At 43.4% G+C, this 123053-nt stretch overlaps 1 protein-coding gene across 2 annotated transcripts; it reads right to left on the bottom strand.

Annotated features, from left to right (window-relative positions):
- Positions 1-12853: 12853 nt before the first annotated feature.
- On the bottom strand, positions 12854-83996 carry TET2 (tet methylcytosine dioxygenase 2). 2 transcript variants are annotated; one of them, XM_054293606.1, is made up of 10 exons: positions 83906-83996; positions 33527-36899; positions 31238-31328; positions 27682-27775; positions 26364-26572; positions 25405-25555; positions 23158-23247; positions 20527-20664; positions 18848-19208; positions 12854-17602 (listed from the first exon to the last, which is right to left on the bottom strand). In XM_054293606.1, exons 1-10 carry the CDS (start codon positions 83933-83935, stop codon positions 16185-16187), a joined length of 5955 nt encoding a protein of 1984 aa, XP_054149581.1. In that variant the 5' UTR covers positions 83936-83996; the 3' UTR covers positions 12854-16184. The 2 variants fall into 2 exon arrangements, with proteins under 2 accessions (XP_054149581.1, XP_054149589.1); XM_054293614.1 differs by having other exon boundaries at positions 12854-17584.
- Positions 83997-123053: the final 39057 nt, after the last annotated feature.

Genomic DNA, 123053 nt, shown 5'->3' with positions numbered 1-123053 from the left:
ATTGGTAACACTGTTTTGTTAGTGTAATAGCATGTTTTGGAAGTAAATATGTGATTCAGCTCAAGAGCTTGTGTGTTTAAGTTATGTTAGTGTCTTGGGGCCCAAGAAAACAGGTAAAACCTCCTGTCAAGGGGAACGATGTCATTGAAACCTGGGTTACCAAAGAGAAATCTGAGATGCTGCCTGCATGTGGAAACATTTCAGGTTTCAGCTAGATCTTTACTAACTTTGGGACTGAGTTCCAGTTAAGAAGCATGAATTAGTTGATTAACTGACTGTTTCTGACCTTTCTCTCTGTTTACTCACACTGTTAATGCTTTTTGTGCCTTACAGAAGGAACCACAGCTTAGGCTCTCTTTCTGTGGACCTTGCAAGCATTTACTTTGCAGGCTGAAACCTCTCCCTTCAGCTGATAAGGAGCACCCTGTGTTAGAAGTGTAACTATTGGAGCTGAGACAGCTCCCAGTTGGGCAGGGTGGAGGCTTGGAGAGCTCAGTAGCAGTGGAATGTCCCCGTTCCAATGGGGACAAGCCCAGTGTGAGCAAGGCTGGCACGGAGCAGGTGAAGGAACCTGGTGATCTTACACTGTTTACACAACCTACTGCCAGTTGACCAAATAAATAAACTTGCCTGCTGACTGTATCCAGAGTGAGTCAGGCCGTTTTACAAGAGGTCTGTTGTGGCTACAGAAGTGTAGGTGTTTTCTTCCTGTGAAAGACATTGAAAAAGACTGGGGCTGACTTGCTTCTAATGCGAGAGGAAGTTCTGGCATTTGCTCTTTGGATTTCCTTACCTCCTGTTTGCTAGTTACAATAGAGTGTATCACTTGTTTCCTAGACTTTCTGAATATAATTTATTTTTATTAGCAATCCAGTCTTCATGCCATCTTCCAGCCCAAGGGAATTAGTCACCCCCAGGTCCATTTTAAATTTCTCATTTTCAAGATGTCTTAAAATCAAAAATTTTAATTTTGGGTGTGGCTCCCATGTGAGAGTCCTTGAAGAGTGTGTTGTGCACTGACTTTTCCTTCCAAAGTATCTGAAGTGAGGGGCTTTATTGCTCATATTTTTTGTTTCTCTTACAGGGGAAGATGTGAAAGGGTCACAATGCATGTCAATTAATTTTGAGATTTAGATCTTGGTTTAGATCCCATTCCTTGCCACTTTGCAAGATAAGCTTTTTTATTAATTTTCTTGTAGGTCACAAGTATTCTTTTTATGATGCTGTTTTCTGTAGGCATGGTAAACAGGTTATTGAGTTGCTGTGAAGGGGGGTAGAGTGGATTAAACAAAAAGAGAGGAGGGGAATGAAGAGAGCTCATAGGTATGATTCTTTTGGAAACTGACTGACAAGCATTTTGGTGGCTGCAAAAGCTGGTATGATGTTCACTTGTAGAATCCTGTGTGAGTGCCTCTTGATGGTTGAAGGCTTTTGTTAATTTCCTGGGATTAGTATCGATGGCCACAGCATTAAAGATCCACAGCAGGAAAATGTCATGAAGGCATAAGCAGATTTGGGCTTCTTTTTTGACTGATGGAAGGTAGTGCACAAGAACACAATTTATTAAAATATTCCACTGTGAACAGAAATAGCACAATGGCAAGTAGAATTCACCTAATAGTTCTCAGAATAGCTTTTTATTTTTGCTTTTAAAATTTCTTTGCCAGCTGACGCTGCTGAGTCAGAGTGGTGATCCTGGTAGAAGAGGGGAGAGCTCCAAAAGGCTCCTGCAAAGCTGCAGTCACAATGCAGTGAGGTTTAAAGGTCTGAGACTATTGAGGGATGAGGAAAGCAGGATTTCTTAGAGGATACGAGAGGTCTTGTAACTGATGCATAAAAGTCTGGGTGTCCCAAGCAGAAGTAACAGCCTGGAGAATGGTGTTTACTAAAGACCCTCCTTCTCTGTTTGGAGAAATCTGTTTCCAACCTGTTGCGTGAATAGATCTCTTCAGCACCTGAAAGTGGATGCAAAGAAGGAAATCTTCAAAATTCCTGAAGGAATTTGCAAGCTGTAGAAACTCCCAGAGCCCTGCATAGAATTGAGAGGTTTTTGTGGTTTTTATTGACGTCCTGGTAGTCCCCTGCTGCAGCTCTGAAAACAGTTCCGGCTGCCAGGATTGGTTTTCTCTGCCATTCCCATGGATGCACCAAGCTCGGTTCCCAGGGGCTGCTCTGTAGGTAGTGCTGTCTGGTCATGGTTTGTGTTCAGGTCCCAGCTTATGAGGCCCATGGAGAAACTGGACACTCAGGAGGTTGTCTTTGCAGTGTGAGCGATCCTCTTTGTCTCAACCCGACTCCTGCAGCTTGTAACAGGCAATGGTGCAATCACATCCACAGCAAAAAACAGTCACAGTTTCTCTTCTTGGACTGTCCTCCCTCTCCTTCCTCTTTCTGTGTTGTGCCGGAATTGTGCTGGTTTTCACTACTTCTGTTAATTTTTTTTTTTCCTTTTCCATAAGGAGAATATGGAATGAGATGAAGCATTTTCCTTTTTCTTTCTTTCAGTCCAGCCTTTCCTCTGTCACATATGATTCACTCAGAAATCCCCAGTCCACGTGTTACTGTGATCGGTAGCAGTTACCAGATGGTGCTTCTGGTTCTGGGTATCTTGTGTGCATCTTGGAGTAAAAGCTGTGGTGAGCCTGACTGGAGCTGTGCAAACTCTTCCCAGTTGTTGTACTGCTGACTGATGGGTAAGGGTGAGTGCTGCTCACTTGCTTCTCTGTCAGTTCTTACACCTTTGTGGTTATTCTGTAGCGCTCTGCAGAATGGCTGCATTGTCATGCCTTGAGCTTTCCCACAAGTCCCATATCCACTGTCATCTTAGTGCTTTCAGACTTTATGAATTGCCTTTTGGGAAGGACCTTTGGAGAACTAGGCTGTTGTGAGAGTTTCTTGATCTTAAAAAGGCAAGAGGTTCAGAGCAGCACTGTCTGAAACAGCTCTCGGAACTCAGTCTTGTAAAGCAAGGCTCTGAGAAAGCTTTGCATTTCATAACCAATTCCCAGAATCTCTACTACTTATATTCCAAAATTTAGGTTTTGCGGTGTATCTGGACTGTTTTGTGAGCAATCAAAAATTGTTTGTAAATTTACAAAGTAAAGCTATTTTACATTACAGATTTCTTCCCCCATTTGTAACTGGGGGAAGAAAAAAAAAAAAGCTGTTTCAATAAGTATGGAAATGGATGTTACTGCAGTCTGATCCACAGTTAGTCTGCACTCAAATACTTCTTAAAGTGGCCAGCTGAGTGTTGACTAGTTAATGTGAGATGTTAAAAAGAAGTTGAAGTACCTGTTTATATTCCAATAATCAGGTGGCTTTCCAAGATTTTTAGCATGCACAGCTTGAAACCTTTTAAGGTTCCAAGAGTTTGTAGTATATTTGGCCACGTATTTTCTATAGACTTCAAGATTTGTTTCATTCTTTTACAGAATGTTCTGAGTTGGAAGGGACCCGCTGTGATCATCAGGTCCAGCTCTCAAGTTAATGGCCCTTCAGCCACAGTGGTGGGAGATTTGCTTTCTGCAGGCATGGATTTACATTCAAGGAAGAGAATTTCAGTGTCTTCACCTCTAATTATCTTACCCCAATGGGCCAAAGAGTGCATTTGAAAAGACACTTTTTGCCCCAGGGCTATTCGCAGTCCCCATCAGCTCTTCAAGGTCACTGCTGATGAGTTGGGATAGGGCCTTTCTGCCTGTAGAGCTGTCAGCCAGTGGCAAGCTGCACTTTTCAGCTTGCCATTTGGGGCAGTTTGCTACAATCTGGTAAATTTTGCATGGAGGGCTGCTTTGTTTAGTGTTTCATGCTGTTATTTCCAGACAAGGGAATACAGTGTGCCTGTAGTGCTGAGAGCCGGTCCTGTTACACTGCTCTGGCTGTTGAGGCAAATACAAGCATGGTTGTTGAATTGTGTGGCACTTCTCCAGCTGAAAGTTGATTCTGGCCAATGGGGTTTGATTTTTTCACCTCACTAGTGATGTGATTAGAATTGGAAAGGAAACCATCTTATATGGGCTTTTACTGGAGAAAAAGTAGTAAGTAGATCTGCACCTCTGTTTCTGGTTTGTTTTTTTTTTTAGTATTTTGTGTTGGTTTTTTTTTCTGTTCAGCATCTTTCTCATCTTCTGATGATGCACATAGGATTTTATGGGTCATAGTGAAATATTTCATTGATCATATTATAAAACATCAATGGAAAAACTGACAGTTTTGTGCTGCCTACTATGTATGCAGTGATGGGTTTGACTGCTCAGCATTGTGAACAAGAAGAAAATACCTTGGGGTGCCCAATTATAGCAGCAGTGAGAGGAAATTCGGAAGAGTAATTTTGGCTTCCTTCATTGCCTTTATGTTGGCCTCTGAGCGAGTGGCCGTTCCACTCCTTTCATATTTCACAGCAGTGAGAGCACTAATGGCAGCTCTGTGCAATCCTGACTTCTCGTGTCTGGGAGACTGAATCAATGCTTTGCCTTCCACATTTAGTAAAACAATTTTACACGCACACTGAGCAGCTATTCTTGTCTGTACCTGCTTTGAGATGGACTAGATGAGCTGGAAGATTTTACAGAAAGCTGTCTCATTCATTCTCCCTCACCCTCTCGTTTTCTTTTTTTTTTTAAATAAACTGCTTGACAATAAAACAGTTCTCTAAAGGAGGTACTTTTAAAGCAAAGATGAGGAAAAGCCAAGTGTTTTAATAGGGCTTACCTCATAAGAGTGGAAGTTTAAAGCAGGAAAAAAGAAAGTTAACATTAACAGAAAAAAAGCAGTTGAGCTCGCCCACTTCAAGCATACAAAAATCAGGTGCTGTTACCACAGTATCTGAACACTTAAATTGGTAATATGTTTATTACTGTAACATTCCCATGTGGTATGGAGCAGAACCTTTTGGAAGTCAGCTGTGACCTAGAAACTGAGTTTAGGGGCTTGGGTATCTAAAGTGGGTTCTACGCTGAGTTTAGATGCTGAAATCCAGACTGCTGTCTGTCTATTCCCTCTGCAGTCCCTACTTACCCTTGGACGTGAGGAACCTCCCTGACATCTATGATCAGCTGGATTCTCCATTCTTACCCACCCAAGACTGCTTAGAATGGGAGCCCCACAGCACAGCTCACAGGGAAATGTGACCTGACCCCAACATGAAGAGTTTCTTTGCCTAAGTTGTGATCAAAGTAGACTCAGTGCTCGGGGGAACCAAGCTCCTGACAAGCATCGCACCTCTGTTTTGGCTGCTTTTAAATTGTAGCTGGGAAAGGAGAGAGCCTACAGGGGAAGGTGCTTGCCTGTGAAGAGGAAGGCAGGGGTCAAGTGCTATTTCTGAGCACTGTCTTTTAATGTGCTGTTTAACATTAACATCACATCCATAAGCAGAAATGAGAGCAGGCAGCAAAGCTCTTCATTCCCATACTACAGAGTCATGCTTCCCCTTAGGCATAATTCCCTCCCTCTGGCCCAGCACATGCATTATTATAATTTGGGTTGAGTGGCAGGAGGAGTCCCCTTCCTCGAGGAGGTGCATGTCTTGGACTAATGCTCTTTCACCTGCACTGAGGGCTCGAATCTCTTCTGGCAGTCATTTAAAAACAGTAACCATGCCTCCTAACAGGAACTCAGCTGCATTTTGGGAGATGTTTGTGTGTGTGGTAGGCAAGGGTTGTATAATGTATAATCTCTCTTCTTAACTGTAGTTGATTGATTGGTGTTAACTGAGCAGGCAAGCACTTTGTTTGCTCTTTTGCAGGAGTTGTTTGGGAATACTTGCTAGCAGCAGGACCTTCCACAGATCAAACAGTGTCTGCTCCCTGCTTGTTCTGTGCTTTAGAGGCAAGCAGGCAGGCCCCACAAATGCAGCAAACCTTTAGTTTGTTTATCAGCACAAGTATAACACTCCTAAAAGAGGGCACTGGCTTTCCTAGAGTGACAATCCATGGCTTTCTGTGTAGAAAGATCTTCACAGTGTAACTTAACAGCCACATGTAACTTGTGACTATCAACTGTCAGCAAGCTGCTTTCTTAGAAGAGGAAGAAAGTGACTTCTTATATTCCCATCTATGTCAGCTGGAAATGACCATATGCATAGGGAAGAATAACCCCAGGCACCAGCACAGGCTGGGGGCTGACCTGCTGGAGCAGCTCTGTGGAGAAGGACCTGAGTGTCCTGGTGGACCACAAGCCTTCCATGAGCCTGGTGGTGTCCTTGTGGCCAAGAAGGCCAATGGCATCCTGGGGTGCATTGGGAAGAGCATTGCCAGCTGGTTGAGGGATGTGATCCTGCCCCTCTGCCCAGCCCTGGTGAGGCACATCTGGAGTCCTGTGTCCAGTTCTGGCTCCTCAGCACAAGAGGGACATGGAGCTCCTGGAGTGGGTCCAGCAGAGGCCATAAGGGCGATGAGGGGGCTGGAGCATCTCCCAGAAGGAAAGGCTGAGGGAGCTGGGTCTGTTCAGCCTCGAGAAGAGACAGAGAAGGAAACCCATCAATGTGTGTGAGTATCTGAAGGGAGGGTGTGAAGGGGATGGAGGCAGGCTCTGCTCAGTGATGTCCAGCAATAGGACAAGAGACACCAGGCAGAAACTGATGTACAGGAAGTTCCACCTGAGCATGAGGAAGAATTTTTTTACTGTGCAGGTGACTGAGCACTGGAACAGATTGCCCAGAGAGTTTGTGGAGTCCCCTTCACTGGAGATACTCAAGAACCATCTGGATGCAATCCTGTGACATGTGCTCTAGGCTGACCCTGCTTGAGCAGGGAGGTTGGACCAGATGAGTCACTGTGGTCCCTCCCAGCCTGACCCATCCTCTGTGACTTTGTGGCATGTATACTTAGCTGTGTATCTGGGTAGTTCCTTAGTGCCTAACTGCAAATGCATGAAGAGAGCACTTGCTGGATTCACAGGAACTTGTTCTCTTCAGACTTTGTGACGTTTTCTTATTTTTCCTGGCACTTAAAATGTGTTTTTCTGGGGTGAGTCTGAGAATGTGTAACTAAGCTGTTTGCCTGCTTTTCCCAAGGAAGCAGCTGCTGCTGTGCAGCAGCAGAGACTGTGGTGGAGGAGGAGACAGCACTGCTTTCTTTGTGTAACAGGCACAGCTGCAGGAGATCTGACACCTCACGGCTACACACTTGACCTGGTTTCCTTGTCAAAAGCACATCTGGTTTTCAATTTGATTTAACTTGGAATCTATGTTCTGTCTGTGCTGGGGGTAGGAGTCCTAAGATGCAAATCCTTCTGTAAAATGCCAGTGTGTTACTGCTGGGAAAATTACCAAGAGAACAGATCTAAATGTTGTCTTGGTAGTCCTGTGAGAGAGGTTCACCTTTGTCTTGTCTGATGTGGCTGGGATTTCTGCCTGGCAATTTGAGTGCTTCAGGAACTGTCAGACTCCTCCCCCCTTCTCCCTGTACTGCTTTGGTTTGGCTGGTATCACCTGGCATCCCCTCACAGCAGCCTTGTCTTAGTACAGGTGACTTTCCTCTGTGCTAGAGTTTCTTGCCTGGCACTGTGGACAAAAGGAGCCCAGAGTGTCCTCTGTGACACACGTGCACTGTGCCATGGACTTGCTCCCTGTGTTCCCTGGAGCAGCTCAGCTGAGGAGTTTCTGCAGCTTGCCCAAGGCTCCTGCAGGAGCTAGGTCAAGGTGGAAACAGGCTGCTCTTGGTTACATCCTGCACCAGAGGTACTGGAATTCTTTTGTGCAAATGAGCAATCATTTTCATCTTAAGAGCTGAGAGAATAAATGCCTGCAAACTGCAGCCTTCTGACAAAACGCCTTTGCTTGCTTTGGGTATGGAGAGTGTTCACAGAAGAGACAAAGAGACGGGAGATTTGCAAGGGTTACTGATTATAAGACTGGATAAATTCCTGAAGAGCAGGCAAGCCTGAAGTTTTAAAATTCTGCCTTATACAGTCCCTTCCAGTGTCCTGGCTTAGGAGGGCTGTGTAAATACTGCAAATGTTCAAATACAGACCCAATATTTGGAGTCTGGATGTTTTAAACCAGGGCCTGAACTGAAGGGCTGTCATGCAAAACAAATGCACTGGGGTGGCAGTGAAGGATGGAACAGCTAATAGATGTTTTCCCTTTGCTTGACATCTGTCACCTTCCCCCATGCCAACCCTTCCTCTGTTTATAGCAAACCATTTACTCCCATTAATTATAACTGGATTGCTGCCATCTGACCAGCTTTGTGCCTGTACAAATGTCAACAGAGCCAGGACTACACAGGTGGGGAGAAGGGCCAGTCAGAGGAGATCTGGTACATCTGTCTGGGGAGGGATAGATGGAGGGGAAAGGGGGAAATGGCACCCCCCCTTTCCAAATCAGGCTCATTGGCCTACAACAATAATTGAAATGCAGACTGGGAGCCCCAGGATGCCACTTTACCCGGCCCTTTTCAGAGCAGACTGCACTTTAGGCCATTCCCTCCAGTTAAATCTCTTTACCAAAGTGGTCTGTATGAAGCCTTACATACAAGAAGATAATGGTGCTGTCATTTTTACAAATAATCACAATGGGAGCAGAAAAATAAGAGGAAGATGATTAGGCCTGAAAATGCAATGAGGCTCCAATTGCTAATGCAGTGGAAACTAAAAGGAAGCTGAACCACAATCGCAAGCTGTTCCTGCCAGGCTGGCTTTTCTGCTGTGATTTAGGAGTGTACAGCTGTGTTGCCATGACGTTATGAGGAAATGTCCCTACCCAAATTCAGACCCTGGCATGGCTTTCCTTGTGTGAAATACTATGAAGACAAAGTATTTAGTGTGGCAGTTGAAGCAAATCTTGAGTGGGTTAACATAGATTGGCTTGGCTGGGTTGTAAAAGAAAAAATCCCTTCAAACCTTCCTGTAGCTGCCTCCAGCAGTGATGTTCTGCTTCTGCTGGGAACATGGAACAAGAGGATGGCACTGGTTTTAACACTGAGGATTAAACCCCATTTTAAAATGGAGTAGGACAGCAGGCTTCCCTCAGTCCTTCATAGAACAGTGGGAAGTATTTCTTTGTGATGTGGGATGGGCTTGTGTGTACCCCAGAGTACTTCAAGCCTTTTAGAATGATGATAATCTGAATCTGTCCAGACATGGAGGACCTGAGTGCCAAGACTGTGAGTATTCCAAGCACCTGAACTAATGGCAAAATGGTTTGGGGGGAGGAAGAATGGTGGTTCTTCTCACAAACTTGCAAGGAAGGAGACCTTTTGAAGTCAACAGTAAAGAGATTTCTAACCAGAAAAGCCTTGGAGATGTTTTTACAGCATTTTGTGGGATGTATGTAATTCCCTTCTCCATGGCCTAGCATCTGGGGCTCCCTCCTTCAGGGGTCCCTGGCCCCCACTCTCCTGCAGTGGCGTTTGTCTGGGGTTTAAGTGCCCCCATGTTGCAACATCCAAGTCAAGTAAGCAGCTTCAGTGTTCTCCCATCAGAAAGGACAGCAGTAGATCTTCAACACATCTCTTCCTTCTTTCTCATGTTCCTGCCCCCAGTGTAAGATTTTTCTTCCCTCTGAAAATGAGCATTTTTTGTTTCTTTAAATCAGCAGCACTTTCTGTGCTAATGACTGATATTCTCTTTGCTGGTTAGAGGTGAGGCAAATAAAACATAGAGCTGACTTATCTCCCCAATTCTGCAAGAATCTCTCCTAGCACAATATTTTCCCTAATTAAACTAACTAGGGAATAATTTACAGGTCAAAGTAAATAGACTTGCTTAATGTATAAACATAGTTGGAAAGCAGAGTGTCTCACACAGTGATGCGTGGAGAGCAGTCATTGTGGCTCATGGGTTGGTGGGGGTGGAAATGTCAGTCCTCTGAGACAAAATGTGCCTCAAAACAATTAGTTTTGTCTGCATTAGGTAAACAGAGTCAACTGTAACAGGAACTTGACAGATGCATCTTTTTCAGGACGAAGTAATTTTACTGTGTCAAATAGCAGAGTATTAATTTGCTGCTGAGATATGTGCCAGTTTTAGTATCGGTGCTGCTGGATTACCAACAAACCTTTGCAGGTTTGGGGTGGCATTTGTCACACAAACGTAGAAGTAACAGAGAGCTCTGCTGACAGGGCTTTGCTCTTGGGAACAGCCTAAAGGCAAGAGAATGTGCATTTTTATAGGCTCTGTTTTGCAGACAGTGTAAACCACAGGGTTCATGTTTAAATCCAAGGTCTTGTTCCTCTGCTTGGAGCTTTACTTGAGTGAAAAGATTTGAGCTTTTCTAAAACATTTCCTATTTGAAAGTGTGTTGAAAATGTGCATATAGTAAAACTACCATTGCCCACAACTTAATCCCTGTCTTATTTAAGTTATTTTGCTTCTCCAAGAGAAATCTGTTGTACTTTTCCTCACATCCTTTTTTTGTTGGATACTTCTCCGTATATTTTGGATGCTCTTTTCCATAAGAGCATCATTACCTGCTGCTCTTAGTTTTTGCTTGGGGTTTGTTCACCCTGGTTTGGCTTCTCACCACAGGCTTTCCTGTCATTCCCATAAAAAAGCTGTATTGTCCTCTCTGTGAGCGTCAAAAGGTGAGAAATGACAGAACAGATAGGGAAGTGAAGAGAAAAGGTGAGGCAGAAGTTATTTGGATGCTCAGTTGGGCCTTCCCAGTTGTAACCACTGTATGGTGGCTCCAGCCAGTGGTTTGGGTGGTGACAGTGAGTGGTTATGGCCCCCTGAGGCACAGCAGCAAACTGCCCAAGTCTCAGGAAGAGCCTGTGTTCCTGGCAGAAGTGTCCTGGGAAGGTCTGGTTTGACTTCTCTGGGTCTTGGCTATGAGCACGTTGTGCGATGTTAGCACCTCTGGAATGAGATCTCTAAAAGTGCACTGAAGAAATTATGCTGAAAGACACAAGTGGGGATGTTCATTAATGGCAGGATTCTTTGCCAAGGAAGGCTAAAGGGCTGAGAGAGCTCTGTTAAAGCCAGTGCATCCGTCTGTTCAGCTGGCTGATGCAGGAACATGCACCTGTGCACAGGAAAGGGCAGCACTTGGCTGCTGCAGGGTGCTAGCCTGCCTCAAGACATTCCCATCTGGGAATACTCTGAGAGCTGGGGGGAACATTGCAGACTGTGGAGTGTTAAATCACTGTTCCCAAGACACTGACTGATCTGAATGTGCATAGCAGGGGGGCTTTCCAGTGTCTGTAGAGTTGATGGATGGGTGTTGGGACCCAGGACATTCCTCTGGCTCCTCTGGGTGATTTGAGACCCTGGCAAGGGGCTCAGGGACCTTGGCATGGAATCAAAAACACCTGTGCCTTCGATTTTAGTCCATGGAAACAATTACCAACTTTATATGAAGATTTACAAACCACAAGAGTTTGAGTAACTCTTATTACTAATTAACTATCATTTAATAATGATAGTTAATTTGTCACAGGGTGAAAAAGTAGACTTTGGGGGTTTTAGAATGAGGGTTCTAGAAGAAAGATGGAGGAATCCTGGTGTGTCCTGTCCTTCTCCTTCTTCTTGTCCTCCATCTTCTGCTGGGATGGTGACACTTTTTGATTGGTTTAACGTAGAGACAGACTGTCTAACATAAGTGATAGGTATTGGAAAATTATTGTAAATAAAGTACACATATTTTGTAGTATAAAAAGTTAACACCACCACAAAGGCAGTCACTGTGCCACAATCCGACCCACTGGACAGGTCTCAGCAGGTCAGAGAATGTAACAGATAAGAAAAAAATAACCATCCTTGAAAAGCAGAACTGACAAATCTCAACTCCTTCAGTTGTGAGGCTGGGAAAAAAAGACTTTGTAATACCTCGAGGGTCGTCTCAACCACAAAAACCCAACAGATGGGGGGACCAGTGCTGATAACAAACTCAGGCTCTCAAAAAAGGAAGCTTGAGAATTCTTGTTATTGTCACAGAAACATTTTGCAACTGTGGTGAGAGCAATTTCTGTCTTCTCCCACAGAATAGGCTGTTTCAGAATTCAGTCTTGATATCCCCTGAAGTTAAAGGGTGCAGGAGAACAAGGTTTTGTCTGATGCCTCCAAGAATGTATGTCCTGGTATTGATTCAGACATTTTCTTACTGCTTCTTCTTTTCTCTAGATTGTGATTGATTTAGATTATACCCGAGGGGTTTGGCTTTAATGATTTTGAGGTTTTCTTGGTCACAGAATAATTTAGGTTGGAAAAGTTGCTTAAGGTCTTTAAGTCCAACTGTAAACCTATGCTGCCAAGTCCACCACTAAACCCTGTCACCAGGTGCCACATGCGCAGTCTTTTGAGTAGCTCCAGGGATGGTGACTCAACCACTCCCCTGGACAGCCTTTTCCAATCTTACAACTCTCTGGGTGACAAAATTTTTCCTAACATCCAATCTAGTCCTCCCCTGGCACAATACTATTTGTTGGAGCCTCCCACCATTTGTGAGTGATTTGAAATAAAGTAGAAAAATGCTTAACCAGGTACAGCTGAATACCCCAAACAAACGAATGCTTGGAGTCTCCCCCTTGTCCTGCCTCTGCTAGGCGTGCATTTGTGGCTGTTACTTGAGCAGTGAAGGCACTGGCACAGTGAATATGCCATATTCATTTGTGAACACAAACACCAATGGAAAAACTGCAGTGAAGCTCTACTGTCTCTTCCTGCCCATAAAAATGCCTCCCTCCTTCCCTGTAAACACAGATTTTATGGAGCAGTAGCCTGGCCTCAGCAGCCTGTGTCCCAACCTATTGGAAGTAAGAGTCAAAGCAGAACTAGGAATAAATGTGATGTCTAGGTTTCCTGTTTTGAAGTCCCTAGTGATACACTTTGTTTGAGCGTTATGCCTGCTTTGTTGTTAGCTGGCAAAAATAACAAGGAAAGACAAGTTTCTGCAAGACAGACTTAGAGTGCATTAAATAAATATAAATTTTATTAAAAACACCCACATCTCAGCGTTATCAGGAATGATATAATAATAAACAGCTTTCAAATAACCTGCATTACATTACAATACTTACAGTATTTATAACCATCCTTGGATTCTTTTTATAGACATACCAAACATCTCATGAAAATGAATGAAACTAAAGTAAAAAAAAAAAGTAGAACATAAGCATAGAAAATGCACACAGAAGTTCATTACCTTAGTGTCAAACTGCTAAAGTTTCCTACACAAGTTAACCACTAGCTTTAGAAGTGAACTTCATACTGCTGTGCGTCAATCAAGATGAAAAATTCATTCAAGTAAAGTTGACAACTCTCAGAAGCATCTTCAAGTATGGCTATAATCGACCTGATAATCCTATACAAGCAACTCTGTCTGCTTTGTCATTCATTCCAACTGAGGCAGGGTCCTGTACACCAAAAATTACAGCTCAGGTATTTACAATACAAAACTGATTCTCCAGCTAAGCTTCCTGCTCCTGCTGCCAGCAGTTTGGCAAATGACGGTGCACGGCATATTAACCAAACATCTGCTATGGATTACATGAATTAGATAGGATATAAAAAAAAATCACCAAAAGATGAAAATATATAATGATTTACTTAATCTGACATAGAACCATCATTTTTTTTTCCCAAAAAGGCAAAACTTTTGTTTCAATGAGTGGATAAAGTCACAGACTGAGAAAACCCAAAATTGCTGTAATAAATATTTGACCGTTAAACCCAAAGGCCTCCTTTGATTTACTTGAGTTAGGTTGTGATTCTGTTGTATAGAATTTTTTTTGACCAAACATAATCTTACAGTATATTGCACAAGATATAGCTGGGACATGGAGGTTTGCATGTTTAGGGAAGCCCTTGTACTGACTGTACCTTTTTATATTTTATTTTATTAATTACAGTATCCAAGAAGCCTTGTTTAGAGAGTGACTTGAACAACTCTAGCAAACAGTCACTTGCCAAACCCCTGCCTTACATTTTTCCCTTTAATCAGCTCAGTGCATTCTACTTTCTTTTTGTTTAATAATTTGAAACAGTCAAAACATTCTAAATCTCTTAAACACTTCTGTTACAATAAAAAGAGCTAACGAATTTACAAAATTAGTTTTAGTTACACAATACATATACAAGAAAAATAAGAAAAGGGATTCAAAAGAAAAACATCAAATCCCTGAAAAAAGAAACAAAACAAAAACAAAAAACCCAAGAATAATATATTTAACCTACAACAGCTTTACATACACACAGGTGACACGTTGGCATAGGAGAACATGAGCTGAAATATCCCTGAATTTTTAGAACCAAAAAAAAAAAAAAAAAAGTTGAAGTTCAAGTTATACTTGCTAAAATGTCAAGTATTGAGAGTTTTTTGTTTAGTTTTTTTTTTTGTTTGTTTTTTTCAAAGGCTGTTGGGGGAAAAAGATGGTATACAATATATAAACTTTCACACTCAGTTCAATATCCTATTGCCAAACTAGTGTTGAGGTATATGACAAGTAGGAACATCACTCAAACCTTTTAATGTATTTTTAGCTCACATTATGATATATTTGTAGCAGGCTGAGTAGCACCATGATGTGAATTCAGCTCAAAACCCAAATATATATAGATTTAATATTTTTACAGTACTAAAATACTAAAGCATTGCGTTAAAAAAAGTTTTGTTTACAATTTAATTTATTATACAACTCTCCTGCTTTTTAAATTTTTTTAATAGAAATTAATGATTTAAAACCACCACAGCAAGCCAGCTGCCTATTTTTTTTTCTATGAATCAACGGAATCGCACAGAACTAACCCTGTTTCATTCATCTTGTGTAGGCATCGGTCTGCTCAGTCTTTCTGCAAAAGAGGCCACTTGCACTGAGAAATGACTTGCACCACAATGTACATAATTATCAACACAAAAGCAGTTCTGCCATTCCATAGTGGGAGCACACAGATCTCTAGAAACAGCAGAAGCCCAAGCTAACTAGGTGTAGTCTGTTGCATGCTGCTAATTATTACCTGTGGTTAATATAAAATTCTTTCCTTAAAACTGTATATATTTGAGCAATGAACTTGTCATAATAATTGTAGAAAACAGTTTACAGTATAGCTGTGTGAGATGAGCACCAGAAAAAAATGTGTTTTGTGTACTAAAGTATTCCCTTATATCCAGTAAGCCCCATTTTTACCGTAACTGACTGTATTAAAAATGGATATGTAGCCCACTAGCTGATGCATGGCTAAACCAAAAGTATTTAAAAGCTTTTTTAGTTTAAAAAAATTATCTTTGCATTTTTAAAATCAAAGTAAACTCTTCTTTTTTTTTTTTTTAATGTCTTAGTACCTTAGCATTGTTCAAGTTGCCAAGCTTAGGTAGACAAAGTGCTTTTGAAACACTATTTAAAAAAAAATATCTCTCTATTTTATTGTCCTTTTCTAGGACTTGACTGGATGAGCAAAATCCAGAGGTCTTTGTAATTCCCATATGTTAAAAAGTAAGCTTATTTTAACACCAGGTAAGTTCAATACATACATGAATGAAAAGGTCCTCCCTGTTGCTGAAGAACATTTGACTACATCATTGACATTTTGTTATAAAGGCATTAACTGTTTCACTGATAAAATAAAGACACCATTCTCTTGGATAGCACCATGGTTTTAGAATATTCAAACAAATTCAGTGTTTTGCTTTGTCTTATCTACTTTGTTAAATAAAATCAAAATACTATTAAGATTACAGTAAAAACTGCATGTTAAAAAGCCATAATTCCAGTATTTCAGTACATCATAGATTCAGCACCAGATGTTATTTTAAGATTCCTGCAGTTGTAATACTACAGTATTATTTTTTTAGGGTTGTTTTTGCTCCTGTTCCATGACTATGCAAACTTGATGACATTAAATGTGGCCACAGATGTGAAAAACTGTAAGAAAAAAAAAATCCATTTGCAGATTATCTCTTTCAGTAATAGAGCCAGTGTTTTCCACTGTAAATTGTGAAACACTTTTTTGTTGTGTTCTCTCTGGTTTTTTCCTTTTATTTTCTTCTTCTGTTTGTAATTTTTTTTTTTTTTTTGCATAGGATGCTTTGGTCTGTTTCCTACGTGCCATCTGTGACCACTTAAAAATCAGTGGAAAACAAGTGCTCTAGTGAGATTTACCTCTTTTTGCTGGTGTGCCGCGGCTTTTTCCACCGATGAGCTCTGTAAAAACACTGTTTCCTTCTCCACCCTTGCCTTCCATGAAACCTAAAGCACCACTACCCTAGACACAAGGTGTTTTTTCAAATGAGGTAACCAGCCAAGGTGTCAGATGTATCGGTTGTAAGGCCCTGTAACCCGTGTAAAGGCATATGGAGATGTGGTGACGGTGGAGTCCGTGGTGACCGACAGTGTCCTTTGTGCCAGGGACTTGATGAAGCGCAGGTACGTTGGCTCAGAGGGCTCGTGGGGCTCCACGGGCTCCCGCTTGGCTTTTTTGCCGTAGGATTTCTGAGGCACGTAGTCTGGGCCGTACTTCTCGCATTCCTCTTCTTTCTCTCTTGCTTTCTCAGCCATCTTCGCCTCCCACAGAGCCAGACCATGTTTTGGCTCATTCATGCTCTTGTGCTGGTAAAATACAAGGGATATTCTGGTGGGATGGTTCCTGTTGGGATTTTTTAAGGGAGTCGTTGCGTGGAGCTCGCGTTTTGCACACTCTATGAGAATTGACCCATGAGATGGAGCAACTGCCACTCCTCCAATTTCTGGATCCAGAAAGTTCTGCTCACTATCTGACCAGACTTCATCGGGATCCTCTGCTTTTTCTGGATTCAGCACGTCAGTTTTATCTAAACCACCCTGGGGAGTAGTCCTGTCATGGTTTTGACCTGGAAGCATGTTAGACAAACCATTAACTGCGTGTGAAATAATTTCATTATCCTTATTTTGGAGATGCAGTGAATTAGGGGGACCACTAAACATAGTTGGAGCAGAATGGTAGTCATGTGATAAATGTGGAGGGGGTTGCATGTGATGATGTTCACCTGTTTTACTCATGGAGGCATAATCCATGCTTGGATTACTCAGATTAGATTTTAACCTTGAGGCAACCTCCATAAAATGGCCATTGGCCTCATGAGTTGAGTAAGGGGAAAATGACCCTACGTGGTGTAAATTTGGTCTTATGGTGCAATTACTGAAGGAGTCTATCTGCATATTTTGGTTTCCATAATTCAAGTACTTGGGACCAAAACTCTGGTTATTCCCAAACCTATGCTGGTATAATGTTTGAATGGGTGGTAGACTTAGTTTAGACATATGGTCTTGGCTCTGGCAACTATACAAGTCCATGTGCTGATGCTGGGAGGAGTAGGAGCCCAAGTAAGAGGGGCAGTTGTCCATAGCTATGTTTCCATTGCATTGGTAGGGGGGATATTGGTTATTTTGACTTAAAGATCCTGAATAAGGGTTCATGGGACTGGAAGAATTCAAATAAGACCCCGCAGACTGTGATGAGGTTGGATAGAGGTTCACGGGATTGGACCCTCCATATGGATCTGAAGTGTACGAAGAGTTTGGATAAGCATTGGCTGGATTAGGCAACCTTCCATAGAGATTTGCAGAACCTGAACCCGAGTAAGAGTTAATGGGATTTGATTGAGGGTTGTTAGGGAGAGAGCGCTGTGGATGTTGCTGCTGCTGCTGCTGCTGTTGTTGTGTGGCTGGTCCTGAAAGACGTAAAAGATCTGTAGATGTAAAAAGGAAAAAACAAACAACCACACAACAAACAGGCTTTTTAAAAAAAGGCCCCAAACCAACCAACCACCCAACAAATTACATACTTCATATGAAATTTCTAAGAAAAGTAGATTCATTAACAGACGCTCCCTGTCTCATATCTCAAACACCATCCTTTAAGAAGCTGAATAAATACTAAGGCTACTCTTCCTTTTTGGCATGTGTCCAACAAGACCAGATGCTAGTGGCAGTGGGGAAAAGAGGACAGTGCAGTCTGTTCAGAGTCACATGCACAAAATCCAAAGAGTTGAATCGTCTTTTAAGTAGCCCATGAAATGGAGCATCAAAGTGCTCCCAAACAGCCATGCACAAAGTGACTTTCTTTTCCCCAAGAATAAATAATTCTTCTCATCTACATGAATAGAACTGACTCCAGGAAATGTCCCTAGCAGTATGTTAAAACCAACATTCACCGGTAGACAGAGCAGCGCAGTAATAAGTGAGATTAACTGAAGACACGAGTGCAAAAATAACATTCATTAAAGTGCAATGGCATCATTTAATGGTCACAACCCTTGCCTGGGTCATGGGACAGCTGACTTCTATTCATAGGTATTTCAGTGACCTTCTGGGTGGCCCTAGATGTATCACTTTTTTCCTCTCTACGAGAACTGCTGCAACAATAAAATAGGTTGATAACTCCTTTGCTCAGGACTCTCAAATCTGCTGCTGAGAACTGCCATAAACTCTTACTCCACTGTGGAAAGCCTGCTTTGCTTTTGGACTTGAGGCAGAGAGTATAAATAGTGGTAAAGAGGTTATGCTTCTGTCTCCTGAAATCAGGAGGTGCTCTGTAACAGTGGCAGACATTGAGTGATGTGTAAGTCATTCTTTGGCAGCAACACCACAACTTCTCTTCATGGCTTCTAGCTCTACTAGTCCTTTAAACATAACTTTTCAATATGCTGGATGGCAAGCAGAGTTTGTTTCTAGATTTCTACAAGTGTTAATTATCCAACAGTAAAGGATTTCTCATTGCAACTTTTTTTTTTATTTTTTCTTCTCTGGAGTTGTACCACATTTGGCACTCTAGTATTTATATAATGTTGATATTCGCTTTCAATAAATCTCTTGCCTTTTTACTTCATTACATTCTTGGGCTGAAAATAATGGTTTTCTTGAGGCTGATTATAACTGGCCCTGATTTGTAGGATGCTTACCACTGCTGACCCCACTCAGATTCCTGTGTTTACCTGCCAGCTGCTTTGCATGACCCGCTGCTTCAGAGGTGCCTTGCTTGTTGCGTGCTGCAGCAGACTTCTCTCTCTCAGCTTTGCTAGACCCATTCTCCAAGGAGGCAAGCTTTTCTGCAGCTGCTTTCTTTGCTTCCAGCTTCCTTTGCCGACAGGTCTTCACGGGCTCTGCTAACATCCGTACTTTTCGTCGAAAGGACGTAAGGACCTGGATGCTGCCATTCCTCTTCTTCTCCTCCTGGCCCTCAGTGCTTCCAAACTCATCCACATCAGAGACTTTGTATAACGGGAGCACGTGGAGCTGCTCATCTTCTGGTGTTTGGCCAATTTCACGATTGTCTTCTCTAGTCAGTGTGCAAACCTGTTAGGAAAGTGTATTAGAGATCTGAAACTCCACCTCTGCGTTGTGCCCTGATACTGTCAGCGCTGGCATCTGGCAATCTCTTTGTAAACTGTAAGTTTCTGTGCAATTTTTGCATATCACAACAAGCCTGCAAATTTAATTTCTTCCATTACTTTGTTGGACAGTGTTAAAAGAAACAGAAGGTGTATAGATATCTATTTTTTTTACTTGTGCTCAAATTAACAGTAGAGTTAGGGAGAAACCTCATGTGAAATAAACTCTGTGATCCATTGTACCATGGCTAGAGAGCTAAAGCAGTGGAATCTGGGACTTGGTACTCACCTGAAGATTCTTTCACTACAATACACAAGGTAGCTACCTGTTAGAGAGAATGTGCAATATAGCACACTGGTGTTGTACTTCACACCCCCTTCACAGTGCAACTGTAATGTTAATAACAAGATTTAGGGGAGTTACTGCAGCGAGCCTGTTGTATTAGTTCTAGCTAGAACAGATATTGAGAGGATCTTTGTGGAAAAAGGTGCTGATAGGGATGTATTCTGCAGCAAAATAATTGTCCCAGCTTTGCAGAGAAAGCTCAGCTGGAAATGTACATTAGGGGTGATTAACTTGTGAGTTAAGTCAGACCCTGGAAACAGGAAAAATTCAGTTTGAGTTAAAAAGGCAGATACTCTCATTGGTCATAATAAGAGCTGCACTGTGAATCTAGGGAGCTGCTTCTAATTACAGCCTTAAGAGTATTCTTTCCTATGTTTGGCCCCACTGTTTTATTACAGAAATAATCCAATGCACATTCAAAACCAGCTTGCTTTTCTAGTATCTTCTACAGAACTTCTGCTGTACCTACCAGAAATCAGAACTGAGGAGAGTCAAGGGTACATGGACTAGCAGACTTTCTGCTCATCCAAAGCAGGAATAAAATCCAAATTTTCCAAAACTCTCTCTCAGAGAGAAGTTATTTGTTTCTACTTTTATTTTATTAGAAGATATAATCCAAAGTTGTTAGAAAAAGAAGGATTTCAGGAGGATAAATAGGAACTGTCCCAGCATTTCAGTGCTGCTGGGACCTTCTTTCCATTGTCTCCACAGTTTCTCTTCTACCAGGGCCGTGTTAAACCTTTCTTTAATACACTGTAAGTCTCATTCATGTGAAAGAAAAATGTATAGGGGGTAGTAACTTAGCTCAGTTACTGCCTAATGTTTTTTTTTTACTGATCTGCATTATGCAGTATAAATTTAAACAGAGAGAAGATAATGAATGGAAGCCAGGAGCTGAATGCTCGAGTGAGGAGGCTGCTACACATCCCAGACTTACCAGAGTACTCCCGTTTTGCATGTTGTGCAAGTCTCTGTGAGCATGAGCACAGAAGTCGAGGCAGGCAGTGACCCCAGAGAATGGGCGACCTTCCTTCAGCCCCAGGCGGCACTCGGGGGCTCTGTGTTCGTACTCAATCTGCAGAGACAGGACAGGGTTCGCTGCGTGCTCCATGAGGGCACAAGGAATGCTCTGCTGTGACAAAGGGCAAGTCTCCCTCATGCCTTGGAGGTGACAACAAACACATCTTGAAAGCAAATAAACTACAGCAATTAGATGGCTGGTTTGTATCCATGATTCATTCCTTGCTGCTTTGTTCCCTAGTACCTTCAGTCTCTGGCATGATGGTGAAATTAGTCACTAATACTTTTCTTTGTGTATTACTCTGCCAGGGGTTGGTGTTTTTACATGACAAATGCAGTGCATGGTTTCCGTGACTGGCACTCTGAGAGTGATATGTTTGTGTAGACTGGAAGCATACCAAGCTATTAAGGGAAAATGGCTTTACAAAACTGACTCCAGAATGATTTAATGAAAAATAATGATTTGCTTTTTGATTTGTAATATTTTGGCATGCTAAACATGTATTTCATTAGCTTAAGTACAAATCTAAACCACCCTGACTAAAAAGAGAGAGAATTCAGTCAAGACACTTCTTTGTACCCATGCAGTCATTATTAAGGAGCTTTACAAAGAACTCAAAAATGCATTAACACACCTTACACAAAAAGAAAGGATTTTGTAATGGAAGATAAAGCCTTAGAAAAATGATGGTTTCATATTTTATTTCAGAAATTAAAAATGAAACCACATTTATAAAATGCTTTTCTGAAATTCCTGAGCCTTTCAAGTGAATGCATGGAACATCTACACTTAATGGAACTTAATGGATCCCTTTTTAAGTTAAGGTCAAATTAGATGCTTTGCCAAGTCTTCATTCAAAATCACTAAAAATATGTCTAGTTTGCTCACAGACATTTATTTTTCGAATCTGGATTATTTACTTCCCTGGAATCTGAAAACAAGACCAGAAAAAAAACCTTGAAAACTGTGTAAACTTCTTTGGAATTAAATGTGAGCAGTCTGAAATGTTAGCCAGACTATAATCGTCTGATCAAACTATATGGGTTTAGCTGCTCTCCGAAATGTTCTGTTTGGTCCAGTTGGGAAACAATCCTTTTCCAGTTCTTGGTTGTAATCCAGAAGTGGTCCAGATTTGGATTAGAATAAATCTAGGCATTTGAAATGTGATTTTAGTGCTTTTTTTGGTTTTAGAACCTTTTACAATATCATACAAATTAGAACTCAATCATCTCCCTTTAAAGCCGCTGGCAGTAGCTCAAGTACAGTTTCCCCACAAATACAAGGTCTATATGAAACTCCTGAAATAAGCCAAGCTATATACATGCCTTATTACATAAGGTAAAAATTGAAACTTGTAAAAGCATGTATTTTCAACAAACGTTGGGCAGCACCACAGCTTACTTGAAGAAAAGTTCTTAAGTGAATTTTTGTGGGAAAAGAAAAGCAGCCCAAGCAAAGAAACAATTTATTGTTCACCACCTCATTTTTCTTTTCTTTCTCTTCTTATTTTCTCTTGCAGAATGTCTCCCAGATATTTGGACAGATAACCACAGCTAGTGGGCACATAGCCACAGTTTTCTCCATAATGAGTCTCCAAACATTATCAGATCAGGTAAGTGAAACTGGGTAAGTCTGCACTGAGTCTGCTTACCCTGTCTAGCTGCTACTAAGTACACAGTAAAGGAGTGAATTTTACAGCAGATAATAATGGACAGTTTTTTGTTAATTGACTGTTTCTGTTAAAGCTGAGAATCTGTCTTGTGCTGGTTGTACCGTGCTGTCAATCGGAAAGCAGGATGATGTCACAGTTTGCGGTAGATGCTGAAAGTTTGGGGACTCAAGTTCTGTGAATGTTCCTAACAGTGGTAAACCTGAGCAACGAAAATAAGGTCAACAGTTACATGTTTGCAAGTGGTGTGCTGTCAAATTTTGGTGTAACTATCTGAAAGATATTTTGTAATGAAATGTAGATGAGACACAGCCACAGTGGGAAACTCTTCAGAGCTCTGAACGTGTCTGAGAACAGATCCCTTCGTGCAAGAAGGCTGGTGCAGGCACTTGAGTCCATACACAGGACTGAGTGTATTAAAATATAGAACTTCACTTTAAAAGCATGTTTACAAAGGGTGTTTTGGTGAAAACTAAATTCATCTACTGCTTGAGAGAGCAGAGCTGAAACTGTGGCTTCAGGACTTGAGTACAAACTGTTGCCAATTTCATGCCATATACACAGCAGCTTTATTGGTTTGGATGGTAATTCATGCTAAATCAAGAAATTTGTATTTTGGAGCTGAAGAGTGAAATAATTTTATCGCGTTGATGTAGCTGAAAAGGTTAATTCTATTTAGTGGACCAAATCCTGCTAGTTTTACTTGTGAGAGCATTTTAAGTGACGTTGTTCATTTCTATTTGTCTTCATGCTGATATCAAAGAAATGTTAGCACAAAATGTATGTGATGGTTTGGTGCAAGGCTGAAGCATTGGGAAGTATGTTAAAAACCAGGTTATTTCCATGACTGCTCATATTCCTTTTTTCCCCCATCATACCTGGTTGTTATATGCATCGGGTGCAAGCTTCTTGTAGGTAGGTGCCATCAGGGTTGACAGATTCTGCAAATGGGATTCTAGTTTTTCTTCCTGTTAGAGATGAAACAGGGTTCAATGACACTTCCATACTGTACATCTGGGATCCAACAAGTTGGGGTCTTTACACAATTGTGTGTAAGGACTGTTGTGTAAAGGCATGAACCAGTATCACTGGTGTTTAGACAGTGACTGTTGTGAATCTCCTTTTAATTTCTTTGTTCTAAGGCCTTTAAAGGAATAGAGCAGTTATAGCAGTGTAGTGGAAAACCTGCAGTATAACACCATATACTATACTCCTAATTTGTTTTATATTAAGAAAAATCACATTCTTCAACATGGATATGTTTTAGATCTAAGTGTGATAATCCTCATTATTTTCCTTTTTGGAGTTGTGGAAAAAATAATACTCTTCAGAAAGCTTGAGAGAAATAACATCAGAATGATCCGAGTAAATATGGCTAATTTAAGGGGTTTGCACATTGCGACGACAACACTTTGACATACTGAAATATTTTTATATGCAGAAATTTCAAAGTATTTAAATATTGCAGCCTTCAAAAACCTTCCAATCCTTAAGCAATGAATGGATGTGTCTAGTAATTGGTGATATGGAGGTGGGAATGACCACACTTCCTTTTTTCTCTAAATTGCACACTGTCAAAATAAAGCAATAAAAAAAAAAATCTAAAACATATTCCAGAGTTGTTTACCATCATATAAGGATGAGAATCCCAAATTCAAAACCTCACTTGTATGAGGTTTATCATATCTTTAATTTTAAATGCATACAGAATGGTGGCATACTGGAATGGCATATTTGTTTTTAGGAGTTTTTGTGTTGAAGGAAGATGTGAAGAGCTGGGAAAAAACAGGTTTCAGAGAGGAATGCATTTGGTGTGTTGAAAGTTTGCATTCCCTACTATGGGACAATATCCTAGTTTGGTTTGACATGAAATTGTCAAAAAATATCTTGCTGTGACCTCATGCCTGCTGCCACAATGTGGAACTTTTGTATGGCCTGTAGGTTAGCATTTGTTAGTGTATTTTCTAGTTTTTATTGGTGAGGATTCTGTTTGTGCTGCCTGTAAACTGTGTCTGTGCTATGGAACCCAATCCCTGGTCTGGATGCATGCTTTGGCTGCCCCTAACGTTGGGACCAGGACTGGAGGGTAAAGCCCTCTTTCCTGCATAAATCTGGCTTTCCTAGGAAGTAAATCTAAGAATGCAAGTTGGAAGAGTGCCCTGGTGTGCTCTGGCCAGGTATCATCTTAGAAATGTAGGTAGTTTAGGATTGCAGACTGATAAAGAAGGCTTTGTGCCACAGCATGTATGGAGGAGAGCTGTTCTGTAGTTCTTGGTGCTGTAGAAGAGCAGTGGGCAGGAAAACCTGTATGTTAGTTATGATGGTATTCTGAACAGTGCACTCTTTTCAGCACAGGCTGTAGGATGTGGAATTATCTGTCTCTCTGATTATGAGAGAGTAATGCTTGGGTTTGTGTAAGACATCAGAATACAGTGAAACTAGCATGCCAGTGCACAAGCAAGGGACTAAATTGGCACATCCTTGCCAGAAAGCAGACTGGGCCACTGGAGCTTCACATGACTTGCTGGAGGTGTCCAGGAGTCACTGCAGTCATAGCTTCAGGGTATCTTGTGTCCAGGCTAAGGTCAATGTTTATTACTCTGGCTCGTTTTAAACATTCACCAGTTTGTTGTAACACAGAGCCCAGTCTGGAAACATTCAGTGGGGCAGGACTGTATGTAGAATGAGTCTTCCTATCCTCTTCTTCCTATTGTCATCTCAGAGTTTCATCATGTTTGTCTCCATTGAACCAGTCTGCTCTGGTTCCCAGTTGCAGTGTTATGTGCCATTAGCTGGTAACCCTTCCATTGTCCCACTGGGGAATGCTCAGTTGCAGGCCTAACACAGTCAGAATTATTCAGGCCATGCCTTCTCCTCTAATTGTGAAAGCCTGCAAACATGGTTTCAAGTCTCAGGGCTTTTACCAGCTGTCAGAATTTGGACAGTCAATTCAGCTGGCTCAGTGACTGGAATCAATTGGTTTTGACTGGCAGTTATTTAATTACCCTACATGTACAGCACTCAGGGAGGCCTCGGGCCCTGCTCTCTTGTACTGTATCTCTATTTACAGAGCAACAGAAAACATTTCTTTGCAAATGAAGCTAATGTCGGAAATGGATACCAACCTCTTTTGGGTCATCCCCCATCAGCTTAAACTTTCTTGGAATCTTGCTTCTGGCAAACTTACAACCATTGTAGTACATGCTCCAGGAGCAACCAAAGGAAAATGAAGCACCACAAGTTTCAGGGTCCAGCCCTTGGCATGCACAAGTCCGTCTAAAAGATAAGAGAACACAGCTGTTAGCAGCAGGCAGGTCTCCCTGTGGTGCTCTGGCAGTGGCCATCAGCGTTCTGACAGCGCTCCAGGGAACCAGCAGTGTGGATAATCTTCCACCAGTAAATAATGTAGAATTGCAAGAGGGAGACATACACATCATAACAGAAGAATTTATCAGAGTGAATAATTCCCTGGCTACAAAGCAGGGTCTTCGGGGGTTCTACACTTGTGTGAGAAACATGGCTTTGCTTGGGTGAGGGTAAGTTTGTGTGGTGCCTTGTTAGGTACCGATATTCATAGTGCCTCATGGCCTTGTGCTGACAGCCCTGCAGGAATGTGGGAGCCCTCTGTCAGGGGCTAAGCAATAATGCCTGAAATATGACTCTACCCATGAAGCCAAAGTAACATACAGTGATAGCTGTGGTAATTTTGGTCTAAATGTTCTTGTCTCTCAGAAAGGCATGGGAAAGACATACAGTGCAATATCTTTAAATTCAGGCTGGTCTGTGTCAGCTTACACAAGTATGCTTTAGTGCACCCAGCTTTTATTTCAATGTTGAGGTATCAGCTATCCTGGCTCCTGCTGAGATATCTTCTTTTAAATATATTGAGATGGTTCACAACTCTGAGAAAATGTTTTTCCCTATTTATAAGAATGTTTACTTTGGGTTTCCCACAAAGTTTGTGGGTTTCCAAACCGCATGAAACAGCTGGGAAGGTAGATGTTTCAGGGTAACAGCATGAGTGGAGGAGCTGGGTCTGAAGATGGAGCTGCAGGTTTGGTGAGCACAGCCCTGCTGCACTTACTCCTCGTTGAGGGCGCAGCGCCGGTTGGTGAGCGTGCCGTACTTGCGCAGGGTGTCGGTGAGCTCCGAGTAGAGCCTGTCGGCCAGGCTGGTCGGGATCCCCTCCCAGACCAGGATGAGAATGACGATGACGGCCGTCTCACACGTGTGTCCCGCTCGCTCGCGCACCAGGCACAGCAGCTTCTCCTCCTGACTGCTTCTGCGGACTACCTGCATGTACAGCAACACACACCCCAGAGCCCCAACACAAACGATGCCATTCTTAATGTGAAGAGCAAGAGAGAGGGAAACCTCAGCATTACTGTGCGTCTGGGGAGCTTACTTCTGCTTGTATCCTCCTCTTTGCTTCTGGCAGTTCAGTCTGTTTTTCTCACTGTGATATGGCAGGGCTACTCTTTGTTAAACACTCTTTGAGTTTAATGAAGCTGACTCTTTAGGGTGACCGATGACATGGAAAGCTGTGGTGGTGGAAACCAGCTTTGTAAAAGCAGGATTCCTCTCCTGAATCTGTGTTAGGAGTGTGGCCCAGATTAATTGGTGAGCACGAGGAAGTGAGCAGTGAGGTGTCTCCCTGCACAGAGCTGGGTAGTGGACACCTGTCTTAGGGCACGAAGCACGCAGGCAAAGGCAGGCAGTAAGGAAGGGACTAAATAACTGGACAAGGGAGCTCTCTCCCCTTCCCTTCCAAACTTAACCAGCTATACTCATAACCAGCCTCACAGTTTTGTGACCTCCTCTTATTACATACAAATATTACAGTGTTAAGAGGAAAGCAGTAGATGTTTTTCAAATAAAAGTGTCCTTCCAGTAGCATAAACACTGAGAAGCTTTTCCTAAAAAGGGTGCAGTCTGGCATGCATAAAAACTATAATGCATTCGTTTTTCCTCATGCTATCCTTCCCCAGCAATCCCAACCACTCAGTAATTTGTTCCAAAGTATGACAGTGTTTGCTGAGAGGATGTCCTAACACCTCTCTCAAGCTGGGAGGTGGTTTTAAAGACATAACAGTGGTGCACTTACTGGACTTATTTGTAGGCTAAAATTAAACAGCAGTGAAAATGTCAGGTGGTGCAAAACTTTAAGCAAACATGCTCTTTTTCTTAGGTTTTCATACCTTTGAATTAAATGTTATTCTTGCTATTCTCCATGCAACAAGTCAGTGGAGTGAGAGAAGGGTGGCAGCAGGCTACAGGCACCCCATATTACTGCTGCTGCTGAGCTATTTGAAGTTTCCTAGTGTCAGTTAACAGGACATGTCACTGCTGTCAGCCACATGAACCATCATACCGAACTACATTAATTTGTTTACATCACTTACCCATTTAGCAATTGGACATCCTTGAGAACTTTTGCCTTCTTTCCCAGTGTAGACAACCCTTTCAATCCTTATAGCTTTACCCTTCTGTCCAAATCTTAAACAAAACAAAAACATGTACAGTAAGCAGATTCATGTGGTTCTGTGTGAACACTGAAAACATGGAGCACATTTGCCGGTCTTATCTTAGAAAAATAAGCACTATGAATTACAGGGAAAGATGTGCAATGGGTTTGTCTTAATGATTTTATTACAGTGGTGGAATGATACATTAAGAAAGGCAAATGTCTTTAATACATCCCAGATGGGTAAAAATTATCAGTATCACATTATTATTACCAAATATTTTAGACATTTCTTTAGAGCATTTGTTATAGATGACATTTTAAAAAGTGAATTTTTTTAAAAAAAGAAGTCTCCTTATTTTGGTGAAGAATTTTATATTTTTATTTTAATTTCTGGGTTGAAGTTATTTCTGTGAAATGTGCATAATTAAACTGTCAGGGAACAGCTGGCATGTAACAGTCACTTTATTAATTTTCTGTGCTGGTTTCTGGCTTAGTGTGAATCAGTTAAGTCAGGATTAATTTGCTCCATATCTATTTTTTAAACTTTATAATCCTCTCATAAATTGTTACTTTTTTACTTCTACTCGACTTCTGTACTCCAGACAGGATCACAAGGTGCCTCAAATAACACTATATGTGTGCCTATTTGCAGCCAAGGTGGGCAAGCTCAGCTCTTGCTGAAGTGTTCAAACAAGGGGATTACACTCTCAAGGCAGGATCTAGCTCCATATTCAAGCAGCGCTGTTGCCAGAGCAAAGAGGATCCACTTTCCAGGTGGAGATATGTGGCAAATGCCACGTGAAGGATATTTTGACTCAATAAAAAAAGTGCTGGATGTGTTGAGCCAGTTCCAGGCATTTCTCTGGGATTGCCTACCTGCTGAGCCCAGGAGCACACAGTGGCCTCAGTGTTACAGACTGAGCCACCCTGGCCACTTGGCTGCTCCTTGGGCACTGGGCAAACTGCACTTCCATCACCATCTGGAATTCTGCCACTCACTGCTGTTAACATTTAATAGCCAAGCGTGGGGACTGTCTAAATCAGTCTCCTTATTCCTTGCCTTTACCAGCAGAGTAATCAAGGTATATTCCTGTTATGCAGCCATTTAGTGATTCCTTAAGGACTTTTGACCCTTTTTCCTCTTATTTTGGCACTAAAATCTTGGTGATATATTTAAGGGCCAGTATCTGTACTTAAACTTTTGTCCTGTAAAGGAAATGAAAATGCTTATTTTTAGATGTGATCTCATAGTGAAGTTTCAATGGCACAGGAAATTATACAAACAAAATGAAGTTGTACTACACATGTTCTGCAGGCATCTGTTAGGTCACTTTTTCCTGCTTAGGCTTGGATAATAGTATTTATTTTTTTCTTTAATTAACAACATTCAAAAAAACATTTTTAAATCTTAATATTTTCTATCAGTTTTCTAATCTGGTTGCAGGACAATTGTGTGGATACCTCTGTAGAAATATGTTGGCCATTACATACTGGAAATTAAATGGACTTCCTCCCAGGTTTTTTCAACTGTCAGAAAGGAATTAGTACCTGATGTTTGTCATGCTTGCTTTCAGGCCAAAGCTGATTGGCTTTAAAACTAGAGCAAATCTCACTGAGCAAAAGTAGGAATTGGAAGAAGGAAGAGGTAAAATGTCTGTATCTGCTATGGATTCTGCAAGAAATTAGTTTTGGCATAGCTAAAATATTAATTGTAAGTCTAAATCCAAATCCTGGCTTCTTCAGCAGTGCTGATACCTTACCAGTCAATCCACATGCATGGGAAGCCAGGTTAAAAGTGCTTGAGTTGTGATTAATGTCACCAACTGAACGTATATGCTTGAGAGTATCTTTATAGTGAAGGGTTTGGGGTTTTTTTACTTAGGGATACAAAATTAACTAATGAGTTCTGGAGTTCTTCAGTCAGAGAATTTCGTAGTTCATACCGTACAGTTGAACACTAGCCATTGCTCAATTGGCTGCTGCTATACTCTGCTGAACCTGGCTGATTAGTTGCACTTTGGCTATGGTATCTCCTAATTTCCTTCTACCAACATGAAATTAAATTAAATTAAAAAAGAAAAAAAGTAAGGTCAATATTAAGAGTGAAAAATTACTTTCCAATTTAAAAAACCAGAAAAAATGTCATCTCTCTAATTGACATTACAACATGAATGACTTTCCTCTTTTATTTATTATTTGTAAATATTAAAGAACCAGTTGTGAGAGCTCTGGAGATAACATATGGTAAAGAATTTCTTCAGAGAATCAGTGTTCACTTCCTTCCCAGAAGGAAGCTGATTTATGTAGTTTACATACACTCAAGCTGCTCCCAAGCTGAAAATTACTGGGGCAAACCAGTAGCCATAAGAGTCACAGGGAAAGAGGTGCTAAGAAAGAGAAAACACTTTAGGTTTTAATCTGAAGGATTTAATAGGCTACAAGTGCCCCATGGTTGTGCAGCAATGAACACAAGCTAACAGACCTTGCTAAGAAATGGTGCTCCTTAGCTCAGACCCAGCACTGCAATAATGCCCACTTGCTGTTTTGAAGCTCCAGCTGAAACTAGCTGGAGCTTCACTGCTATTGTGGAGTCCAGATTTCTAAGGTACCAACAAATCAAATTCCCATCTGTCTCTGACTTAACTGAATAGTTTTTCTTTTGCCTCTTTGTTCAGGGGGGAACTGAATTCCCAGATACCTCTAAAAATCTGGTCATTATTGGCTACAAGTAATGCAGAATTCACAGTGCAGAAGTCACTTTTGTGACAGCTTTTAATTTGTGTATCTTAGGTAGGCTGGTGGGGTTTGTGCTTACTCATCTTTTTAAACAGCACATATCATATATCTTTTCTGTGCCTTTAAAAATTCCTGGTTTGGTTAGCATTGATGTAATAAATACACCACATGATGCAACATGATGAGAGGGGATTGTCCATAATCAAGATAAGACTGGGTTTGTGCAATACTCCAAGGCAGGGGAATGTTTTCTCAGAACACTACTTATCGATTCTTGGGCTGAAATTCCATCCAGCAATTTGGTGGCACTCCTCTGGACATGAATGAATGAATGAGATTTAAACATTTAGTAATTTTGTGAGGGGAAACATGCTGAAATTTGGTATTCTGCTCTTCATCCTCCTTCTCTGCTGGCATTCTCCTAGCCGGAGGGAGCACCAGCTCCATGCCTGCCTTTGCAGCCCCTGCCAGCTGCCTTGCTTGGCAGGCTGGGGAGAACTTGTTCCGGCTTGGGTTTGCTGGCATGTGTGTGCCAGGGCCCAGCCCGTGCCAGCCAGCAGGCTGTTAGCCCTGTCAAATATTGTGACTCTCTGCTGAATAGCAGGGTGCGTAATGTTGGCAACGCTGGAGTAGCTGAACCTACAAGTAATTACTTGATTTGCAGTTGTTTGTTTCTTTATGTGCAAAAGCTGGAAAAATTCTGACATCCACAAAAGGATAAAAGTTAATCTGCTCCGTGCCTTTGCACTAATTACCTTTCTTCCATGATTTCTCTAATAGCTGCCACATTAGGACCGGCTCCTAGATGGGTATAGAAGGGACCTTCATCTTTTTCAATAATTTGCTCTGTTTAAAACAAAATAAAGATTATTACTTTGAAGCTTAGTTCTTTCATGTACAATGTCACAAAGCTTACCTCTAGCTTGTTAGAAGACTGCTGCATGGGCTGGGGTCAGTTTTCAAACACTTATGTCTCCGGTTTTTGCCCACACAGTTTGGACTAAACATGCAAAGCAATGGCCAATCCTGCAAACAGCTGTGAATGGGACTATGTGCTTTTCCCTAGCACAAACACTTATTCCACACCTCAGGCTCTACACTGACGTTCAAATCGGCATTTTCCTGTTATCAGCAAACAATTGTTTTCTCCTTCTCCCACTTCCTCCTCTCGCAGTATATAGAAAGGAGGATAAATGGAATAACAGTGGTAAATATTGATGTTAGGGAGCTGTATTGTATTTGTTTTTTACAGTGCAGGAACTTAGAGCTTGAAAAACTGGCCACTAAGGTTACACAGAGAATTCCTGCCACCCATGAAAAGACTGCAAAATGACCCATCCGCTCCCCGAGTTTGCTGAAAAAAATCATGCCCAAGGCCTGGTAAAAACCCTTGTATGCCATGAATGTGGCCTCAGTTTTCTGTGTGTAGGTAGGACCATATCAGCAGTCACAACACATGCTGTATGTTTGGTTTGATACCCGGAAGCAGGCTCCAGCTGTGTGAAAGAAATGGGCAGGCCCTGCTTGGGGTTAGGAGATGGTGGAGCTGTGCTGGCTGATGTCTGAATGCTGACTTGATGCTTTCTGCCATGCTAACTCCACAGGCTGGATGGGTGGTGCTGCTCTTGACAGCCAGCCTCTGGAAGCACGATGAAGGCATGGTATAAATATGAATGTGTCAGTGGGGAATGGCTTAATTTAATCTTCTTAAGGACAATATTGATTAGACAGAGCAATAAACCTATAGATTATGCTGTGCCACTGGGTTCTTCAAAGAGAGTTCCATACTCTTATATTTCCTACTGTCTGCTAGGGCTGAAGAATTAAAATGGCAATGAAGGATAAGTTCTTAAGTTTGCTTAGTGGTTTCAGTAGGAAAAAAAAAAAGTGAGGATAAGGAAATAAATGCCAGAAAAACTTGTGGTAACTATATGGAAGAAACAATATTTTAAAACCCCAAAAAATGACAACTGTGTTTTCAAAAAAACCCTATCTTTTGAAGGTTGTTTCTTATCAAACAAGGAAGAGCAAGGAACTGGCTTCCAGAGTTCTTCCTGGGAGCTCTAGATATACACTACTTCCTAGTTTTGTTCCCACATATCATCTCTGAGACACAGCCCCAACATTCAAAAAAGCAAAAAGGTCCATTTTGCATTTTGGAGAATTGATTCAACTTTCCTCTTTTATAGTCAATACAAAATCCTAGTAACTGAAACAGTAACAAGGATTTTTATTTTCTTCTTCTCATTTTTGGTGCAGAAGCTTTTGTCTCAGCCTGAATAGTTTATGCAGTAGAGCCTGAAAGTGCCTGTTACACTTGGCTATGTGCAGTGTCAGTACTGTATGAAAGCTTGGGCTAGGGACCATGCCTGTCACTCTGCTTCCCTCTGCTATATTTTTCCAGCTCTTAGAGACAGGATTTGCCATCAAGCAACAACAAGGGTCTCCCCACTGCTTTTTTTGGTGCTGCTTGTGTAGCTTCTCTATGAAACTGTGGATTTCTTTAGCCTTACAGGAGACAAATGCCTGAAAAGGAGGATAAACTCTTGCAACAAGTGAGGAATAGTCTGACATCTGTTTTTTCTTATGCTTTACTAAGAGAAACTTCAACAATTTCACTGTTAGAGCAAAAAATGCCCACAAGGCTCAAGAAGTTTTGGACCCGGGTAGTTTTTTTAAAAGCTGTATCTAACCTTGACAAATAAATTAGGTCATAAAGTTATGACCTATTTTTTATCAGTATGTTGTTGTTACATGTCTGCTGCTCAAGGAGAATGGATCTGAAGCCACAAGCATTCTGACTGAAAAATCAAATAGGTAATTGCTTTATGAAATAATGAGAAAGGGGCCTTGTGTAGGGTTGGTAAGTGGAGTAGGCATAAGTGTGTAAAATCCCAGTTTTATAAGTCTTCACTAATTCCTGTTCTTTAAAAACCCCCAAAAAAATCTTCCAACAAAAACATCCAGCTAACTCTGTGATCCCAGCTTGAAGGCTCATTTCCTTCCTGTGAACTATTACGGTTTTAGTACATCTCAGCACTTACCAACACAGCTGCAAGATGGGAAATCATACTGGGTTTTGGCAGGTGTGTCCAATAAATTTTTTACAGGCGTATCCAGTAACTTGGAAGGTGAATCTAAAAAATTATTGAGAACAGTTCCAGCTGTTCTTTTGGTCGGGGTTTTCTCAGCAGACAAGTTTGCTTGCTGATCTAAGATTGGGGTTTGAGTGTCAAAATCTGCAGCACTGGTATTTCGTGAGAGGATGGTAATAGGGCCTGCTGTTTCAACCTTCACATGTTTGGGTGATTTGAGAGTAAAAGTCTGATGATCAAACAGTGATTTGACCTGTATCTGTTTTAACTGCTGCTCCATTGTCTCAATTATGCTCTTTTGTTGCGTGTTCTCGCAGCCAAAGTGCTGATTCTCTTGTTTAATTGTTTTTTTCCACGTTTTGTTTTCCAGCTGCCCAGCTGATGGGCGCATGCAGACATTAGACTTTGTGCCAGCCTCAATTTTTATAGGCTTGCGTGCTGCACTGGGACCAATCTCAGTTTTGGGTTGCTGGTATGCTTGTTGCTCCTGTTTTTGCAAAAGATGCCACCGCAGAGCAGCATGCTTTTGAAAATCCTTAGGGGTCTGGGACTGCAAATGACAGCCTCTCTGCTCTTGGGCATGGGGGGCAGTTTGGCCGTGTGGTAAGTACTGCTGAGGGATCTGTGGAGCTTGTTTGCTCGGGAGGTCTTGGTTCAGACTAGCACCATAGCCCTGTGAGGGCTGGAGGGGTGGCAGCTGCAGAACTGAGGCTTGTTGTGTCTGTTGTTCTTGTTCTTGAAAACAGTGATTCACATCTTGCTTTGCGGTCAAGTTATTTGAAAAATACTGCACATGCTGCAAGTCCTGCATTTTATTGGCTCCAAAGTGTTCCATATTTGCGGCGTTCCCTTTCTTCTCGGAAATCAGGTGTCTGTTGTTTGGGCAAGGGTGCTGGGGACTGGCATTTGCCTTCTGAGTGTAAAGGGGAGCTTTGTTGTTCATGGTCTGTACCTGCTCCAGACCTAGCTGAGGGTTAGGCAGTGGGAATGCAGCTGATTTAGCATACTTACTCCCAGTTTGGAAACATTCATCTGCTTTAAGTTGATTGAAGGACATCCTGTCTAAAGGCTGCTCAGCATTGCTTTGGAGGTGGGGTACAGCTTGGGGCAGGTCTTTAGTTTTCATTTGTGGAGCCTGCTGCTGGTTTGGGGTTAGCTGTGGACTGCATGGCAGTTGCCCTGGATGTGCCTGTTTTTGCAGCATCTGTTGCAAGATGTGTGAATGCAAGAATTGCCCGTTTTCCCCTGGCTGGGGATTCAAGTGCTGCTGTTTCAAGGGGGCCCCTAAAGGCTGTTCAGGTTGTTCTGATCTTGGCTGGAAATGGAGCTGCTGTGGAGGGTGTTGCTGCACTTGGGACTTGAGAAGGGAATCCACCTTTGTGAGCTGTGGCTGCGGTGAGTGTTTCTGGAACGGCAGCTGCTGGTCAGCTGGGGGATGCGGCTGCAGCTGAGAGCTCTCGCTTTTGTACAGTGGAGGAAATTGTTCCTGTTGCATTATCTTCTGACTCTGGGCCTGTCCCGAAGGCCCCTTTAATGAATCAGGACTTCCAGCATACTGTTTTGTATAAACTGTTTGGGCTGTGCTTGCCTGGTACTGAAGAATTGACCGCAATAATGCTTCGCTGGGCTTCTGGGGAGGCTCTCCCTGGCGGAACTGGGTGGAAACCAGTTCTATCCAGGCTGGTTTTGAATAATGTTGAGCCTGTTGTACAGGCTCTTTCACTTGGTCCTTTTCTTTGTCAGGAGGAGTCTCAGGTTCTCTCTGTCCTGGGAAATGCTGATAGTGTTGTTGCAACTCACCCTCACTTCTGTGTGCGTGCAGGTTTTGGAGGGGAGATTCTGACGCCAGCGTCTCTCCTTCAGGGCGCTGCGGAATCGAGGTGGCCACAGCAGCTTGCGGGTTGCTTTCACTGACATCTTGTGACATTTGTGCCTGTTGCAGAAGGATCTGCTGAGGTTGAAGTTGTTGTTGGCTGAGGCTGGGACTTTCTGACATTGGTCCCTCCTGTTGCCCTTCATTTTTTATCTCCCCAGGAAGAGTTTCATCACACCTATTGTCATAGGAGTGGTGTCCTTCTCGCACCGCGGCAGACAGTGCACTGTTCATTTCTGGAGCAGGAGCAGTGGAGGAATCTTTGTGAAACATTGAGTTCTGTGTAAAGAAAGCACCATTATTTTCTGCTTGCTCAGAGTACCTTTCCAGAGCAGTGCTCTGAGCTTGCAGGTTACTGCTGGAACTTAGAGAGAGGTCTTGGTTGAGAATCTGCCCTATGCTTCCATGAATATTACTGTTTCCTACAGGTAACTGGTGAGTATCATGGCCTGGAATCTGTTGCTGTAGCTGTAGATCTGGTTTCTGAAGTGAACAGCTACCTGGTGGTTTACTGGAGTCTTTTGTGTTGTAGACCTCAGTAACCACCGCAGCTGGCACTTGAGGCAGCTCAGAGTTTGAGGTCTGTGGGGAAGTGATCTGCCCTGAGGTATGGGATGAATATGTTGTCTCATAGGACAATTCATTAGTATCCTGACTGGTAATGGCATTGATATGAGATGTGTTCTTCTGCATTGCTATGGAAACATGTTCTGGATAATATTGAGACAGTGTTTTCTCCAGGAGTTCACCATGCATGCTTTCCATGGAAGAGGCAGAAACTGTAGCACCATTAGGCATTGGCACTGCCTTGTTCTTACGTAGTAAGACAATGTCCTTGTTATGGCAATGAATATTTTCCTGCTCCTGCTCATCCTGAATCAGAAGGTCATGAGGGTTTTCTGAACCAACGCTGTTGTATCTTATAGACGGTATCAAATCTGAAGCTTCGTTTTCTTGTCTTTTAAAACTCTCAGATTTCTTCTCACTGTAACAATTGGAGACACTTGGTTTTTCACTATTGTCCTCTGGCTCAGTTTTTTCTCCATTTATCTCTTTATCTTGTTTCACTTTCTTGCTCTCATGAAGTCCATACAGAGAGGGCTCACTAAAAGTGCGTTTGATCCCACCATTTTGCATATACTTGGAATATACTTTCTTTTCTTGTAAAAGGTCTGGGCTAACACGATTGTTTGGACTTCCCTTCGGATGGGGCACTCCAAAGTTGCTTTTATTGAATAGTGGCTTGTGGTCTCCATTTACTTCTACTTCAGACCTCTCTGTTGCTGGACTCCCGTTCTGTACCTTTACTGCAGAAGGCTCTGCCTGGCAGACGTGAGAAGACTGTGGTATTAGAAATGGACTCAATCTATTGCCGTCAACATGGTTGGTTCTGTCCTGTTCCATCTGGCCTGCTCTGAGGCCATCCACAAGGCTACCCTCTGAACGTATCTGAAAGAGAAAAGAAACAGGAGAGAATCCAAGTCAGTTTTAGTTTCCATTGAAGGACAGCCAGTAACTGGCAATTCCTGCAGCACTCAAGCACCCCTTGCCCTGACAGCGTGAGCCTGCAAGCACACCCGAGGGGTCTTTCCCTATCCTAGTGCTTCTTGCAGGTCTCCCTTTTTCTTAAAGGTTTGTTCTTGAAGATAAAATGAGAGTAAAAATATGGAGTGACTTCCTTACCCCCATTTAACACACAAGAAGATATTTTACCAGAAGAAATCTCTTGTAATGGTGCAAAAACTATTCTCTGCTTTTGAATGATTAGCACAGACTCCTCTGTCATCCCATTTTGCCCTTGGTAAGGCAGAAAGTCACGTTGAAACCGTGGTTCCCAGACTTGGTGCTAATCCTGTAATTTGATCAAGTGTGCCAAACCTCTTTTGTCTGACTTGAAGGAGTATTGCCACCAAGTTTCCAATTAGAGGGGAAACCTTTTTATTCCTGTCCGCAGCTGTCAGACAGGGTCTTTTAAAACTGGCATTCCTGAAGACCATGCAAGTGGCACAATACACAAGACAAAGCTATACTTGACTCTGTCCATGAGAACTCTTACAGTTCATCAGCAGATCAGTAAAGTTGACAGAAATAGAGTGATTTCTGAAAGGTTTGATGGAAATACTTTTTTTCAGGTATCAATATCCTTTCAAATTTACATATAGACATCAAGCATGGCTTAAACCATGCTTTGGGTTTTGAATTGAGCTCTGCAGCTATGGAGTTAGGATTTTTTCTTCTTTGTTGTAATGGGAAATCCCATTTTCTCATATACTCTTTACTTACAAAGTGAAGTTTTTAGCTGTATAAAAGGACTGACAATGTGCAGTGAGCAAATTCCATACAATGACAAGCTAATCCTGTTCACATGCGTCTTCCCAGAATTCACAGACCCAGTTAACATAGATAAAGCCCTTGTTTGACTCTGCTTGTAATTTATTCTTTGTTGGTTTATGGTTCTCAACCAGTCACAAATGACAGAAGGCAGACTGACAGTGGGTCTTACAGATTTGAAGTTGCACAGAGAAAATTTGGATATATGCCTGTCTGTTCTGAAGCTTTTAGTTTTGGTTTGCATAAAGGAGAATCTGAAGGATTCCCCATTACTAGGTCAGCTCTGCTTGGCCTGCAGAGTCAGGAGAAGCATGACATGTGGCTGGTATTGCCACTATGTAGGAAGAACTATTATACTGAAAAAATTCTCCCATCATGGTTGCTCTGGTTATGTATTTATCCTACATTAATATTTTTATGTTATTAAAATTTAATTTTAAATGTTATTTAAATGTAATTTGTATAGTTTTCAGTGCAGTATTGCCTTACTCAGTTTAGTAATGTGATTCTAAAATGCTTTTAGAAGTAATATTAATTCATTAAATACATTGCATCCAGCAGAATTCTCTCTGCTTGCAGCTCTGATTTCAGTAGCAGTACAATTCAAATGCACACTTTCACCAGCAAGCACCTATATGATAACTTGTATTCATTTCCTCTGATTGCCAAACTTTTTAGATTTACTTTTGACCTCCTGAAGTTAGTTTTTTTTCTTCCTTTACTCAATTTATGGGGTTTTTTTATAACAGAAGTGGAGAAGTTCTTGCTGCGAGTGATGATACTTTAAAAAAGAATTTTTGCATGGAAAGCTAAGAACAGGAAGATGGAGAAATATGTTTGTCTGTCTTGCCTGGGTTTTTTTAACATGGTAGTATAGGCTTATTCCCTTCTAGAGATATTTCCCACCCTAGCTTTATAGTACCACAAGACATGAGCCTTTGCAGCTTTCCCAGGGAGATGATGTTCCATGCTTAGCAGAAAGCTGTGTGAAAAGCATTCCTCTGATGTGTCATTCTAGGCCAGGCAGCAGAACAATCCTCCCAGAGTGTCTCAAAAATAAAATGCCAGACTAATTTGGAAGCCATACTTTGCCTTCACACCTTTCATTCCTAAAAACTGCAGGTGTACCACAGACATGAGTGAATAGGCTGCTGCATTTTGCAAGTACAAAATGAAATAAAGGGCACCATAGTGATTAACACCGTGCTGTCAAGCTGCTTCTAAAAGATTTATTTCTTTAAAAGAAAGTTTTAGTCTGTGTGACTAAGCTGCGAGGAACTTTGACTGGCCCTCAAAATCTGCCTTGGGCCTTTTTTTCTGATGTACCTTGTGGGTTGCAACCAAATTCCTTCTGGGAATTCCCAGGCAATCTTTCTTCTCAACTCTTCACTATCTATGAGATAAACCCACCATTTTCTTTAGAAGTGGGAGCTCCCTGATTTCTTTAAACTTAGCTTGCAAACCCCTCAAAGGAGCCCTCTGACCACATCTGTGGTCAGAAAAGAGTCTTAGGTTCATGCTGTTCTCAAAACCCACAAGGTTGTCTTGTGAGATTAATTATTGTTCATCATTCTCAAAGATCTCATGGTATGTTCCCCCAAATTCTGACCACTTGCAGTGTAAAAGGGACTGGTGTTAGACATTGCAAAACACATGGAAATAATTTGGTTCTTCAAAATACAAAATTAATTCATGCATTAAAAATGCCAGATTTGCATTCTTTGAAATGCATCTAGGAGGGGGGTAACTTTGCATTATACTTCTTTCCCTTGCCGTCTACACTCAAGTTATTCACTATCCTCAAGTCACACCTGAGTAAAAACCTTCCTCAAGCAACTACAAATCACAGCAAATGTAAAGTAACATAATTTGTAATGTAGAACTGTCAAAAAATAAATGGCCATGATATCTTTATTACTGGTTATAACTGGGACACTATGAATAGTATTTCTACTTGCTTACATCTTAAAAAGTCTTTGTGGTTGTCCTTACAGTCATTGTGGGATGAACTCTCTACCTCTCAAAGTAAATCTACCTTCCCCCAAGTGCAGCAGTCAGTCTTTTTAGTCTTTCCCATAGCTGTATTTTATTCAGATCATTTAGAAGCACCACATATTTTTCTTCAGCTATAATTCATTAAAAATTCAAGTCACATCATCAGCATCTGTGAAACAATTACTGCATCTAGGACTGACTCTGCAGTCTAATCCATCATAATTATGACTGGCCTCTTTGAAGATGCCACGATGCATGACTTAAATATAGCACATTACTGTGCAAATGGATCAGCATCTCATCCCACCAATATGCATTCAAGTTAGAATTCAGACCAGCACTGTTTGACTTTTTCAGATGCAATCAATGTAAGTACATTTATTTCTTGCCACACACAGGGCACAAACTGGAAACTAGGCACTGAATGAGAGCCTGAGATTTTTTTGTTGTTTGTTTTATGGACAAATTTGGTATATTCCTGCCACCTCTTATCAGTGTACTGTGGAAGGTGTTGTTACAAGCAGAACAGACATTTCTGCAGCAACAGAGGTTGTGTCATTTTCTTTCACAGAAAATCTTTCTTTAGTTTTTGCCGGTTCTTGGGGTTCATAGCTTATTTTCCATAGCACCTGTATCTGGGGAGTTTGTGAATACAAAGCAGCTCAGATGAATGAATGAATAAATACACCCACTGCAGGGGAGTACAGTCTTCTGCAAAATTGGGCAAGATTCCCAGGAGAAAAAGCAGGTGGGGGAATAGCTGTGATAGAGCACTCACAGACCCAAAAGGACCAAAAGGTAGGATAGCAGATGGGGTTTTTTCCCCTTCTAGGGTTAGCTGAGATAGACATTTATCTCCCCAGATTTTTTTTTTCCCCAGCAGAAATATACATCCTCAGATCAAAGCCTCAGCTGACTTGTGCCCAACTGATTAGCAATATGAGACTCAGGAAAGCAGAAGTCAGATACCCAGAAGCTTGTTGATGGCTCACAGGGTTGTTCCTGGGGTGTTGCCACCGCCTCCATCCTGCTGGCACCCTTCTGCCACTGCCAGATGACACAGAGGTCTAAACTGCTCCCAGACAAGAAACCCCTCTAGCACTTTCTTGACAGGAGGTGAATTAGCCCATATGCCTTGCCAAACTCCAGTTTGGTAAGTTGTACTTTCTGCTAACACTCTCCTGCTCCTGTTGTACGTATGGTAGCTGGCTTCACTTGTGACTACATATCCTTATGTGCTGTTGTGCAGTTGCATCACTCCTCTGAAATTCATGCATCTGGCAAAGAGTTCTAAATATTGAACTTCCAACATGTGAAAAAGCTCTTGAAGTTAGAGGTTTGGGTTTTTTCCTATTTCACTAACAAATGAAAATTTGAGAAGAGGCACGAGTGGTTATTACTTAGGTAAGGGCACTCATGCGTGACATTGTCAGAAAGTTCAATTTCTGTTCTAAAACCTGAAATCTTCTGGACTTGCATATGTGCAAAATTGTTTCTGATTAACCCTATGACAAAGCTTTCTCTTCTTTAACATTGGAACAAGATGTGTAAGCAGTTACAATGATGGTTAACACCAGGATTTGGTATTATGGGATGTGATTCCCTGGCCTAGCTAAAGACCAGTTGCTGCAGCTGTGCCCTTGGTTAACACCTGTAAGCAACTGCCAGTGTCCCTAGAGGAGAAAAGATGTGCGGTGAACTCAGATGGCAAAGGGGTGATGTAACACATCAAAGCTCCTTATTAGTGAGACATTTCCATTATTGCTGGGATAAAAAGTTGAACTCTTGTGGTATAGTTTAAGGATTTCTTGTATGTTTTGCACTTAAGGTACTGTAGTTTATACACAGAGAAACAACATGAGCTTCCACATGGAAACTTAGAGGAGAGACAGATTCAAGAGAGATTGCATTCATACCCAAGGTGAACTGAGGCTCAAAACACCTCAACATCCCCTAAGGATTTGCTCTGCTCCTTACCAGCAGCACTGCTGTGCTGCCCCACTGCATATGTGATGGCTGAGGAAAACACATTGGAGCTTAAAGGCAGATGTAAAGGAGGCCCCAGAAGGATAAGGACACTCTGTTGTTAGATGAGCTCTATGGCTTTTGCACTACATTCAACTATCTCTTCATCTGGATAGTTTGTTTATTTAAGGCATTAGCAATACTTTGGAAAAAACTTGAGTAAGGATGCCATGCCTTGCCTTCCCTTGAAGTTTTTTTAAGTTATAGTTAAAGCTATATTTTTTCCTGAAATATGCATATTGCTTTCTTATTGTAGCTTTAAAGAGCAGTTAAGGGGTTAATCTAGAAACTCCTCAATGACACTGTCAGTGTATTCTGCAGAAGGTCATATTACACGAATATAATTGTCTTCTCTGGCATTTAGATCTACGATAATCTGTGTCAAACAAAAGAAAATGTGGGATGGATAAAACTTGTTACCTAATTTATAGCTAATTTATCCTTAATTTACAGGGAAAATGATGACTAGTGAATATACATATAAGCAGACATACAGGAATGAAGAGCATGGGATTTGTGACATATGAGGATTAATAATTCATTAAATCTTCTCCAAGCCAGACGCTTCAAAATTCATGCATTTTTAAAATCAACTAGTGCTAAACCCCCCTCAATTTACTGACACCAGTTCCTGCATTTCAGTGATACAGTAATCTAATTTCAAAAGCACTTGTATCAGTTTGATTTTTCACCTTAATACAGAGGGCATGACAGTAAAGCTAAATGGTGATTTCCACTTGCTACATTATATAACCATCAACAAGACTGGATACTGTGTAATTTCTACCCAGATGTGAAAAATTGTACTATTCTAACAATTGCATAAAATTAAGGGAAGTAAAAATTAAATGCCTCTACAATATGGGTGGAAAAAACCAATTATGCAAAGGAAATTAATTCAGGATTATAAAATATGAGTAAACAGAAATTATAATGTTGTATCATACAGCACTCCCGTTCCCATTTTTTGTGATTTGTGTTCCATACAAACTTTGTACCTAATTGTACTATGTAGCACTTCTAGCAAAACACCGCAGCTCCTAAAGTAGTTGTTTTAAATGCCACCATGGCATGATGAGATAAGAAATGTTTCCCTAAAGGTCAAACTTCAGAACCAGGTTGAATTTAAGAAACAAAAGGATCCTCCCATTGCAATAACCAAGTCATTCAAGGTGAGGTTGGCATCTCTGTCAGTTCTTGCCAGTTATGAGCTCTTTTCCATAATTTAGGTTAGGAGCATGGTGGATCCAGGTGGTTTGTATGGACAGGCCATTCCACAGAGCTGCAGTGCTCCCCAGGTTAGTTTGTTTGGTACGACTGTGGATGCTGGGATGCCAACATACTCTAAGACCACTATTGCTCAATTTCTTGAGCACCACCCTGACTATTAGACGTCTTTAACAAATTCAGGAAAGCTGAACTAAAGCACCCTTTCATCTATGCTGTTTTTTTTGAGAATCTTTGTATCTGGCAGAGTTATAGCCTTAAATCTCAGGAGTGCTCAAATAAGTGTGTGTAGAGTGAGATGCTTTTGCATAATGAGGAAATGCTTTGTGAAGTGTGGGGCAGCAAAATTATTTCAAATTGTGACCCACACAGGAAACAGTAATTCCACAGTGCCTGTGAATTAAATGCTGGCAAAGATGTTTGGGTTGGAAAACAGAACAGTCTCTTTTTCTTCATCTCAGTCCATTATGCTAGGCTAGGTGTGTTGAGCAGTGTTAATCAGGTGCACAACCCGTGCTTTGACCCGTTTTTGATGTCTGGAGAAAGGTGGTTATCTGAGGCATGATTTTCCTCTCAGTACTTCAGCTACTCCGTGTGTCAAATGGCAGTGGTGATATAGGCTGCTGATTAAAATCAGCTCCCTGAGAGCAACAGCTGACTTCTCTTGCTGTTCTGGCCAAGCTCTGCAGTGCAGCCTCTTGTGAGCATGCCAGGATAAGCAAGCATTGGTGGCTGAACTGTTCCTCAAGGCACACTTGATGTTATCAACCTGCTGTTTAGGGAGGGTTACCAAGAGGTCACTGTCATCATTATCTTCCACTTTCTGTGATCTTTGTCCATTTGGCTTCAGACCTGGATATAGCACGGATTTCTTGGGTTGATGACTTCCTAGCACCAGTCAAAGGTCAGTTATCCATAGTGATTTCATCACTGCTTTTGGCAGAGTGAAAAACCACTGGATGGAAAAAAGAAACACTGGCAAGCTAAAAATTTCAAGGTTTCATTGTGTTGTGTCAGTAACATCAGAAAATAGACGTATGAGTGGATGAACTGATAGAAGATAATAAAACCTTGTGGGCTGCAATGTCCTCAGAAAACCTATTTACACAGCTCTGGCTTCCATTATCCTTTGAACTTCAAGTAGGAAACCCTGTTGGTCTCATAGTTCTGTTGAAAACAGAATTTTTTACAAAATACAGTTTTCTTAAATTTCTTTTTAAAAGTTGAAGGTCATACTGAGAGGAGAGTGGGAAGAATGCAAAGAGAACGTTGATCGCTGTAAGGTGTACTCTGACTGCATGTCCAGACGGTAAAGCAGAGCTTTCAGCCCTTTCACTGGCCTCACTACCGTAGCCTTTACACCCCTCTACACATTCTTCCTCTGTTTTACTCATGGCTCTGCCACACCTAGGCTGGGATATTGTAGTGAATTCAACTTTTAGCTGCTGTGTTTTGAGAAATGAGAGGCAGCCAAAGAGGCAGCTCCCACACTACACAGTGTGCTGGGTGTGTGCCGATATAGCCAAGGGGCAGGTTCTGGGGGTCTCTGCCAGGGCCAGTGAGCCATGAGCTGCCCGTGTCCCTGTGAGAGATGCTGCCTGCCCCTGCATGTCCTGCGGGGGCTTCACTTCCACACAGTGGAGCTGGAGGAGGTGAGCCAAAACAAGGGTACTTGTTTTGGAAACATCTTACACTGTTTTAATTATGGCATGATTTAATTTCAAAATGTGCTTTCATTCCCACCTGTGATTTAGTTTTATTCCTTCCAATTTGTGCCTTTCGCGACTTACAAACCAGACCAATTGCTCAAAAACACATGGGAAAAATAGGTTTGTCAGTACCCTGTTCCTTGGCTTCAGAACAACACCAGCCAGACCTGTACCAGTCCACTCCAACCTGTTTTCAAAAGTCTCTGATCATGAGGGTTTCATAATAACACACAGTTACATGCAGTAATTAATCTAACTTATTAGAAAGCTTCTACCACTTAAAACATTACCTTAGATCAGCTCATCCCATCTGCCACAGACATGCAGAGCAGGTTTTTTTCCCTTCTGTGCTATGGCTTCTTTCTCCCCATGTAACTGAAGACTATCATTAATGCTCCCCCTTAGACAGAATAAACAACCCAGTTCATGACATCCAATCTCCTCCCTGGGTGGATCTATATCCATACCATTTGTTCCCTGACCAAATGCATGGAGGTCACATAGCAAATCCACAGTCTGTTCTCTGGAGACTTTATGCACATGTTACACTCTGCTAGATTTTCTCCAAATTTATATGCTTGATATACGAGCAGCTATAACAGGTATCTATATAATCTTCCAAAAACCTGTATGAATTACCTTAACTTTCACCTCAGTAACTAAGCAGTTTTATTCCCTCACTGTATAAATCACACTGAAATCAGCAAAATCGGCTTGTTACTCCTAGCAGGGCTTTATGGAAAAGGTTTCCTTAAAACCTTCCAGTGTGCTCAAGTCTTTGAGCTACTCTTACAAACATCTTTTCTGACTTCCACTGTTGCTGAGGCACCACAGAAGATAAGAATCTAATGCATTTTTAGAGAAGATGCTCCCTGGAGCTATGGTTGCCATTCAGCTTTTCTGCATTTGTGTGTGGTCTTCAGGAGCAGTTTTCATGTGGATTATTGCAATCTACACAGAACAATGGCACGGATTTTTGGGCTGAAATCCAGATCTGAGAAAACAGTTCTAGTTACCTCTCCAGATGTACCAGAGATGGAAGACAAGATGGTTTTGATGACCAGAGCCAGCTGACAACCTAAGAACCATTGAGGTCTAATCCTGATAAAAGCAAAACTCTGGGAGAAAAACAAAACATGAGCTGGTGCTGCTGTACCACAGTTCCAAGCACACAAGAGAGCTTGGCATGGTTACTGTTGCTGATAGGTTTGAAATGAAGATGTGGTACTCTGTTTTCATTTTGAATACTCAGTATATAAGCTTGGGAAGAACTTGGTCATTGATCTTCTTGGATGAAAAGGCTCAGGACCCAAACAAATTGTCAGTCAAAAGACCCCAATTATACATCATGGCAGCATGTGTTGAGGAGTTGCAGTCTAGCTTCTTAAGCCTGGCTTGAAAAGCATATTTTCTGTAGTTACCATCTCAGCTACAGTATTTTTCTTCCCTTTCTAATTTTAGTTTTATATCCCTTTCCAAGAGAGTTTTAAGTTTTTCTTTAGAAGGCCGCTGTTAATCTTGTTCTGAGGATAAAGTAATAGGCACCAGTTTGTGCTTCCATGCAACTGAGGCCATTTCTCAGTTACTTCTTATCTTGTTCTATCCCCACTTACAAAGGATGTGGGTTTTATGTATAGCCATTTAAAACTGCTTAGTATTTAAGTATAAATGGTCAGTATATGGGGAGTTCTATGTACTTTGTGAAAAGAAACATTTATGAAAACTACTAGAGAAAAAAGATTATTACAAGGACACAAGCTTTTTCCTTTGTGTAGAATATCACTTAGGTATTCCAGGGAAACTGGAAACCAGTCTAGATTTTGTGAATGGGATGATTGCTTAAAAACACAGCTCTAGCATGAAAGTTTTCCCCTTTAACTAAATGAAAAGACTTGGAATTGCTGTGCTGAGAAACAGTTGGGACCCGAGAACGAGCTGACATTCCTGCTTTTCTTTAATTTCCAGTAATTCAAAGGAACATTGTTTCTCCTGTTTAAATTTTCCCCTTTGTGGCGGGATGCAACATGAAGAGGCAGAAAATTCACTGCGGCCAAGCTAAAAGGAGCCAGGGGAACTGGCAGATTGTGATTTAACTCTCACTAAGACTTTTAGACTCCCACAGCTGACACTTGGAAGAGCAGCATTTGAGCAGTCCTGAAGGGAAGTGCAACACTTTTCTCTCTGTCCTTCCTTTTCAAATATTTTCAAAGCTTTGAAAACAGTCGGCTGTTCTTCGTTCTGGCAACTCGCCACTTGCTGCCAGCTCACATCAGTTCATGGTCTTCTGAGGTATCAGTGGCCTGCATGGATTTGAGAGAGTCTGAAGCTCTAATGAAAGACCTTTGATATTTTGGGATATTTAAGAGACATAGAGAAACGGGTGAGTTAAAAGAGCTGTTGTCAGCCTCTGCAAAGCCCACTTCATATTCTCAGTCACAAGATACCGTTTCACTAATTGATTATTGTCTGTCCCCAACACAGCCATGCTCTTAGTGCACAAAGAAGCACTGTGGATGAAAGGCTCACCATTGTAAAGTACACACTCAACTGGATTTAGAAAGCTGGGAACTACAGACAAATCTAAGATATGAGACTACTTTGAATGAAACTCATAAATCATAGCTGAGACTTTTTTCAGCTTAAGTAAATGTATTTCCCACAGACGATGAAAGTTAATGGAAGCTTTTAAAATGCCTCTCTTTAGTCTCCCTAAGAGGACCTAAGCAGGGGAACTCTCCTCAAAAGGGTCAGGTGACTTTTCATTTGTTAAATCCACACCTCCAGCAATGAAGACTTGATCCCACAAGCCCTGCAGAACTGCTCCTACCTGGAAAGGTTATGCAGAGTGTTTGCCAGGCTAGTCCTTCAGCCAGCAGCCTCAGAGCTGTGGTGGTCTTGAGCTCAGGAATGCAGGTGTAGGAGAGAACGCCCTGCATTGTGTGCTTGAGTTCCTGTAAGAGTGTGCGTGTTCTCATGTGCCAAGTGGATTGCACAGCATAGTCCCTGCTTTTCTTGCCAACACAAACCTATGGTCTCCCTGTCACCCATGAGCCTCCAAAACACAGCAGGAAGAGAACAGTTTTGAGGGCAAAGCAAGGATGATAGGCAAAGATTAAGATCTAATTTATGCAACTGGTTTTACTCAGAAAAAATACAGCGCAGACTGTAACTGATAGTGTTACTTCTATACAGCCTCTGGGGGCAATGAACAGCTGCTTTTTCTTAGGAAAAAAAGGCATGGAGAGTTGGGAGAAGAGAGGAGACATCTATCAGGATACTCAATGTCTAATGCAGTCAGTTAAGCTAATATGAATGCCACTGTCAAATGCATATAAGGGTACTTTATCTTTGGTTGTTAACCTTTGAGGGTCAGCCAAGTTGATTATGAGAAAATGAGCTAATAATTTTACTGTGGGAAGGGTGGGAGACAAGATGAATGGCAAAATGTATCTGTTTATTACACTCCCCAGCAAACAAACCTTCCTAACAGCCTCATCTAGCTCACAACAGCTTTCTGCGGAAACAGTGTTTAAGAAATGAGATGTGTGTCTCAGTTTCCCAATCCAAAATTGTCTTAAAAGTCTTTCATAGGTATTGGTGATTAAGCAAATGTTCTGAAAAGTTAGTTGCACCTAAAATTAGAAAACAAAATGGGGGAAAAAATATCCTAGAGTACCTGCAGTTAACCTTTAAAAAAGCCTGTGGAGGACTAGCAAATCAACTGAATGCTAGAGACAGAACGTGTCCCCATACCTGCTGTGCATCAAATGTGCAGCATGACAGAGAGAAATTATGTTATGAAGCTGTTTGGACTCTACGTTCAGGGTGCTGACAGCTCCAAGCCCATCCTATTTCCTATCTTTTCCCTCTAGCATTTTTAAAGTCCTATGACTGATAGATCCCAAGAAAACCATGCTCCTCTCTTCAAGCCAGCTGAGCATGCAGCGTATACAGGGTATGTGTCAGCATCACCCAGCAGAGCCCCAGTCCCATCCTGGAAGTTGCTGGGGATCCCAGCAGCTCCCAAACTGCCCCTGCCTGAGCTCCCTGCCCCAGCCCTTGGAGCTGTGGAGGCAGAGATACCTTCAGAGTTGTTAGATGTTTTCTCATACACTGCAGTATAACCAGGCAGCACAAAAGTCTTAGTCTGTGCTTCAGTTTTTCTGTCTTCATTGAAAAAATTCAATGTCTTGAAAACAGCTGGTACTACTTAATGATCTTTTGGTAACTAAGGCTGATTCCTTTTGTTATGCTCTCTGAAGATTAAATTTTGCTCTGGACTCTATTGCCTGAAGGAGGCTATTGTAAAACAAGATACTCGGAAATCAGCAAAAAGATGTTAGAGCTAAAACAGAACACCAAAACATTTTAACTCTAGTGGTGCTGCTGCCAATGAATTAGAGAAAAGATCCTGAGATTATCTAAAACCAGTCTGGTATTGTGGGCTAATGGCTGAGGAACTGCTTTGTGAAAATGTGCACAGCCTTGTAAATTAATCAAACCTCCATGATATAGAAGATGCTTCTTCATGATATAGAAGATGCTTCTTTGAAGTTCGGTTTTAAATCCTGACTTGGTCAAACAGGCTATCATGGAAATAACTAGATGCTGGTAGATACTGCTGTTACTTTAAATTAAAGGGGGGAAATATAAAGCTCAAGGATTTGAAGTCCCCTTTACAAGAGACACATTGGGAACAGTCTGTGTCTACCGAATACTGAAAAACTCAATCAGGATTCCAAAGGAAATTGCTATGAAAGATTAAATATGCGGTCAGCAGTAATAACTCTCCCTCTGTTTGTTGTGTCAGATTGTATTTGTGTTGGAGGAAAGATTGGTGTACTTCAGATAGCAACAAGGAAGAGAGAGAGAGAGATATTTTGAGAGAGATTTTCCATTACAAGGTTAACAAGAGGAAGTGGATGGGGATGAGGGAATGTGCTCCACAGAACTGCAGGAAGCTGAAGCTGGAGGAAGCCATTGCAGCAGCTGGAGACTGTGGCTAAAAGTTTTGATGACTAAAAACACTGGCAGTAGTCTTTAGAGATGAAATTACCAAGGACTTCAAGTTTCCATTGTTGGGATGCCTCTGCAGCACCTGTGGGGGTTGGCCTGTGAACCCTGGAATCAGCAGGCAGTGACCTTCCTTGGGTGTTAATTACAGAGGCTTCCCCCGAATCTGGCTTGCTAGGAGCCTGCTGCAGAATTTGCACTGACTTATTTGAAGGTTTCAGCTTGTGGTTTGCAACTGTGACACTCATTTCCAAGTAACTGCAATAACTTTTCAAATCAGTCTTTATAGGAGCTGGCCCATGCAACCTTCTGACCCCTCCCAGTGCAGAGCAGCTCCATAGGCCTTCCCCGTTCTGCCAACTTGCCCTGGAGTACTCTCCTCCCGTCTAGCCTGGCACCAGCACACACTGAGGTCCCACCTGTGGGATTTGTGAAGCCACTTCTTTGAGGCTGTCTCTGCAGAGCCCTCCCACTCCCCACAGAGAGTTGCTGAATGATGCTGGGGCTTGCACATGACACCACTTCCTTCCCGCTCCAGCTGGAGCAGGGCAGCGGCCTTTGCCACTTGTTTTGCTCATGCAGGTCCCAACCACAGATGCAGACTCACAGGGAACTGCAGTAACCAATACATAACAATGCACAAAACACAGGAAAAACATTTTGTAAGCACTTTGAGCATCATTGTTGCTTCTTTCTGTTAAAGCTACAGACATGTGTTTTTAATACACAGAACCAGGTTAATTAAGGCCAGTACTGCCAGCACTATCTTTCAGGAGAAGATTTGCACTTCACATACGAAGACACGAACAGTAACTAGTGCATGTTATGCTGAGCCATAACTGAGTCACACTCCATGAAGGATTCAGGGTGGCCAGACACTGAAAAACAGTGGCCACAGGCCATGAACTGTGTACAGCGTGGCATGGCAAAACATTGAGCACATAGGACAGGATATAGGGTGTTTTTTTCCAACCAGAAGCTCAGGGATGAGCTGTTCATAGGCATTGTAACACAAACAGCTAAGCTTTTAAGTTTTAAATGAACTTGCTTGAGTTGAGACTTACTGGGTTTTCAATATGATGACTGAAAAGAGGGGCAGCTGTAACAATCTGTTATTGACTTTTTTTCTCATTTGTGGCCTTATCATAATTTCGATTTAGTTTTAGGTATAACAACTTACATACCTGCAAAATTGTTTGTTACTTTATTAATACTTCCATTTCTGTGGACTGTACATGGAAAAGAGGACCATAAACTTTTGCATCCACTGCAATGGATGGAAAAACTGCTGTTGACTAGGCCAGATATCAGATTTTTATGCAGAAACATTACAGATTCTAGTAACTTAAAGGCGTTACTGTCGATTACAGGAAAAGTAATGGTGGTATTTTGTATATTGGTCATGCCCCAATAATTCCCACAGTGCTCTTCTGTTGTAACACAGTGTTTCATGGCTTGACAATGTTTATTTGCATTCTTTGTATTTTTTGCTTGAAGGGAAGTTCTTCTGTAAGCCTTTAAAAAAAACCAAAAACCAAAAAACCCCTTTATTTTTTAACTCTATTTTCTGTATTTCTCATCTCACTCTAGTCTTGTCTTTTCTTAAAAGGGAAAAAATAGATTTATAGTATCTGAATGAAGAAGACAGATGATATTAAGTACCTGACACCTCAAAAGAGCAAAGATCATCAGCTTTCTCTTTCAATGTTATAGTTAGACAGTGTTTGACAAAGTTAGGCTGTCAAATACATCATCTGCTGGGAAGATTTACACAGTTCTCTCACTTGTTATCTCTACTCATGACAGAAAGGTTAAAGTCAAATCACCCAGATGAAAAATGAGAAATTGTGCTTCTTCACTTAAAATTTTTGGTGATTTTAAATGCACAAAGTAGATGCAGTAGTTTCCTGCCCTACATGACGTTGATCCCGAATGTATATTTAGCATCTGAGCATTTGAGGCAGAGCCCCAAAAAGTTAAAATGACAGCACAAGGTCTTAGATAAGGGGGATATTCCTGAAAGGATTCCCCACACCCAGGAAGGAATGTAAATTAATGCCCCTCTGACTTTGGTCCATGTTCAGTGTCTGTCTTAAAAGCAGAACTAAAAATGCTTTGTAGAGGAAAACTGAATCAGTGTTGGATGGGCAGAAATCTTTCTTTCCTCAGTTCTCCAGTCCTCACAGCTGGTTGCTTTTATTGTCTTCATTTCAACTTTAGCTGTATTTGAGGGCTGCTGAGGAAGAAAGAAAATCTAGGAAAATCTCATGCTTATACTTCTTGTCTCACAGAAAAAGTTCCATAATCCTTTTTCTTTTATTTCTTCCAATTGTAAAACAGAGCTAAAATTTTTCTTGGCTGTCTTTAGGGGTGAAGGAAAGGGATTATTTCCTAGCTTTAAACGGCATTTTAGCAATTCAGAAAAAAAAGCTTTTGTTTGAATAATGAAGAGTAGTATCATCACCTTGTAGCAGGTGATACAAGTGGTATAGCAAGATTTTTGGTTTTGCGAGGGTAAACCCGAGTTCAATAGTTCGGACATAAAATAGGAATCTTTGTAGATAGGAGAAGGAGTTTCAGAAATGCATAATCCTTGTCACAGTTGACCTTTTCTCTCCTTGAGCTTATGGGTGTTTTCTCAAGAAGTAGAAATTCTTGTTCTTGCTATGCGTAAAGGAGATAAGGATAGTATCACAGAGAGAGGCAGTTGCGTTTTCTTAAAAGGTAAATTATTATCTAAAGAGGGAGGGAAAGAACAGACATAAACTGTTTGGGGGGGATATTTTGCCCAGGGGAAGAAGAAAATATGTAGTATCACAGCTGAGACTAATTATACTGAAAAGACTAAGAAAAAGAAACTGCAACAGTGACGAAGGGAATCCAAAGGTTGTAGAAGTAAAATGCCCCCACCAAGGGTAGAATGGCAGAGATTAGCATTCAGATCTGAAACTGAATTGATTTACTGACTTTCTATAGAAAGGAAGAGGGGGGGATGGGTTTGTTGGATTTGTTCTTGTTTGATTATTTAAAGTCATCATCTGATAAAATGCTTAGTTAATAGCCAAGAAAAGAAAAATCCCAATACACAAAATCTCCCTGTGCCTTGGTAAAGAAAACTCTCAGAGTCACTAACACAATGATTGAATTCCATTTTAGGCAGGTAATGACTTGAAACTCCCTGCTGAAAACAAAGGTGTTCACAATGATGCCTGACAGATGCAGAGGCAATGTGACTGTGAGATGGCACAGTTATTCAGGTTTCAGGGGTGACAGGAGTTTATCTAAGGATAAAGGAGGGAGGGATTCCCTGTGCAAGGTCAGTGCAGGGGAGAGATGCAGGGGGAGACCAGCTGTCTGTGCTTACTAACCTCTAATCCAGGAGGATGGCTCTGTTGTGCTGCTCCAATACAGAACAGGTTAGACTGAGTGTCGATGAGGTACCAGCCATCTAGGAAATAATTTTCTGTTTCGCTGATTTTGGTTCTGGTTGTTTTGTTTTCCCTTCCCTTTGTATGTAAAACAAGCGTTGAAGGAGTTCCTGAACAGAGGTCGCTCTGCTCCTCTCGAGGAGCGGCCTTGCCAGCAATGAGGCTCTGCTGGCCCAAGGGCTCGCCAGCACTTCACAAAGGGCCCTGATAGTACATAAATTCAGATCTTCACCAGATAGATAATTTTATGTGGTCTGCAGAAGAATAGGCCTTTGTCAGAAGGAGATGATAGCTGACTTTGTTTGGGAGGGGGAGGGGAGGGACGAGTTTTCTCATTTTCTGTGTATTTCTATTCAGCTGCTGCAGAAACATCCCCATCTGCTTTGAATCTACATTTTAATTCCAAACCCTAGCAAGAAATACAGCAAGCTGGCTTGTTCTGCCTGGCAAAGTAATACACAGCAAGATGCTGAGCTGAAAGCTATTCCAGAATCTAGGCATATAAGAAACTTAAAAGCCAAGTTATCTGGCCTTGTGTTCTGTTTAACCATATGATGATGATAATCAAAAATAGATTTCATTCGTCTGTCCTTTAAATGTTGATACTTACTCAAGAGTACCTGCTTTCTTTCCTATCTGCTTAGTCAGAAAAATTTGGTTTAAGGATTTGAAATGGGTTTGGGTTTTCATTGCTCTGGTGAAAGCATGCAATGGACCTCTGCCTGTCTTTCCTGCATGATGAAAGGGTAGTGAAATGGGAGGTGCAAATTAAATTGTTGATTACCATCATTTATAACACCTATATCTGAATTCATGTAGTATGATGTGACTTTTGCTAGTAGCACTGAAATCTTGCACAGTGTGTATATATATGTGTGTGAGTGTGTGTGTGTGTCTGTGTGTGTCTGTGTATGAAAGCTCAGGGACTCATGTTAGCTTTAGGATCTCCACAGTTAGAGTTTCTGCCTGTCTGTCCTAGTGCATAAAATTTTATCCCTAACTGTCAACAGGTGTCAGAAACAGAAGCAGCTGGCGCCAGAGTTGAACAACATTTCTGTTCTGATCTGATACACTTGCAAATAAGCCATGTGTAACTCCTGTTATGGACACCCAGCAAAAGCTAATTATGATGCAGACCCTAAGTTAATTTCTGTGCCTGTTACACAAACTACAACGGGATAGTGAGTGATATACAGACTAACTCACAGGCTGATAAGCAGAACTGCCTCTAAATTGTTCCTGGTTGAAAGGAATCATAGAAATGCAAGTTATTTGTGTGGCACTCTAGAGACACTACAATTTAAAGGATTTTTGGGTTTTTTTGTGATGAAAAGAAAATGGACAAGCAAAACTGTTCAAGCAAACTTAAGCTGTTTTGAGAAAAGACAAAAAAGAAGAGGGTTTACTGTGAACTGAAAGGGAAAAAGAATTGAAAGATGCCCATTCAAATGCTTCAACTGCCTGCTAATTTTAATTAAGACTCCTCCTTTGTAACTATGCCACAGAGCCTGAGTCTTTTAAGAAAAAAAATTGTCACTAGGCAGATTTCTGAGAGTCTCCTGATTGAATCATCATTTTAATCTCTTCACTGCCACCCCCCTCTCCTGAGCAAAAGCTATCCGCTGCACTATGTGACAATTAACATGCTGAGAAATGCTACTGCACTCCTCAGGGAGTTTCAGTGATGCAAAACACCGTTCTGCTGTGTGACAAAAACACCAAAACCTCTAGAATATCTCTCTGGTGAAATATCATGACTTTTTAAAGCCTGGATGCACACCTTGTTTTCAGTAGGGAAAAATACTCTTCATTTACTTTTTCTTAGGAAAAAAGTATTCTTTTCCTTCAATTCCAGCCCTCCCCAAAATCCTCTCCAAGTTTGGAGAGCTTGATACTTTGCAAATAATTACCAACCAGTGACAAAACCTGCTCTCTGGGTATTTGTGTCTTTGCTCAGTGTACTTTTACTTTCTCAAATCCTTCCTCATCCTTGCCTTACTGCTTCATGTTTCACCTCTCTTCCCTAATAAAGCACTAGAAACAGCTTCTTGCTCTGTGCCTGGTATGGTCCCAGCCTGCTCCTCTGCACTGTCTCACTCCAATCCCACAGGAGCCAAGCCAGGTTTATTGAACTGGGTCACTGCTCCCAGTTAGACACCACCCACTGTACCAGTCTCCTCTCCTAGCAACAAAAAAGAGGGGGGTAGTAAAAAAGCAAATTAATCCTTTCTGCATTTTCTCTCTGTCACCTTTGTAAGTCACAGATCAATCCAAGCAAGGTCTGCCCACAGGGACGTGCTAATTGAGATGCTGTTTGGCAGCAGACTCTGTCCTTGCACAAATGTTCACAAAATGACTAATTAAAAACAAGCCTCTTGCCCTGCTTCCTTCCCTTGACAGGCTAACATAGGCATGTTTTTCCTTTCATTATTTTATGGACAACAATAATGAACACACCAAAGAAAGAACACTTCAGGAACAATTCTGTCTGAAGAAAATACCCAGGGTGGTTGTCCCTTTCTTCTCTCACACCCCGATGGCTGCCAGCATTGCTGGGAGAGTACAGTCCAGGAGGAAGTCGTCAAGAGGGGGTGTATGGGGAAAGGTGAGTCACTCCAGGCAATTCCTAATTATAGTGAAAAAGGAGGAAATACACTTAAGCTGAAGAATTCTGTTATTCCAAAATATTTTGGATATTTGCGGGGAGAATAAACAGATTTTCCATGAAGCCAGGAAGGTTAGGTCTCAGTGAGAAACCCTTCTACTGCTCAGCTGAACATCTGTCCTCCCATGGCCTTGCTTGGAAACCAGAAGGCACCAAGTAGGCATGCAGAGTGCTGCATTACTCCAGAAAGCGTACACCATGCCAAATGGCAGAGCTCTTAATTACATCATAGATAATCATAGAGTAATCACAGAAACATGCAAGGAATGGGAGTAACTTTAATTCAGGAAAAATAGCTAAGTGGATTGTGTAATGGGGAAAACCAGCAAATGCAGGAGGAGAACACAGTGGTGAGGTGACTGCTGCAAAGCAGGCAACAGAATGATTCCCACAGTGATCAGAGATCATGAAGCAACAGGCTGGATTTTGATCTGGCTGCTGTGCGTGACTAACATCAGCTCTGTGTGTGCATGAAGCACTGAGAACTGCTTTCACTGCTGCTCTACTGCGTGTGCGTTCATTGTTGTCTAAACTTGGGAATAATTGCTGTGAAACTTTCAAGCACGTAAGAGTTTTCCTGTAGGCAGAATGGACAAACTCCTACGGGAGAAACAAGCTGGCACCTTCTGAGGGCCTTGATCTCAAGACTTGGAGAGGAACGGCTTTGCCGTGCTGGAAAAAGCTGCATGTGCATCCACGTGCTTTGGAGGCAGCCTCCCGGCTGGCTGTGAGCCAGCTGCTGAGGAAGCAGCTCTCCACGCACAGCCAGGCTGCCGGGGGCGTGCCCGCAGGGCTCGGGGACACGGAGGGTAGCCTGGTTATTCCTGCCAAGCCTACAAAGAGACGGCGGCGTGGCACTCAGCACAACCTGAGTGTGAGACTGAAGACATGAGCAAAAGACGGGCCAAAAGGCGCAGTGGTGTTTGAGCACATAGACATGCAGATGGACACGTCCTGGGGGTTTACAAACATAAATAGAAACTCTGTGGAATTACAGAAATACCAGTCTGACTCTCCAAACATCTGAATGCTGCTGGAGAGATGGTCCTTAGGGCCTGTTTGACCAGAAGTCAGGTATGCAGGTTTGGTGACCACAGAATACACAGGTCAGATCCTTGTGAATGCAGCTGTCTTACAGGATACCCAAGCTCTGCTGTGGACTGCTGGTGTTTTGGTAGCCCACTGTCCATAACATCAGCCTGTGCCATTCAGTTAGCAGTCCCATACGTAGTTTGTGGAACCTGCTTAGTCTGCTGCTGACCTCCACAACATCCTGACAATATGTGAACAGTTGCCAGAATCAGCCTTATGAAGCTGAGGTTAGTGTTTTGGAAAAGAAAAGAAAAAGAAAAGAAGTGCAGTAGCAATTTCACCTTGATACTGGACCTCCCTTGCTAAGCAGGTATATACACTTAGTTACAAGGAAAAGCCAAATGCTATAGGAAGTAGGATTCATATTTCCACATGTAAATCCACGTTCCCTTTATGTGAGCTCCAAACCCTCAACACAGAAAGATGAAGTAGCCTGATTTGCAGGCACAAAAATTGGTCTTCCTCTAAAGTACTTTACATTTTTGTTCAGAGTAAGGAAAGGGCAGGAACTGAAAAGAGTGATCTTTACAGGTCAGGTTTTTATTTATGTAAGCTATCCAGAACACCCTGACAATCTGGGGGATACACAGAGCTATATATAGAAGTATGAATAACTGTATAAGTGAGCATGACACTGTGTGCAAGCCAGAATACTCCTGAGTGTTTTCAGCCATATGTTTTCTTTCCTCTCTATAGCCTTGCATAGGTTATTCTAAATCCCTTTGGCACTATGGAAAAGAATTTTTTCTTGCCTTTTATGGTAGTTATTTCAGTATTAATACTATGTAGTCTGAGACTTCCTCAAAACCTTCTGGTTTGTCTTGAAATTTCCCCTGAATAAACACTTCTATTAGAATCCCATAAAGCTGTACCTCTATCCCATTGAAGTAGATTGTTCTACAGTGAGCAGGTGATACAGAAATCTCATTGCTGAAGAAGTAGAAGTGTTACAACATGAGAATTAGTAGATCAATAACCCAAACAAGCTGAATCCATCTCCAGAGTCAGTACACACGTCATTATCCTGAGTTACTTACAGAGCTTTTTAGAACCGAATGCAAACCTAGGAGGTAAGGTCTTTTCCAGGGATTGTGGTACCGTTACTGGTACTTGTGTTCTGAGCATGAAAAACACATGCTGTAAACTAATATTTAGTATTTCTGAGCTGAAATGCAAATGCTAAATTATTCTGGCTGGAGTGGGAACTATTCCTGATTTGGGACCCATGGTGCTTTCCAAGCAGGTAGTTTCAGGAGCACCAAACCTCAGGAAGATTAAGATTACTCTGGATTTGCTTTTCTTGGGTGACTGAGAGTTTCAGCAGTGAAACTCTCCTGCTTCACAGGAAGCTTTTCACAGGAAGACACTCCCTGTTTGGGATCACAGAGAGAGGTGAGAAGATAAGAAGTAAAACTGACCAGGTCTTTTTGAAGCAACAGGCTTACTGTAATTTGACTGGCTAGAGGACAGTACTTTGGATTTCCAGCTTTCTTGTCTTTTATGGAGAGAAGCTTGATAAGTAATGTTTTGGGGAAGGTAAGTCAGAAATAAAGCCCACAGCAATGCTTGAGAAGGGGGTAGGGCAGACAGGTGGTACAGTTTAGAAAAATTCTGTGCTGTTTTAATGCATGCTAAGTCATGCAACTGCAGGGTAGGAAATTTGTGCCAGTCAACAAGTTTTCCCAGAGAGCATTTCACACACAGCAAAGTGACACACACGTGAAAGGCTGGAGGACTTCAGAACTAAAAGGGACAGAAAGTTAGGAATGTGCTAGAACAAGTCCCTTCCTAATTTTTACTTTGGGAAGGGAACTGTTTTGGAAAGAGTTGAAGATAGTTGCAAAGTTTGGTCGCAGGAACTGAAGAGAGAAGTTTGAAGGCTATGAAGGGAAGCAGGGTAGTCACACAGGCAGAAAATGTGTAGGTGCTTCGGGAGCATGCAGCTGCCAAGAATTGAGCAAGGAGAGTGCTGTATATATCCAGATACAGATGCAGACCTTGCATAGATTATTCAGATGTCTGGCCTTCTTTGGGAAAAACGGCAGTGAGATCAAAGGAAGTATCCTAAAGGAGGGCACGAAGGGATGAGTGAGAATATGAAATGGAGAAGGCTAGATATAAAAAATGAGGTTCTGGACAATGGAAGAAAAAGCTTACAAAAGCATGTTTTGAAATAAAGCAGTTACATTTTTCAACTTGCAGAAAGTGAACAGAGCAAGTGAGAGGTGAAAAAGAGTTTATAGAGGTAAGAAATGAGATAGGAAGTCAAATTTTCTGGGTTTTTTTAAAACTAATCTAACAAAATTGTGAACTTTAGCTTTCTGTGAATGACAGTTGTTGTTCTTTCCTTCTAAGAGCTAGTGTGGTGTGACCAAGTGGTAGCAGTGATGGACATGATGAAAAAGAGTTCTCTGGCGTGGCAAAAATACAGGAGGATGAATTTACCCGTCTAGTTAGTGCACAAGATGTGCTGTGAACGCGCCATTCAGAATGATCAAGTGGTTTATACGATATCTTTTCTGCGGCACATGGAACCAAATCTGTGTCCTGGAGTAAGGTCACTACACTGTCAGCTGGGTGACAAACCCAGTGTGAGCATTGACTCATGATTGCAGGCCACGGGCCTCAGGCCAAGGGATGTCGAGCGTGCCCCAGAGGTGACGTGCGCGCTCCCGGCGGGCGGAAGGCTCCCGGTCCTTCGGCACGCCGCCATGCCAGCCCCGTGCCAGCTCGTGGGAAGGCAGCCGGGCTGCCTCCAAGGGAGGGTGACTTGTCTGCCTGTCCAGATGGATGTGGCGTTGTACTGGCAGCAGTGGAAACCTGGCAGAGAGGAGGAAGGCAGTCTGTTGGGTAGCCACTCACTGTTTGTGACAAGATTTTTACGGAGACTGAATGCTTGCCGAGGATGCCCTGTTAGCTTTGCCCAAAAATATCTGGTATTTTGCAAGAAATAGCGGAGACGAGGGCAGGTGTTGCACTGCTGTGGGTCAGGGTAGCTGCCCTGATTTCAGCAGAGTTGTACTGGTTGTGTTTTGGCTCAAGGTCTGAGCAATGGCATTACACAGTGAGGCTGTTACTGCACTCCTGTAAAATGGTACCATTCCAGATCTTCCTGGTATAACACAGATGTCAGCCTGCCCCACAAGTGTTCCTGTTAAGATATGTTGCTACTGAGAATTTATTTGGGGTTTCTGCATCGGTTTGAAAGGTAGCAGCCTCCTCGCTGCAGCTGAATGCTTCAGACAATGCCATGACAACTGTACCACACGGTGCCTGCCAGGTTCAGGCAAGGACATGGTGGAGCACACGTCAGCAGTGAAGCTGCAAATGAGGTAATGTGTTATCAGCAGACAGGTCAAGGCTCTGTGTATCAACTCCTGGAGCACAGAGTGACTAAAAATAGCTTTCTATTACAAGTACCCATTTCCCAAAGAAGGAAATGCTCTTGATTAACACCTTCCACCCTAAACAAACCAGGAATGACTTAATGTAGTTGCTGTACCCCTTTACATCCTGATGGTCTGGTTGGATGCCTGGCTTAAGTGCTCTGCTTTCACCTCCAGAAGGTGACCATAAGAGTCATATAAAGACCTGAGCAATCCCAGACACAACCCCATCACCTGACTGTCAGCAAGGATAATATTACAGTTATGCACCAGCCTCTCTCTGTCAGGAATGTGAGTGTCTGGAGCAAGTGTGAAGATGAACTACTCCTCGTGGCTTTTGAGGTACACATCATCAGGTCAGGATCTAGACTACTAAATTACCTCACATGTCAACTTCCTACTCTGGTCTGAACTGTGAACAGAGAAGCCTTTGGCTTCTGTTATGAAACCAGACTTTATACCCATACACAGGCACCAGAAAGATCCCAAGGACATATTTCTATTATTTTAAAAAAACCCATAGTACTCATCTGTAGCTTCTAGAGTGCCCTTAGAAGCTTGTTTTATCCACTAAACTGTAGTGGATATTTTGGTCCTTGCAATGTATGAAGAAGTCTATAGCACAACACTTCAGTGTGAAGGGTATGAGTTTGTTCTCCCTAGCAGTGTGGAGCAGCATGGACTTGACGCAATGGTAGAAGTGAATGAGGTCCAGTTTATTAATACTGGAGGATAAAAAAACCCCCAAGCTTAGGTACTCTAATTGTGGTTTTGCATCTTTATAAAAAAAGTTTATTTGATTTCAGTAGGTTGTTTCTCAGTAGGTTTGTTACTCACTACCTTGTCCATCAGCTCTGATGCTTTCACTCTGGCCAAGCAATTTCTATTCTTTCTGCCCTACTAATTATACTTTTCCATATATTTACATTAGTAAGTCATGGAGTATGCTGATCCTGTCTGATGAGAGTGACAGGCTTACAACTGTGCCACTACAGGCCGATGCAGTCGTCTCCTGAATACACTACTGCTTTGAGAATGTGCAATAGAGGGCAAAAATGAAAAAGCAAAAGCATTTTGAAAAGGCACCTACTAATAGATACACCAGAAACAAGCATGGTAAGTAATTCATAGCACATCTTCTAGTGACCACAGGTATTTTGGTAACACACATAAGCAAGAAGCTTAAGCAGGTCCATTGGATCAGGCAAGCCAAACTCCTCTGCATTTCCATTATTTTACTCAGGATTGGGCTTTCTTTTTTCTTCCTCCTGACTACACAGTGAGTATAAAAAGGACAATTAAGCACCGCTGCTGAGCATGTCTCTTCTTCCCATGCTGCACACCCTGGCAACAAATCAATTTTGTCCTTTGCCGCAAGACTTTCTCTCTGCTGCTTCAAAATTACTCTCCCAGAATCCTCTAGAGCAACTTTTTTCCCCCTTCACAGTTCATTCTGCCAGTTGCCACTTCAGTAAAAAGCATATAGCAAGCAATAACTTTGTGTTTTCCATTCCCTCTAAAGGTTAACTATAGGTGAATGTTTTATTCTTTATAACAAGTAATTGACATGCATGAGCCAACTTTCTGTTCAGAACATAATTTGTATTCTTGAGAGATCTGTGCGTGTTCTTGTTCATATTGCTTCTTCCCTGCAGGGATCTGGGAGGGGGAGGAGAAGGAGAAGCTTTTAAAGTTTGGCTCACAAAAGTTACAGAGAAAGATCTAGGCTTTCAGCTCCATCAGATAAATGCTAATGTAACTGCACCGTGTACAGTACAGTGGCACGTACTGATAGGAAAAGAACAGAGTAAATAAGGGGGAGGGGGAAGGGGAGAAGTCAGCAGGCAAAAACCCCAGAATACTCAAGTGTTCAGGCGAGCTTGCTGCTAAAATATAAATCATCAGGAACTTTGATCCCAAAGGTTGGTGAGTCCATTAGAAATACAATTCAATTTGGTGGGAATTTAATGCAAGCTTTCTAATGAAAAGTTGATGTAGTTCTTCATAGCCTTATACCTGGGCACTTGGTCAGCATTTGTTCAATTAAACTTAAAGATATGGTCCCAAGATCACTGAAATTAGATTTGTTTCACTCTCTTCAGTGAGTTTACAATGGAGTTCAAAAAAGCACCATTGTAATGGGGGTGTGGCAGGGACTTTCACAGAGCATACTTTTTCCTTTTTTTTTAATAAATCAAGAGTCTTCTCATGTGGTTACATCTTCTTGTGAGAAGGTCTTTTTAGAATTTTGGTTTAAAACGAGTGTCAGCACATATGCAACCCCTGTAATTCAGAACATAGTTTGCGGGTTGTGGTCTCCTCGGTCAGGCTGATAGGTGTGGTGGGTACAGCTGTGTAATCCTTATGATTCTGGCTGCCACTTTAATTTTACCACACAATAGTGATTTTATATTTTGTAGTAAGGATTTTCAGCACCTTTACATATATTTTTTTCAAAATTAAATAGGCCTAACATCCCCTTTAGCAAACACATTTGAAAAGCTAATGTAAAATCACATATAGAGACTTGATATTCACACTTTAACCTATGAAAGTAGCCCCTGCTGACCAGCAGTAACCCCTTCCCTTAGCTTGTAACATTCAAATTTGTGGTTTTGAAAGAATGAACAATGTAGTTTTACTGAAGAAAATATAATTTACAGGCAGAACAGGGACAGGATTATATATTAGTTGCACATGATCGTGGCCATTTATGAGACTTAACTAGTGGAGTCTTCACACTACTTAGGTTACAGTATTCTCTTGTAGCCTGCTCCTTGCAGTTTCCTGCTGCACCCACCAACAGGCATTCTCCACACACAGATCCTGGTTGTCTACTAAAAAATACCCTAAATACTAAGGAAATAAGGCAACTCAGGCAGACAAAGCCACCCATCTTTTGCAATAAAAGCCTGAAAGAGCACCGTGAGGTTATTCTTTCCACTCACACTTTATTTCAAACAGGTGTGCAAAGGAAACATATCAGAGATTTAAATAGGTTAAGCAGACTGTGAATTTCCATCTACGCTTGGTCTAATTAAAGCTATGAACATACGTGAGACTGAGAATTTTGTTTAGAGTAATCCCCTTTTCAAAACTGTCATATGCCAGGAAGTGTTAGAAGCAGAGTTGCTTATTCCCCGTGTTCTTGAGCTACTGTTTTTGCCATTTAAATATCAACATTTCTCAAGAGCTTTCAGTTTAAACCACAGAGGTTTTCCCACAGTAACTTCTGGCTGACTTGTGAGCCCCTTACTCATACTGGTGATTAGTTAATTCCACAAATGCAATTGGATCACATTTAATTATGACTGCATCAATGTAAAAGGTTTCCAGCCCTTTAGGACTAACCCAGATAGTGCTATGAGATAATCTTCCAGAGGCTGTGATCACCAGACTTTTTTCTGCTTCTGCTTGTGTGAAAGATAAGCCACTGCCACCACAGACAAGTGACAGAATGTTTCTATTGCAAACCATACTAAGCATGGGTTTGTTTTTTTGTTGGTTTTTTTTTCCTATTGTTATCTTCCTACAAAGAGCTTTCTGCCTCTTCTGACTCATATTCTACCATAAAAGCAGAAATTTAAGGTCTAGGGTGAAGGATTTTCCCAACTTTACACGATCTCACTCAATATACTTCCAAGCTGTGCACCTCTACCCAGTATTTGCACTTAAAAACAATTAACAAATTATACGGGAAAAAATATTTATGTGCTATTTATATACCACAAGCATGCCTTGATGCATCTGCTGAGCTAGGGGACCTCCTCTTAGATACTGGAAGGATATAAAATGTCCTTTTGGCTTCCCTCACTGTTATAGTGTTCTTCCCAGAGGGCTATAGAGTGAGTTCTTCCATGGATGCATGTAAGTTCTCGCATGTGATCTCACTGCAGTCAGTGACATTATTTGTGAGATTAAATAATCACTACTGTGAAAAGCACTCATGTTCTTTTTAATGAAAGGGGGGAAAAAGCTTTTCAGTACAGGGACTACAATCCTACATGGAGCAGCAGACAAAGGCCAGAACTGGAAACAGGTGCTCATGGATCACACAAGTCCTTCTGAGGTCACCAAATGGGTCCAGGGCTAAATCTACATACAGACCACAGGACTACCCATTCCCCTAGGGCTCCTTTTGTTGATGTCTGAGGGACAGATTTCCCTCAGCTTTTGCCTGCAAAGTTACAAAGCTTTCTTTTTTAAGAATTGCTATGTAATAACCTAAAATAGCCTGCCCATCTATCCTGAGTGCAGCCAGGCAGAGTGCCTTCATAGTATCTGTCATGCCTAAAAATATTCCTGTTATGAAAACAGAGACAGAGATCTCTGGTTTTGTGTGCTGTGCCTGTGTGTTTAATGTACCTGTAAGTGCATGTGGAGATAGTCTGAGGGTGAGCTTCGTCATCCTCAGAGATGAGGATGCCCAAATCCTTGAATGCTGTACTGAAGGATTATTTAAACAGTGAGCATCATGGTAAGGGCTTGATACCTGTTTCTGAGTATCTGTCTATAGCTCTACTGCTGCACTGTAAATACATCAAAACCAAAGCAGACAGTATGTAAAGTAGAGCAGGGAATACCTCCAACTTCTAGACTTGCTAAACTTGCAAAGCTGTGGGCAGTGCTGCTCACAATAATACTTCACAGGCATGAGAGAAATACAGAGCAATAAAGAGTAAAATACAGAGAAATAAAGAGCAATGAGGCAGGTTAAGCCTCATAAGTGGGATGGGGTACACAACAGGGATGTTTGGAAGGAAAGAAACTGAAGGACAGAGCAAAGTAAGTAAGATGGACCTTGACTGGTGTGTAGAGGATGACAGTGGCAAGGGTCACAGTGACAAGGCAGAAAAGTGAGAGGCATTTTAGATCACATGTGGTTTTCCTTCTCTGAAAGTTTTAAGTCATAGAAAAAGCCCATAAAGGAATCAGATATGACCACACAGAAACAGGAACTGATGAGAGAATTTAAGTCTCAGGGTAGAGGAAAACCCTATTAGTTGAGTGTTTCTCACAGGGTTTTTTTACCCTTCTTGCTTTTAAAATGATGTTCAGCTCCCTAACAGAGGCAAATCCTGCAACAGAACCTGCCCAGTTTAAGTGTTTTAAGGTACAGAGGGAAGCAGAAAACATGGAAGCACAAATACATGCTGAGTTTAGGAGAACAGAAAGAAACAAAAGAAAGGATAAAACAAAGAAAAGGCCTTGGTTGTTTCCAGTTCCTCTGAACCTTGTCCAGGTCAGCACTGTTGCTGACTATAGTGCAAGACAGGAGTTTCTGCAGGATGCCCAGATTATATGAAAGGATGTTTATTTCTCACAAGTGCTATCTTTACATCCAGTGTTGCTTTGAGACCTTCTTTGCTTCATAGTCTCTACAGTTCTCCAACCAATATCTCCATGTACTCACCCTCTGAGACTGCTGAAAACTACTTGTAAATTCCCTGGAGGAAAGGAGACAATCAGATGAGGTAGCACTTTCCTGCTCAGTTCTGAACACAGAACCCGTAACCCTTCCAAAAGGACTGCCATTTACCCCCTTGAATAGTTCAAATAATATTCATATATATAATTAACATTTTAAAAGGATTTCTAAAGTCTGTGTCATAGCCTGTAAAATGCTTTGGCACATGCAGAGGAATTTAGGTATTTTCAGGTTAAAACAATTTTGGCAAAAGAAAGAAAACCAGAGGCAGTAATAAAAAGCCCAAATCCTTGAAAGCACATGAAGCGTCCTTCCCCATGCATTAGGCTGCAACAAGTGTGTTGATAGGCAACATTAGATATGCAAGGATGAAGTAAACAAAAAGCCCAAGGATTATGAAGTAAATATTTGGGCGTATTAGCTAACTGTTTGGGGGTGTTTTGCGTTTTTAAATTTGTTTGTGTTAATGTTTGAGTCCAACATGCCTTCTAAAAAAAGATAACTGAAATGATCTGTCTCCTGCCCACAGTCATCTCCTCCATCAATATTTGTGCTTATCTCTCCTCGCATGTTTCATGTTGTTTCAAGCAGCTCTTTAGCAAGCCACAAAAATGTTAGCTATCCAGCTAAGTTAAAGTGGACCCCAGCTGAAGTAAATATTCCAGGCATATTATCTCTCTTTTCCATTTCTTGGTTGGTATTCTTTGGGCCTGCTACATGTAGATCAGGAGTCTTTAAAATGTTTAGTGAGGGAACCATGCATTACAGTAACTCTTGCTTTCACAGTGCTGTGTTTCTATAGTAACCACCTTATTAAAGCACTGCAGCCATCTGCTTTAAATACTAACTTCACAAGACCATCAGGACTAGCTTAAAACGATATCACATGTTCATTAAATATTAAAACTAGAAACAAAGGGAAAGAGCTAAGAGAGAGGTCTTTTTCCTGTTCCTTCAATCTAATCTTTGAAGAAACCCCAACAATTGTTTGCTCTTTTTAGATAATTTAACAGTTCGTGCCACTGCTTTACGAAGAACTGTGGAAGTGGCCACACTTGCTGCTGGTGACATAAACTACAACTTTCTGGGATGTTGCAAAAACAAAAAAATGAAGGAAATAGCTTCTTGGGGTAGGCGTCAGTCTGTACATGTTTCCGACAAGAGATTTTCTGGACCCTGTTTTTGCTGCAGTGGTACTCTCACGCATACTGTGGTGAAGTCTTTAGAGGAAGGAGTGCACAGGAAAACAGCCAGCAGCAGCTGAGAAGTGCCACACTGAAGCAAACAACTGTCTGCTTTTATCATGGTCTGCTGAAGGGCAAATGCCTCAGAGAAAAGTATAATCACTCAGCAATACATTCAGCAGACCTCCAGCTGATAGCCAAAACCATGAGACTTAAACCCCCTATAGACTGTATCCTTAAGGAGCAGAAGCCTAGACATGGTTCTAAGTCACAGAAATGTCTGCTGCTTACAAAGGAACCTGCTTAAGTGACAGGCTGTGATGGCAAGGTCTTTAGATTAAGCACATCTGCTGTCTTTGTTTCCTTTCAGCAATTTGAAATAAATTGGCTGCTACCTTCTTTAAATACTGTCTTTCTTCAGACTGTGCTGCAAAGCCAAAGGTAGCTCCTTAGAGCCCTTCTCTATCTTGAGTGTGTGTTATCTAGCTCACACTCCAGAGTTAGTTACTTTCACTGTGCTTTACTTTCTGCTCCCTCATTCTGTGCTGCCTGTTCTGAGGCCCTGACCCAGCACAAGTTATTGTATTTGGAGTCAAAATACATGGGAACACTCATAATTTGCAAATTCCATCTGAAAATCTAACTGGAACAAGAAAGAGGAGATGTCAGATCTTTCCATGGTCAAACCATACACCTCTGGCACTATAGCTCAAGAGAAAGATTTTCTAGTGTTTTGAATTCTCTGTCTTCATTCACTACAGCTTAACAAAGCCATACATACTGCTAAGATTAAGTACTGTGTTCATCTGTTTTTCCCACTTCTCTTTACTGCCACATTGAGCAAGTGCCTACACTTAAGCTGTTCATTGCATTGTCCAGATCTTCTTCTATGGCAGAGAACTCTTTGCATCATGCAGAGAAAAGCAGCAGTGTGCCCAGATAACACAGGCATGGTCCTTGGACAAGAAATGCACATTCTGATAGATCACCAGACCCTCACAAAAATGTGTAATTACTCAAGATCCCCCCACTATGCAGTTCCTCCTCCTTGATGACACTAACTTCTCTGTTTCACACACTAGCTTTTCTTCTGAAGTTCTTAGGGTGTTCCTTGTATTGGTAGCCTGAGGGCAATGTATCAAGGCAGGAACAATCATGGACAAAAACACTGAATGAGGAACAGGAGTTCCTGGAGTTAGAGTGAACATCAAGCTGAGCAGTTATGTCAACATTTTTGAGAAAAAAGAAAATTTTTGCACAGGCTTTTTTTTGTGGCTTTGTCAGACATTAAGTTATTTTTCTTCTTTAGCCTTGGCAGGGCTTCAACTGGAATGCTTTATCTGTCCAAAAGGCAAAAATGTTAATCAAAATGAGAAGACCTGGAAGAGTACAGAATCTCTATTAGCAGAGGTCTTCTAGAGCAGATTATACACCTATTTATCAAAAGTGCCAGTTTTATTATTTAGCTGACTTGGGAGAAGAAGATGGAAAAAAAGGTCCTTCCATGACTATTTCATACAACTGTTAGGAACAGCTTGTCCATCTTTCTTACTGCTGTGCACTGGTACAGGGAAAGGCTGTTCAGTACATCCTGATGAGAATTTTCCTGGGTAAGGGTGTAAGCAAGTTTGAATAGGCCAAAAAGGAGTTCACAAAGGAAAGATACTGGCCACTCTTCCCCTCAAAATTAAACTAACCCAAATTGTCCACATCAAAACTTTACACTGAAACATGACATTCTTTTCATGTAGCTTCATGGAAATTGCCATTCTTGAGACAACCGTAGCCCATGTTTGTGGACCTGCAGCAAGGGTAAAAAAATCAGGGAAAAAAAAGAAAAAGGCTGCCAGGATAGTGAAACATGAGTAGAAGAGAAGGTCTGATTTTGCTGCTTCTGGTGTATCTCTGTTGAATTAATGAACCCGGGTTTCTGCAGCTTGGCTGTTAAATATATGCAGCTGCTTTCTTGCATTGATATATAACTTGACTACTAGAAATAGGGCTTTTGTCATGTTTTGAAGCTTTGGAGGTTGGCCATGGCCAAAGCCAGGCTGGTGGGCAGAGCACAGTAGTGTTTCTTGTAGGACTGAAAGACATGGGAAGAAACCTCAGGACCTCACTGGTTTAATCCTGTGTATATGAAGAAGAGCTATTGCTGGTAGGGTTCCGCCATCTTTTGTTTTTTTAAACTCACTCTATAAGGGGGATTTTCTTGCTTTCCTAAGAACATCTCTGGGCACTTTTCCCCAGTACTGTTAAAAATCTGAAATGCTCCTTGTTCCTTTCATTGTTTTTGTTCTCTTATTTACATATTATAGTTCTTACGACTCTTGAATTTACAGGACTTATATTTTTAAGTAGGGTGATAGGAAACATTTTCTGCCAGTGGTTTATGCTGAACATGTATTTTGGAGGCCCATTGCATGTTCCCACCTTGCCTTTGAGTGCTGCAGGCAGTTGTTAGTGTAACTTAATGTACTGTCCAGGAGGTATTCTGTACATTTTATTCTCTGTGCACAAAACCAATAAGCAGTTGGTCTGTAAAGGAACCATCTTCTGTTAAGAAAACAATAAATAAGAGAAACAGGAACAATTTGACCCGTCTGTCTGTCTCCTAGGTCAGGAAGTCCTCTTACTGCCTCATTCAGTGCTTCAACTTTTGGAGCACAATTGATGTGCAGTCCAAGATTCTCAACTCCAAGAGACATTAATACAGAACCTTCAGGTAAATACCAGAAGTGTTTTTTCATCTCTTCTCCATCTTCCCCTGCTTTTTTTTGGTAGACTGGCTTTTCAGAGTGGTGAGGAAAGAGAGAGTATTGACTGAAAAATATGAACTAGCAAATATCTCTTGCTCTCTCCCACACACCTAGGTGGCAGAGAGAGCTGTGGCTGGGAATAGTTGTTTATTATGCCAAGGGATTTTCTTCCCCAAACTGTGCACTGTCACGACTGTAGATCAATCCATCTAAATATAAGAAAAATCAAAAGTCCTAAGTCTGTTCTTTGGGAGTTGAGTAAAACTCTTTAGTAAGACTTGTACCTGTGCATCTGAAGACATAATTAAACTTTAGGTGTGCCTTTTGCTGAACTTGTTAAACAAGATTTCCACTGCTTTTTTACCTAGAGGACAAACCCATGAGAGAGTCTGTATTTATTTTGAGATACTCATCTAAACTGAAACAATGGCGGTATTCACCCTGTTGCATACAATGGTAATCTTACACTGTTCCCTTACCTCCTGCCCCCAGCTAAAAGCATTAAATAAAATAAATTTCATCATAAGCAGCACTTTTTCCCTTATATTCTCTTCATTGGATGACTAAAAGAAGCTCTTCATATAATGTAAGAAAATATTATAAACGATAAGAACATTCTCTGAGTAAGAGATTCACCAGACAGAATTTGTGTATCCGTATAGTCATTACACAGGTTAAATTAAATGTACTGGTAAAGCCCACAGACATCATAAATACCAATAATCTAGTCCTTGTAAACCTCAGTACTCTCTGATTCAGAACAATTTAAGAAGTGCTTTAGGGTTTCTGAAGAAAGACTCCAGAGGATGTACAATGATGTACCCAAGAGGAAAGCTATATACATTAAGGGATGACTTTACACTAAGGCTCTAATTCTCCATTCTCCCACTCTGCCCATACTTGTGCAGTTTCACACTAAGGTGGATTTGCTTTCCTCAGGCAGGAGAAATGCTACAAAGAGCTCTTAAATAGGAACACAGCAGTGACCTATTTTCAGTACTTCCATTCTTATTTCTAGGTCTATTATATACAGTGTAATGAACATTCAGCAGTGAAAAGACAACAATAACTGACCAAGTACAATTGCTCACATTCTAAATACAAGATTAAAAATAGTTAGGAGACTGGACAAAACTGGCAATGGGTCAGGGGCTGACCTGCAGAGCAGTTCCCCAGCTCAGGTTAGAGCTATCAGAGACCTCATGAAATGAGCTAGTGACCAAGCCAGAGTGAACACGTGTCACCCTCTCTCATTTCATTTGCTTACATAGCAAAGAATCTTTGCAGGAATTTTGACAACTCTAATGTAGAGCTGCCATGGGTATGGTTGGAAAAGATGACATCTATACCTAGAAAAATTTTATTCAGTAGTGGGATTGAACTGTTTGCAGAAGAGGTATGGAGAAGCTCATAGTGTGTCTTTCCTACAGGCTTTATCATTATGATATTTACAAACACTGCATGTATTACAATAGAACTACAGTCTTTTTACCATCTCATCTGCTTCTGAAAAGTCAAACTTTCTATTTGGGAGGAGGAAAATAATTTTTCGTCATTAGGAGGCTTTTGCAAAGCTGAGATTAAATTCTTCAATTCCAAAAGTGAAAAATGGAAGTGATTTTTAACAAGGATGGGTTATTTTTGCTCATTTCACAGCTTTTTCAAGAGAACTCTGATTATCTTAAGCAATCATTCACAGTTATAGTACCTGTCTTCCTCCACATACGTATATTTCTGAGACAACTCCAAGAATCTAAAAATCTGTCAAAAACGAATTGTTGGATCATGTACTCCACTCTACTATAAATTGCTAATTTCTAGAAAGCAAGCTGGTTTGAAGTACTTTGGCATACAATACGAACTTCTTTTAAGAGCTTCAACGATGAGGAAGGAATGCTTTCTTTTTTTTTCAGTAGATGTGTACTGTAAAAAATATATGTGTGAAGATAGAACATGGACATTTGACAGTTGAACACTCAGTGCTTATTTTGCTGAGGTAGCATTTCTGCTGTGCTTTTTTTTCTTAAGGCCCATGTCAAAAAACCAAATCAGCCATATAGTGGTATTCATGTTTTGTAGATGGAAGTGTTTAATTTGAAATTACTAAGGCAATCTTTTTCCTAAATGGATGGTCGCAGCCTGACTACAAAGCATTCATTAGTGCTTGAGTGCAAGTGTTAATAAAGGAATAAAAAAGGAACTGTCAATCAGGAACTACATGATCGTGCAGTGTTCTTTTCTTTTAGCCAAAGTAATCCAGCTTTGCATTTCCTTCCCATTGTGAGAATTTTATGTGCTGAGTTAGTTCAGTGCAGAAACAGAGTCAGAGTGCCGAAGAATACAGTCACTTCTATCCCTGAGTTGCTGAATCACTTACCCGCCGCTCCTGCTAGTTAATAGTAGCTATTTTTAGTTTATGGTGGAAAACGCTCTCATGGTGGCAATGATACTTCAGAACAGTTTGGGAGCAAAATCATCTGCTTTGAACGTCTCTCAGAGCCTGTGTGGGTACGAGCGCCTCGCTGTTCGCTCCCAGCACTGGCGATCTAGGTCAGCCTGGCGCGCGGGATGTGGCACTCGCTGCCTCTTTCATAACTGCCTGGAAGAGTTCTGGGGTCATGTTTGTAAACACTGCTGCCATGTGCGCGTAAGCACGTGGCAAGACACCAGCATGACCTGGAGTGCCGAAGCCAAGAGGTAAAGCTTGGCGCCAGGGTGATGTCGCTACGCCAACCAGTGCCAGCGCCCCGGCTGGCGCACACCCCGTGCAGCCCTGGAAGCCACCACGGCGCGGTGTTTGAAGGGTGAGTGGGAACCTTTGCCTGAATGTGGCACACGTGGATGTGTGCTAGTGTTGATGGTGGCCCCGCAGGCTCGTCTGTCAGTGTAAGCAAATGGCAGTGCTGAATTGTTCTTTAGAAAAATGGGACTCCCTTCTGCCCTAAGTCACTAAAATTGGAGCCCACTTGGTCCCAGAACACAATGCTCTTAGGGAAAAGAGCTGTACAAGGGCACATTGCCAAAGTTTCCAAAATGACTTCAAAGACACATAACAGAAACTTTGTGTCTGTAATAGCTTTTTGCTGGCTTTGCACTGATGAAATTAAGACCACGTTTCAGGCATTTGAGGAAGTAGCTCCTAAATTATTTCTGTTTATCAGTAGAAGTTGCGTGATATGGCCAGTACAAACAAAAGTCACGAGTCTTTAATTTCCTCTTAACGAGAAATAAGCAGATTCAGCCACCCAAACCTATGCAAAGTTTCATCTCACGCTGGCCACGCATTTTATATGCTTCAAGGAAAAAAACCAAAACATATGACAGGGGGAGCAGTCTGTGGTCAATGTCCCTCTCCATTGTAGGGGCTCTGTTTCAAGCGCAGCTGTAAGTCTCATTTGCTTTGACCTTTCCTGGGGGAGCTGAGAATAGGACAAAGAGTTAAAGTGTTACCAGTCTCTGCTGAGTCTGCACTTCTCGGCCAGGCAAACCAGAGAGGCGGCTGGAAGAGGGTGTGCTCGCAGCAGAGGGTGAGCGGGAGGGGGTGCGGGGAGGGAGAGTAAAACAAAAGGAGAAAAATAAACTGTGCACACCCCGAAACAAAACAGGGGAACAAGTACAGAAAAAGTGCTCGTCTTTGAAGAATGGGAACTTTTCTGTTTGTTTCCCTCCATGTAGTTATATCTTGTTATCTGAACTCAAGGTACGGTAGATATATGAGTCCTTGAACTCTGAACCGGTGAGGAGAGTAGCAAAAGTGAATGCAATTTTAGCTGAGCAGCTGGAAAGAAACAGGCTTTGTCTTTTTGTGCCTCAGCTATAGGAGGCCATTTAACGCTGCAACACACAGCTGTTCAAACCTCTTTCTTCCTGTATGCCAGTGGCCTGCTAAAACAAAGCAGAACTAAGTAAGTCTTCTCTGCGTGACAGTGCAACTCTGGTTTTAAATACTAGCTGCTCTGAATTATTTGTGTTTTGTTGAGCCCCATCTCTTAAACCTGGGCAAGACTTGGTCCCTGGTTTGTTAGTGGGAAATGAAAACAGTAAAAGTGTCCATTCATTTCCACAGGCTTTTTGAAATCCTGCCCTACTGTAACCGTTACCTAATTCCTTAGTAGTGTTTCTGGAAAGCAGAAAAGTACCTTCCTCACTGTTGTGTGTACATCCAGCTAGCGCTCTCCAGTGCTACTACGCTATCGAGCAATGAAGTTTCTATTTTTGACTCACTGTGGACAACCTTGCTCTAAACCCCGGGCCTGAATATTGCTTAAATGTAAAATGAGTAAACCTGAACAAGCTAGCAGCTGCACAGCCCATCAGAGCCCTGCCTTCAGACACGACTGCTGCAAGCAGCCAGGACCGTGGGTGAAGCACAGGAGCTCTCCCAAGCTGCAGCGTGGCACCCAGCGGTGCAGGGACACCCAGGAGGGTGTTTGTAAACAGCGTGGCCACGTGCACGTGAGCCACGTGGGGCTGGGCTGGCTGAACCTCCAAATTGCTCTGGGGAGAGGAGCAGCTGCGGAGCTCCCAATGCTCCACTCCATCTTTTTCCAATGTATTTGCAGTGGTGTTCTATCTCTAAACATGCAGGGAAAAATCCATCTGTCCTTCACGGTCAGCTGCATCTGCCAGCATCCAGAGATGCTGCATGAGCTAAATTACATATTGGATTTTATTTCCAAATGCAGTTCATCATGGATTGTATCACAAGTCCATGAATGTGCTGAAGTTAAATAGGGTGCTTGGTTAAATGCACTATGTAACCAGGCAGGCTGAGCTAGGACTATGATCAACAACAAAGGAATTCTCAAAGGCCAGAGACATTAAAGATTACCATCTCCAATTCAGGTCGAGGAGAAGAAGGTGGACTCTTGAACAGAAAGCTATGAATGCTGCTATGGTTAATGTTAGGTCAATGCAGGCTTGTGCATCCCATCTCCAGCAGAGAGATTTCTGACAACAAATGAAAATTGGTTTTATTTTGGTATTTTTTCCTCCGTTGAGCTCTGCTACCAAGTGTGATGGCAACATGAAGGTTCATGGACCCTTCATTAGTACCTTTAATTAATAAAACAGATCAAATGGGAATTGTGTGGTAGATTGGAGCTGATGTACATGAATGGCTTGCAGACTGTGGGAAATCTTGCCTGAATGAATAGGAGGATCAAGGGTATTAAAGGGAGTTAACTGGAGTACCTACTTAGAGAAATGTCATAACTGTTTCACACACTGTGATTAAGCGACACAACCTACTATTTTGAATTATTGTTATTTTAATTATTTGTTGGGAGGTGCATGGAGACATGTACCATTTTACAGTGCCGGTAAAATGGAGATAACATTCTTCCCTGCATCCTTTCTCAGTTGGAGTGGAGGGTTTAAACAGTGCCACAAAGCAAAAAGTCATCCTTTTCCCTGAGGAGATTTATTTAATTTCCTGAGTTGTTTTGGATAAGCACAGCTGATTTAGAGGTCCGAAAGTTTGTGCAGCAAAACCAGAACATGTTGTCAATCAACAGAAAATGCTACTGAAAACAATATTCTAAAAAAAAGTGAAAAGTGTCTAGTTTCTGTTTCTTAAAATTGATACTTCTGTTATCTTAGTAAGCAGAGAAAACGATCAGTAAACTTCTGAATGAGCAGGAAGGAGGGTAAAGCACTGGGGTTTAGGAGATATGGGTTCAGTTCCCAGCTATACCACAGCTTTCCTGTAGGTCTTCTAGGGTTAAGAAAAAAAAGGCACAGAAATGAATGACTCCAGCAGGGTTTGTACCACATTGCATGATCTCTGTGTGCTTTGGCTCTCAGTTGTTGCTTATTAATTTTATACCCTTTCTCTCCTTCTTTGCGTGTTTTGCCTGCTCATTAACATCAGCACCCTGGGGAAAAGGCTGCAGCAGTTCTGCTTAGGAACTCCTCTTACACACACACACACACACACACACACACACACACACACACAGAGCAGGCACTAATAGCAGCTTTGCTTTATTTACTGCAAATATTTAGTTTTTTGAAAGGGAGCTGCCTGCCTCTGCTATAAACAAGAGTTACTAACACTCTGGCCCCTTGTGTGCTGCCAGACCCCTTTTCTCTGCCTCTTTTACTGAATTAAATAGTAAGACAGAACAAAAATGGCTTATGTTTGTACAGCCCCAAGCACAGTGGGATTCTGTTTCGTGACTGGGATATGAGGTGCCTCCTAATGTGCAATAATTAATTTCACTCTATCCACTCTCCTTATATTTAGAAGCATCAGAGTTGCCATCCTGAATTAGACTCATGCTCCAGCTTGTCCAACAAAGTATCTCTAACCAGCTCACTGTTTCAAGAAAAAGCAGCTATTCTGTTAGTAGCTAGGCCCACTCTTCCAGAAGCAAACTTCGTATTCATCAGCTAGAGACATTTTATAGCAAAATACATGTTAACTTGCAACTGCTTTGAAAAGTTGGAGTTTCTAAGTAAAAATTTGGTTTTTAGCTTCTATACCTGTAGTCTTTCCATCCATTTCTTCTCCCTGTCCCCACAAAAAACAAAACAAAACAAAAAAAAAAAACAAAAACAACCAAAACCCAAAAGACCTACCTTTCTTTTTCTTTTTTCAGTACTACAGAGTATATGACTGACTAGGTGCCTCACTGCCTCAGGTGTCTCTGGTATAGCTTTGCAAGCCCAAGAAGAATGAATAGAGCTTTGTGAAAATGGCAGTTTGCAGGATCACAAGCCAGCTGACACTGGGAAAAAAAAAGCCACCTATACTTAATGTATTGTCAACTGTACAACATAGACACAGTGAAAAAATAGATAGAAATCTGTATTTTCCTGCCTGGTTTCTCACTTCTCAGGCAGTACACAGAGTAATAGAAAGAAAACAGATCAGCACAGTTCTTGGTTTTGTTACTGCTTTCTCACACCTACAGAAGCTTCTGTGCATTAGGGATTACAGGGAAGCAGAAAAGTACAGGTCTGAAGTTATTTAGGAAAAACAAATGTTCCATGTAAAGTATGGAAAGCACCATAGAAACAACAGAGAACTGAAAGGCTGCTGTATTTTTCTGCTTTATGTGGTTTTCATCTTTATGAATATCAAGACTGTTTTCCCTATTTGGTCTGTATTTTCACTTGCTCCTAGGTATGTGATGTGTACATTTGCAATTACCTGTGCATGCAATGGGAAACACACTACCATACATTTTCCTTCCCACAAAATGTCTACTAGATCCACAAAATGAAAGAATTGTTAAATCTGACCCTTTCCAGTTGTTCAGCTTTCATGTTTTTGATTTTTAGTGTTGCCATTTAAGTAATACTTCATAGCTGTTTTGGGGAGACAAACTTGAAATTAAATAGAAAAGCAAGCAAAGGAGTGCAGAGGGAACAGAAATTTGGTAACCAGAAAGTATGTTAAAATTTGTAATATGTGTGCACACATACTACTGCTCCATATCCCAGGAAGAGGTGAGTCCCATGCATTTGCCAGCTTTCATAAGTTCTCTTCTAGGGATAAATTGCATGTTTTATTAAGCTGTACATGCACTTGGAGCTTCATGGAAATACCTCACTTCTGTGGTCTTTAACTTTGGGAAAGCAGTAGAAACTCCTGTTTTACTGCAACAATTCCTTTTCCTCATTTTACCGTGAGCAGGAGAGTCCAATGCTACTTGCACGCAAGAGAAAATATGCAATCATTCTTTTCTCCTTTTTGCTTACATAAGAGCTGAAAGAGTTTTGTGTCCTTTGGCAAGTATAAAAATTTTATAACTTCAAAGAATGTGACTTCAAACACAAGTGAAGTAGCACTGAAAGAACAAACAGATTAAACAAAGATGGAAAAAAAGCATTGGGGGCATGAAATGGGGGTGAGTATTGCATGAACAGTTGTCTTTCATTTGAAGGGACAAATCTGGAAAGATGCTGAAGGACAGAGAAGATGAGGGCAAAACTCTCCCTCCAGAATCAGGCCCAGGGTTAATGTTTACCCTTTGATCTCTCTAACAGTGCTAGAATTGGCAAGAGAAGGAAAAAACAGTCAGCACAAACTCAGGAATGCCTTTGTCACGTATTCTTTCACATGCTTTACTCTTGCTTGATACCTTCTGCTGCCCAGACAGTGCAAGAGTAATGGGAACTGTGGGTCAAAAAAAAAAGGCCAGAAAAGAAAATGAAAAGTGGTTAAAGAGCTTACTGAAACAGAAGCAGATTCTGGATATGACACAAATAATTTTATCCTGCAAATGAGAAGACACCACTGCAATGTAATTACAAAATTACAGTGTTGTAATAGACATCAACAGAAAATGGGAGTAACCAATGTGAACATACAACTGCTAGCAGAAGCCATGTGTATAACAAGATCTGTGATCAGCCTTCCTACTCTGTTGCATTACAGTGAATACAATGACTCATCCAGACAAATTCAGAACGTGGAAGAGGCATTTGTACCAACTGCTTCCTTGCTATGAGGAGAAAACAGACCTTAGGATTCATTTTGTAAAGCAAGTAATGTGCTTTGCACAATGTTCTGAGTGCTTCCTGCAAAACTGCCTAAGAAAGTCTGAAAAATGTGCATGGGACCAGAAAAGGAGCATTAGAACCTCTGATAATAAGGTCCTACAGCACATGCAGGGCATAGGCTTCAAGTGTCTCTGAAGACCAGAACTGGCCTGACAGGTTTAGTTTAGGTCTACAGGTGAGAGCAGGAAGCACGTTGTCAGTTGGGTGCTTCTGAGCAGCTACAGTGCATTTTCACAGAATCACAACATTTTTGTCTTTGCAAGGAATCCCTAATAATTAACACAATTAACACCACTTTTCCCCTCCGGTTTTTTGGTTGTTTTTTTTTTTTAGCAACAGCTTGGTGGCATTATTCATTTGGTTGGGTAAATGCAGAAATTTCCACCAAGCTTCTTACATCTAATGGAGACCCAGAACTTGCCTTGCAGTGGTATAAGCTTTCGTAATGGCAACGCCTCTTTGTGTCAACATGTCTCATTAAGTAATAAAGACTTTCAGCTATTTGATTTTGCTCATAAAATTAGTGGGATTCACAATTTCTTTCTTGTTCTTTATAAAGGGAATTGTTCTAGTATCCTAACAGGCAGTGAATCATGCTTAATTAAGGAAAAAATATATAACCATTTACAGTGGGATTCTTATATTGTAAAGAGCTGGTTTGCCACAAAAGCTTTTGGAACTTGAATTAATTATACATTTTTAAAAGGGGAGGAGGGGCACAAAAATAATTTGAAACCTTTGCAATAATTCCCTTAACCCCCATCTCATACTTCAGGTCAGTCTGTTCCAGACAAACCCATCAGCACAGCCCAGACTGTGCTCAAGTGCAGAGTAAAAAAAACAACAGCATTTGACAAAGGATCCAGTGGTCTAGAATGCAACACAGATGCAGAAAGCTCGGCCAAAACCCAAACTATGATATGAGTTCTTAAAACTCTGCATTTTTTTTCTGTCCCTCTCCTCCGCTCTCGTGAGGACTAGGGACATTCCTAGAACTCTGTCCTCACTGGCTGCGTCAAGGCAGCTGCTGAGGATGCTGGGACACTGTTTGTAAACACTCAAACCACGTGCACGCAACCACATGGAGAGTCATCGTCCTGACCTAAACCTCCCCACTTGGTAAGCTGGGCTTTTGCTGCAAAGGAGCCAAATCCTTTCCCAACACGTTGTGACTTAGAGTACTCACGCCAGGACGCTGGAACACAAACTTGGACTGCTGATGCATTATTGGAAAGGAGATTAGGCAGAGGAGTTTAAACTTTAGTCACCGAAATGTGAGTTTAAGGACAGGGTAGCTCATGTAGAGTGCTGAAGATGTTCTTTATACAGCTGCAAAAATTCAACTTAAACCTGGAAACTTCCCCTCCCCCATGCATACACCTGGTAAAACCAATATTGCTATGCTGGGAAAACATGTGGAATATATTTGAGGTTAGAGGTAATGCTGTAGAACATGCAAAGATTATTTCATGTTGTCTAAATTGCATCATAGTATTTAATCAGAATGTGACTGGTACTGCCCTGTACCTGGGGAAGACACTTCCAAGGGGTATTTGATTTTTGAGCTATTCCTGGTTATCCTAGCTATCTAAACACTCACCTGCTCACTTCTTTGAAACTGTCTGTTGTGGTTTAACAAAACTTTGTACTTGATTAGGCTTAAAATGCTGAATTTTCCTTTCTTGCTGAACTTGAGCATTGAACAAGCCTATTCCTTTCCATACTGCAACAGAAATGCGTCCTGCATTAACATTTTATTTTTGTTTTAGTAAGGGGAAAAACACACACACAAGGAATTAGGTCAAATACTGCAAGCCTTTATTTGTCTGTAAGAATAATCCTTCTGGGATTTCTTGCCATATGTATACTACAAGGCAACAACACTCCAACTTGGAATCCCTGCCTCCACAGAAAACTTTGCTTTTTAAAGAAGCCTCAATTTTGTTCAGGTTACTAAGATGACTCAGCATTCTGGAAGGTGTTTTGCAGAGATGAACAAGCCTGCTTGAAAAGACAGACAGGAATCTAAATCTTTATGCCTTTTATTTGTTAAACTGTTTTTCAAAGCATGGCAATTGTCTTTAAAGTTATCTCAGATTTAAAATTCTTTATTGTGAAAAACTAGTAGAAAACTCTTTTTGATCCACCTAAAAGTTAGGACTTATTTTTTTCTTTATTTCAAGAACAGTATGAGATACATGAGTAAAATTAGTTAGCTGTTATTTCTGTTTCTAAGACCTTGTGTTTCTCTACCTTTTTCCTCCCTGCTATGTAATGCAAAGCACATTCCCAGTATTTTAATCCAAACAACCTTTTTGGGTCAGTCATCAGCTGTCCTTGGGATTAGTCCAGCTGATGCTGGAGGGTCAGAATTTCATTCCTTAACCCCACCATCTCTGCATCCACCCACTGAGCAGTTTCTTAGCAAAATGGGTGATTTTCCATATATATATATGGAAAATCACCCATATATATATAAATATATATATAAATATATATTTTTATATATACAGATTTTTTAAGGAAACTTATCAGCCCTGAGGTAAGGCAGAAGTGATTTCTTTTCAATGGGTGACTCAGAGGATGATTACTCATGGTACTTTCCATTTGTAAGGCTTTATTTTCTAGGATTATTGGGACCAGGTATGCAAATTGAACATGTAAGCAGAGATGATGAAGTAGCAACCGGAACTATGGCAACTTGTTAGTAGTTGCTTGTTCAGTGTTCAAAGGCATATTTCTGCTGCAGAATGTCACTAAATGAGTAAGATGGTACTCACTGCCTTATGAAGTAAGGGATGGGAATAATGCTGCAAGTGTGATTGATTCATACAATTCTCTTTTTGGCTTTCAGCCATGATGCAGTCATATGCTTTATCTCTGTCAGACTACAGCTTTCTTTTTTTTTAATAATGAATCATAGTACATCCCACTCCATTTCAGAACCAGCACATTGCCTTTCAAAATGATGTCACAACTCTTAATGCTGCTGGCTGACTGCCTTAACAGCAATCAGAGTGCTGGACTAAATAAATACTGTATATTATTTGCCAAAATAATTTGTGGTTGTGTTCTCCAGCACATTTTCCAAGATAACCACCGACTCTACTTGAAACTTGGCAACTTTGTTCTACCACTTTCAAGCTCCAGTTGTGAAGCTAGCTTACAGATGCTGCTACCATGCCTAGAGCTACTGTGCAGCAGCCCAGTGAGAGAGGCAGAGGGGTCACTCCCTGTGACCAGCCAAATTTGACAGCTCTTCTGGAATTCCACCTTGAAAAACTGTCAGCTTTTCAAAAAGGACCTTACTTGGCTCCTGTCGAAACACAAAATACGTCTTCCACTTGGAACTAAATGGAACAAGGAATTTAAAGTCACTGCTAAGGCACACTGATAAAAACACTACTGTCCATGCAATTTAGGAGTGAAGCACTCCCTGTAAACCTGACCAGAGTCAGTAACATTAATCCAACATGACCTTTGTGTTTTTTCGAGCAGCAGATTTGCTCCAAAATATGGTCAGGGGGTTTTTCCCCCCCTTTTCTTTAGGGCTGTGTGGCTCTTGTTAATATTTAAGAGAACAGTCTGGAGGACACAGGCAGCAGCATCTGAAGTGCTTGGGCAAGAAGGAACAATCCCATCAAACTTTGGCAGCTGAAATGTCAACTTCAGCAGCAGCTACAGGTTCTCCCAATTCCACATGCAAAAGCCAAAACATTTACAACCTCGTATTTCTGCTACCCATTGCAGCACTGGTACCAACAAGAGACCTTGGAAATCTGTCCATCATAATAACTCAATAACTCTGCAACAAGCGCTCATTTCTTGTTCTTTAAACAACGCTGACATGCCAAAGTCTAAGACCATGTGCACTATATAAAAACAATATCAGTTTTTCTGGCTAAAAGCCACCACAATGAATCACCACAATGCCAAAGTTCTCATTAAAAACCTTACTACCAACAGTGATAGTTCTGTAGATTCGGGTGCCTTAGGGTCTCCTGTTCAGCCCTGTCTTCTTTTGAAGATTTGTTCGGAATGGGCAATACAAAACCACTTTCTGAGGTTCCCTGGATGCATTTACAAAGGGGTTTTTTATGCCACTTCCCAAAATGTAACAACTCTTTCCACTGAAAGATGACTTTTGAGTTCTTAATTTCACATTAACAGCAGTTTAGTACCACCACCAAAACACTGTTGTTTTCCGCAGCTTTGCATTTCCTTTTTTCCCTCCTCCCCTCACCCTGGCTTCTAGATTTAAATGTTTTCTGACTTCACTGGCAGGGGTCATTCTAAGCTTTCCAAGAGAGAGACAAAACACTGCCTAACAGAGATTTTTTGCTATTGGTTCCAAATGGTGATTTTCTGCGGGATAAAATCCAAGATGGGCACATTGTTTCAGAGAGTTAACAGCAGCAGCCAGATCCCGCTGTAACTCCAGTTTAGACATGACTATTGATCATTGACTTCTCCCTGTTGAGTATCTTCGGCAACCACGTCCTGTTTTGCACTTTGCAGCCTCCAAAGTGCTACAGTGGAATACACACGCAGATACACAAGTGAATGTGTGACTGCACTCACCCCCTGCTGCAGTAAATCAACCTGCCATTAACACGCGAATGGAACGGCCTCATTACCCGATAAACAACACCCACTGACCTGCTTTCACTAGGGACACTGTTATCTGCTCATCTCTGAAACTCTTCAACTTCACATTGAAAGGAAGAAGAAGAAAAGAAAATGATGCTGAACATATATTCGGAGCTGCCGATCACTGCTCAAAGCCTGCACATTGGCACGCAGCTCATCATGGAAAGCAAATTTTGTGATGAGATCTTAGGCTGCAGCGTTTCGATGAAAGCACGCTAGACCGCATCACTTTTCCCTTCACCTCATTCCGAAAAGGAAAATTACTTAGCAGAAAAAAGCCTGCTGAATTTCCAACACTCAGACCGCGAGCCGAAAAGCGCCCTTTTAACTCTGGGCAAGAGAATCAGTGCTGGTGTCTAAGGGGGTGATTTAACGCCGATAAACTCCGCGATGCGAGCGAGCGAGCGCACACTGCCGCGCGTCCGACTCAGGCGCGGCGAGGTTGTTGCTCTTGTCTGTCATCTGGCGGGGAACGAGCCTGACCTCGCCGAAAGCGTTCTTTTAGGGGCACACGCTCGGGAAAGTGATTCTCCTTTTCATCCCGTGGCCACATTGTGCCCCGACGGCGAGGTTTAGCAGCGCGGGCGAAACACGCGCGTGGACCATCGCACGGAAAACGGGAGGCCTCGCTCCGAGCCCCCGCCTCGCCCGCACGCACCTCTCCCTCCCGAGCCCCCGGCACCGCGCTCCGCTCGCCGCCCCCTCGCCCTCCCCGGCCCCGCGAGCCCCCCGCCTCTCTCCCCTCTCCCCGGGCTGCGCCCGCCTTTGTGTCCGCCCGGGGCCGGGAGCGGCACAAAGCCGGGGCGCCTCCGGCCGCCGTGCCCCGTCCGCAGACAAAGGCGCGGGGAGGGGCGGCGAGGCGAAGCCCGGGTCCGGCCCCGCGGGGAGGGGGCGGCGGCGCCCCGGCCGCCCCTGTCAATCAGCCGTGTTGGGGGACCCGCGGCGGCGCCCCCTCCTCGCCGACCCCCGGCGGCGCGGCGCGGCGCTGCCCCGCGACACCTCCCGGCGGTGCCGGGCGGGGAAGGCGGCCGGCGCGGAGATCCCGCTCTGACCTCTGCCGCGTCCCTCAGCCTCGCCGACATCCAGCACGCACAGCCCGGGCGCCGCGCTCCCCGCTCCTACAGCGCCGCCATCTTGCTTCCTTCTGCTCCTTGGCGAGCGCGGCCGGGCCCCCGCATCAATATGCGCGCGGCGCCCTGACGTCGGCGCCCGCCCCGCGCACCGCCCCGCGCGCGCGGCACGGCTCCCCCCGGTCCCCCCCAGCGCGCGGCGCGGGGGCGCCCCCAGCACCGTCACCGGCGCCGTCCCCGCTCCCGACCGCGCGGGGCTTTTTTCCCGGCTGCTGACGCTCTTTCGGCCTTTTGGGGATTCCCACCCCCGCCCTCTCGCACCCCTCCGCCTTTTCTGCTTTCGCCGGTGGGTTCGCGGGACGCGGCGGGGCGGAGGGCACCGCCCTCCGTGCGCCAGCCCCCGCCACCCCCCGTGGGACACCCCCCGTGCCGCATCCCTCCCGTCCCCGGGGGTCCGCGGCACTTTCCCACGGCCCCGGGAGCCCGTCTGCTGTGCGCGGGCTGCTCTCCCCGGCTGCGGCGGGAGGCTTGGGGGTGCAGCTCGGTAGTGCGCGGTGGCCGGCTGACAGAGTAAAAGAAAAGCCAAGAAAGAAAAGTGGAGGGGGGGAGGGGGGGGGTGGGAATCGAAAAAACCTCCTCAGACTTCCCCAAAATGAAGCCCTGTGCCCGCAGACACCGGGCTGCCAGCGGGGATTGCTCAGCGCGGGGTGAGCTGGGCACTTGTTCCTGGGAGCGCCCGCAGCCCGCGGCTCGGTGCGGGACGAGCGGGACCAGCGGCACCGTTCCCAAACTACGGGCTCGGGGCTCGCCACAGGACAAACGGCGTCGTGCCCACGACAGTCGGAGCCGCAGAAGGAGGTCCGGCTGCCTGTCCCAGCCCTGGGAGCGGAGGTTGGTGTCCCCCGAGCCTGCCAGCCCCCGCCGGCGGGGACAGCTCCCCGCTGTCATCCCCTCCGTGCGCCGCTCGCCGCCTGTCACCGGCGGAGCTGGAGCCCTTCGAGCGGGGCAGCTGCGGGGAGCAGAGGTAAAAGTATGCAAAGTCGCTTCTCTGGGAACGGGCGCTGGGCTTTCACACCGCCGAAACACCGCCCGGAGTGCCGAGCGCCGGACGGAGCCCGGGGCCGCCCCTGCCGTGGGTCCCTCCACTTACCACTGCGCCAAGCAGAGCAGCCCACAGGCTGCTTTCCTTCCGCTGGTCCGGGGCAGGTGCGGGGCCCGGGAGGATTTTAGGAGAGCATGAGCTTTCCAGACAGGCCCTCTCCCCCTCTCCGGTGTGTCTTTCACCCCAGGGGGTGCCAGGAGAAGGTCTACAAGCGCTGCGTTCATCAGTGGTGCCCGAGGGATGCTGAATCCGCATCTGTCCCCTGCCTGGCAAAGGCATGCTGGTGAAAAAGGATTTCGGCAAGATGACAAATCCGGTGCATTTGATGCAGATCAGAGTGATTTCTAGGAAGTTCAGGTCATCACTGAGTAATTTGTTTTTCATATCACAGGTTGAACACTGAGTTTTGGTTTTACTTTAATTTCTGTGAAACATTTCAGAAGTACACTAGAGGTAAAAGTTTGCCCTTACAACTTGCTAAAATAGCTGGTGGCAGAGTGTCACTCTGGTACCTTTGCGAGGCAGCTCGTTCTCCCCAGCCTTTGGAAAGGGGCTGGTCTGGCTAGCCCTATCCTGCAGGAAAGTGCCTGGGGTTTCTGACAAAGACCTTTGTGTGTACTTCTGCAGAGCTGACTTCAGCAGCATTTCGTGCAGACTAAATCTATGCAAACAGACGCAGGTTTCTCTCTTCTTGGAAAAGTAAATGATGCAAAAAATGGTTAAGGTCTGCCTCAATTATGCCGGTTTTTGTGCTTTCACAGCACTTGCTCGATTTCCACAGGCTTTAATCAGCATTTAAAACGCTTTTAGGTTTGCCTGTTTTATTAAAGCCTGGGGTTGCTTTATCCCCTGGTGTGGCACATCCAGCTGACACGACAAGGAGCGACCATGCTCAGCCTCTCAGTGGGTTCCGAGCACTGTCTCGTCCCTGAGCTGCTCGAAGGGCGCTGCAGACACCTCCATCCTCTGCGCCCTGGTTCTGCCCAACCAGGGCTCGGCGCTGACAGGGTTTGCCGGGGCCTCTCTCTGTGCTTTTCTCCAGCAATTTGCATTGTGCTGGGAGAGGTGACCCTCCTTTGCATGGCTCAGATCCCTCCCGTGCCCGTGAGCCCTTTGTGGCTGGAAAAGGCAGGTGGCTGGTTTTGGCAGGACGCTGCTGCACCGGAGCAAAGACCTATCTTCCCTCTGCATGAGCAAGCAGCTGCAAACCTGGTAACTGAGTGGGTAAAATGGGAAAAAAAAAAAAAAAAAAAAAAGAAAGAAAAACCCTCTAAGAACCACCAAACCCAAAAGCCACAAGCAGGAGTTTGAAACTGAACTGGGATTCTTTTGTTTTCTGACTGTGCTTCTGTGCTGAAGATAAGGGGTCACTCATGCATGTTTTACCTGCACATATGAATGTGAGAAACGCGTGCATTTTTTAAATGCTTCCTGACATAGGTGTGGTTCCCTTCCCTATTCTTTGCTCTCTCTCACTCTCTCTCTCCTTCGACTTTACTGCCCTAATGACAGCCTGTTGTAATCACGAGGCTCAATAAACTCTGGAGCAGTCCTGCTGAACCAGCAGTACTGTCTTGCCTCCCGGAGCACAAGGCACATTTACCGAGCCTCCCCTGCACCGCCAGCCTGTGCTCAGCTGTCTCAGCCTACAAACCTCCTGAGTGACCCGGTGCCATCCTGCTACATCTTGACAAACCAGGATGTTTTGGTTTCCAAGACAGTGGCTTTCTGTCCTGCAAACCCCTGTCAAATGTAGCATGCTCTACAATGCATGTTACTTGGTATCTGTTAGCAGCCTGATGGGAGGGACATGAACCTAAATTCTCCCTTGGAGTAGTTCTGTTTGCTTCAATGTATTTATTGAATGAGACATTTTGACCCATGTTGCTTTGCCCTATGACAAGTCACATAAACCCCCCCACACTTTTTCACCCTTAAAGAGTTGGGGGCAAAAAGTCTTTTACCTCTCAAACCATTCCCTGATTTAAGCTGTATGCATTCCTCAAAGCAAGTGTCTGCTGTAAAAAACAGATACGCAGCTTCTTTGGAAATGTGCTGAAATGCACTTAGCTCAAACAATGCTCTGGAGCTGTTTCTAGAACTATCTCAGCCACACCACTTCTCATGGGCAAAACCACAGGTGAAAAGCATCCTGCAATGAGAGCATTTGTGTGTACAGTGTGTAATTGCACACAATTAATCCAGCAGTTTCAAAGAGTGTGGGCCTTGCCCCTCTGCTAGAGGAAAACTTTCTCACTGTCAAGGATGTTGTGGGGGGCTAGGACAAGAGTTGCAGCCAGATTCCTGCTGCAGTGAGCAAACCTGACTGACTTACTGAGGGAATGTAATGTACATGGCCTCCTGAAAGCCCCAAATGAAACATCCAGAGAGATGTACAGTGCAGACAATATTTCATCCTGTGCCCTGCATTGCAGAATAAGTGGGCTTGTATTAGCTACCCACTTCACATAGCTTGCAGGGACAAATTGAACTCTGACTTTGAATTTCTGTGCAACAACCACTTCAGACCATAATTCAGTTGTTTCTAGTGAGACTTCAAATTTTCATGTTGTTTTTATTCATGTTGTCTTGCCCCCATAATAAAGTGTGAACAGCTATGTGAGAGGAAAGAAATTTGCTAGATACCCCATTTCACCTCCTCGAGCAAACCTCTGGGGCCCAGAGAACTGTCTGCTGTAATGTGATGGGCCTACAGAAAATCTCTTGTGTCCTTTCTCCACACAGACATTTGTCTCTGTCATGAGGGACACTGATTTCTCATGGGCCCATGTCTGGATCACAGCAGCATCCACCAGAAGCCCTAGTGGGACAAGGTGAGGGAAAGACAACAGGACCAGTCCAGTGAGCTGTTGTTTTGCTTTGGTTTATACTTTCAGCAGGGCTTTTTCAGGTGCTGAGACATCAGCTCATCCATGAGCCTGAGAGTCCAGCCTCAGAGCTGAGGGATCACACTGATGCTGGGGCTGCAGCCATGCCAGCAGGCAGCAGGAGGTGGCCCTGCCAGACTCATGTTGATGACAGGATGCCACCTCACTTTTTTCCCCTGAATTCATCAAAGATCATTATTTGTCATGTCTTTGCATTCCTACCCTGGACAGGAGGGGGCTTTTCTAGGACTGCAGAGATGAGTTGTTGCAGAGGAAACATGTAGGAGTTTTGTTTGTCTGTTTGGGAGTGAGGTACCCAGTGGCTGGGATGCCTGCAGGGACACTGGGATGAGTTGTCCACCCAGTGCTGTCATGGTGTTGGTGGGAGATGTGTGTTTCCTAAGAGCTGTAGATGGCTCAGCTTTTAAACCCTTGGCTTTTGCCGGTGTAGATGGGTGTAGATGTCTTTGTGCTGCTCTTCAGTGTTTATGGCTCTAAGGTGACTGTAGCCTTGTGATTGCTAAAGCGTTTATGGCTGGAAAGCCTGAATTTTGGCACCCTAGACATCTGCTAGGGGCAATTCCTGCCCCCAGGGTCATGGTTGGGATGAATTCCCTGGGGGAAGGAAGCCCCTGGCAGATGAGAAGGGATAAGGGAGGCTTAAACAGAGGTGAAGCAGGAGAACCCTTTCTAAAGGTACAGCTTGTCCTTTTGGGTTCCCAAGCTTGCTTTTTCATCGTTGTAGGAGTAAAATCTTGAATCTTCTATGCAAGGGAACCAGAAGCTCTACTGAGGGGTTGTAGGGGAAAGTGTGGGCTGAGGGCTGGACAACCAGGTCTGTGTTACTCCTGAGTTGACTTTGTTGACTTCTGGCAATAGCCTTCCAAGAAAGGGCCAGAAGCTGACCTGCAAAGAAAGTGCACTCAGCAGTGTGATACAGATCCTAGATGCAGCTGAGTTGGTGACATTCAGGATCAAAATCAATTCTTCCTGCTCTGCTCATCTCCCTCTCCAGCCTGCCAGCATTGCCCATTTGTGTTCACTTTGGGAAAGGCAGCAAAGCTGGGAAAACAAGTGCATCAACCCAGTACCACAGACCAACACATGCAGGGGGACAGGAGCAGAGTGCATGGCTGCTCTTCCCCAAAACACCTCCCTGTGAGCAGAGACGGCAGCCGGTCTCACTCCATCAGTCAGGCTTGCTGTGGATGTTCTCCCACAGGCAAATGCCTGTCACAGCAAAGTGTGGTGAGCTGTGCTGCTTCTGTCGAGTGCATTACACGGCCATCAGGTGACTCGAAGCTGCACCATCAGTCAGTCCAGCTCTGGGGAGGAAAACTGTGCTTTTAACCCCCCTCAGAACCATTGAGCAGTGACGTGTGACCAGGACTGCTGCACTGGTGTCAGGTTGTGTGTGTGACAATGTGCATCTCTCACTGAATTTTTGGGCTAGAGTGACATTTGATAGCTGTATCCATCCACCCTCTGATTGTTGGAGGAATTAAAATCCTTTGATAACCCCTGAACTGTGAGCATTTTGCAGCTGCATGAATAGCTTAGGGCTTGAGTGGATTGGGCAGGAAAGGCATGCTACAGCTGCCAAATCCTTTACTGATTTTTTTTCCCCCCTGCCTTCTCTACTGGTGTTTGGTTTTCTCCTTATCTTCAAAGCCTTCCACAGCCTTGTGGGTGGCTTCCTGGTGTGGATCCTTATGTGCTGCCCATGGGCTCTGCTGCACTGCTCAGCATCACCTCGCTTGCTGGCAGCTCTTGCCCTGTGGCTCCACAGCAGCGTTAAGGGAGCAGGCAGGTGGAGGAGGCCATGGAGTCTCCTCTGGGCTCCTCCTGGTCTCTGCTGGTGACAGTGATGGAAGGGCATCCCTTGCATATGATGAGCCCTGAGTAGCAGTGTGAGCAGAGCCTGTGTGAAGCAGAGTGCAGGAGGCTTTTGCAGGACTTTGGTGCTACTGTTGCTGGAAATCAGTAGTGTTCACTCTGCCTTCTCAGCCTTACCAGAAAGTGTCCCAGTTTGAACAGTGGCTTGTTTTCAAGGGCTTCTCTCTCATCTGTCCCTGTACATGACTTTTGCTTGACTACAAATTGAACAGGATGGATGGAAGGATAAATTCCTACAGCTGCTGGGCCCTGAGAGGGGCTTGGTGTCTTTTCTCCCTGGAAACTGACTTCATATTCCCCAGAACATCATGGTAGAAAATGAAGGAGTGACTGAGCACTGATCTCCTGAAACCACATTTTCAAATTAGGTATCTGAAAGCAGTCTCCCTGTGTCTGTAGCACTTTTCCAGGTGAGCTTGATGTCCCCTGGTGACACTAGTGACAGTCTCAGTAATCAGTACTGGTCCCTTTCAGTTAAATATTTCCCAATGTATATATTTTAACATACAGCTTTAGGTATCAGGAATTTGGTCATTTTCTACAGCTCATCTCTCAATTAGGAAAGAAGAGGTTTTGCTGTTAACTGAGAGAAGTCAAGGATATGTGCCACTTCTTGCAGTGCAGCCTGTGATTTCCTGGCATATAATGAAAGCTGGCTCCTAAGAGAGTCTTGCAAAGGGAAAAGTGCCAAGGGAAAACTAGAGGGGACTGATGAAACAGTTAAACAGGCTGATATACAGACACCTGGGATGTGATACAGCAAATGCCAGTCTTTGGAAGGAGCCTTAGTTGTGTGCCTGGGCAGGAGCTGGGAAAGGCAGGGGCTGTAATGTTGTATGACTCAAAGAGCTTTACCTTTTCATTTTTAATCATTAGTCATTTTAACAAGCTCAGTAGGACTTTACTTGTTGGTTGCCGTTCTCCCAGTGCATCCAGATGAAAAACCCAAACCTTATAACAGAGTTGCCATTACCCTGTAACTCAAAATTTCTCAGCCCATGAGCAGAAGTGTCATGTTTGTTCATATCCTTAGTGCAGGCACAATTATATCAAATTCAATTCTGCTTAAATCAATTTTACCCTGTAAATGAAAGCTATATGCAAAGCTGGCTGCTTTGCAGCATGCATTTAAGCAGCTAAATAGTGTTCCAAGGCAATGTAAATATGTGCGTGCCGGTGATCTCTGTAGTGTGGATTTTCTAATCTAGAAGCAATGTATAAAGAAGATAAATGTTGTAGCTGTCTCTGTCTCTTTTGATTTCCTTCTCTGGCAGAGCAGGTTGTCTGTGGTCCTAGCTGAACTGTCAGCTTGCTTTGAGTTTTTCTTACATGCCTGCTACTGATTTAGGCAGGGAGTCAGCACCATATCTCCTCAGGGGCAAGACACCCAAGGAACACCCATTTGGACACAAACTGGCAGCAGCCTAGGGCTTTGCAGCTCAAGGAAGGAGTTGTGCATTCAATCCTTTTTCTTCAGGTGAAAGTGGGGATGTTATATACAGTTGTCCTTCTGCCCTTCTTCAAAAAGCTGTTGGGAAGCTCTGTTGAAAGATGCAAGCATTCGTCAGAATCACAGTCACTGCATTATATTAAAAGGTACATTTTTATCTCAGGGATTGAAGAGCGAGAAGAGTAGACTGTCAGAGCTCAGCAGCTGTGAGGCACCAGCAGAAGCCCTTGCCTCCCTGAGCAGCTTTAAAACCCCAAAAATTCTCTCTTCTTTCAGGAAAAGGCAGCTGCCTTCCTGGCTCATTGGGGCAGCCTTCACTATCACAAGGTCTCCTTTGTCATCCAAGTGTAACAATGTGTGTCCCTTTCGGGCTGGCAGCAGGGTGATGCAGGTGGGGTTTGCTTTTGGTCACTGGCACCAGCAGGTGCTTTGGGCAGGGCTGAGGGCTGGAGTCCAGAGCATGTTCAGTGGTCAGCCTTAAACTGGCAACATGCACCTTTGCATGCAGCCACTGCCTCCAATGTAGAATGCCACTGTCCAAGTGAAAAATAGCTGTACTGATTCTTGGGGGAGGCAACCTGCCCTGTCTTCTGCTTCCCTTAATAAGGTGCTGAGAGACAAGGAAAAGAATGATTTTATAAACCTGGTGAAAAGTTTTAAAAAAATTATAGCTGTGGGGTGATGTCTGCCTTGCTAATTTCATCTCTGAAAAATTAGGAGACATATTAAAAAGTAATTGCTCTGATAGAAGAAGGTTATCTGTGACCAAGGACTCTGACTGGCACATAGCCTGCAATGTATTTATCATATTTCCTTCCACAAAAAACTGTGGATGAGCTCTGCACCTCTGTGGCAGGATCCTCAATTTTCTTCAGTACCAAGGGAGTGGGGATGCCACTGATTTGAGGTCTCTAAACTGAAGCACCTTAAGGGGCATGAATTTTAGAGGATATTTTCTCTGGCATTTTTAGAAAATTCAACTGCTGGATATTTTCATGACATCTCAAATTTGGGACTCACTTTATAAGATTTTTACTTCCAGTCCTACTTTGCCTTACTCTTCCATTTGTAAATATGAACACTAATACCCTTATCAGCAGAGGGATTTAGCAAAGATAAACAGATTTACTTTTAATTCCTTCAGAAATCATGCCAGAAGTACAGAAAATAAACAGGAAGTATTTGGATATTTAGCACAGAAGCAAACCAGGATTTAGCAGGCACCACAGAGACTCTGGGGGACAGATTACAGCTTGGAAAGACAGATATGGAAGGGCACAGCTGATCTAGGAAAACTAAGCAGAGAAAACGGGGGTTAAATTTTGCAAGAAATACCAGGAAAGGCTGTTCTTCATCTGACATTTGTGAGGAAGCAAGAGGAAGATTTATTGAATGACTTTGGAGACAGATAAGGAGGAGAGAGAGGAGGGCATAAAGAGGAGGGTTGCTACAGCCCTCTTGGTGGGAAGGGAGATGTTTAGGGAGGTGCAGCACAAGCAGCTGCTGAGCAGTCACCCCCTGGCAGTGATGGGCACCTGCCCCTGCCCACAGCTCTCCAGGAGGGCACAGGCTCAGCATCAGCAGAACAGGCTGCTCTGGAGCCAGCAGCCCAGGGTGCTGTGCAAGGGCAGAGTGTGCCCCACAGGGAGGTACTCTCTGGTGTTCACAGCCTGGTGAAGCTTTGCATGGAGAAATGCAGCCAGCTGGAGAGCTTCCAGGAATATATTAGATGAGGGAGTTCAGAGGTCATCTGCAGGAATGACAGCTTATACAGCAAAGCTCTCCCCCAAGCAGAAGGGTTTGCAGTTGCTGAATTGGGATTTTGGCAGCTGTGAGGACATGGTAAGTCATCTGCTCCATGTTAAATCCTGTTAAAATGCTGAACATCAAGTGTCCTTCACATCCTATAAATAAAGCAAGGAAAACCTGGGCTAATTGGCAGCAATGTGCATCTATTGCCAGGACAGTAATTTCTGACTGTAAAGATTGTTCTGCACTTAAAACAAGGTGCCTGAAGAAGATATTACACCCGAGGCTCAGCAGGGTAAGGTCTGTCAGGAAACATCCCCACAGGCCAAGGATGGACCAGAAACCACCTACAGTACTTCAGAGACCCATGTTTGCATCATCTCAAGAAAATGATGGACTTTTTTCAAGAGTCTCAGGAGGAACAATAATGTTGTGGTTGGGGACCACACAGAAAATAAAATCTGTGTGCTTGGAGTAAGATAAATAGCAGAGAGGTGCCATTTGCTAGGCTGTCCACACTTAGGGAGTTACAGAACACATTGTCACAAGGGAAGGAGGGAGCACACCTTACATTGCTCTTTGCTAGGATGCCAGAGGTGGACTGAACCTAGAATCAGACAAAGACAAAACAAAACACAATAGATGAGGGCTAAAGCTAGAGAAATTCAGCCTGAAAGGTTCTCATTGTTAAGAGCAAGTGACACTTTTTTCTTAAATTTGGAATAATTTAGCAGGGGAAGTGCCAGAGCCTTTCAATCAAGGGTTTGTCTAAAAGACATACCATGGTGCTTTAGCTGCTTACCTAAAGGCTGTGCTGTGTGACAAGTCAGAAAAGATGGTTGTGTGGTCAGTGGATCACACTTTAAAGCCATTTGTGCTGTTACTGTGACACAAACTGTTACTGTGACACAAAAGCATGACACAAACCTGAAGATGTCTGCCCTGTTGCTGGAGGTCTATGCAGGGAGCAGATGCCTGGCATTCCAAAGTGAACAGATAAAATCAAGATGTCTCATGCAAAAGAGTTGTAATGGTATTAATTTCACAGTCCTTTCAGGGCTTTTGAAACCAGGGATTGACAGAGGAGTCAAGAGAGGTGGCTGCTAGCCCACTAGGGAGCTCGTGAGCCTCCCACATGTGTCCCGATTATCAAAGAAATTTTGTGGGCTGTTGCTGTAGGGCTCCTGTGGCTTTCACTGTTTCAGATGTCTGTGCTTCCCTGCTTTTCTTAATTTTCAAGCAGCAAAATAAAAAGGCTGCTCTATCTGAGGGAGGTCAAGAGAGCAGCAAGTTTATGGAAAGGGCAGGACTCAAATTAATAAATGTGGGTGGGATGGAGATGGCAAGGTGCAGTTGTCTTTCACATCTAGTCACCCATGTTAATCTGTCCTAATTGCATTAGAGAGAACCAACAGGCAGCAGAGCTGATGTTTGCTGAGGCTGATGTTTGTAACAGCTCTGGGCATCTGCTGGGAGATTTCACCAGGTCAGCTGCACTGAGGGCAAAGATGCTGATCCCAAGGGTAGACACTGCCTGTGCATGTGCACCTGTGTCTGTACTAGATTAGTGACAGGGATGTAAACATATGTATGCATAAATGCTCTCAGGAGAGATAGCTTAAAAGTTTGATGAATATAATGCCCCTTCACTCCAAACTTAGGTGAGACCCACACTTTGCATGTTGAAAAACAAGCTCTTGATTTCACATTTGCTCTTCTTGCGCTTTGAACATGATGTTTTCTCAGCGGATAATATTTATCCCCCACAGTGTGCTGGCTCTTTCAGACTGTTTTTCTCTGGCCAAGCTTTTGAGCAATGAATTGTGTCATTGAGGCTTCAATGCAGGTCAGAGTCTGAGTCTCACTAAGGACAATCTTTCCTGGGGCAAGGAGGGCAAGTTCTGGTCTGGAAGCTGAATGTCACCTAGAATTGATGTTTTTGGCATTTCAGTCCATTTAAACTCATTGATATATTTCTCACAACTCCATGGTTTTGCTACGTGCAAATCAGCAGCAATGAGGAAGTAAAAATCCCCATCTGAAGCCTGCTCATGGCATTGCTGTACCTGACGTGTGTCACCTTGGTGTGGAGGTGACAGCCTGATTTAATGATGCCTCCAAGCCCTTTTGGCCCATGCACACCTATGGTGGTATCTGTGGGTGGGGAAGAGTGGAGAAGAGCAGCATGGGAGTGCAGAGACCTTGTGTGCATATTCAGTTGATCCAGCAGCTGCAAGGAATTTGCATTTTTAAACAATGCCTTCATTGCCTGCCCCCTGTCTTGCTTTCCTGGTTTGTTTTCTGTCTTTAGGTATGGCAGTGGTGAAGGCAGGGAGCTGCCCCTCAGCAGAGCACGGAGCTGGGTGTGAAATGTGACATGTAATGAAACCTGCCAGGTAAAGAAAAAACCTGCTTGTTCTGAGCTCATCTTCTTCTCATCCTTTCTCTTTCTCATCCCTTTTCCCAGTCACCTTTTCAGTCCACCTTGTGGTCCCACAGGAAAGCAACAGCCTTTTCTTTCTGTGGGGAACTGGTTGGCATCCCCATCACCACAGCTGTAGCAGCATCCACAGAATGCAGCCATGGAAAGCTTCTTTTCAAGGTGCATCCCCCCTCTCCCCAGGGCAGCTGAGAAAGAAAGGGGCCGGCATTCATCTCATTTTCCTCATGCTGTAAAACCAGCCCTGTTTTAAGGTATCACAAATTTTGGCTGGCCTGAGTGTGGGGAAAGCAGGATGCAGGATGCTATCAGTGCTACTACCCAATTAAATGAGAAACAAACCTTGGTTTGTTCTGGGTGGGATGTTGCAGGCTGCTGAGGGTCTGGGGCTATTCCTCCTAATAGATTCATTGGTTGTTGTATGGCTTTCAAGGTTATTCAGGTTTAAAAAAAAATTCCCCCCACTTTTCCCCACTTAACTGTTAGACATTTCTTCTGCCAGTGGGTTTAGAAAAAACACTCATAGTATGCCAGGCCTCATCCCATGGGAAGCACTAAATGAGATTTAATGATTAACATCTACTTCTAAGCCACCCAAAAGGTGTTGACACTCTCCCTGCTGCTAGGTGCTATAGGCACTGAGCTGTCTGCACGTGCTGATTAGTGTCACACATGTGGCTGGAGTCTCCTGTGTGTTGGCCATCCCCACATGCCTGCTCTGTTTGGTGCCCCTTGCCCAGAGGTGAGGGCTTGGGACCTCTTTCCAAAGTACCTCTGTGCTGGTACACGATGAACCTCAGGGGCAGAGCAGCCTGAGGAGGGATGGGCATCAACTGGTGCAGATCAGTGAGCAGCCAAACTCGCCTCCAAAGAGTGGAGAAATGTTTCTAATTTAAATGCACAGGCACTTTAAAGTCAGGGGTGCAATCTTAGTGACAGTGTGACCCAGCCTGCCTGGGCTTTAACACAGCAAATTGAAGAGAACAGCACAGCTCCCACTTGCAACAGGGGCAATTTAAAGGTGGATTTCCCTAAAGAGTAGGGTAGCCCTAGGCAGCAGAAAGCTCTTGTCTTCTCTTTGGTGCTTTTTGCAGGATTTCAATGGCATTAAATCCTTCTGAGTCCTGCAGGTGTGTTTTTTCTCCTGAGGTAATGTTGTTGGTTGGAAAATTGCCTATAAAATATCCATCTTTTGAGATTGCAATCTGGGGAATTGACTTTTGTTTGTTAATTTTGTTTACGTATTTATTTCACATTAAGGTGTGAAAAAATATATTTACAGGGAAGCAGTCACCAAGATAGTCAGACCATCAAGTCTTGATGGTCTCTTTCAGCTTTGAACAGAAAGTGTTGTTCTCTGCACTGCAAAGCCAGCCCAAATCAGCACACACAGTCGTGAAGCATTAGCAAAGGCTGTGAATGCCAATAGTCCTAATATTAAGCCTTCTGCTGCTCTCCCTGGAATTGTCTGACTCGATTGCATCCTGTTACACTTGCAATCTGCTTTCTGCTATCGGCTGATAGACTGGCAGACATTTAAATTGTCATTTAGAAAAATCTGAGAGTGCTTGGATTGGGACATTTTGGGTTTTTCTCTGGCTTTTTTTCTTGTTCTGACAAAATGTTATGGTTACCAGAGGGCAGTGTGGGAAGGGCTTGATCTTCCTTGAGGCTGAACAGCAACAGCTTGCTTTTGGGCTGGTACAGTCCACAGCAGGCCAGCTGAGAGGAAGGGTGAGCCTTGTTGGGTGTGGGAGATGTCGGTGTGCTGCTCCCACCTCCATCCTCATCCTCTGTCCCTGTCCCTTATTGGATTTGTTTTCCAAAGAGACATGGGAGAAGGAGATGCCAGCATTCTGCAGCCCAGAGAGACACAAACCATTTTGTGGAGTTTTGTGGTGCAAGGAGACAGCATGAGGGACGTGGGGGCAGCTAGGTCTCATGGAGCTGTGGTTTGGGCTTGGCACAAGGATAAACTTATGTCTTCCTGGGGAAACTGAGGGGAAGAGAAGTTGTTGTTCTAATGTGAACAGGGAGGTTCTTCCTCCTTAAAGGATTGCACTCCTCCTCCTGGCAGAAATCACGGGGGAGCAGGGAGAGCCCCCTCTTGCCATCATGCCCTCCTGCAATCCTGGCCCTCGGGGCCACATCCCAGTGCTGCGGGAGGCACTGCCTGGGGGAACAGGGCTCCTCCCGAGCCTCCCACCCTCCTCCCCATCGCCTCCGCCCTGCCCGGATGAACGGCTCTGTGCTGCAGACACCTGGCAGCGCTGGCGCCCGCAGTCGCCTCTCAGTCTCACGGAAGATTTCCCTGCACAAGCTCTCCCGGCTGCCCGAGGTGAGACGCTGCTGCTGCCAGCGGCGCTGCTTGACGCTGCCATCGCGGCGTGAGACACACCGGGGTGCCAGCTGCTGGCACAGCCTGCGGTGGCACTGAACACTCATTCATTTACTCCGTTTAGCCACGGGCTAGGCATTTCCAGAGGATTTAAAATGTGCAGGGACACGAATTCCCCCTCCTGAATGCTTATGTGTAAGGCTCTCATTTGCACAGTAGTGAAGGTGTCAGGCGGTTTCCTGTAGGATTTGGCTGGGAAGCCGACCCTGAGGGCAGCTTTTGCATCCTTACGTCTGCTATGTGGGAAGGATCTTTAGATGTGGAAAACCTTCTTACAAATGCTATCTGCCCGGCTGGATTTGGGAGACTTTGTCCTGAGGGAGTATTTTTTAATTTTTGCTCGTGGCTCCATGAGATAATGAACTGTAACCGTGTCCTGGCATATCTACCTGTATACAAATCATTACCTAGTGCGAGGAAAATCATTTGCCCAGCAAAGTTTATCTCCTTGGTGCTGCTTTACACAACTAAATTCTATAGGCAACCTCATTTTTTTCTGTAATGAACCACTGCTGTCCTGTTGCCTACCTCCTGAGAGAGGGCTGCACACATCCCCAGTCGAGGAGCGCCATCACATGTGCCTAAGCTGTGCTCAAGGGCTCAAGGGATGCTCCTTTGGTGAGCACATTTCCTCTGTGGAAGACACTTGTTTTGGAGGAGGCTGGGAAGCCACAGGATGCAGATACATCCCAGCTGATGGCACATTGTTTGACCTGTTTTCCACCGACATGTGAAAACCATCCTTCCTCATTCCTTCAGTTCTGTGCATGGGAGTAGGATTGGCCAAGGGGCTGATCCCCATGTGAGTGGTGGGAAGAGAACTGCTGGGTGCTTTTGGGCAGTTTGGTTTAATCTCATCTGCCAAAAGCATTCTCAAGGGAGTCTGAGGAGAGAAACAAGTGCCAGCCTTGCCCAATGGCTGCACTGCCAAGGAGAAACGTGCTAAAAATCCTCAGCCAAATGAAGGAAGCCTAGGAGAACTAAAGGATGTTTTGGTAGATGCTCTGAAGTGCTCCAGGAGCAAAGTTAGTACCACCAGTTGAACAGCAGGCTCATGACTCCAAAATACAGCCTCAACATTCTCTTTTCAGGCTCTCTTGCTTCCTCACCTGGCTGTGCAAGGACCAGACCAAAACACAGGAAAAGTGGCTGCCATGCATCTCTCCCACCTCCCTTCCCATTTCCTCTTGGCTTTTTTGGGAAAGAGGGGTGCTGGTGATGCTCTCCCTGCCACAGCTGAGCCTCCAGCTGCATGGGCAGGTGTGGGGACTGCACACCTGCCACTGTACCTAGAGGCCAAGTTTGCTCCTTGTAGCATCTGCTGGGGAGAAAATGGCTCCTGCCCAGAAAGGGGCTTCATAAGGGAGGGGCAAAGGGCCATTATGTCACTGCCATCTCCCCTCCAAGGAAGCAGAGATCCCAGAAGCACCACCAAACACTTCCAGGGAACTTAATCCCCTACTCAGAGACCGCACAGGGGACAGTGACTGGACCAAGACCTGGTGGCAAGGCTGGGATAAGAAGCTGCTTACATGCCCTGAGGAGAAACTCCTTTCACTTTTCCAGGTGACAGGTTTATGACATGTGACTGAAGGATACTCAGTTTCTCAGAAGTCACAAACACCCCTCAGTGCCAATAGCTGCCAAGTTATGTGTACTGGGTGTACAAATGGCTGCATAGGCAGTCATGCATGCATACGTGCATGTATATGCAGGTTTATATGCATGCGCATATGCATGTGTACAGCACGTGCACCCAAAGCTTTTATCAGGGAACAGGGTCTGACTCTGGCACATAGATGTCACACCATGGCACACATCCCCACCATCTCTGGCTCCCTCCCTCCCTCTCCCCTGGAGGCTTTAGGGGCATCTTCTCCAGTGTGGGGGTGCAGGGGCTCAGCAGCACAGCCTTTGGCACCAGCTGCTTCCCATGGTGCTGCTCTGAGTCAGCACAGGTGGCAGATGATTCATCTCTTGCATCAGTATGATGCTCATCTGCACAGTCTCAGGTCAGGTGTGTTTTTTCTATATTTTTCTTTTTTTTTAAATGGCAAGATGATTAATCTCCTTGTGCTGGTACTTCAAAAGCTTTAGTCCCAGGGGCACTGTCTTATGTGGTTGGTCTTCTAAAGAAAACTGTGCTACCACTTCCCTTTCTCTGTGCTAAGCTGCACTGTCTGGGTTTCTGTACTTTGCTCCTTCCTTTCATGTTAACTTACGGTTGGCTTGTTGTAGCATCCAGACAGCATTAGCTATCCAGGAGTGATAATTTTCCCTTCCACCTCATTCCTAATAATTTAGGAGGGCAGTGATTACCACAACATCCTCCAATCTCACTCCTGCAGGACTTGGTATAAAGGTGGTGAAATGGTTTGGCTGAAAATGTCTTACATTACCAAAAAGGTCTCCCCAACTGCCTCTCCCTGGACTGAGTGGGCATGTCCCTCCTGAAGGAACCCAGAATGCCTATCCAGTATGGAAAAACACATATTCAGCTTTTAGCAGCACAGAGGTGAAACCCTTTAATTTGTCAGCCATGTTAGATATTGGTCCTCAGTTGTAATTGCTGGCTCCTGAAGTGGAGAGAAAGAGCTGCTGGAGGTAATGAGAGTAAGGAGCACAAGGGCTTTAAATTGGGTGTTTGCAGCTGGAGATGGACAAGAGGATGTCAAAGAGCCATGAGGTTGGTCCAGACAGTGGGAGAGCTTTCAAAGTACAAATACATCTATCTGGAGGAAGGAAATAACCTTTCTTCCAGGAGGAAAATATCCCCATGGATGTGGAAAAGAGGGACAGTGAAGGAGAAGGGGAAAGGTGCAGTCCCTGGCATAGATGCAGCAGAGACCATGTGGGTTTCTGGTTTTGATTTTGATTTTAGTGTTTCTTGAAAAATAGTAATAGTTTCTCAGAATACTCTGGCAGGTGTGAAATATGTCCTCACCATGGATATGTTTTCACTGCTTGTGGTGTTTCTTCTGAAGTGGGCTGTAAAAAGCCTGCCTTTCTAATTGAATTTGTGTGTAGATGGAGAAGGTATAATCTAAGATAATTAATGCTAATTAATTATTGCATGGTCAGATGAGCAGGAAATGCATATAGAAGCTTGAAAAAAATTAATTATATGAAAATAGGATAATTGCTTGTGTGTTCAGATACACATTTATCTGAGCAAGCATATACTCAGCATTTTAAAAAGGGTTACTGTAGGACAAAAAAAAAGCTGTGATGAGAATACATTTCCTAAAAGACTCCCTATTGCATATTAAGAAAACCCCAAAGCTAGCAAAAAATAGATGAAGTTAAGAAGAGGCTAGTTTCATTATCACTTGCTTTTGAAAGGGAAAACATTGACATCACACATCCTACTGCACTCTCACCATACAAATACACCTGGCCTCTGAATGTAGCCATTGTTAAAAAAAAAAAAAACAAAACAGAAAAGGCTAAATTTTGGTAATTTGTCTCAGAGTGTGCAGCACTTTGTTTTGTAAGGAACTGCAGTGAAGCTGGAGAAAGCAAGGTGAGAAGGCTGAGGGGTGAGTGGCTGAGACCCATGGGATGGGAGGGTGCAGAGGTAAACTGATGGTTTTTACATCTGCCACAGCTTGGCCCAAATACCCATTACAGCTGCTGCAGACAGAAGCTGGTTTCCTTACAATAACAAAAATACTTGCTTAGAAAGTCTCCAGAGCTATCAGGATCCAGGTTTTCTTCCATATGTTTTTTTCCCTGTCAGCTCCCTGATTGTAGTGCACGATGAAATGCTCCTCCTTAGCAGCCAAGGCTGGGCTCAGAGCTGGTGGAGGCAGGCTGGGATGTTGGCTGCAGCCTGGGAAACTGGGGTTCCCTAAAGGAACCTGGGGGTTCACCTCCCTCTCTCCACAGGCTCTTGGGCTTAGGTGGTCCAGTGCTGCATTGCTAGGCAGGTGCATCACCTCCAGGGTTACTGGTGGGATGTGTGGGACAGTTTGTGATGGAAAATCTGTCCAGGGAGCATGAGATGGACTCCTGGGAGAGAGAGATTTAAAGCACAAACCTTTATAGCCAAAAATTCTCACTTTCTTCCTTCTCCTCTTCCAAGGATTCTGATTTTAGATGGTCAGTTGAAAAAGCAAGCTTGCCAAAGGTTTGCAAAAAGTTGCTTTGTGGGAAACCTAATTTTTTCCTGTAAGTGTGTTTGATTCAGAAATTCGTCCTAACCCTTGTCTGAAGACTTGCAGTGCCCAGACACGTGTTTATTTGCTTACACCTTTCCTCTGAAAAGGTGGTAGGAAGATGACCAGAGCTTGGACCTTTTTCCACAGTAGAGCACCACAGTTTGCTGTTGGTGCACCTTAGTACCAACTTTCTATCATCTTTGGAGAAAAATAAAGAAAGATGGAGGTGCTGTCCTTGGAAATGCATAATGGGCTCAGCATTTTCTGGGACCTGCTCTTGTCCGGAGGGCTGGAGGAGAAGCTCAGTCCTGCACCTAAAGACACAAATCTTCAAAAATACCTAACAGCTGAATTTAGGTCTCTAAAAGGCTGCAGCAACACTGGTTCAGGATTCATTGAATATTTTATCCAGGCACAGGCATCACGTTGGCTTCCAGGAAGTGGGTGGATGAAAGTGTGAGGGGGAGTGTGTGATTTGTATTAAATTAGAAATAATCAGTTAAGCCAATAGTGGTTCCAGGGAGCCCCAGCAGACCATTTCCAGTAATTGATTTTTTTGGGAGCCCTGCTGATAGAGCTTTTCTTTTTTTATAATGGATCTGTCCCCTGATGATTAACTAAGTAATTCCTCTAGCAATTACATGCTCTCTGAAATGACAGTTTCATGGCTTAGAAGTTACTGGGAGCTGCCCTGATCACCAAGCCTGTGCAGTTTACACCCCTGAGGAAGCCCCACCTCATCTCTCTAACATCCCCATCCCTCTCAGCTTCATCTGTCCCCACAGCTTGAGCCCCATGCTCTGCCCTCTGTGCTGCCCACTTGCACATGAGAATCTCCTGGCAACACTGTAAATGTGACATAGACATGGCAAACAGCTCCCACCCTGGCCCTGGCACAAGGGCTGTGCCTGGTCTTTTGTTGGGCACTGAAGCCTGCAGGACTGGAAAGGAGGTGTTGGAAGATGCAGGGGTGCAGGAATGCACAGGCATCTCATTTGTCACCTGGAACCTCAGCACTTGGTGACATTGGGACACAGTGGTGCTGGGCAGTAGCTCAGGCAGGAGTGACTTGTCCTCCCTCAGCAGCCACAGGCTGGTGAGTGTTTGCAGTTGGAGGTGTGACCGCTCACAGAGGACGGGTCTCCATCTGCCTGCGGGGCCAAACGTGACACAGATCGTCTGGATGTCTATGTTGTCCACTGGGATGCATTTTGGGCATCCCTAGGACATGACAGACACATTTCTGGTATTCCATTTTATTGTGTTTAAAATTGCCTCCTGAACTCTAGTAGTTAGTAGGGCATGGTTAACCACTTTCAGCCTTGAGTGGGAGCTGCACAGGCACACCTTTTCCCAGGAGAAAGCTGTAAACTTGAGGGTGTGTGATGGAGACAAGTCCCTGTGGCTACTGGCCAACAGCAAATGATTACGAACCAGCAGGGCACTCACTTCCTTCAGCTTCATATAAACCGGATAATTATCCTTTGGCTTCGGTATCATCCGTGCGGTGTTGGCTTGTCAAGTTGGCAGGAGCCTGTTCAGTCCAAGCAACAGGAAGTTTCCTCTGTGAATACTTAAAACTTTAATAATTATTTATTGAATAAGTAGGATGAGAGCCAGGACATAGCAGAAATGTGAGGAGTTTCCCAGGTGACTTTCCAAAGTCTTTGAGATGCTAGCAGGTCCAGCTCTAAAGTTATTAAAAGGAAAGAAAATCCACTCTAAAGAGCTTTTGGCTATTCTTCTTGCTCTCTTTCCCTCCCTCATTTATCTGGCCAAATCTCTTCAATCTGCCTTTATTTAGTGAAGTTGAGGAAACTTTTTTTTTTTTGATAAACTGAATCCTTTCTGAGTGATCTTGGTGGAAGAGATAGAAGAAGAGAATACAAATCACAGCACCATATTTATTCCTGACAACGGGAGCTGTTGCTGCTAGTCCCGGGACAAACAGATAAGTCCAGTAATTATAGATAAGTGCTTTTGTTTGATCTATATAACAGTTTCTGCATTTTCAGGTAATTTCCCTTAGGCGTTCACAGGCAGGTGGGAAGCTCTTCTGATGCAGTCTATATTTTAATCTATTTTCAATTGACTTGCTTATGAGCAGACATACAACTTTCTTCCATTTTTGGCACTAAGCCTTTTCCTGAGACTGTATATGAGCTGAAGTTATGACAGGATTTAATATTATACTTTCTGACTTCTGCCCTTTCCTTCAAGTAAGTCAGCAAATAAAATAAAATACCCAGTTGCTTCACTCTTGATTTTTCCCAGTAGCAAGAACTTCAAAATGCCCTGGCATGTTGCAAGGCCACCTTACAATACAGAAACCAAAATCCCAGGTGAAAATTTGTCCTAAGCCTGCTAGAAGTTATGAAAACTTCTCCAGAGAAGTGAGAGTAGTGTGTGAATAACTCAAAGCATTCATTTTCCTAGCATTCAGATTCCCCTGAAAGCCCACTGGGATGTTTTCCAGAGGTATGAACAGACTCAGAGGTGCTTTGCTAAATCCCATTTGCAAGCTCACACTCCATCAGAACTTTAGGGCTGCTTGCAGACACACTGCCCTGGCCAGGAGGTTTGAAAGTGGACATGAACTGAAGCCAGCTCCATCAGGGAGTGATGAAGCCAAGCTTTTGCTATCTCACCTTCAGCTCCCTGAAACAAAGCCAAAGTGAGGGGGCAGGCTGGGCTGTTAGCAGGATGGCTCATGCAGGTGCTCAGAAAGTGCTTGCCTGTCTGAAATTGCCCCACTCTGTTGTTGGCTTTAGGTGATTGTGAGAAGTTCCTGCTAAGGAAGGATGTATTTTTTGATGTCTGAAGTGAACGCAATATTAGGTTGATTGTCAGTTTGACTGGCAATTGTTCTTTTAGTGGTGAAAGAGCAGCAATTTGAGAAGACCTAAAGCAAACTAGGTATGTTGAGCTTTGAATCTTGCTCCTCCTCCTCTTCTCCACTCTTTCTGGTCCCAAGAGCGATAGCCTTGTTCCAGTACAACAGCATTCTCCACTCCTACTTCAAGACTCTGTTTGACCCTAACCCCAAAAGGAGTGGCCAGTGGGTCTGGCTGAAGACAGTAGGTAGGTGGCTTCCTTCTGGGTTTTTTTGCATCCAGCTGAATTCTGATGCTGGATGGATGGAATGGCAGTGCAGAAAAGCAATGAGAGTGTGGCCCAAGAATCATAGAACAGTTTGGGTTGGAAGCGAATGTGAAGATCCCCTGTTCCAACCCTCCTCTCTGTCATGGGCAGAGAGACCTTCCAGGTTGCTCAACACCTTGCCCAACATGAACTTCAACACTTCCAGGAATGGGGAAGAAATTTGCTTGCTCTGAGCAGTACCTTGTGGCAACTGCCTGCTGATGAAGGACATTCATCCTTTGGCAGTGAAAGACCTCTTGTGGTCAAAGGAAACATCCCCCTTGGCAGTGCTGTGACCAAAAGCCACGTCTGAATGGATTCCAGCTCAGCTTCTTGCAATGAAGCTTCAAGGATGTTCTGGTGAAGTTTCTAGAGCCTGATGATGCCTAGAGTTTCTTAAGCATCTTGTCTGTATCTGAGTTACTGCCACCACCTTTAATGAAAAGGCTGATATTGAACCAGGTAAAGAAATGTCAGTATAAGGCACATGGAGAATGAGGCTCCCATTTTGGACCAAGGAATGTCTAATGGGCTCATTGGGTATTGTTGTGATTGTGCCTGACAGTGAGGGAGCATGGGTGCTTCATTGTGGGCTATGTTAGTGTCAGCTAGGTGTAGAGGGAATGAGTATCTAATAAGTATTTGACAGAGCTCTATATCAGTCATGGTAGATTAAATAACAAGACATACATTAACTCATTTAATAATTAGCTACCATCATATCAACTTGATAAAAGAGTACTATTAAGTTAGTCGGACATTGTGTTAATACAGTCTTTAATTTTTAACATAGAAGATTAAGATAAAGTGACTGTCAAGGATTGCATTGCAACACCTTTTCCAGCTATGTTGGGGTAAATATCTCTTTGACAGCATTTGACATGTTAACCCCCATGTCTGGTATTTTTCTGAACTTTGTATTTGTATTAATTGTTCCCTTGCCTCCCTTTCCTTTGGGAAAGGACAAACTTGGAATGGGCACCTACCACAACAGAGCCAGTTTCAAGGGAGGAAAGGTGAGGATGTGGTGCAGAGTGGTGATCATCCCATGCCAGGAACCACACAGAAGAAGAATGGATAAAGGACCTGGCTCAGGTCTGTTGTGGAGTTCCCCATTCTACTCAAGGTGCCATTCACCTCTCTTTGCATTACTTTATTTGTGTAAAAATAGTAACATTGATTTTTTTTTTCCCATGTCGCGTTGTTTGGTATGTCACTGCTAGCGTTGCCGTACTTCGCGTGGGGTTAACCACATTTCCTGGCGTGGTTCAGGAGGTAGTGAGAGCACGAAAGCTGCTGTCCTGTGTGTGCATTTCTGTTGACCACATGGAAAGTCTGGGTTTATACTAATGTGGGAAAAAAAGTGATACGTGGTTTGCAAGTGACTTAAGCTGGTTACACCTAGCAGATACCTTCCTCGTAGTGAAATCGTGTAGGAGGCCTGATGAGAAACAATCATTTGGGTTATGATCATGTAGTATGAATTTGCTGTGTGTATATTTTGTCTTTTATTTTGCTTCCATTGGTGCTGGGGTGTTTTGTGCTAGCAGTGCATTTCTGAGCCCTTCAGGTAGCATCCTCTGACAGGATTTTTGATCCCTTGCCTCCACTTCTGGATTTAAAAGCCATGCGGGGTTTTAAATGACTCCCACTGCTGGTGGGGAGTCACACCCAGCAATAGGTGGGGTATAGCAGCCTCTGGCTGTGCTTTGTCCTCTGGCCAAAGACCTGGTGGGCACCCGGGGTAAAGCAGAGCTACAGTGGGGTTTTCCAGCAAAAGCTTCCCCAATGAAGGTGCTCCATAATGGTGCTGGAGGGATTTCTTTGGTAGGAGCTCATCTAAGCCTCTTTCAAACCTATGTAAGCTTTCAGCATTTTCAAAGGATGCGCTGCCAGGACTGGCCAATCACTGTGCAGGTGAGTTTCTTTCCTATCTCCAACACACTGCCTGTTAGTTGTTTTCCATTCCTGCTTAGCTCCTAAGCTAAAATGAGTATGACCAATCCATGTCTGTTGATGCATGACAGTTCATTGCCTTTGCAATGTCACCAGGCAAGCCACTGCATATTAATGTGAAGGTTTTGGGGGGTTTAATTCAGTTTGAATTCAGAAACTAGATTTTTTTTTTCCCCTGGTGAAAAACTAATGGAAGATGAGTATTTGGTCCATAAATAGATATTGACTAATTTGAATATTAATTTCTGTGTTTGTTGCTGACATGTAAGACTAAGTGGCCACATCATAGAGGGGTTGGAGAGACTTTTATGAAAGGGACTTGAATACTGTTATACCCATGCACTCCTTGTTAAACATCACAGCAATGCCAGTGGCTGATACTAAAAAATAATGGCGGGCTCAGAAAAAAAACAGAAGTCAGCTTAAAATCATAAGAAGGAAAGGAGTATACACTCACACACATCTGTGGAGAGGCCATTTTAGTTCTTATTTACCCTTTGGTTTTTGAGCTGCTGTTTATGTTGGTAAGCTCTTTTCCTACACTCATATGCTGTATCAATACTTTTTTATTACATTGAAAATGAGGTGCACATGATGTTACTCAGCTGGAAGAACAAGGCTTTAAGAAAAGTAAATATGACAAGATTCTTGGTAAAATCATGGAATAAGACAAGCTACTGTAGCTGCTTTAAGTGTCTTTACTGGTGAAACATTTTGAATAGTCAGTTGGGAGTGGGTACAGGTAATGATTCTGAAAAATTACATTAACAGGGCTCATTCAGGAAAATGAGCTCTTGATGGGAGGTGCTAATTGTTATTAATTAAACAACTTACAGATTATATGATTAGTATTGACCTACAATATTAAAACAGTAAATTACTTACAGTGTGGGCAAGACTACAATATGGGATATTGAATAAGTTAATAAATCAAAATTAATGGGTGTCCGCAACAATTATAGCTATTAGTGGAGCTACAGTCACTTTAAATATGTAAAGAGAAGTTCATAAAAACTAATAGCGTTGCCCTGAAAAGGGGCTTCTTGGACCAAAACAGAGATACAGACTGCTTCAGATCCCATGTAATAGGAGCATCAAATTAGGGGTCACCTGTGGTCAGGAGAGGCTCTTCTTCCATGTAGCTTTCTTAAAGGGGCTCAGACAAACAGTTTAAGCTGTATGCAGTATACACCTCCCCAGTGAAAGCAATGAAAATTAATGACTGAAAATATCTCTCAAGACCAGGCTTTGATGTGAAATCCTCCCAGAGATTTACAAAAAATGAATTGCACTTAATTTAATAAGCCCAAATCCTGCTCTACACTCATAAGGGCTTTTTAAAGTGCTCTGAAACTTGGAGAATCTCTGAGGGATTTGAAGAAAAACTACTGCTTGTTGGCCACTGCTAGGACACTGGGCTGCCAGTGATTCATGTTGCTTTTGCTTTCGCACCAGGCTGTGTTGGTACAGCTGCTCTGTTCCAGTTTGGAGCTGGGGCCTCAGTCCCTAAACCTTCTCCCACCCTGCCGAGTCCAATGGTGATGCCTTCACTGGCTGGAGTGGCATGACATGCTTGGTTTGAGACTGTGGGATCTCACATATCCCTGTGAGGTTTCTGTCTGTGGAAAGGAGAGGGGCTTGTGGGATGAGCTATTTCTGCCACTGAGGGCAGAGGACCTTGTGTTTCATGATCTTCTTGCCTTTCAACATGATATTTACCCCAACATAGCTGTGGGTCCTCGTCCCCTCTGGAATCCATCTCCACTGACTTCTGGCTCATGAGGACACATAGGGCTACTTATGTGGAGAGAGGGACAGGAACTCCCTCTGAGCATACATCAGGACAAAGGAGGTAGCATGCTATGGACCTGCTCTCCCTTGTCTGTGCTAACTTATCAGGAAATGCAATGAAGCCTTAACACCCAATCACCAGGAAACTGAATCTCTCCAGCCAAAGTTGTACTCTGTTAGTGAGGCAGATTTAATCAACAGGAACCAGTGCTGGAGGGCAGTGGCAGATAAGCAGAGAAATTAGTCCCAGAGTCATTGTAATTAAAAACATCAGGGTGATGTCAGCCTGCCTAAAAGGCCATTTTCATGACGGGTTTGTGAGTACTCCTAAACCCCTCATTGGGGTTTAGGAGTACTAAACTAATTGGCAAGAGCAAGCCTGTGCATTACCTGCCACCCTTTTCTCCTCCCCCCTGTGTATGTGTGATGTCTGCGCAATATTTATTGGTTTGGATATTCCCACAAATAAAATTTCCCATTTTTTCAATGTTGGAAGACTAATGGCACTTAAGAATTTAGAAGGACAAATTGATGTCCAGACTCCTCAGCAGATGGAAATATTTAACATCCACTGGAAAGACTTCCAGTGGATGTTAAATTTCTACATCCACTGGAAAGACTTCCACAAATGTATCTTACCCGGAGACTTCAGCCAAGTATTTATTTATTTCCCCCAAGTATTGTACATGGGGAAATGTTCTCTTTTTGTATGAGAATTTTCTTTTCACTGACACCAAGCAGAAACAAGAAGCAGTACCTCTCACCCCCACCTCTGAGGCAGCAGAGATGGCTCTAGTCGATGCAATTCAGATGGAAAACGGGGAGAGTTCAGCTCTCCTTCCCAGGATGTATGGCAAGGCTTTCAACATCTGTAGGGGGATACAGTGTGGGTAAATGAAGGTGGTATAGAATGTCATCTTATCCCCCAACGAGCTGCAGCTGGACCAATTACTAAAGATTAGGAGCAGGCCTGATCTTAACAGGCCACACCTGTAGCCAATAAGAACAATGGTATAAAAGAGTGGATTGGCAGGATCAGGAGTCAGATGACTACTGCAAGGATGAGGAAGAGTCAGTGCTCAGAGGAGAAGCCTGCAAGAAATCGAGGAGGTATGAAGCCCTGGTGATATGGAATCCTTGCACTATAATGATAAGAAAACTCTTGATATATAAGGTAGCAAACATTAGTGCCCTTCAGTCTGGGAATATGTCCTTTGCCTTATTAAATAGGAAGAAGACAAATGGGTACTTCAGGTCAACACTAGAGTAGGTGTTTTCCACTGGGATGCTGGGAGAGTTGAGATGAGTGCTGGGCATGGGTGGGGTTGTTGAGCTGGGTGCTGCTCTGGTTTTCTCCAGCATGGGGAATGAGGCCACAGAGGAGTGGGTGGGCAGGGGACATTGTCCTCAAGGCACTGCAGTGCACGGGGAGCAGGGCTGACTGCAGACAGGCACCTGTGCTGCCTTTCTGAGGATGGGCAGCTTAGGCACATGCAGAGGATTTCCCTGCCAGGGAAATCAGCCAGGGCAGGTACAGCCACAGGATGTTTTCCCTTTCCCAAGTTCAGTAAGATTTTTTGATGAGGCACGATGAGTATGCTTAATGTCTGCAAGGGATTTTTTTTTTCTTGGTTTAATTGACAGCTTGCTGGGATTTTTATTGTTTGTAGGACATACTTTGCCCCTGCTAAACCTCATATCTTATTGCTTTAGTTTACAGTCTGAGTGAGAGTCATCCTCAATAATGTTAGCATGAGGCTGTCAAGTAAGAGAACTCAGGCCTTTTTCAAGTGCTCCTGTTATTTTGTGGAATCTAAAGTAGTGGAATGGATGCTTCAGTGCAAACTTGCTGCTGTTGCAAAGACTGGTGTGAGAAGGGGCAGTGAGGGTCACCAAGAACTGTTGCAAGACATGCCAGTGAAGTATCACTGATATCTCCATTAATGAGCTGCTGCAGGAAATTGTAATTGCACTAGAAATAACCTGGGGTGTTATTTGAGCATTTTAACAGACTGATCTAATCTGCTTTTCCAGGTGTTTATAACATAACCATAGTTGGGGTATTTTTGCATGCTACAGAACTCTCTTAAACTCTGTGAATGTGTTACATTAGAGATAGAGTTTTCTCTGTGTAAGCATCTCCCTGGGGCAGAGAGAGCTTGCCTTGTCTTTCCTGTACAAAAAAGTGGAGGTTTTTTTTTTTTTTTTGTAAGGCCACTATAATACATTCCAAACTCATTGTGACTTTATGGTCCCTGCAGCAGACAACCCCATCCCTTAGTCCCACACTTTGAGGAACAGCCTGTAACATGGTGCTGTGTGCATCAGGCTGGTTGTTCTGGCACTGGCGCACAGAAGTGTGGAGCTCTGGTTTCCCACGGGCCCTGGTGGGATCCTCTGCAGCTCTGGAACGTGCCCTTGAGCCAGTGTGGGAGAAAAACAGCAGCTGCTTTTGTAGTTGTTTCAAACAAAAGGGAGGGAAAAGAGCCGTGTTCTCTGACCTCTTTGCTGCAATGTGCTCACCAAATTATTTCTCCTGACGCACAGGAGGTCTTGTTTTTTCAAGTGCACAGATAGCTGTCCCAGTAGCCAGGGCCATTTTGAAGATGCCTTTCTGTTATTTTTTTCTTTTCCACACAGTCTCTTGAAAATACTTTCTGCTAATAGCAAGTCAGTTTTCTTGAGGAGGTTTGTGCTTTAGAGGTGCACACAGAATGAAACCCTGACATGTATTAAGAATACCTAACTCAATTTATATTAAAGTGTGTCATCAAGCCCATGAGATGAATGGGCTACATGTGGGCAAAGTCAGACATGCTGTCTTTTAACCAAGCTTCAAGACAAGTCATGTGGTGGCAAAGTCCACCCAAGCAAAGAAACAGTCAGTCAGAGGCAGGTTTGTTGGCAGCCCTGCTGCCTCATCCTGCTCTTCCTTCCCTTGCAGCCCCCAAAAGCTTCCTCTGTGGAGGGGATGAGAGTGTCCTGCCAGAAATGCTGCATTGCTGGGATGGAGTAGAATCATCACCTGCCCTGCTCTCCCAGAGCTGATTCCCACTCTGTGTCCCCAGGCTGACCACAGTGCATTCTAAAATGAACTCAAGGACACCAAAGGATGCCCACAGGATGGGCTGGGGGAGCTTGTCCAGCTGCATTTGTTGCTGCTCTACCTCCCAAGATGATGAGAGGTGCAGGCCCCAACTTCTGTCCTGCTCTAAAGCCTTGTAAAACATAATAGAGCAGATCAAAGGCCTCTGCAGCTTAATAGCCACTTCTCTCCTTCCCTCCTAGCTCTTTGCTAAGGTAGTGCCAGGAGTACAAACCTGAACCAAGAGGTTGAGACCAAAATCACCTGTTTTCACAGGGAATGATGTTTGTGCTTCAACAACCAGGAGTAAAAAGCCTGAGACCGACAATTTGCTGAGTACCACAGTTACTAGGCATGTACAAACCTGAGGGAATGGCTGCTCCCGCAGCTCCTGCTCAGCTGGAAGTGAGCAGGGGAGGTGGTGATGCTTTTCCTGCCCTTTGCATCACTCATCAGTCTCAACCCTCCTTGCTCCAGCAGTGAAAATGGGTGGTACCTGCTCCATTGGGATCCACGATCTGCCATTTCTAATAGCAAAGCACCACGGGCACTGGTGGTGCTGCACTGAGGGAGAAGAGATGGAACTGCCCCTTCTTGTCACTTGGATTAACTAGAAGAGCCTGTGCTGGTGCAAGGGGGGGCAGAGGATCCCTAACAGGCATATTTTTGAGTGAAGTGCTGTCTTTACCCCATGGTGTGGCTCCTGGGAGTGAAATCTATTTCATGCCTTACTATTTTCCCTACTCCCTTGTTCCAAAATGTTATTTCTGAACAACTCAGCTGTTTACTAGGGAAGTTGATCATACCAGCTGGTGCAGATGGTATTGGAAATCAGAGGTTTTAAACTTTGGAATGTCACCAGTATTTCCAGTTTTCTTGTCAGGCTGGGCTGCTCTGAAAACAGTAAATGAAACCTCTAATAATTACCTGATTAGTCCTGGAAATGAAGGCACAGGGCAACTTAGTCCTTGTCACCTGCAGTGCAAGATCATCATCACAGGAATGAGATCAGGATTTACAGAATTGCTTGCTCTAAAGCAAGTGGTTGAATGTAATGTGTTGCTTCCCATGAATATTCATTCCTTTTTAAAAAGTGACTTTACATCAGCCATTCTGGGTAGTTGGTGTCTCTGGAGATGATTGCCTGTTTAGGGGTACTGGCTAATTTGTTTGCCTTGAATTTTTTAAAAGCAAAGGTCCCTTGCAGTGTGTTTTCCAGGTGAGATGATGTTTTTTACAGAGATGGGAATAGTGAACACTGCCCCGTGGGGTCCTCTCCCCCAGCCTGCCTCAAGAACAAATCTTCCGCATGCTGGGGGGTGGGGAAGGCTTTTTACCATGGCAGTGAAGGGAACTGAGGGTGAGCCAAATTATGGCTGCTACTGTCTTTCTGAATTTGGAAGGAGTTTATCTTGATATTAGGTATTTTATAGCATGCCTTAAACTTCCTCTGAATTTTTTTTTCAGATTTCATGGAACAAAGTTTTATTCCAAACACAGACATCAGAGTTTAGGTTGGTGACAGGGCTGGGGCTGTGTCTAAATACTGTGCTGAAGCTGAGTAGCACCCCTTCACTAGGCAGCAGTTTTGCTTTTGAGATCCAGGAGTGTGGCAGAAATGGGAGCACACAACACAGGTGGAAGGTCTGTCTCTGGAGGGGGCTGCTTGCCAGCATGCGAGGTTGCAGGCTGACCAAGCCCAGCCTGCATGGGTTAGAGGAAAAGCAGCTCCATGACTCCAGAAAAGCTGGAAATCTTTAAAAGCTAGAGGTGCTGCCCATCCTTGGGAGCCCCCCTGGCTCCTTTCCCTGCTCCCCACAGCTGCCTGGCAGGCAGTGACAGCTCTGCCAGCCACTGGGAATGCATTTGCTCAAAACATTTCTGAGCTGCTGTTTAGATCGTTTAGAGCCTGTTTGCATTAAGAGAGGGGAAAAGGGGCCATGCAGTGAACAAGAAGGTCCTGCAGATCTTCCAGTGTTCTCCAGCTTCAGGAGAACTGGTTACAGAAAACCTTTGTGTGACTAAAAGCACGGGGCAGCCGCTGCCTGGGACATGAAGGGGGTCTGCGGGAGTCGCCAGCCCTGCCAGCATCTCTCCTTGAGCTGGTCCTGCCCCTGGCTGCTGTGAGGCCAAGTGTGGGACTCAGGGAAGGTTGCAGGGAGGGAAGGATGCATGGAGAGGCAGCTCAGCAACCCCCACCGGTGCATTTTTCTTGGGGTATCAGTGTAGGTTGGTTATTTGGGTTGCAGGTTTTTTTTCTGTAAAACATTTGCTGCATTAATAATGTTTCACAGGGCTCTGCCTTTAAAAGAAAAGCCAAAGTAACTTTGCCAGGGTGTTGCCAGCCCTACCCACTCAACTACTTTTTAGCTTTGAAAGACCTTATCAAGCTGAACACAACTGACAGGTCATATTTTGAGGAAGCATCAAAAACGTTTTCACTATTTATTTGGGTAAATTTAAATGCCGAGCAGTTTAACCCCAATGCACCCTCCTCATCTGCTCCCTACATGCATTTTAAAATTTGTTTTGTAAAGGAAAAATGTAGCTTGACTATTTATGCCCTGAAACATAACTGTGTGTTTTCTTCAGTGTTATAAATATGTGGATGATCATCTAGTAAAAGGTAACTGGGGGGGAAGGGGAAGAAAACCCTCAAAGGTGATTTCCATCAGTGCTTCCAGGCTTCACTTCCGCTGTTACGCAATTAAATCCAATTCAGTTGTTGCATTAGTTACTCAAAATGGAAAGACAGAAGGTTTCTCTCTCTTTCCATTATTATGAGTACGATGAAAGTACCACAGGACCCCATCCCTGATAGGGACTGCTATTGTCTGAGACACAAAGCTGAGCAATAAACACAGTCCCCAGGGGAGATTCTCAGCTGGTGTAAATTATCACAGCAATTAATGTGCTATTTTGAAGTATGACAATTTACAACAGATGATAATCTTCCTCCTGGCCAGGAAGAATTACTGATTTTAGCACATGATTCTATAAAGCCAGCTACAACAGCAGACTGCCCTGATTTACATGCTTGACTAAAAACCACCTTCTCTGTCACGTTCCTCTGAATTAAGAGGATTAAGTGCAACATTTAGGTTCTCCCTCTTCTTTACAACAGACACCTGTTGAGTGCCCACCTTCCAGGTGCAGCCAGTAGTTTTTACGCATTGGTCTCTGGTGGAGAGCTGTCTCAGCCTCGTGAAGGCAGTCTGGACTTGCCCTGTTAACCTCACCCTGCCTGTGTTGTCTTCCTGCCTGGTGTTATTGAGGTTTGTTGCTCTAAAGGTGTGGGGTTTTATAGTTGCTGAGTTAAGGAGTCTTTGGAAATGATGTGGGAATGCAGGCTTTGAAAAGCAAACCAGCAGGCAGAGGTGGTGTATTTCTGCAGCTGTGTTGTGGCCTGAAGGATCAGCAATGATGAGGTTAGTGAGAAACCCTTGCAGGGCCCTTTCCTTGCCACAGTAGCTACCTGCACTGCCTTCTCTTTGCTTTACAGGCTATACTCACCCAGAACCTTTGGGCACATGAGTGTTTATCTGCTATTACTTTTGGTAAAGCCCCATTTGGGCTTTGGTGTATGAAGGACACCAACATCATGGAATGAGCTGTGACCCACAGGGATCATTGGTTCCAGCTGCTGGCTCTGCGCAGGAACATCCCCAAGAGTCATGCCATGGGCCTGAGTGTGTTGTCCAAATGCCTCTTAAACAGGCTTCATGCTGTGTGACCACCCTGGGGAGCTTGTTCTGGTGCTCAGCCACCCTCTGGGTGAAGAACCTTTTTCTGATATCTATCCATGATCTCTGCCATGGCTGAAATACTTCTGTCTCTCCAGAAGATGCTTGAGGAGCACTGCTTTTTTTAAAGACATGCATACAGACTTCCACAACATCTAAAGCAGAAATTTTAGAGTCTGGCTGTGTGTTTGGGCACCTAAATTATCTAAACCTATCTCAAGCAAGGTTATTTTTTAATTTTCTTTTTCTTTTTAGAGGTTGGATTGCTATAGTTTCTTCTGTACACATTTATTTCTAAACCTATGAATTACACTGAAAACTCAAAAGAGTGAGGACCCCTCAGATGTACTTTACACCTAGTACAAATACACACTAGATGGAATCCTGGCTGGATTTGTTTTTTTAGCCTGGAGATGTTCCAGATGCTAGTGCTGTTACATGTGTGCAATGGAAACAAGATTTCTTTATCTGGTTAAGCACTTTTGGATCCTGCAGGATGTAGACATTACTATTATAATAATGGTTATGATAATTTCCAAGGTAGATGATAACTCTATCACTTAATCTATCTCTTCTAATTAGACAGCAAGTATAACATCACTATAGAAGGAGTCTCAAGTGAGATCAGTGTTTAAAATCTAAAATTCAAATTATCCTTTCTTTTCTGAAGATGGGGTGGGGGGCACTGTTTAAAAATAACAGACTCCAGTGATTAATATGGTATCCTCTTGTCTTATCAAAAAAACTGCAGATTCAAATTGGAAAAGCTTTAGTGGTCCTAATGGAGAAGTCTTGAGTTTAATCCTACCAGGCATTTTAAAACCATGAGATGATACAGAGCACAGATTTTAAGAGGCAAAATTAAATACTTAATCTTCATCAGTTTAAAAAAAGCCACTTCAGTAACACAGAAGATTATGTAATTTTAAGGAGAGGGTTTAAGTGGTTACTACAGCCTAAGTAAACTGGGATTGTGGGAGCTGGGAACAGGAGATGCGAGTAGGGGGATTTGGGTTTGACTCACTGTTGGGGGGTCAGTGCATGTGAATGCTAGACCTGTGTGTGTAAATTGAGATCCTGGCTCACTCAGGGCCCCCCTTATGCAGAAAAAGTCCAAAATGTTTGAACAGCTGAAAGGAGCAGGACCAGCTGTGCATGTCCCTGTGATGCTGAAGCAAGGGCCAGAGCGGTGGCTTGGCTGCTACAGCTCATGTGGGAATGGATTGCTGGTCACAGTCTGTCTTGCATTTTACTGCCTTCATTTTAACCTGCTAAAAATAGTTCTTTTGGAAAGGTTTTGCAGACAATTTTACTGGTTCAAGAAGCCTTTCAGGTGCTGGCTTAGAGATCTCCTGCCCATGAACTGGAGCTCTTGTAAAGAGCTCTGTGCTCCTGCCTATGGCTTCTGGATTAGGGCTGTGATTATTACAGTGCACTTGGCATCAAACCCACATGAGCCGCTTTCTCCAAAAAGTGAGAATAAATTCCAGCTTTTGCAGGAAAAAAAGCAAAAAGATGAGTCAATCAGTTTTAATTTCACCCAGTGGAAGCTTGCAGGTGGTCTGCTAGTTCTGTGTAAGTTTTTATTCTGTGAACTTTTAGTGGGATGCATTTGAAGCTGGGCTGTGGCTGCAGTTCATCCTTTTCCCCTCTTATTTTTTAGTGCTCTAAACTTTTTCTTTCATTAGAACAAAACAAGGTGCTTCCTACACACAAATCAGAATGTTCTGAATGCCTCTGATGTAACAGGTGGTTTTGAGAAGAAAAATGTTTCTATTTAGGGTATTTTTAGCTGATTTGAAGTATAACAAGCGGCTTATGTCTGTGTCCCTAAACATGAGTGGCAGGGACTTGTCACTCATAAAGCCTTATCTGATGCAGAAGTTTTCCTCCATCTGGAGCTTCTCTGTTCTGCCAACTTATATCCTACTGTGGAGGAGCTATAAGGATTGGATCATTAATTAATAGTGGTATCCTAAGGATATTGTCTTAATCCAATGCAGTAAGATAGAGCACTGATTTATTGAGTTGTTTCTTTCCCCTGCCTTAAAAGACTGAAAAAACTCCCCCCTCCCAAAAAAAAACTGATCCCAAAAAACCAAACCCCAGAAGTGGAGTTGTTTATAGGCAAAATCTATATATAATGAAACTGCTGCATGGGCTGGAGGATGGGGGAAGAGGGAGGAAAACCTAATTTTGCCTCCTCTTCTGTCAGAAACACAGTGTGTATAAAACAGCTGAAGTAGCTTACAAAGAAAAGCTCTGCAAACAAGGCTGAAAGCAGCATTCACCCTTGCTTTAACAACAGCCCCTGAGATGTCTTGTGTGGCCTGGCTGGCTTGGATGGACATATCCACTCAGGGTCAGTTTCTGCAGAAGCACTGCTTTTGGAGGAGATGTGCAGATTAATACCAGCCATGGACCTTCCCCCACCAGCCATCAGTTTTTTTTTTTTAATTTTAATTTATATCAGTTTAACTCTGATCAAAATTGGGACCACTGTGCCAATAAACCCACAACCACTGTCCTGATGGGATATGAATTGGTGGCCTTTTACTTAGACCTGCTTTCATTGGTTTCATATACCAACATAATCATCTGGCATTAGCATCCAGATGAGGGCCTTAAAAAAGGAAAATTAACGTGACATATTGGAGGTGACATTCAAATGCAAAGTCCCCATCATTTTCTTGACTAGAATTCTGCAATTATGAAAAAATGAGCCCATTACGTGCTGGAGGTTCTTTCAGACTGCAGGAGAGCCTTGCAGGCAGGGAGTGCAGCAATAACACAAACCAGACTTTGTGTTCCAGCAGCATTTGACAGCATTAAATATAATGCAGGCCCATCTAACCTTCACAGCTCCATTCAGAGGCCTGACAATAGCAGCAGTGTTGTTTTATTATGGATTGAAGTGCATCTTGACTGGCTTTTCTTTGCCCTTCAGAGCATGCTGGAGAGATCTAGATGTATTTTTGTGTGTGTATTGAGGGAACTGAGGCGATTCTCTTAACTCCCACATCTTTCCCCATGGAAAGCATGGACAGCCAGCTGTGGGGGTCAGCATGTTTATAGCCTCCTGCTCCCAGTTCAAGGGCAGCCCTGGGTATTTGGTGAGTGGAAAGGGGCTGTGAGGGAGGGATGGGAAATGAGAGCAGCAGATCAGCCACACTGCTGCTGTTTGACTTTTCACACAATCAGCAGCAGCATGGAGGGGATGTAGGGGTCTGTGGCTGTGGGTTAATCTGTCCTGACAGCAGAGCTGTCAAGGTATCTTTCCATAATGGGACCTAGAGATAATTAGATTTAGCACTCAGGGCCAAGCCATGAACTTCTGGAGTGAAAGGGCTGGTAATTGGGATTGTTCCCCGTGGTGGGGTCAGGGTGTCGTGGACCGGGAGGTGGCTGTGGCGAAATATTTGCTGAAGCCCCCCTTGCTTTCTGCTGTACTTGGGGTAATGAGCCAGAAGCCACAGCTTCTTCCTCAGGGTGATGCTTATTTTGCTCTTCCTCATCTCAGTTGACTTTCCTGTCCCCTCAAAATGGTTAATCTCAAAAGAATACTTTGAGAAAAAAAAAAATTGATATAAAATAGTTTCTTCTTCTTTTTTTTTTAATTGTGGTCTTATACGGCATTTCAAACCATCCTTAGGAAATAATAAAAGTTACAGACAGAAGTCAGAGTGAAAAGAAAGAAGAAACACAATTATGCCAAAATGTAATTTAAAATGCAAATTTGCTAGAGAAACACAAACGCCTAATTTCGGCGCTCTCTCTTATCATCTCTTCAAAAGCTCCGTGTGCTCCCTCCCTCCCTCCGGGAAGGGCCTCAGCCGCGGCGGTGCTGCCACACTCTGACCTCTCCGGTGAAATACGGGTGACCCAAGGTAAAACCAAGAGGGGAAGGAGTGGCTGGGGCACCACCACCCCGGACTCCGGGGTCTGTGGTGGGTGCCCCGGGGGGAGCAATGATTTACAGGGAATGGTCTGTGAGCATGTAGGTCTGGAGAACACCGACCTGCTGCCTGCATCTTCCAGTCCGTAAATCCAAAAAACCCCCATAACTGCCCTTTAAAAGAAGCTTAGCTGGGAAAGTTGGAAATACTGCAGCTATTGAGATGCCTTTTCACAGAGGCTAGTAAGTGAAATTTGGAAAAAATAAAGAGTTAGTTGTTGAGCAAAATGTTTATAGCTCTTCAGAGTTGTCTTTGGTGGCTGAAATCCCTGGTTGGACTATGTAGCAGACAGCCTGATGTGCTCCACACACCACCACTGCCTCCAGGAGGGCACCTTTCACCTCTGTTTGGGTGGCCAGAGGCAGAGGAGCCTCTCCAGTGTCCTCTCCCCTGCCTTTGTGGGCTGCCACTGCCCAGGGTTATGGTAGAGGTCCCAGTGTCGCACATGGACCTGCAGCCATGCTCTGGCCATCAATGATGTTCTCAAGGACAACACAGAAGTAATTACACCACATGGTCTCAGGCAGGCTGGCCTCCTGTGAACATCTCCAATCCCTTTCTGGAGCTGTTTGTGTTTTAACCTTTGCCTGATGTAGCCCCCATAATTTTACCCCCCATTGTTTTACTCTGATTCCTTGTGTGGCACTAGAGGATCTTTGCAGGCTTTGTGCTCAGCATCTCACAGTGAATTCAGAAGAACTGGGCATTTATAACTTCTTCAGCCTTACTGTGGCTTTTTCTGCTTGTGGTCTGTCTCACTTTCTCTTTAGTTATGCTTTATGAGATGCCCTGAGAGTGACTGCTGACAGGCAGTGGAGTCATTTTGGAAGCTCTGATCGCTGTGGGAGGGGCTGATGCCTCCATCTCCCTTGCACCGCCTGCCCAGGGTGGTGACAGACACTGGGGTGTCACCCTGCCTGCCACAGGACTGTGAGGTTTATTTCAGCGCAAGGGGAAACAGCAGTCAGATCCACTGAAAGGCACCAAGCATTTGGGGCCTCACAGAGTCACAGATGGGGTTTGCTGGCTGTGTACTCACCATGGGTGCAGGACACATTTCCCTTTTCAGTCCCCCCTGTGCTCTAGAGTGCTGTACTTTGCTTAAATTCTGGCAGTGCCCTGAGCTGAAGCACTTACTTTGTCTTTTCACTGGCAAGGTTTCTCAGAGGCTGGGGCACATCTGGGGTGCAGGTAGGATGTCTCTCTGGTGCTTGCCAGAGCCTGAAACAGTGGTGGGTCTGAGGGTGCTGGAGTGGGAGGTTTTTCTTGTGTCCCTGACCCAGCAGGGTGCTAATGTGAGCAGTGCAAAATCCTTTTTAACAGTCCTAGATGGCATTTGGGAAGGGGTAGGTAAAAAAGAGGATAAAGGCAAATGTATGACACTGTTTCTACCTGCACAAGGGGCTCAGGAAATAGTCAAGTAGGTTGTGCTGGTTCGGAGTCCTGCTTTCTGTTTTCCCTTTTTCCCATTGCATCATGAGGTAGGAGACCCAAATCAGCCCATTTGGTGACTCATGTTTTAATTTAAATCCACTTTCATTGGTAATATGGACTCAGATCCTGCTGGGCCAGCATCCACGGTAGGAGCTGCAGGATGACAAGGACTTGTGGGCCCAGCTTCTGGGTAGCCACATGTAGGACCTGCTGCTGCAGTGGCTCCTCACTGCTGCTTAGTTTTGCTTATCATTGCTCTGCCTTTTGCAGACCCTGGCTTGCTTTTTCGGGTTTCACCCTGCACAGCTGCTTTTCAGCCGTGGGGGGCTGAGTTCCCTCTGTGATTCCCCATCAAAGGTGTATCTGAGCACGATGGGGATTTCACAACCTCTGTGCTGGCTCTTATGGGATAGAATGGTCATGGTAAGGCATTTGGGATGCTCTAAAACAGTGAGAAGAGGGTTTCTTGGCATGTTTGCTGGCCTCTCCTCTGGGCTTGCACGGTGGGACACCTGAAGCACAGCCAGTCACACACTACTTTTGTCTGCCATGGAGAGGGGACAGGGCTTTGCAGGCAGGCTGGCATGTGTGCTGCTATCCAAGCTGGTTTGGGTGGAATGACTTTTGCTTGGCACATCCAGCACCATTTCACTGTGTGAGCAGCTTGCTGGCAGGTACGGCGCCAGCTGGAAGCACACCTACAAATGTAAGCACGAGGAAGAGGCATTCACGTCATCCAAGAATCAAACCCTGACTCTTAAAGGCCAGTGTGTTGTTTTTCCTGAGCTGAGATCTTGAATTATTAATGCAGCTTTATGCTGGAGATGTGTATTAGATGTGGACATTTTTGGCATTACCACTTGTTGGTGATATTTCTGAGCTGGCTTTTGTCAATGTCTTTGACTTGATCAGTACTTTATTGATAAATGTCCTGCATTTTCTCTGGAAATACTCATGCAGTGCTACTTACCTTGTGACCTAATGACGTGGTTTAATTTGGCACATCATTAATGATGCTACTATTAGTGTGTCCTCAAAGCACCACAGTAGTGTCTCAAGCCCTCAGTGTGCCACGACTGGGCAGGAGGGTGGCAGCAGCAGTAGCTGGCTTAAGGACCCTAAAGCAGCAAATTAAGTATCAAAATGAGCTTCCAAATGTTATTCCTGCCCTGAACCTGGGCTGGATGCTGTGCCCATTCAAACACAGGCATCACCCCACTCCTGAAAGCTCCTAATGGCTTTCATTCCAAGAGTCTCAGAAATCTAACCACAGTGCATAAACACTAGTTGAAAAGATGTTTCTAAAGCCAAAATGTGGGTCATCCTTAGTTTGTGTAGATGGGCGAAGGCAACAGGCATTTGCTGTCATGCTAATTGCAATGTGACTTTCAAATTTTGGATCTGGAGGTTGGCTGCTTACACACAGTCCAGGGAGCTGCAGCCAGTGTTGTGGCTTGACAGCAGCAGAGCTGAGTGAAGATTATTTATTTCCACCTAGCAGAGCCATAATAAAAATCTTCTTGCCTCAGACAGGCACAGTGCTCACCTGGCTCCTTCTGTGCTGATGGATGGGAAAGCAAATGAGGTTTTACTTGCCTGTGGAAAAATATTCTCAAAGAAAGCCAGCCTGAGCTCAGCTTGTTGGAAGAGGTGCCAGGGACTTTTAAAGCCATTTTTGGGGGTAGGGCAGTAGTGAAGTAATTATTGTCTGAACGCACACACACCGTAAAATGGGTATGTTTTCTAAATGGTCTCTTAAAGCAAAACTGAGTAGTAAGTAGGAATGCTTCCCTGCAGGCTGGCAGAAGGACACAGTTGGTGTCACACATTTTAGCAGCTGGCATGTTAATGAGGCCATTTTTATTGAAATGAGTTAAATACTATTAGCATTTGTGGACTCCCAACTGATTTCTGAAGCATTTATTGAACTTCAAAAACTGC

Source organism: Melozone crissalis, unplaced genomic scaffold, assembly GCF_028551555.1.
Source record: "Melozone crissalis strain CALT ecotype California unplaced genomic scaffold, PUWL_Pcris_2 ptg000006l_1, whole genome shotgun sequence".
Taxonomy (NCBI): domain Eukaryota; kingdom Metazoa; phylum Chordata; class Aves; order Passeriformes; family Passerellidae; genus Melozone; species Melozone crissalis.
Note: the sequence above shows the minus strand (reverse complement) of the source record. Positions and strands in the feature narration are given on the sequence as shown.

What these genes read in the sequence shown, in the direction of transcription:
- TET2 (XM_054293606.1), bottom strand. Translation starts at nt 83,935, where the DNA reads ATGTCGGCGAGGCTGAGGGACGCGGCAGAG. An exon ending in CCGATGCATATAACAACCAG is followed by an intron (nt 20,665 to 23,157) that starts GTATGATGGGGG and finishes CTGTCTCTGCAG; the next exon opens with ATTGAGTACGAACACAGAGC. An exon ending in TCATGCAAAGCAGCTGGCAG is followed by an intron (nt 17,603 to 18,847) that starts GTAAACACAGGA and finishes TTACATCTACAG; the next exon opens with ATCTTTTACGTCTTTCAGGA.